Source organism: Bufo gargarizans, chromosome 2 (assembly GCF_014858855.1).
Source record: "Bufo gargarizans isolate SCDJY-AF-19 chromosome 2, ASM1485885v1, whole genome shotgun sequence".
Taxonomy (NCBI): Eukaryota; Metazoa; Chordata; class Amphibia; order Anura; family Bufonidae; genus Bufo; species Bufo gargarizans.
The window spans coordinates 169513739-169657917 of NC_058081.1; the positions used below are offsets into that span (position 1 = coordinate 169513739).

The 144179-nt window shown below is 44.9% G+C and overlaps 2 protein-coding genes and 1 long non-coding RNA gene across 4 annotated transcripts in view; 2 read left to right on the forward strand and 1 right to left on the reverse strand.

Moving 5' to 3' along the window:
* The first annotated feature begins 37464 nt into the window (after positions 1-37464).
* TEX9 (testis expressed 9) lies at positions 37465-88611 on the forward strand. Of its 2 annotated transcripts, XM_044283285.1 has the most exons (12): positions 37465-37511; positions 37654-37748; positions 45794-45857; positions 51783-51862; positions 52185-52233; positions 53757-53809; positions 53949-54127; positions 63815-63897; positions 64328-64501; positions 82020-82154; positions 86972-87106; positions 88174-88611. In XM_044283285.1, the coding sequence occupies exons 1-12, from the start codon at positions 37473-37475 to the stop codon at positions 88249-88251; spliced, it is 1164 nt and encodes a 387-aa protein (XP_044139220.1). In that variant the 5' UTR covers positions 37465-37472; the 3' UTR covers positions 88252-88611. The 2 variants fall into 2 exon arrangements, with proteins under 2 accessions (XP_044139220.1, XP_044139221.1); XM_044283286.1 differs by lacking the exons at positions 37465-37511; positions 37654-37748; positions 45794-45857; ... (2 more) ...; positions 53757-53809; positions 53949-54127 and adding an exon at positions 61863-61918.
* An 11247-nt stretch (positions 88612-99858) lies between these two features.
* On the reverse strand, positions 99859-130413 carry MNS1 (meiosis specific nuclear structural 1). The gene is made up of 10 exons (XM_044283287.1): positions 130242-130413; positions 126090-126305; positions 123073-123200; positions 121757-121859; positions 121120-121349; positions 110795-111011; positions 109439-109546; positions 105089-105346; positions 102469-102594; positions 99859-100500 (listed from the first exon to the last, which is right to left on the reverse strand). The coding sequence occupies exons 1-10, from the start codon at positions 130245-130247 to the stop codon at positions 100393-100395; spliced, it is 1500 nt and encodes a 499-aa protein (XP_044139222.1). The 5' UTR covers positions 130248-130413; the 3' UTR covers positions 99859-100392.
* Positions 130414-130539: 126 nt separating this feature from the next.
* The window catches only part of LOC122929654, a 15265-nt gene continuing 1625 nt past the window's right edge, over positions 130540-144179 (forward strand). The window contains exon 1 of the long non-coding RNA XR_006387994.1: positions 130540-130663. This is a non-coding gene — a long non-coding RNA (uncharacterized LOC122929654). The remainder of the gene's footprint in view (positions 130664-144179) is intronic.

The following is a 144179-nucleotide window of genomic DNA, read 5'->3' on the forward strand; positions in this document are numbered from 1 at the left end:
ACAGCCTGTTAGCCTTTCCCCACTATAGACCAATTCATAGGGGTCAGCAAGCCGTGTGACTTAGGCTGAGGTCCTAAGAGAGTCCTTTTAGGTGATCCCCCGCAAATACAGAAAAACTTAATAGGGCCAACTATGATATAGTCCATTCTCCTTCACTTCCATGAAGTGTGTACATTCATTTATACTGTCTCACTTACAAACCGAATTCCCAAAAAGTTGGGACACTAAACAAATTGTGAATAAAAACTGAATGCAATGATGTGGAGATGGCAAATGTCAATATTTTATTTGTAATAGAACGTAGATGACAGATCAAACATTTAATCCGAGTAAATGTATCATTTTAAAGGAAAAATACCTTGATTCAAATTTTCACGGTGTCAACAAATCCCCAAAAAGTTGGGACAAGTAGCAATAAGAGGCTGGAAAAAGTAAATTTGAGCATAACGAAGAGCTGGAAGACCAATTAACACTAATTAGGTCAATTGGCAACATGATTGGGTATAAAAAGAGCTTCTCAGAGTGGCAGTGTCTCTCAGAAGCCAAGATGGGTAGACGATCACCAATTCCCACAATGTTGCGCAGAAAGATAGTGGAGCAATATCAGAAAGGTGTTACCCAGCGAAAAATTGCAAAGACTTTGCATCTATAATCATCAACTGTGCATAACATCATCTGAAGATTCAGAGAATCTGGAACAATCTCTGTGCGTAAGGGTCTAAAGGAAATCACAGAATGGGCTCAGAAATACTTCCAGAAACCATTGTCAGTGAACACAATCCACCGTGCCATCCGCCGTTGCCAGCTGAAACTCTACAGTGCAAAGAAGAAGCCATTTAAAATGGAGTGTGGCAAAATGGAAGACTGTTCTGTGGTCAGACGAGTCACGATTCAAAGTTCTTTTTGGAAATCTGGGACGCCATGTCATCCGGACCAAAGAGGACAAAGACAACCCAAGTTGTTATCAACGCTCAGTTCAGAAGCCTGCATCTCTGATGGTATGGGGTTGCATCAGTGCATGTGGCATGGACAGCTTGCATGTCTGGAAAGGCACCATCAATGCAGAAAAATATATTCAGGTTCTAGAACAACATATGCTCCCATCCAGACGTCATCTCTTTCAGGGAAGATCCTGCATTTTTCAACAAGATAATGCCAGACCACATTCTGCATCAATCACAACATCATGGCTGCGTAGGAGAAGGATCCGGGTACTGAAATGGCCAGTCTGCAGTCCAGATCTTTCACCTATAGAGAACATTTGGCGCATCATAAAGAGGAAGGTGCAACAAAGAAGGCCCAAGACGATTGAACAGTTAGAGGCCTGTATTAGGAATGCTCTCCCATTCTTGTCTATTTCTAAACTTGAGAAACTGGTCTCCTCGGTCCCCAGACGTCTGTTGAGTGTTGTAAGAAGAAGGGGAGATGCCACACAGTGGTGAAAATGGCCTTGTCCCAACTTTTTGGGGATTTGTTGACACCATGAAATTCTGATTCAACATATTTTTCCCTTAAAATGGTACATTTTCTCAGTTTAAACTTTTGTTCCGTGATTTATGTTCTATTCTGAATAAAATATTAGAAGTTGGCACCTCCACATCATTGCATTCAGTTTTTATTCACCATTTGTATAGTGTCCCAACTTTTTGGGAATCCGGTTTGTATTTTAATGACAGAAAAATTAAAGTTACATCTTATTTTTCATACAAGATACACTCAGTTTAGTATTTAATATTGAGACCACTGAGTCACTAGAGAAGAGGTCAGTTTAGACCATCTATCTCATATCATGTTCTAAGGCTTAGAATTTTAGAAGTAATACTTAAAATATTTAAGAAAATTTCCAAAACCCACTTTTTAAGGACCAGTTCAGGTCTGAAGTCACTTTGTGGGGCTTACATAGTAGAAACCACCCATAAATGATCTCATTTTGGAAATTACACCCCTCAAGTTACTCAGATCTGGTTTTACTAAATTTTGTTAACCCTTTAGGTATTCCACAAGAATTAAAGGAAAATGGAGATGAACTTTCTAAATGTAACTTTTTTGGAAGATCCATTTTTAATCAATCGAGGGTTAACAGCCAAACAAAACTCAATATTTATTACTCTGATTCTGCAGTTTACAGAAACACCCCACATGTGGTGGTAAACTGCTGTATGGGCGCATGGCAGGGAGCAGAAGAAAAGGAGCGCAGGATGGTTTTTGGAAGGCAGATTTGAAGCCCCCCAGATGTACCCTACAGTAGAAACAATCAAAAAGTAACTCCAAGTTGGAAACTACGGGAAAAGGTGACAGTTTTATTGGTACTATTTTGGGGTACATATGATTTTTAATCGCTCTATATTATGTTTTTTGTGAGGAAAGGTAACCAAAGAATGTATGTTTTAGGACTGTTTTTATTTTTAGTTTTTTACAACGTTCACCTGACAGGTTTGATTATGTGCTATTTTTATAGAGCAGGTTGTTATGGACGCGATTATATCAAATATGTCTACTTTCTTTGTTTGTTTTAGTTTTTCATAATAAAGCACTTTTCAAAAAAAATTATGTTTTTGTGTCTCAATATTCTGAACGCCATATTTTTTTTATTTTTCTGCCAATAGTCTTGTGCAGGGGCTAATTTTTTGCAGGAAGAGTTGAAGTTTTTATTGGTACCATTTTTAGGTACATATGATTTTTTTTTATCATTAATTATTACACTTTTTGGGGCAAGGTGACCAATTTTGGCACTGTTTTTATTTTTTTACGGTGTTCATCTGAAGGGTGAGGTCATATGATATTTTTTATAGAGCAGGTCATTAGGGATGTGGCAATACCTAATATGTATACTTTTTCTTATTTATTAAAGTTTTACACAATAATAGCATTTCAAAAAAAAGATATGTTTTAGTGTCTCTATAGTCTGAGAGCCATAGCTTTTTTATTTTTTGTCCGATTGTCTTAGGTAGGATCCCATTTTTTGAAGGATGTTTGATTGGTACTATTTTGGGGGGCATACGCCTTTTTGATCACTTGGTGTTGCATTTTTTGTGATGGTAGGTGACAAAAAATGTCTTTTTTGGCACTGTTTTTATATTATTTTTTATGGTGTTCACCTGAGGGGTCAGGTCATGTGATATTTTAGAGCAGGTCGTTACGGACGTGGCAATACCTAATATGTGTACTTTTTATTATTTATTTAAGTTTTACACAATAATAGCATTTTTGAAACAACAAAAATAATGTTTTAGTGTCTCCATAGTCTGAGAGCCATAGTTTTTATTTATTTTTTGGCTGATTTATCTTAGGTAGGATCTTACTTTTTTCTTTTACACTTTTTTTTAACACTGTCTTGACTCAGACCCACTTGGTCCTTGAAGATCCAATGGGTCTGATGACTTTACAATACACTGCAGTACACTGTATAGTGTACTGCAGTGCATTTCCATTCACAGTAAGCCTCTGGCAGGACCCTGTCAGGCTTACATACCATGGCAAGGCAGAATGCCTGTCTAAGGCGTCCAGTTGCCATGGTAACCATCGGGACGCTGCCACAGCAGAGCAGTGGCCCGATGGGAGGGGGGAAGGAGGGAGCTCCCTATAACGGATCTCCTGGCACCCCGACCGGGTACCTCCGTCGATGGATGCTTCTAGTGCTTCCCGAGGACTCCAAGCACTCCACTTGACACTGTAAGCGCTGCAGACCCCACAAACCACTGAAGCTTGGTTGAGGTCTCACTATCTCCTACCCACCCTGGACCTACGACAAGGCTCCAGGATCCAGTGGGTGTACCTTTCCTAAATCCAGAGAGTAGGAACAGCTCTTACAAGAGCTAATAGTTTAGCCAGGGGAGTATAGCAAATCTTCAGCATATAGCAATCCCCAGTGTCGATCAGTTACCCAAACACCAGCCTCAACATGATGAAGGGTACAACAGGAACTCTTTATTGAACACACAAGCATTGACTTATACACATTTTCCAACAAGGTTACCACCCACAGGGTTTTGTAAAAACAACCAATAAACACGTACAATACACTCAGACACTCCCAAACAAAATCCTCCCCTCTGCCTGTGATACAATTACCTCACACAATGGGTTGATTTAATTATCACAGGCAGGAGAATACACAATGTCTTCTGTCCTGGAGACAACCGAGGAGTAAGTCAATTATCTCTCAGGACAAAGGGAAATCTCCAATACACACGTGGGGACAATAGGACAGACATCACTACTCAAATATACAATGTCCCACCCTTTACAGTACACATAGACATTTAACATATCCCAAAATGGCACGAATTAGACCAGGGGTTCAAAAGTTTGTAAAAGTCCTTTGTGAACAAAGGAAGCCTGGCTGATGAGAGGGCCCATAATCCCGGGGCAAGAGGCTGGTAGCCAGGCTTCTCCACCACCCAGTGGCGAGGTTGGTTTCATCACATTTCTCCCCATTTCCAAACAGACTAACAGGGTCTCTGACCTCCTGCTGGTCAGTGCCCTTGTTAGTCCAGCAGCCTACCCACAAAACAGAAACAGCAGTACAGCCCACCCACAATAAATGGTTACTACACCTGAGCATGTCCATGTGCCTCACCACGGCTGTGTGGGGGACTGGTAGACTGCCTTAGTGGGTTGCTGAGTGGGCAGAGACCAGCGGTACTTTGCCCTGGTGCCAGCGCTACCACGGAAGAAGCCTGGTTGTAGCCTAGTTGTTGTAGGGGGAGACCGACTGTCTCCCCTTTTGCTAAACAGCCCTGTTGCTGGGGGACAGTACCGACTGTCCCTACCCCCTTTGCTGTGAGTGCAGAGACCATGGTCCCATCTGCACTGTTGTGGGGCTTACTGTCTCCCCCTGGTTCGTTAAACTGCTGCTGGGGGATGGAGACTGTGCTCCAAATTCCTTCTAGATCACACGGCCACTGGGGAATGGAGACTGGGCTCCCAATTCCCTGTAGATCACACAGCTACTGGGGAATGGAGACTGGGTTCCCAATTCCCTGTAGATTACACTGCCGCTGGGGAATGGAGACTGTGCTCCCAATTCCCTGTACATCACACGGCCGCTGGGGGATGGAGACGATGCTCTCCTCTCCCTGCAAAACATACTGCCGCTGGGGAGCAGGATCGACTGTCCCCACTCCCTGAAACTCTGGCTGCCATTGGGGATCTGGGCCGACTGCCCAGCATCCCTGTAGGGTCGGTGGAGAGACCTCGGTCCCATCTCATATGAGGTTCCCCCCAGGACCAGTCTATGAGGTCCCCTACCTGTGTAGCTGGTACTGAAGCAGGGGATACTTCAGTCGGGTCTTCCCAGTAAACCTCCACAATATCCTCCCAGCTGAAGGGCTCTGGACCTGGGTCTGACACTCTGCTCTTTCACTGAGCCCTCTCAATGGAGTGGAAGAGATCTCGTTAGTCCTGCTCCAGTTCCCACTCCAGGGTTGCTAGGTGAGCCAGGTCTTTCTCTACCTCGTGGGGGTCATCCCAATCCTGCCTAGCCTCCCTCTCGTAGAAAATGTTCTGAAGTCTGGACTGTGCAGGGCTCCAGAAGTCAGGCTCTGCAAAGGACTCCCATAACAAGCCAGGACCATCAAACTCCTCTCCCTCTGGCTTGTCATGCTCATCTGTCCAGGGTATATACTGTGCCATATACCACCAGAGCGCCTGGTAGGCCTCCTCCTAACATAGCTCCTGCCATACCCAGTGCTCTAGTTCCTTCACCCATTCCTCCAGGGGCTGCTCTCCCAGGAAGGGCATCCGCAGGGCCACTTGCTTCTGCAATCGCTGCACTCCACTGGGGAGACTCTCACCTCGCTGGTATTGTACATTACCCAGAGCCTGGTACCAGGTGCCTTTCCTTAATGCATCCCGGCCATCCAGGTCTTCCTCATCGTATGCCACTGCTGGTTCCATCCTGCTGCTGTACCCAGGGGCACTGTACGGATACTAGCATTGCCCTCAATTTTGTCAATCCACAAACGGTGTCTCCGAGCTGATTCTCCTCTCACTAGGACACCATCCCACTGCTTGCCACCAATATAACAGATCTCCTGGCACCCCGATCGGGTACCTCCGTCGATGCTCCTAGTGCTTCCCGAGGACTCCAAGCACTCCACTTGACACCGCAAGCGCTGCAGACCCCACAAACCGACGAAGCTTGGTTGAGGTCTCACCGTCTCCTACCCACCCTGGACCTACGACAAGGCTCCAGGCTCCAGTGGGTGAACCTCTCCTAGTATAGCAAATCTTCAGCGTATAGCAATCCCCAGTGTCGATCAGTTACCCAAACACCAGCCTCAACATGATGAAGGGTACAACAGGAACTCTTTATTAAACACACAAGCATAGACTTATACACATTTTCTAACAAGGTTACCACCCACAGGGTTTTGTAAAAACAACCAATAAACACGTACAATACACTCAGACACTCCCACACAAAATCCTCCCCTCTGCCTGTGATACAATTACCTCACACAATGGAATGATGTAATTATCACAGGCAGGAGAATACACAATGTCTTCTGTCCTGGAGACAACAGAGGAGTAAGTCAATTATCTCTCAGGACAAAGGGAAATCGCTAATACACACGTGGGGACAATAGGACAGACATCACTACTCAAATAAACAATGTCCCACCCTTTATAGTACACATAGACATTTAACATATCCCAAAATGGCACGAATTAGACCAGGGGTTCAAAAGTTTGTAAAAGTCCTTTGTGAACAAAGGAAGCCTGGCTGATGAGAGGGCCCATAATCCTGGGGCAAGAGGCTGGTAGCCAGGCTTCTCCACCACCCAGTGGCGAGGTTGGTTTCGTCACACTCCCTCCCTCTGGTATGATCAATCGGGACGCTGCCACGGCAGCGCAGCGACCGATGGGGGTGGGAGAGAGCATCCTCCCTGTTAACCCCTCCCATACAGCGGTCCCTACGGACCGCAGCATTAAAGGGGTTAAACGGCCAACATCAGTGCCAGCATCGATGTTGGCCGTTACAGAAGTTTGTCAGCTGTATGTTATCCCGAATAATTGTGGGTGCAGGGAGGGGTGGGGGGTTGGCCCCCTCATTATTATCTGGTCGGGGCACAGTGAATGTGGGGTGATCGGGGCACAGTGAATGAACACAGCAGGGCACCCCCGATCTCAACACTTACTGAGGAGATCAGAGCTGCGCTGCTGAACGCTGCGATTGGTCAGTCAAATCTGACTGACCAGTCAGAGCGATCCAAAGGCAGGGACCGCTGTGATTGGTCCCCTGCTGGGTGCCCAGACAGCTCGGGTGTCCGTAGCACCCGTTTAGATGCCGATGTCACCGCAAGTTTGATCTCATGACGTATTGTGCATGTCATGATGTTTTAACTAACACCACATCATGACGTACACAGTACGTCATTTGTCACTAAGGGGTTAAACTACATACATGTCAGTTATACTTCTGACATTTACCACACAATTACGTGGATAAGGCCTTAGGGTGCTTTCACACCATTTTGCAGTGTCATTTGGAGGTATGTAAACAATGCATTCGGAAAGCTTTCAGACCCTTTTACATTTTTCACATTGTGGCCTTGTGCTAAAATAAAAAATTTCAATTTCCCCCCATCATTCTACACTCAATACTCCATAATGACAAAGTGAAAATAGTGTTTGAAATCTTTGCTAATTTATTGAAAAGTAAAAACTAAAATATCACATTGACCTAAGTTTTCAGACCCTTTGTAATAAACGTACCTCTCCGGATTCTATCGATGCAATCCTTATCCTCGGCTGCTGAGCCATGCTCCCTGATGACGTGATGGCATCCTTAATGGGATGCAATGCTCTGTTTGTAGCAGGCCTGTGCTGGGGGAGATTAGCAGTGGACTGATTGTTCAGCTGCTCTATTACTATGTCCTAGTGTTTCTGACTAATGAAGCGCCAAGTCCTGGACCTACCAGGTTCTGATCAAGGGACTCTGTGCTCTATTTAAATTCCTTCCTGGCCATACTCCATTGTGAGTGATAGTCTTTGTTGGCTCTAGCTAGTTCCCTTGTTCCTGTATTGCTCTTTGTTCCTAGTGTTCCTGACCCCAGCTTGTATTCTGACCACCCTCTATCTTACGTTTTGGTAGTGCATAGCCCGTCTGTTTCTGACCCATTTCATACTACTCTGCTTTTGTGATGTACGTGTTGTGTGTCTTCTTTGTCCTGCACCTACACTAGTGTAGGGACTGTCGTCCAGTTGCGGTTCTGCCATTTAGGGCTTACACTGCAAGTAGGTAGGGAAAACGGACTGGGTTCTAGTCCGGAGACTCACTGTCCTTGTCTGTCCCTACCTACAGCTGCTCCTTCCTCTACCTGGGCTGCAGCCAACGAGGTATCGCTGTGGCTGCAGCAGTGATCACTGGGAGTCTGATTCCGAGCACCTCTGCCGATCAGCTGTTTGAGAAGGTCATGGTGCTCAGTTGAGTGCTGTGACCTCCTCACAGCTTACCAAGTCCATTGTATAACGGCCATGCTTGTATTTATTTAATTTGACTTTTACCAGTTTTTATTAAGTCTATGGAACATATCCCACCAAATGTGAGACACATACATTTGTACACAAGTTATAAAAAAGGCAAGCCCTGTACTATTTATATTATTTTGGTGGGAAGTTTTGATATGTTAAATGAAAGCAAGTACAACCACTGAGAACTCAACATTGTTTGACTGGTGATTTGATCTTTTGGCAGACTTGTGAGTATAGTAATTTATAGTGAATTTATAGTGCATGCTATAGTGTGACCCAAAAACTTGGGTTTTGAAATTCTGGATCACTAGTGCTTCCATCTTATCATCTGTGGACCCTTCTAAAGGCCCATTTACATGAGTAGTGATCAATTATCGAGTAGTGTAAAGGCATGTAACGATTGAACAACAAGCAATTATTGTATTGTTTGTCGTTGTTGAGATTGTTTAAGGAACGGACATACAGAAACGGAAAAGAACATGGAGTACCTTCCGTTTTTTGTGGACCCTTTGAAATAAATGGTTCTGCATACAGTCCACACAAAAAAACAGAATGGACACGGAAAGAAAATATGTTTGTGTGCATGAGCCCTAATGTAGTATACATGCAGACTACCACATAAAGAAAATAATAATTGGGAATTTGATAATTTATTGCATTTTACAAAAATCTTGCACTTGAGAACCTGCCATCAACTAGTGCAGGGATCCTGCATGAAAACATCCAGAGGAATATTAAACCATTCCAGGTTCAACCAAGTAATCAGAAGTGCCCGGAATCTCCAGATTAAAAGATTACGTCTGGTGAAATAATTGTGGTGTTTCTAGACAATGAGGCTGATGTTTACGATTTTTCTCTCGTGCTTATGAGGTTTAACATCTAAGAACTGTTGTCATAATAGATAGGAAAGCCGGTGTAATCAGACTATGCCTAGAAAGGCTATTATAAATGCAAAAAGCAAATATTCCTGATCTCAACATTTTTTTTGTTTGCTTAATCTGTAAAAACAAGTTAGAATAAAACATTTTGTGGCAGGAAACAATAAAAAATGCCAATTTATTTAATGTATACACTGTATTATACTGTATATTCATATTTTTTTGTACAATAGGACTCCTCTTTTGTGCCGTTCCTCACATTATTTGATCCAAAATACAAAACCAAGCAACTTTACAAATGTTGTCCAAAAATCTCTTAACAATCTCTCAATTTAGTCTGATTTGGAATCAGTGCTAAAAGTAGTTGTAATAATTTAACCCTTTCTACTCAGGAGGTTTTTTTCATTTTTGCATTTCCGTTTTGCACTCCCTGCCTTCCTAGAGCCATAACTTTTTTATTTTTCCGTTCACATAGCCATATGAGGGCTTGTTTTTTGCGGGACAAGTTCTACTTTTCAATGCCACCATTTCATATTGCATAAGATGGAGCAGGAAGCAGGAAAACAATTCCAAATGGGGTGGAATTGGGGGAAAAAAAGCATTTCCACCACAGTTTGACAGGTTTTCTATTTACGATGTTCAATATGCGATAAAACTAATCAGATACTTTCATTCTGAAGGTCAGTATGAAATCGGCAATACCTTATATGTGTAGTTTTTCTTGCGTTTTGATACTGATAAAATAGTAAAAACCTTGAAAAACTTTTTTTGTGGTAAATGAAGAGACCATAAACTGCAATTTTTAAGTTTTTTTCCATTCTGCCGTTTTCCGTATGTGGAAAATATTTTTACATTATTGCCATTTTCACACGTCGTGATACCCATGATGTGTATTTTTTTCTTTTTTTTTTGTGATTTGAATTTTTATATTTAGAATATTTTTTTTACTTTTTTTTTAAATACTTTTTATGGTTCCTATAGGGAACTATAACAAACAATTTTTAGATTGCTATTCTTATAGACTCCAATGCATTAGCACTGGAGTCTACGGGAAATGTACTAGTTTCCTATGGGCGCTCAGATGCAGTGTTCAGGATTGACCACGGCATCCAAAGTGTTAAATGTTTGCCATCGGCATTATTGCCAGTCTCACACATGAACCGGGGGTGTCTGCTGTATCTTTAAAGACAAGATAGTTTGGATGTGGAGGGTCAAGGAGGCTAACCCATCTGATTCAACCAGACCTCTACCCACTTAGTGGCGCCGAATCAATACCTCTAGATTGTGATCCACAGGGGTCCAATCAAACTGTACCCCGTACTTAATGTAGGAATTAGAATGATTTTTCAAGAATTAGGTCTCTACCTATATCTATAAGATCCAGAATCACAGTAATATTTTGTCAACCAGACCCACACTTGCACAGGTGTCCCAAGTTATGGCTAGGGCCTGTGGTAGAGAGGTAGGCATCAACACAAAATGGAAGCGTTTTGGAAGTGTAAATAGAAGATGACAATAAAAGCATAAAATGAGTATTGTGACTTACTTCACAAGGGGGGTGGTAACCCAGATAAACTCAAGACACCGGGTGACCCTATTAACCCCCCCCCAGCCTGGATCGCCTGTAGAGTGTTAGAAGATGAAGGCAGCCGTCACACTGGGCTTCTTTTCAGGTTCTTTATTTCATAAGTAAATCCGGCTTTGGGTTACAACCCCCCTCGTGAAGTAAGTCACAATTCTCATTTTATGCTTTTATTGTCATCTTCTATTTACACTTCAAACACGCTTCCGTTTTGTGTTTATGCCTACACCTCCACCACAGGCCCTAGCCAAAACCTGGGACACCTGTGCAAGTGTGGGTCTGGTTGACAAAATATTACTGTGATTCTGGATTTTATAGCTATAGGTAGAGACCTAATTCTTAAACAATCGTTCTCATTCCTACATTAAGTACGGGGTACAGTTTGATTGGACCCCTGTGGATCACAATCTAGAGGTATTGATTCGGCGCCACTAAGTCGGTAGTGGTCTGGTTGCATCAGGTGGGTTAGCCCCCTTGACCCTCCACATCCAACCTATCTTGTCTCTGCACTTTTTCCGCTACATGCCAATTTTATCCGCATGGTTACTACCCACAGGCTGCCATATCTACGGTACTCTCTTAGCCTCTACTCTCTTTTTCACATTCTCTCCACCCACTGGCACCTCTCGTTTGTTCTGATCTGTTGGACTTCCTTCCACGTGATCTGACTAACCCTCAATTTCTCTCTTTTTGTCACGTATCTTTAAAGAACCTGCAGCGCCATACTAGTATGGCACGGGTCGGGAAGGGGTTAAAAAACATTGGATAGGCTTACTAAACTAATCTAATGGTTATGCAATGCAAACTTAGAGTGGTATTACACTGCCCAATCTTCAGGCTGTTCATTATCAGCAGTACATACTTGATTACACAGTGCAAGGTGCTGCCTATGAATGAGCTGCTAGATTACACAAGAGTTTGTATTCCCAATAATAGGCTTGAAATCGTGCACTGTATTAGGACTTTTAGGCTAGATGGCCTAAAGATATGCCAAATTTGTCACTGTCCCTCATACTGGATGATACATTTGGTGCTTCTTTAGACACATTTCTCACCTTTGTCTAACTTTGACCACTTATTGGTTGCCTTAATTTGCACCAATAATTTGGCAAAATTTTGCCTCACATTGGCACATTTTAAATACCACTTTTCCCCCAAAAACACTCATTTGTTGAACGAGGCAAGCATTATAAATATGTTTCAAAGCATGTTCTCCAGCTTTTTGGCCCCAATTAAGCCAGAATTCTGGAGCACCAGACTGTGTTTAGTTAAAGCAAGTTTGGTGAAATTTGCTGAATTCCTCCTTAACAAAAAGGTTGCTTGAGTAAGATGCGAGTATCTTATTATGAGGCACAGGGCTTTTGTCACATCTTCCAGCAGTCCGTGCACTGGAAATTCAAATCTACGGCAACTATGAGCTGGTATAGATTTAATCTATAATTTATGCCAGTTTCTAGCATAATTTATAGTAAATCTGTTGGGTCCCATCTGACCCTGCCCTTTTCTTGCTACTATTTTCTAAAAGTGTCAAGAAACTCAAAAAGTTACATATTATGCCACAAAAATGGCGTGTGCCATAATTTGCAACTTTTTTTACTGCCACAAAAGAGGGGCAAATACTTGACTAAATCTGCCCAATTATGTTGAAAAAACAACCCTATAAAACTCTCATCCTGATAGATAAGAAACCATATAGTACGGATGACAAGCATATTAGGAGACATCTGGCAAGATCCTTTTTTATTAGTAAATATTCTTTTTAACAAATAATACAAAAAATAGATATATCAAATAAAGTTGTAGAACTGAAGGTTTTTAAATTAGATCTGCTTAAAAACAAGAAAACAAACTCTTGCCTGTTATATAGTTCATATTAAAAAATATTCTCCAGGTTCCACATACATCCCTTGCTCATTGAGCTGTCCTGTTGGTCGGTATAAGAGTGTAGTATAATATTCAATATCTGGATCCACTCACATGCCCGTGTGCTTATCTTTATTGTAATATTTCTCTGGAGCTTATTGTCAAGTTGTTTACTAAATGTGATAACATTAGCTTCTATCCAAAGCCGTCTGTCATCATCCACTAGGAAATGATTGTGGGCTTTCTCTAACCTATGGCATCTTTTACTACCAGGCATTCCTCATTTTCTACACAGATACAGGGTGACAAGCTGTTTTTTTCCCTGGTTGTGGCCTTTGATTGGATGTTTTGTATAAAGTAAGCTTATTCTCTACCCAGCTACCAAGTCAGAATTACAGACTCAAACACAACTGGCGAGGTCAATCTGGGTTACTGCCAACGTGATAATGCCTTAATGGAGGAATGGTTTAAGGCTTTACTGCAGCCTCAGTTCTGTTGTTTTCTGACCTGCCTCAAAAACTATCACAAAAATTAGAACATCTAGTGGAAATACTATTTGTTGAATCCGGTGATTTTTTTTTTCAGTGAAAACCATAAGAAATATTTGAGAAGTTAGAGCAAATAATCTCTAGCAGTCAGGCTTGATCACATAATGTAGACTGGATAGGAAAAAAGCTTAGACCACTAGATGCATTCCTAGTCACATTTGCTCTCTCAAACAGTTTAAATGCGACCAGAAGCATGTACTAGTGTGGTGGCCTGGGTGGCTAAAGGGCTATTATTATTCACACATTTTATTTAAAATTATATATTTTTAATATGAAATGAATGAGAGAGAAATTATATATTTAAAAATAAGAAAAACAATAAATTCTATAAATAAGTACTGGTGGATAAATAAATAAAAAATACACCTCATTTATATTCATGCCTATATGAATATAAATGTTTAGTTAATTGTTGCTTAAACAGCGACACACTTTTGCCAGCAATACAGCAGAAACAACCTGTGCCGTACCACCATAGCATGATAACAGCAACAGAGCAGTAGTATGCAAAAATCACAGCAAGATAGATGTTTTTCTTTGTTCTGTGAAGTATTTTATTTCTTAGGAAAAGCGGCAATATACATGTGCAAACGTTTTCAGCCTTATTAGGCACTACAAGTGTAATATTGGCATAAATCAATATATGTAAACATAGTTGTCAGCTTGTATGTTTTACATTGCAGATAAGGTACATCAATTGCAAAAAAATAGCCGTCTCTTTGATATAGATAATGTCCGCTAGTAGATGTGCTTTGACAGTCATATCTGTTCTACAAGTTCTAAGGAAAAAATCCACCGTAAATATTCTTTTCTCTTATTACCTACACCCACCTAAAGAATTATTAGGAACACCATACTAATACGGTGTTGGACCCCCTTTTGCCTTCAGAACTGCCTTCATTCTACGTGGCATTGATTCAACAAGGTGCTGATAGCATTCTTTAGAAATGTTGGCCCATATTGATAGGATAGCATCTTGCAGTTGATGGAGATTTGAGGGATGCACATCCAGGGCACGAAGCTCCCGTTCCACCACATCCCAAAGATGCTCTATTGGGTTGAGATCTGGTGACTGTGGGGGCCATTTTAGTACAGTGAACTCATTGTCATGTTCAAGAAACCATTTTTCCAGTCTTCAACAGTCCAATTTTGGTGAGCTCGTGCAAATTGTAGCCTCTTTTTCCTATTTGTAGTGGAGATGAGTGGTACCCAGTGGGGTCTTCTGCTGTTGTAGCCCATCCGCCTCAAGGTTGTGCGTGTTGTGGCTTCACAAATGCTTTGCTGCATACCTCGGTTGTAACGAGTGGTTATTTCAGTCAACGTTGCTCTTCTATCAGCTTGAATCAGTCGGCCCATTCTCCTCTGACCTCTAGCATCAACAAGGCATTTTCGCCCACAGGACTGCCGCATACTGGATGTTTTTCCCTTTTCACACCATTCTTTGTAAACCCTAGAAATGGTTGTGCGTGAAAATCCCAGTAACTGAGCAGATTGTGAAATACTCAGACCGGCCCGTCTGGCACTAACAACCATGCCACGCTCAAAATTGCTTAAATCACCTTTCTTTCCCATTCTGACATTCAGTTTGGAGTTCAGGAGATTGTCTTGACCAGGACCACAACCCTACATGCATTAAAGCAACTGCCATGTGATTGGTTGACTAGATAAACACATTAATGAGAAATAGAACAGGTGTTCCTAATAATTCTTTAGGTGAGTGTATAAATAGCTTAATATATGGAGTCTCTGCATCATATGATCACTTAGTATATCTTATATTTAATTTCGAAGATCTATTTTCATCTTAACAGCTCCTACTATGCATTACATTTTAATCTTAAGTAAGCCAGAAGGAATAGTAAGTATCAATAATAGCTGTTATATTTTCTTACCTATGCCGCCAGAGGTAGAAATGAGAAGAATGATGAGAAGTAGATGGAGCGCTCCGGCTGCCAGAGAGTACGTCTGCCATAGTGAGTGTAACGGATTGGTTTAGTCACAGTGAGTATATTGATCCAGTCCCGCTTTTTATCATGCTGGCGGGACCGGTGTGTCGGCTGCATCAAGGGAAGGAGGCTCGGCCGGCGTGCTTTCCATACAAGCCGGAGAAAGTCGGTGGAACGCATGATGCGTTCCAAATGGCAGGAAGTGAAGAGTATGTGCGCTCCGTAGACCAGAAATGACGCCGGTGGAGCGCACTAGATAGAGACTAACACAGTAATAGTATTGTTTATAGAACAGAAGATAAATTATGAAAAAGGATACCATTCAGTTGTGAAGTGTTGTGTTGAGCTTGATCAAAATGATATGGGAGTGGTAATAACAGATTTTGACGGCGTATTGTGGATTTATGTTGACATATTCTATCTCTGATTGTGTGGTTTCGCCTACATACATTAGGCCGCAAGGACATTTAATGGTGTACACTACGTAGTCTGTATCACAAGTGAAATAACCTTGAATTTTGAACGGTTTGCCTGTGTGTGGGTGAGAAATGATTGATCCTAATTGCACATTGCTATATTGTGCACAGTGTAAACATGGAAAAGTGCCGGTTTTCTGAGTCTGGAACAGTAATTGTATTGGATGTGACTTGGATGGGCCTATGTCTGCTCTAATGAGGAAATCCTTAATATTTTTGGGCCTGCGATTACATGGAAGAATGGGATTCCTAAATTCCTCAATCTCCGGAAAGGCCTTTCGTAAGAGAGGCCAGTGGGACTTGATTATGTTACGCACTTTACGAGCACTGGGATGGAATTTATGGACAAAGCCAAGACGTTTGTCATCTGTAGTTTGTCTAATTTTCCCTTTTTTTGGGATCTGTAAAGTATGTGGAGGATAGCCCTTTTCTCTTAACCGGTCCTTCATTTCCGTTTCTCGTTCCTTCCTAAGTAAGGGATCAGTAACTATTGCCTGTACTCTTTTAAGTTGTGAGCCTGGTAATGCTTTCTTTGTTGTAGGAGGGTGGAAACTAGTGAAATGTAACAGATTATTTCTATCTGTTGGTTTGCGAAAAAGATCAGTGGATAATTTACCTGATGAGTCCTTGTGTACTGTTGTATCCAGAAAACTAATGAATGTCCTGTCATAGTGTATAGTGAATTGTAATTCCGGATAGATGTTGTTAAGAAACTGGTGAAATTGTATGAGTGTATCCACGGATCCTAACCAGCAACAGAGCAGTGTAATTCTTTACCACTTAACCCCTTAGTAACAACCAATACGCCCTTTTACGGTGGTCGCTAAGAGGCCGTAGGCTGGACTGCCGCCTTTTTATGGTGGCCCAGTCTAAGTGTGACATGAGTCTCGGCTCTCACATGAGAGCTGGGCACCTGCTCTAATGGCATCAATTGATCGTTAGAAGTGCTGACCTGGACCCCTCTGGTGTAGGGGTCAATAACAACTGTGGCATCTAAGCAGTTACAGAGTGAGCGGACTCTCTCTGCCTCCTATCGTCACCCCACAAATGAGATTGTGGGGTGCTGTTGTCTGTCCACGGCAGTCACATTCCCATCAGGATGCGCCTCTCTGGTGCACCCTGATGGTGACTGTCAGTACAGCATTGACAGTATAATGCATAAGCTGCACAATGCATTATAAAAAGTGATCAAAAGATCACCTGTTACAGTCTCCTTGTGGGTCTAGTAAATGGTAAAAAAAAATTAATTTTTTATTTATTAATTTACAAGCTAAAAAATATATGTTTTTCCATTGAAAAACAAACAGCTTTTCAGTTGAAAAAAATAGCAAAAATAAAATCCCTCTCTACATATTTGGAATTGCCACATCCATAACGACCCATGCACATGTAATGTATCCCATACAGTGAATGCCATCCCGCAAAAATCAAGCCCTCACATACAGTCGCTCTGTAAAACAAAAAATAAAAAAAGTTGGGATAAAAGTTAATCGGTAAATTATGTGTACTCTAAAATGGCATAGTTCAAAACTATAACTACAGCTAAAAAATCCTTCATATGGATACATCTATGGGGAAAATAATTAAGTTATAGCTCTAGGAAGGTGACGATCAAAGAATGAAAAAATTTGGTTGGTCACTAAGGCCCAAAACAGGCTGGTCACTAAGTGGTTAACAGCCATTTACACCCAACAACACAACAGGCAATTATTGGGAATAAACCGTTCCTTCACAAAATTTTTTGCATGCAGCAGTCATCTCCTCTGCATGGGGACTAAGCTGTGATCACCCCTAGGAATGCTCCTTACCAATAACTGACCCAATAATTCACTGATCATGAAAGCCCTTTAGGCCCCTTTCATATGAGCAAGTTTTCCACGTGGGTGCGATGCTTGAAGTGAACGCATAGCACCCGCACTGAATCCTGACCCATTTATTTCAATGGGTCTGTGTACATGAGCGTTTTTTCACGCATCATTTCTGCGTTGCGTGAGAATTGCAGCATGTTCTATATTCTGCGTTTTTCACACAGCCCTGGCCCCATAGAAGTGAATGGGGCTTCAGTAAAACACATTGCATCCAGATGTAATCCAGTTGCAGTCCGGGTGCGATGCGTTTTTCACTGATGGTTGCTAGGAGACGTTGTTTGTAAACCTTCAGTATTTTTTCACGGGCGTAAAAAACGCATCAAAATGTAGACGACTATATTTCTTTTCTGTGTGATTCTTTATTTTTTCTTCATGGATTGTCCACTGACCCATTCAATTCTATGGGCTATGTACACATCTATTTTTTTTTTAAGATCCATCTGCTCGATTGCTAATCCCAATGCAGAGCCTACTCTTGTCCATATTTGCAGATTAATATAGCCCTTTAAATTAATGGGAGTGAAAAAAGAAAAAAAATGCACATGGAAGCTATCCATATTTTGCAGATCAGTGTTTTGCACAATGACATATGGACATGGCTGTATGTATGAGGCCTTATGCCAGAGTCACCCAGAGCATGTTATGTTACCATTTTTAGTCCATTTTTATGGTAAGAGGGGGTTGCATTTTCATAAACTAAACTGTGGTGGTATTTGTTTTTCTCCTCATATATTCTAGTAGGCATTTTATTATACCTTAACCCCATGTACGGCGCAACTGGCCGTGACTTATCCGCGGCAGGGGTCCAGCAGTCATTGATAGCCGGACCCCTTCTGTATGCGCCGGCATCGGTGAAATCATTGATGCCAGCGCATTAACCCCTGCACGGCCGCAGTCACGTGCGGACTTCAGACGTGTGCAGGGTGTCCATCGAATCCCCCTGCTGCTGTGACGGGGACCTGATGGCAGAGAAGGCAGCCCAATGCCTTCCTTAGGCATCGTGGCTGCCTTCCGGGAGAGCCTGTGAGATCTAGCCAATGAATTACAATACAGAAGCATTGTAAAGGGGATCAGACCCCCAAAAGTTGAAGTCCCAGAGTGGGACAAAAGATAAAGTTAAAAAAAAGTTAAAAAAATTAAGTAAAAAAGAAATAAATGAAAGTTTCAAGTAAAAAAAAAGCATCCTTTTCCCAAAATAAAGTAAAAAAATAAAATTAAAATTTGAATAAAAAATAAGGAAAAAATTAAAAGTAGACATATTAGGTATTGCTGCGTCTGTATCGACCGGCTCTATAAAAATATCACATAACCTAACCCACTGTCAAAAAATAAATAAAAAAACTGTGCTAAAAAAACATTTTTTTTGTTGTCACCTTACATCACTAAAAGTGCAGCACCAAGCGATCAAAAAGGCGTATGCCCCCCAAAATAGTACCAATCTAACCGTCACCACATCCCACAAAAAATTAGCTCCTACCTAAGATAATCGCCCAAAAAATAAAAAAAATATGGCTCTCAGACTATGGAGACACTAAAACATGATTTTTTAGGTATACATATTAGATATCGCTGCATTCGTAACAACCTGCTTTATAAAAATACCACATGACCTAACCCCTCGGGTGAACACCTTACATCACAAAAAGTGTAATAGCAAGCGATCAAAAAGTCATATGCACCCCAAAACAGTGCCAATCAAACTGTCATCTCATCCTGCAAAAATGATACCCTACCTAAGACAATCGCCCAAAAACTGAAAAAACTATGGCTTTCAGACTATGGAGACACTAAAACATGATTTTTTGGGGTTTCAAAAATTATATCATTGTGTAAAACTTACATAAATGAAAATTAATATTCATATAAGATAGTGCCACGTCTGTAACGACCTGTTCTATCAAAGTATCACATAACCTAACCCCTCAGGTGAACACGGTAATAAAAAATAAAATAAAAACGGTGTCAAAAAAGCAATTTTTTGTCACCTTGCATCACAAAAATGGTAATACCAAGCGATCAAAAAGTCATACGCACCCCAAAATAGTACCAATCAAACCGTCATCTCATCCCGCAACAAATGAGACCTTACCATTACAAGACAATTGCCAAAAAAACAACAACTAGTGGAGACACTGAAACATGATTTATTTTTTTTTTATAAAAAATGCTGTTATTGTGTAGAACATAAATAAATAAAAAAAGGTATTACTATTAGGTATAGTCGCATCCGTAACAACCTGCTCTATAAAAGTAGCACATGATCTATCCTGTCAGATGAACACTGTAAATAGCAAAAAATAAAAACTGTGCCAAAAAAGCTATTTTTTGTTACCTTGCCTCACAAAAAGTGTAATAAAGAGCAACCAAAAATCATATGTACCCTAAAATAGTACCAACAAAATTGCCACCTTATCCCGCAGTTTCCAAAATGGGGTAATTTTTTTGGAGTTTCTACTCTAGGGGTGCATCAGGGGGTCTTCAAATGTGACATGGCCATGTGAAGCCCGTGCCTGTGCGGTGGACTACTAACCACGGGCACCTGCCATGTGGCAGCTGCATAGGGATCACGGCCCCATTTACTTGAATGGGTCCGCGATCCCTCCATTCCGCAAAAAGATAGAGCAAGCTAGAGGAAGCACAGAATGGAACCTCAGAAAGCACTCCGTAGTGCTTTCATAGTGTTCTGTTCCGTGGTTCCTTTCTGCACCATTCCGCATCTCTGGATTTGCGGAACCATTGAAATAAATGGGTCCGCATCCGTGATGCGGCATGGCTACGGAACGTGACCCGTGTTTTGCGGATCCGCAAATGCGGTCTGCAATACGGGCATGGGCTTCACACAGTCGTGTTAACGAGACCTTATCCCAGTGAAATCTGACTTCCAAAAACCATATGGCGTTCCTTTCCTTCTGCACCCTGCCGTGTGCCCGTACAGCAGTTTACGACTACATATGGGGTGTTTTTGTAAACTACAGAATCAGGGCAATAAATATTGAGTTTTGTTTGGCTGTTAACCCTTGCTTTGATAGTGGATTTTTTTTATTAAAATGGAAAATCTGCCAAAAAATATGAAATTCTGAAAATTCATCATCATTTTCCATTAATTCTTGTGGAACACCTAAAAGGTTAATAAAGTTTGTAAAATCAGTTTTGAATACTTTGAGGGGTGTAGTTTCTAAAATGGGGTCATTTTTGGGTGGTTTCTGTGGCGAAACCAACCTCGCCACTGGGTTTTGGAGGGGCCTCGCTGCTAGCCTCTTGCCCCAGGATTATGGCCCATACTATCTTTGAAGGAGAAGACAGACCGGCCGCACAGCTTAAATCTGTGGAACTGTTTTGGGCAGGAAAGCCATGCTTGCGGCCGGCCAAATGTGACTTCCATGGAATTCGGGAACCCCTGCTTGGATCTGGGTAATTTTTGGATATGTTGTTCACCCAGATCAGAGCCTTTCCATGGATGTATACATTATGGGGATATGTGGGGTTTTGGGGAAAAATGTGTGTTTTCTGTCTGTGAGTGATTAAGTTAGGCCATTATGCTTGGCAATTGTATTTTGTTGATTGCGTCTCAGACAATGCCAGTGTGTTAGTTAATTGCGTCTCAGACAATGCTCATTGTATTTTGTTGATTGCGTTACAGACAGAGGGAAGGTGTCACGGTCTGGAGTCAGGCTCGGAGGCCAGTAGCCATAGCAGCCATATACCAGTACTAACCGGTATTCGCCAGAGCTCCTGATGGTGGAGATGGACTTTGCTGCGTGTTAGTACCAGGTCCTCAGGATAGCCCCAGCAGGAGGTGAGCAAGCCAAGGTCCAGTAGCAGATATAGCAGACAGGGATCAAGCAGAAGCGTGGTTGAATAACAAGCCAAAGTCGGTAACAAATAGTGCAGGTTGGGATTAAGCAGGAGCGTAGTCGAGGAACAAGCCAAAAGTCAGTAACGGATGGTAGCAGAGATACGGTCGGCAGCAGTATAGACAAGAGCAAGATATTGGCTGGTAAAGGCACAATAATCTGGCAAGTGGCAACCAGGAAGTGCAGAGACATGGCTTAAATCAGGAAGTTCATGGGAGGAGCAAGGGGTTCAAGGTTCAAGGCAAACAAGATTCAAGACAAGATCATTCAAGGAATAGTCTAAGGAACTGTCCAGCACTTCAGGTGGCTCAGCAAGTAGAGGCACCGCCAGGTCCCAGGTTCAAGTCCAGATCCTAACAGAAGGGGGTTTTGTGTACAATTGCTGGGACGGTGTCAATACTTTAAATGCATGTGATTGGCTGTTTTTACAAAACCCTGTCAGTGGTAACCTTGTTGGAAGATGTGTATAAATCAGTGCTGTGTGTTCAAATAAAGAGTTGCTGTTTTTACCCTTTACCAAGTTGAGGCTGGTGTTTGGGTAACTGATCGACACTGGGGGATTGCTATACGCTGAAGATTTGCTATACTCCCCTGGCATAACTACTAGCTCTTTTAAGAGCTGTTCCTGCTCTTGGGATTTAGGAGAGGTTCACCCACTGGAGCCTGGAGCATTGTCGTAGGTCCAGGGTGGGTAGGAGACGGTGAGACCTCAACCAAGCTTCGGCGGTTCGTTGGGTCTGCAGTGTGTACGGTGTCAAGTGGAGTGCTTGGAGTCCTCAGAAAGCACTAGGAGCATCTATCGATAGAGGTACCCAGTCGGGGTGCCAGGAGATCCGTTACAGTTTCTATTACTCACAAAGTGACTTCAGACCTGAACTGGTCCTTAAAAAGTGAGTTTTGGAAATTTTCTGAAACATTACAAGCCTTCTAAGACTTCTAAACGTCCCAAAAAAATAAAATGTAATTTTCAAAATGATCCAAACATGAATAAAACATATGGGGAATGTAAAATAATAACTATTTTTGGAGTTATTACTATCTATTATAAAAGTAAAGAAATTTAAATTTGCAAATTTGGTATTTGCTCAATTTTACCACTGTCTTAAAGTACAATATGTGACGAGAAAACAATCTCAGAATGGCCTGGATAAGTAAAACCATTTTAAAGTTTTTACCACATAAAGTGACACATGTCAGATTTGCTAAAAATGGCCTGGGCAGAAAGGTGAAAAACAGTTCTGTCCTTAAAGGGGTAAACCCTATGGCAGCTGTGGAAAATTACCAGCAGGGGGGGGGGGGGGGGGGGTAATTTAAGGTGTACAGTATATTGATTCTGTAGTTCTCCCAATTTTGACCCCCAGGTATTTTATATGGAATTTGGCTATGGCTATCCCGGTGTCCTTGAGGCTAGTGGTGTCATTGCCTGAGAAGGGTTGGAGTACCAACAGCTCACATTTAGACAAATTGATTTTAAAGCCAGAAAAAAAATCCAAATAGTTGAATATGATCAAGAACCCTGTTTAGATGACGGGTATTGTTAGCCATAATGAGAAGAATGTCACCCGCAAAGAACATGGATTTAACTAATTTGCTCGCAACTTGTATCCTTGAAAACAGCTCAGAGTCTTCGATACTGCAGGCCAGTGGCTCCAAAGCCAGACAAATAGCAGGGGTGACAAAGGGAACCCCTGGCGTGTTTGGGATCTGAACCCTGTTGTATATATCTGGACAGTCGGGGAGGTGTAGAGAGCCTCCCCCCAGACCAAATCTATCTAGGACCAAGTCCAGCCATTGTCCAGCGTACCGAGTCAAAGGCCTTTTCTGCATCAAGCGCCACTAGTGCTCCCGTGGACACCGGCGATGTCTGGGACTAACCAATCCAATACAGTCAATTCTTTCCTGATGTAGGTAACTACCATCCTCCCTCTAATAAACGCAACTTTTGCAGGTCCAATTAGTGTTAGGAGGATATAGGACAAGCGGTTTGCTAGGATTTTCCCAATCAGTTTTAGATTTTGGTTGATCAGGGAAATGAAGCTGTAGGACTCAGGGAGTTTTGGGTCCCTACCGAGTTTTGGTAGCATTTTCAGATAAGACATGTTTGCTACTAGTGTTAAGGTGGAGCCCATGACATTTTGCATTGATTTGTTGAAATCGGGGAAGTAGCCGGTTGGCCCTGGAGCCTTACCTCCCTTTAGAGATCCTGTGGTTCTAATGCCCTCTTCAGGTGTGATGTCCTTATTTAAGAGTTCCAAATCCTCTGGGGGAACAGTGGGAAGATTAGCGGATTGTAAACAGAGTCGACCTGCCTACTCATCGAAGGGTCCTGTGTCCGAGTATAGAACACAGTAGTATGTAATAAGATTTGGATTCAGTGTGTGCTGCTCCCTTAGGCCCCTTTCACACGAGCGAGTATTCCGCGCGGGTGCGATGCGTGAGTTGAACGCATTGCACCCGCACTGAATCCTGACCCATTCATTTCTATGGGGCTGTTCACATGAGCGGTGATTTTCACGCATCACTTATGCGTTGCGTGAAAATCGCAGCATGCTCCTCTTTGTGCGTTGCGGTGCGATAATCCACGCAACGCAGGCCCCATAGAAGTGAATGGGGTTGCGTGAAAATCGCAAGCACCCGCAAGCAAGTGCGGATGCGGTGCGATTTTCACGCATGGGTTCTAGGTGACAGTCTATTCACTGTATTATTTTCCCTTATAACATGGTTATAGGGGAAAATAATAGCATTCTGACTACAGAATGCATAGTATAATAGTGCTGGAAGGGTTAAATAAATAAAAAAGTTAACTCACCTTATCCTCTTGTTCGCGTAGTTCGTTCCCGGTCTGTTCTTTGCTAGCTGTGGGCTTGGGCTAAAGGACCTGTGGTGATGTCAGATCACATGCTCCATCACCATGGTGATGGACCATGTGATTGGAGCATGTGATCTGACGTCACCACAGGTCATTCAGCCCAAGCCCACAGCTAGCAAAGAACAGACCGGGAACGAACTACGCGAACAAGAGGATAAGGTGAGTTAACTTTTTTATTTATTTAACCCTTCCAGCACTATTATACTATGCATTCTGTAGTCAGAATGCTATTATTTTCCCTTATAACCATGTTATAAGGGAAAATAATACAATCTTCAGAACATCAATCCCAAGCCCAAACTTCTGTGAAGAAGTTCGGGTTTGGGTACCAAACATGCGCGATTTTTCTCACGCGAGTGCAAAACGCATGACAATGTTTTGCACTCGCGTGGAAAAATCACGCATTTTCCCGCAACGCACCCGCCTCTTATCCGGGCAAAAAACATGACGCCCGTGTGAAAGAGGCCTTAGAGTCACAGAGGGTAATGATGTGCTTGAAAGGTCTAAGACCTTTTTCAAGGTTAGCCAGCAATTGGGCAGACTTGATACCATTCCAGAATAGCGTGGTCTCATAGTAAGATCGTCGCAGTTGTTCCTTATGCTCTAAAATTAGTTCAAAAGAGGCCCACACAGCTTTCCAAACGGGGAAGGTGTCTGCTGATGTGTATAAGCATCCCTTAGCTTACAACTAAGTAAATTTAACTGCGTCTGTGTACAGCGACAAAGTTGTGATATATAGGAAATAATTTTCCGACAAAACATAGCTTTCCCTGTTTCTCAGTAAAGGGAGGGATTGTCTGCATTTGCAGAGTTGTGGTGGTCATATTCCGTCAACCATCACTGCAGGTGCGCCACGAATGATTCATCTCTCGGTAATGAGGAAAGGAATTGCCAGACATAGGGTACTTTCACACTTGCGTTTTTCTTTTCCGGCATAGAGTTCCGTTACAGTGGCTCTATACCGGAAAATAACTGATCAGGCATATCCCCATGCATTCTGAATGGAGAGTAATCCGTTCAGTTTGCATCAGGATGTCTTCAGTTCAGTCGTTTTGACTGATCAGGCAAAAGAGAAAACCGTAGCATGCTACGGTTTTATCTCCGGCGAAAAAAACTGAAGACTTGCCTGAATGCCGGATCCGGCATTTTTTTCCATAGGAATGTATTAGTGCCGGATCCGGCATTCAAAATACCGGAATGCCGGATCCGTCCTTCCGGTCTGCGCATGCGCAGACCTTTAAAAATGAAAAAAAAAAAAAAAAAAGGATCTGTTTTGCCTGATGACACCGGAAAAACGGATCCGGTATTGCAATGCATTTTTCTGACTGATCAGGCATTTTTCTGACTGATCAGGATCCTGATCAGTCTGAAAAATGCCTGATCAGTCAGAAAAAAAATGACATCCGTTTGCATACAGTTAGCCTGATCAGGCAGTCAGTTCAGGCAACGGAACTGCCTGCCGGAATCAAGCAACGCAAGTGTGAAAGTACCCATAGTTGGTGCCTCTGATTTACCTATCTTCCAATTCCAATATTACAGGGGAGTGGTCAGAGATGATCATTGGGCTAATGTCCAAGGAGATAACTCAGGGAACCAGGGAGTCTGCTAATAACATGTAGTCAATCCTGGACCATGAGTAATCAGAGTGGAAGCAGTGTGTGAACTTCCTGCTGTCAAGTTGTTGAGACCTCTAGATGTCTGTGAGGGACAAGTGCACAGTAAAGTCATGTAACACTGTACTAACAGGTCTATGACAATCACTGCGACTTCCCACCTGTCTATTGTTGTTAGATTGGAAGTGAAAAAGCTTTTGTGATCCGTGTTGGGGCTATAAACGTTCTAAATGCTGAGTTCCCCAGCTGGAGTATCCAACAATATGTGTGTAATCCTCCACGATTAGTAAGAGAAGTCTGCTTTAGGCTACTTTCACACTAGCGTTCGATCGGATCCGTTCTGAACGGATCCGATCATAATAATGCAGACGGAGGCTCCGTTCAGAACGGATCCGTCTGCATTATTTTGGCATATAAAAGCTAAGTGTGAAAATAGCCTCGGACGGATCCGTCCAGACTTTCAATGTAAAGTCAATGGGGGACGGATCCGCTTGAAGATTGAGCCATATTGTGGCATCTTCAAACGGATCCGTCCCCATTGACTTACATTGTAAGTCTGGACGGATCCGCACGCCTCCGCACGGCCAGGCGGACACCCGAACGCTGCAAGCAGCGTTCAGCTGTCCGCCTGTCCGTGCGGAGGCGAGCGGAGCGGAGGCTGAACGCCGCCAGACTGATGCAGTCTGAGCGGATCCGCATCCATTCAGACTGCATCAGGGCTGGACGGAAGCGTTCGGGTCCGCTCGTGAGCCCCTTCAAACGGAGCTCACGAGCGGACAGCCGAACGCTAGTGTGAAAGTAGCCTTAACCAGAAAGGCCACATGTCTGGATAACAGAATAAAGACCCCTGCTCTTTCTGTAGTCAGCGAAAGACCCCAGAACCTCTCCAACCCACAAAGTTGGGACACTATACAAATCGTGAATAAAAACTGAATGCAATGATGTGGAGGTGCCAACTACTAATATTTTATTCAGAATAGAACATAAATCACAGAACAAAAGTTTAAACTGAGAAAATGTACCATTTTAAGGGAAAAATATGTTGAATCAGAATTTCATGGTGTCAACAAATCCTCAAAAAGTTGGGACAAGTAGCAATAAGAGGCTGGAAAAAGTACATTTGAGCATAACGAAGAGCTGAAAGACCAATTAACACTAATTAGGTCAATTGGCAACATGATTGGGTATAAAAAGAGCTTCTCAGAGTGGCAGTGTCTCCCAGAAGCCAAGATGGGTAAAGGATCACCAATTCCCACAATGTTGCGCAGAAAGATAGTGGAGCAATATCAGAAAGGTGTTACCCAGCGAAAAATTGCAAAGACTTTGCATCTATCATCATCAACTGTGCATAACATCATCCGAAGATTCAGAGAATCTGGAACAATCTCTGTGCGTAAGGGTCAAGGTCGTAAAACCATACTGGATGCCCGTGATCTCCGGGCCCTTAAACGACACTGCACCACAAACAGGAATGCTACTGTAAAGGAAATCACAGAATGGGCTCAGGAATACTTCCAGAAACCATTGTCAGTGAACACAATCCACCGTTGCCAGCTGAAACGCTACAGTGCAAAGAAGAAGCCATTTCTAAGCAAGACCCACAAGCTCAGGCGTTTTCACTGGGCCAGGGATCATTTAAAATGCAGCGTGGTAAAATGGAAGACTGTTCTGTGGTCAGACGAGTCACGATTCGAAGTTCTTTTTGGAAATCTGGGACGCCATGTCATCCGGACCAAAGAGGACAAGGACAACCCAAGTTGTTATCAACGCTCAGTTCAGAAGCCTGCATCTATGATGGTATGGGGTTGCATGAGTACGTGTGGCATGGGCAGCTTGCATGTCTGGAAAGGCACCATCAATGCAGAAAAATATATTCAGGTTCTAGAACAACATATGCTCCCATCCAGACGTCATCTCTTTCAGGGAAGACCCTGCATTTTTCAACAAGATAATGCCAGGCCACATTCTGCATCAATCACAACATCATGGCTGCGTAGGAGAAGGATCCGGGTACTGAAATGGCCAGTCTGCAGTCCAGATCTTTCACCTATAGAGAACATTTGGCGCATCATAAAGAGGAAGGTGCAACAAAGAAGGCCCAAGACGATTGAACAGTTAGAGGCCTGTATTAGACAAGAATGGGAGAGCATTCCTATTTCTAAACTTGAGAAACTGGTCTCCTCGGTCCCCAGACGTCTGTTGAGTGTTGTAAGAAGAAGGGGAGATGCCACACAGTGGTGAAAATGGCCTTGTTCCAACTTTTTGGGGATTTGTTGACACCATGAAATTCTGATTCAACATATTTTTCCCTTAAAATGGTACATTTTCTCAGTTTAAACTTTTGTTCCGTGATTTATGTTCTATTCTGAATAAACTATTAGAAGTTGGTACCTCCACATCATTGCATTCAGTTTTTATTCACGATTTGTATAGTGTGCCAACTTTTTTGGAATCCGGTTTGTAATAGTGCAATATCTGCCTTGAGCCGTTTTAAATTAGGTAAAATCATGGTGTGTTTTTGAGGGGACAATAAGCACTTGACATTCCATGAGATTATAAAGTAATGTCTGGGGAAATATATCTGTGTGGTCTGACCATAAGATACAGTAGGGTACTGAATGGGTTAAGTGGGACTTAAACTCCCATAATGATCTCCAATAGTGAACCAAACAGTGAACAACAAAGTGCATCCAAACAAATAAATCCACCATCACTCCACTGGGAGAAACTATTCAGAAATGGATTTACTTTTTTCCAACATACGGGACTCCCACAACCATCCCATACCTTATATATATGTTCCATGTAATTGAAAAATTGTGAGCAATATTACATCACCCCATGCACATGTCAGGGTCCTTGAATCCTGAAGGCTCCCTCGGCATGTCTGGGGAAGGATGAGTTGATCTTGTATATACTGCCGCCTGAATAAGGGAGTCAGGACAGAGGCAGCAATATTTCCTATTTGCAAGCTGTTGTTCTGGGTGTCTTGGGTGGTGGTTTCTCCCTTGGTCCTGATTTCCTTTGTGTATCCAGGTTCCTAGGAAGAGGAAGCCAACTTTCTCCTGGCGACTCATCCAATGCCATAGGTGACAGTAAAGCCACAAGCTCTATTTCAGCCTCCTGTGGATCAGTATACATCTTTTGAGATCCTCCTGAGTCAGTTACCCGAAGCACTACTGGATAGGAAAGTTGAAAATTAAATTTTTTTCTCGTACAGTTCTGGCAGAGCTTGCTAAAGGCCCTTCTCTTTTTGGTGGCTTAAACGGAGTAATCTGCAAAGAGTGTAACAACTGTGCCATCAAAGTGCAATCGTTGCCGAAGCCGCCTGTATGCCCTTTTTTTTGTCAGAATAAGGCCTCATGCACACGACAGTATTTTTTCACGGTCCGCAAAAACGGGGTCCGTTGGTCCATGACCGTTTTTTCGTCCGTGGGTCTTCCTTGATTTTTGGAGGATCCACGGACATGAAAAAAAAAGTCGTTTTGGTGTCCGCCTGGCCGCGCGGAGCCAAACGGATCCGTCCTGAATTACAATGCAAGTCAATGGGGACGGATCCGTTTGACGTTGACACAATATGGTGCCATTTCAAACGGATCCGTCCCCATTGACTTTCAATGTAAAGTCTGGAGTCCCTTTTATACCATCTAATCGGAGTTTTCTCCAATCCGATGGTATATTTTAACTTGAAGTGTCCCCATCACCATGGGAACGCCTCTATGTTAGAATATACTGTCGGATATGAGTTAGATCGTGAAAACTAATTTCCGACAGTATATTCTAACACAGAGGCGTTCCCATGGTGATGGGGACGCTTCTAGTTAGAATATACTACAAACTGTGCACATGACTGCCCCCTGCTGCCTGGCAGCACCCGATCTCTTACAGGGGGCCGTGATCAGCACAATTAACCCCTCAGGTACCGCACCTGAAGGGGTTAATTGTACTATCATATCCCCCTGTAAGAGATCAGGGCTGCCAGGCAGCAGGGGGCAGACCCCCCCCTCCCCAGTTTGAATATCATTGGTGGCCAGTGCGGCCCCCCCCTCCCTCCCTCTATTGTAATAATTTGTTGGTGGCACAGTGTGCGCCCCCCCCTTCCTCCCTGTATTGTAATAATTATTCGTTGGTGGTACAGTGTGCGCCCCCCATCGGCCCCCCTTCCTCCCTGTATTGTAATAATTATTCGTTGATGGCACATGGTGCGCCCCCCCCCCTTCCTCCCTGTATTGTAATAATTATTCGTTGGTGGCACAGTGTACGCCCCCCATCGGTTTCCTCCCTGTATTGTAATAATTATTCGTTGGTGGCACAGTGTGCACCCCCCATCGGCCCCCCTCCCTCTATAGCATTAACAACATTGGTGGCTCCGATCGGTTACCATGGCAGCCAGGACGCTACTGAAGCCCTGGCTGCCATAATCAGCTCCCTGCTGCTGTGTGCACAAAGCACAGGGCAACAGGGAGAGTGTAAGATCCTATTCACCCTAATAGAGCTCTATCAGGGTGAATAGGACAAGGGATGAAAGATCCCAGGTTCTAGCCCCTAATAGTTATTAACCCATTTACGACCGCAATACGTCTATATACGTGATAGCTGCACATACCCCGTGCAGCTACCACGTGTATGTCACGAGGGTGTCAAGAACCACGCCTGACTGTTATACCCGGGGTCAGGAAGTCGCAGCGGTTGGCTGCGCGCTCTATGTAAGATAGGGCTGTTTCCTTATGGTAGCTTTCTGGGTTTGCTTTGCAACCCTTTTTGGCTCACTCAGGGATCCGTAGCTCCTTCTCCTCAGCTGTTCCTTGTCCAGCACTCCCAATCCTCCTTATATTCCCCTCTCCCACTTCTCTGGTTACCAGATATAGAGCTTCCTGCCTGGACATCTATACTGACCTACTGGAGATGTGTTGCTGCGTTCTCTGGTTGTTGGTCCAGAACGTTTCCCTCCGGATCCCTGTTGGACCTTTGTGGTCTGCTGTGGTCGCCCACCTGGGTTCATGTGTTCGTCTGTATTGTCTGTCCTCTCCCTGGTGTTTCCCTCTTAGTGTCAGTGGTGCGGACTAGCGATCCCACCGGCCCGTTCACTTTCTAGGGCTCATTTTAGGGAAAGCCAGGGTTTAGGCACGTGATCGCCGCACGGGTGAGGAACCCGTCTAGGGACGCCAGGGCAGTCAGGTGCCAGCCGCAAGGTGAGTCAGGGGTCACCACCTTTCCCTCTCCCTTGGGCAGGGCTTTCCCTTTTCCCTCCCTGTGCGTGACGCCGGTCATTACAGTGTATAGACGTCATGGCAGTTCTTTAATCAGTGCTTGGATTAAAGCTTCTGCCCCTGCCCTGGTGCTGTCACGGACAGCATACAGTCTAGTAATGCCGGCAAGGGACCAATCAGAGTGGCCTTTGCCGGCAATCGATCTTATTGGTTAGTCTGTGCAGACTAACCAATCGGATCGCGGCAGTGTTAAAATGCCGGTTTCAGGCTCTGATCTGCGCTCTGTAAAAAAATTAAAAAACTGTTCCACAACAGCCAGTTTTTTGGTCACCTTACCCCATAAAGTGTAAAAATGAATGATCAAAAAATCATATGTACCCAAAAAATGGTACCAATAAAAAACTCAACTCTTTCTGCAAAAAACACACAAAAACATAATTTATTTTTCAAAAATTGTCTTATTATGTAAAACTGAAACAAAGAAACAAAAAAAAGTAGACATATTTGATATCGCTGCGTCCGTAACAACCTGCTCTATAAAAATAGCACATGATCTACCCTGTCGGATGAATCTTGTAAAAAGTCACCTTATCCCCTAGTTTCCAAAATAGTAGGGCTGCAGCTAACGATTATTTGAATAATCGATTAGTTGACGATTAATTTCTACGATTAATCGGGAAAAACGACAAAACTACAAAACAAAGAGGTTTATATGATCTTACTTGAAAAATTATGTTCAAAGGCCATATTAAAACAAATTGTGGACGACACTATTATGGGGAGGATCTGTGGATGGCACTGTTATGGAGGGTGGGATCTGTGGATGGCGCTGTTATGGAGGGTGGGATCTGTGGGTGGCGCTGTTATGGAGAGGGGGATCTGTGGGTGGCGCTGTTATGGAGAGGGGGATCTGTGGGTGGCGCTGTTATGGAGAGGGGGATCTGTGGGTGGCGCCGTTATGGAGAGGGGGATGTGGGTGGCGCCGTTATGGAGAGGGGGATCTGTGGGTGGCGCCGTTATGGAGAGGGGGATCTGTGGGTGGCGCCGTTATGGAGAGGGGGATCTGTGGGTGGCGCCGTTATAGAGAGGGGGATCTGTGGGTGGCGCCATTATGGAGAGGGGGATCTGTGGGTGGCGCAGTTATGGAGAGGGGGATCTGTGGGTGGCGCAGTTATGGAGAGGGGGATCTGTGGGTGGCGCAGTTATGGAGAGGGGGATCTGTGGGTGGCGCAGTTATGGAGAGGGGGATCTGTGGGTGGCGCTGTTATGGAGAGGGGGATCTGTGTATGGCACTGCTATGGGGAGGGGGATCTGTGCACTGTTATGGAGAGGGGGATATGTGCACTGTTATGGGCATAACAGTGCACAGATCCCTTTCCCCATAACACTGCACAGATCCCTTTCCCCATAGCAGTGCCATACACAGACCCCCCTCCCCATAGCAGTGCCATAGACAGATCCTCCCTCTCCCCATAACAGCCCCGGCCCCGCTGCTTAGTCGGACTAATCACTGCATCTTTATTTTACCTTTTACAATGACGCTCCGGTAACAACTAACAGGCAGAGCGGACGCGGCGTAACGTCACTTACTCACGTGACGCACCTGCTCCGCCCACTTAATGAATGAAGGAGGCGAGCAGGCGTGTCACATGAGTAAGTGACGTTACGCCGCGTCCGCTCTGCCTGTTAGTTGTTACCGGAGCGTCATTGTAAAAGGTAAAATAAAGATGCAGTGACCGCCCACCCGCATAGCAACGAATCTGCGATTATTCGATGACTGGATTCGTCGACAACGAATCCAGTTATCGATTATAATCGATTAATCGTTGCAGCCCTACAAAATAGGGTCACTTTTTGGGAGTTTCTACTGTAGGGGTGCATCAGGGGGGCTTTAAATGGGACATGTCATCTAAAACCAGTCCAGCAAAATCTGCCTTCCAAAAACCGTGTGGAGTTCTTTTCCCTTTGCGCCCTGCCGTGTGCCCTTACATCAGTTTACGAACACATGTTGAGTGTTTCTGTAAACCGCAGAATCAGGGTAATAAATATTGAGTTTTGTTTGGATGTTAACCCTCAATGTGTTAAAGAAAAAAATGTAATAAAATGGAAAATCTGCCAAAAAAAGTGAAATTTAGACATTTCATCTCCTTTTTCCTTTTATTCTTGTGGAACACCTAAAGGGTTAACAAAGTTAGCAAAATCAGTTTTGAGTAACTTGAGGGGTGTAGTTTCTACAATGGGGTCATTTATGGGGGGTTTCCACTATGTAAGCCCCACAAAGTGACTTCAGACCTGAACTGGTCCTTAAAAAGTGGGTTTTGTAACGTCCTAAAAAAATAAAATGACATTTCCAAAACGATGCCAACATAAAATATACATATGGGGAATGTTAAGTAATAAATATTTTATGAGGTATCACTTTCTGTTTTAGAAGCAGAGAAATTGAAATTTTGAAAATTGTGATTTTTTTTAAAATTTTTGGTAAATTTGGGATTTTTTCATAAATAAAGGTGAAATATATTGACTCAAATTTATGACTATGATGAAGTACAATGTATCATGAGAAAACAATCTCAGAATGGCTTGGGTAAGTAAAAGCTATTACCACATAAAGTGACGCATGTCAGATTTGTAAATTTTGACCTGGACACTGGGGCATCAATGACCTTTGGTCATGAAAGGGTTAAATAAAAAGTAAAAAAAAACAAAACACCAAAATATTAAGTTTAAATCACCCCCCTTGCCCAATTTTACATATAAAATATATACACAATAAAAAAAATTACATATTGCCACGCCCGAAAAAGTGCAAACTATTAAAATATCTCCTATGCGGTGAACGCCGTAACAGAAAAAAAATTTAAACCGTGCAATTTGCCATTTTTTAGTCACCTTGTCCCGACAAAAATTAGGTTAGGACTGTTCTATTATGGTCCAGACGTTCCATAAAATCTGGAATGCACGCGGCTTTTTGGGTGTTTTATTTTTTTCACGTGGTATCGAGTATCGCAATACTTTTTTATGGTATCGAAATTGAGTCAAAATTTTGGTACCGTGACAACCCTAGGTAAGACGTTTGTTTTTATTATACCGTAATTATATGTATTTTAAATTTGTCGACTAAAATTATTTTTTGGGCTCCTAAATTTTTCAGGTTAGGAGCCAATCTTTTAGTCTGGAGCCCTGTACAGTGAGCCTTGTTGAATCCCTCAGGATTTCCTATATTCGGGTGTGTGTCCCCGATATGTTGTCTTCAGCCGCTGACAGACTGTGCTCAGCCTCGTCTAGCTTTTTGGTGTGGGAGGATACCCTCTTCTGTAGCGCCTGGAATATAGCCGAGACAGTGGTGGACAGCGTGTTCTGGATATTGGGGGGAGATTTTTCTTAGCCACTTCAATGGCCAGTTTTTTGTAGTTGATGTGGAGGGGCTGCGTCCCTGGGTCTAAGTCTTGTTTTGGATGCACTCAAGCAGTGCTATCTTATGGACTGTCTGCTCCAAACTACAAGCTGCTAGTTTATCGTGCATGGAAGAACCACACTGACACCTTGCCGTATCAAAGCAGAACTCATTTATTACAGGAAGTTAAGTTTCTATATCATTGGAGAGGGCGTTCCTCATGCCATTGTTTCATTGGCTAAAGTACAAAAAGAAAAAATAAATAACACTTGGCATCTGCGCATTATTTTACAAACTTTGGTAACTGTAAACTTCTAGGTGCCAGCGCCATATTGTAATGGCTTCACATAAATATCATGACATCCTCAACGGTCTCCCCTCTCCTCCTCCGAAACATCATCTCTGATGTTGAGAGAGTGCAGGTCAGCGCCATCTTGTTACCTCTCGTGGTAGGAGACATGACCGTCGTAATAATGGTGTGAGGCGGTCCCCACTGCTAGGTGGCCAAAGTGCTTGCACCTGTGATAGTACTGATTACTAAAGTCTGGTGCACAAGGGGAGAGAAATGGAGGAGTAATGTTGCGGGAGCTCCTCTATCCTGCTTCTCTACCTTCTGGCGGAACAGCCACAATGTGCTGCACACATCCGCATTTCTGGTTCGCAGCTCCCGAAAAAAATAGAACATGTCCTATTCTTGTCTGCAATAGCGGACAAGAATAGGCATTTCTATAGGGGTGCCAGGCCGATGTATTGCGGATCCGCAAAATACTACGGACGTGTGAATAGACCCTTAGGCCTCTTACACACGAAGGTCCTTTTCCAGCCAGGTCCTGCAAGAAGAAGAAAGAAGACGAGCCCAGCTGTGCGATCAATAGGATGAGGCGAGTTTAAAAAAATAAAAATTTAACCCCACAATGGACCTTTTACTTAGCATTCTGAATGATAATAAAAAATAATCTGAAAATAATAAAGTAAATGGGGTCCCGGGTATCTTATCCCTCGTCTCCTTAGCAACCATGCATGAAAATCGCATTGCATCCGCACTTCCTTGCGATTTTCACGCATCCCCATTCATTTCTTTGGGGCCTGCGTTGTGTGAAAAACACAGAATATAGAGCATGCTGAGATTTTCACCCAACGCACAAGTGATGTGTGAAAATCACCGCTCATGTGCACAGCCCCACTGAAGTGAATGGGTCCGGATTCAGTGCGGGTGCAATGCGTTCACCTCACGCATTGCACCCGTGCGGAATTCTCGCCTGTGTGAAAGGGAAACTTAGGGTACTTTCACACTTGCGTTGTTGGATTCCAAAAATCTGTATGCAAACGGATTCCATTTGTCTCACACATACATTGCAATACCGGATCCATCTCTCCGGTTGCCATCAGGAAAAACAGATCCAGTATTTATCTTTTTCACATTTTTAATAGTCTGCCCATGCGCAGCCCACAAAACCGGATCCGTTTTTCCAGAACACTTGGGGCCCTTTCACACTTGCGTTGTCCGGATCCGGCATAGAGTTCCATCGCCGGGGCTCTATGCCGGAAGAATCCTGATCAGGATTATCCCAATGCATTCTGAATGGAGTGAAATCCGTTCAGGATGCATCAGGATTAGAGATGAGCGAACTTCTGTTTTAAGTTCGGCGTCTAAAGTTCGGGGGCGGGTTAGCGGAGAATCCCGATCTGGAACCGGATATGGATTCCGACTTCCGTTGTGGTCCGTGGTAGCGGAATCAATAATGGCCGATTATTGATTCCGCTACCACGGACCACAACGGAAGTCGGAATCCATATCCGGTTCCAGATCGGGATTCTCCGCTAACCCGCCCCCGAACTTTAGACGCCGAACTTAAAACAGAAGTTCGCTCATCTCTAATCAGGATGTCTTCAGTTCAGGACCAAAACGTTTTTTGGCCGGAGCAAATACTGCAGCATGCCAAAAATCCTGAAGACTTGCCGCAAGGCCGTATCCGGAATTAATGCCCATTGAAAGGCAATGATCCGGATCCGGCCTTAAGCTAAACGTCGTTTCGGCGCATTGCCGGACCCAACGTTTAGCTTTTTCTGAATGGTTTCCATGGCTGCAAGGACGCTAAAGTCCTGGCAGCCATGGTAAAGTGTAGCGGGGAGCGGGCGAGCAGCATATTTACCGTCAGGGCGCCCCAAGCGCATGGATGACGTGATCACATGGAACACGTCATCCATGCGCACGGGGCGCTCTGACGTCATTCTGGAGCGCCCGGGAGCCACACGGACTGTAAGTATACCGCTCCCCCGCTCCTACTATGGCAACCAGGACTTTAATAGCGTCCTGGGTGCCATAGTAACACTGAACGCATTTTGAAGACGGCTCCGTCTTCAAATGCTTTCAGTACACTTGCGCTTTTCCGGATCCGGCGTGTAATTCCGGCAAGTGGAGTACACGCCGGATCCGGACAACGCAAGTGTGAAAGGGCCCTTGGCCAAAAAATGTAAGAGGGACTGGACTGACGCATCCTGAACGGAATCGGCCCCTTATTCAGATCCAGGTACTGTTTTGAAAACTGTAGACTATTTTCAGAGGGGACAACAGGTGGAAGAAGGGAACTCAGCACCCAGAGATGGGCAATTTGTTTTCGTTACCCCTGCCTGCAAAAATACAAAACTGTTTCTGGTGGTGGAGTGCCCCTTTAGATGGATGACTACAGTAAAGCAGACATATGCCCTGCCAGTGTAAGGTACCTGGTGCAGCAGACAGCAACCTCTCGGCCAGAGCGCGCAACCAGGACGGGGGTCACGTGACCAACCGCCAGCAGCCATTCTCTCGCGGTAGTTCGACCGCTGGTTGCTTAGCAACAGAACGCCGGCGCCTTAATGTACTACTATCACATTACCTGAAGCCCGTACAATGGCGGAGACCCGGAGATCTGCAGCTGTATCCAGCAAGGTAAGCACAGACTCTGCCCCCGGGAGACAGTGAGTGCACGCTCTGCGCCCAGCTGGCACTTCCCATACGCAGATGATCGGTCGGTCAGGTACCCACTACCGCATCCCAATACTAGTCTTATCTGACAATGGCATTATTTTAGGTAAAGAAAAACAAGGGGGTCGGCCCTCCTGCAGCTGGCACTGTGAAGAAGACCACCACACGAGACAATCTGCTGGCCAAGGAAGAAGAATACAAGTAAGAGTAAATAAGTGACCCAGACATAATGCAGCAGCCAGCAAGATGCTTGTAAGGCTCTGTTCACACAGATTTCCTGATGAGTACATCTTAAGGCTCCCATAGAGTTCTACTGACGAGGTATAGGAAGAAACGTATAGCGCGGTATAGGGTGGGGGTGCCATTGTGTGTGCTGCATGGTGTGAACATAGCTCTGCTCATACCACATCTGGTGCATTCTGTTGAGGCGGAGTAATTATTATTATTATTATTTTTACTTCTTTTCCTCCAGAGAAATTTTTTTTTTAAACCTTGTTTACATGAAGGGTTGCCAGTGCCACCTTTCCCAACAAAATCTAGAGGCCATGTCTAAAGAGTGGCGCAAAGTCACTCGAAAGGGGGAGGTGACCTAAAATGCTTCATTTTGCTCCAAAAAATTGAGGCACAATTCTGGCATAAAATTCTGTTTACAACAATACCAAATAGAGCTAGTTTTTTATGTCTTAGGCCTCTTTCACACGGGCGTGAGTTTTTTTGCCCGGATAAGAGCCGGGTGCGTTGCGGGAAAATGCGCGATTTTTTCTGCGCAAGTGCAAAACATTGTCATGCGTTGCACTCGCGTGAGAAAAATCGCGCATGTTTGGTACCCAAACCCGAACTTCTTCATAGAAGTTCGGGCTTGGGATTGATGTTCTGAAGATTGTATTATTTTCCCTTATAACATGGTTATAAGCGAAAATAATAGCATTCTGAATACAGAATGCATAGTAAACCAGCGCTAGAGGGGTTAAAAAAATTTTTTAAAAAATTTAACTCACCTTAGTCCACTTGCTCGCGATGCCTGGCATCTCCTTCTGTCTCCGCTGCTGATGAACAGGACCTGGGGTGAGCTGCTCCATTAAATACAGGTTAAGGACCTTCGATGACGTCACTCCGGTCATCACATGGTACGTCACATGATCTTTTACCATGGTGATTCACCATGGTAAAAGATCATGTGATGACCGGAGTGACGTCATCGAAGGTCCTTAACCTGTATTTAATGGAGCAGCTCACCCCAGGTCCTGTTCATCAGCAGCGGAGACAGAAGGAGATGCCGGGCTTCGCGAGCAAGTGGACTAAGGTGAGTTAAATTATTTTTTATTTTTTTTAACCCCTCTAGCGCTGGTTTACTATGCATTCTGTATTCAGAATGCTATTATTTTCGCTTATAACCATGTTATAAGGGAAAATAATACAATCTTCAGAACATCAATCCCAAGCCCGAACTTCTATGAAGAAGTTCGGGTTTGGGTACCAAACATGAGCGATTTTTCTCACGCGAGTGCAACGCATGACAATGTTTTGCACTTGCGCAGAAAAAATCGTGCATTTTCCCGCAACGCACCCGGCTCTTATCCGGGCAAAAAAAATGACGCCCGTGTGAAAGGGGCCTTAGGGTACTTTCTAAACTGATCAGTTTTATCCCCATGCATTCTGAATGGAGAGCAATCCGTTCAGGATGCATCAGGATGTCTTCAGTTCAGTCTTTTTAATGGCTTGCTATGGTTTTATCTCCGGCCAATGCCGGATCTGGCATTTTTTCCATAGGAATGTATTAGTGCCAGATCCGTCCTTGCCGCAGACCGAAAAAAAGGTGAAAAAAATAAATACCAGATCAGTTTTTCTGGATGACACCGGAAAGACAGATCTGGAATTTCAATGCATTTTTCTGACTGATCAGGATCCTCATCAGTCTTAGGTCCCTTTCACACGGGCGTTGCGGGAAAAGGTGCGGGTGAGTTGTGGGAACACCCACGATTTTTCCGCGCGAGTGCAAAATATTGTAATGCATTTTGCACTCGCGTGAGAAAAATCACGCGTGTTTGGTACCCAAACCCGAACTTTTTCACAGAAGTTCGGGTTTGGGTTAGGTGTTCTGTAGATTGTATTATTTTCCCTTATAACATGGTTATAAGGGAAAATAATAGCATTCTGAATACAGAGTGCATAGTACAATAGCTCTGGAGGGGTTAAAATAAATAAATAATTTAACTCACCTTAGTCCACTTACTCGTGTAGCCGGCATCTCCTTCTGTCTTCATTTTAGCTTTGTGTAGCAACAAGGACCTGTGGTGATGTCACTTCGGTCATCACATGATCCATCGCCATGGTAAAAGATCATGTGATGACTGTGACGTCACCAAAGGTCCGTGTTGCTACACAAAGCTAAGATGAAGACAGAAGAAGATGCCGGCTACACGAGCAAGTGGACTAAGGTGAGTTAAATTTTATTTTATATTTTTTTAACCCCGCCAGCGCTATTTTACTATGCATTCTGTATTTAGAATGCTATTATTTTCCCTTAAAACCATGTTATAAGGGAAAATAATAATGATCGGGTCTCCATCCCGATCGTCTCCTAGCAACCGTGCGTGAAAATCGCACCGCATCTGCACCTGCTTGCGGATGCTTGCGATTTTCACGCAACCCCATTCACTTCTATGGGGCCTGCGTTGCGTGGATTATCGCACCACAACGCACAAAGAGGAGCATGCTGCGATTTTCACGCAACACATAAGTGATGCGTGAAAATCACTGCTCATGTGAACAGCCCCATAGAAATGAATGGGTCGGTATTCAGTGCGGGTGCAATGCGTTCAACTCACGCATCGCATCCGCGCGGAATACTCGCCTGTGTGAAAGGGGCCTTACAAATGCCATCAGTTGGCATACGTTTTGCCGGATCACTCTGCCGCAAGTGTGAAAGTAGCCTTACTACTTAAAAGAAAAAAAATGTTTTTGCATCGCCGCATCCCAAGACCCATAACTTTTTCATTTTCCTTTCTATGGAGCTGTCTAAAAGCTTGACTTTTTTGGGATGACCTGTACTTTTCATAGGTATCATTTTGGTACGTAACAGTTTTTTTTAACAGTTTTATTTTTTTACAGCATTCCCTGTAAGGGATAAATTACATAAGGGGTTAAATGGCCCAGATCAGCGCTTTTGCCCGTCCGGGCCGTTAGAGCAGCTCTCTGCTGCTTGGGTGGGAGAGCCTGCAGCACTTAGACTGGGGCCGGCGTTTATTCATACATTTCCAGAAATAATGAAAGAGGAACACCACAATGTAAATGCCAAAGAAAGGATGCAAGAACATACTGAACAGAAATGTGAGAAGAGGGAGGAAACCTGTCACCGGGATTTTGTGTATAGAGCTGAGGACATGGACTGCTAGATGGCCGCTAGCACATCCGCAATATCCAGTCCCCATAGCTCTGTGTGCTTTTATTGTGTAAAAAAACGATTTGATACATATGCAAATTAGGGTCCATTCACACGTCCGTGTGTGTTTTGCAGATCCACAGATTTTGTGGACCGCACATCACCGGCACTTAATAGAAAATGCCTAATCTTGTCCGAAATTGCGGACAAGAATAGGACATGTTCTATATTTTTCGGGATCGGAATTGCGGACCCAGAAGTGCGGATCCGCAATTCAGGATCTGGGCAGCACATCGTGCTGCCCCATAGGAATGAATGGGTCCGCAATTCCGTTCCGCAAATTGCGGAACGAAATTGCGGACGTGTGAATGGAGCCTTAACCTGAGATGTGTCCTGTATGTGAGATGAGTCCGTGCATACAGCCTGTTGCTGGCTGCTTTATGTAGCTTTCCTCATCAGTCTGTGCTTTAGAAATCCTATTCATACAATTTGGTTGATAATCATGGTGTTTTTACAACATTATGGGGGAGATTTATCAAACTGGTGTAAAGTAGAATTGGCCTAGTTGCCCATAGCAACCAATCAGGTTCCACCTTTCATTTTCCAAAGGAGCTGTGAAAAATGAAAGGTGTAATCTGATTGGTTGCTATGGGCGACTAAGGCTACTTTCACATCTGCGTTTTCAATTCCGCTATAGAGATCCGTCATAGGATCTCAATAGCGGAAGAAAAGCTTCCGTTTTTTCCCCATTCATTGTCAACGGGGACAAAACTGAACGAGACAGAATGCACCAAAATGCACTCAGTTCCATTTGGCTGCGTCCCCATCGCAGTTAGAATAATGCTGCAAGCAGCGTTTTTCTGTCCGCGATGTGGTGCGGAGCAAGACGGATCGGTCCTGACACCTGGTATGGTGGTCATTGTCAGGTATTAGACTGGTAATGGTATGGTGGCCGGTGTCAGGTACTAGACTGGTAATGGTATGGTGGCTGGTGTCAGGTACTAGACTGGTAATGGTATGGTGGCCGGTGTCAGGTACTAGACTAGTAATGGTATGGTGGCCAGTGTCAGGTACTAGACTGGTAATGGTATGGTGGCCAGTGTCAGGTACTAGACTGGTAATGGTATAGTGGCCAGTGTCAGGTACTAGACTAGTAATGGTATGGTGGCCAGTGTCAGGTACTAGACTGGTAATGGTATGGTGGCCAGTGTCAGGTACTAGACTGGTAATGGTATGGTGGCCGGTGTCAGGTACTAGACTAGTAATGGTATGGTGGCCAGTGTCAGGTACTAGACTGGTAATGGTATGGTGGCCAGTGTCAGGTACTAGACTGGTTATGGTATGGTGGCCAGTGTCAGGTACTAGACTGGTAATGGTATGGTGGCCGGTGTCAGGTACTAGACTGGTTATAGTATGGTGGCCAGTGTCAGGTACTAGACTGGTAATGGTATGGTGGCCGGTGTCAGGTACTAGACTGGTAATGGTATGGTGGCTGGTGTCAGGTACTAGACTGGTAATGGTATGGTGGCTGGTGTCAGGTACTAGACTGGTAATGGTATGGTGGCTGGTGTCAGGTACTAGACTGGTAATGGTATGGTGGCCAGGGTCAGGTACTAGACTGGTAATAAGGATTGGTGCCGGTGCATCTTATGTTAGGTGGAATAGATGCAGCACTGTGTGAACACGGTCGGTGCTGTGCAGGGTCACACCCCAGTGTACTCAGCGCTGGAGCCGGAGGATCCTCCTACCATTGACACAGCTGGAAATAGTAAAGTCCTATGAATGCGCCTCCTGTGTGACATGGGACTGGTACAGGCGGCATATAGACAGATGGGTGCGGGGACGGAGCAGAGACAGGCGGCTGGCAGAGCAGGATCCCAGGGCTGCGGTCGGACGTTACCAGTGAGTGACATAGCTGTTATTACGCTTGTGTACAGGCTCCTCCACCGTCACTGTGCCATCTCTACACTGACAGTTACTGCTGCCTGCTTTAGACGACTTGTGCCAGCCTGGCTCTGAGCTTTCTCTGAGGTACTGCCATATACATAGCGAGCTGAGGGGGCACAGCTGGAGACACCTGTTCTTCCGATGTACCTGACTGTGTACCTGTACGCAGTCTTGTACCTGACTACGTGCAGCGTCAGGTCATAGTGCGCACACTACGTCCTGACGCTGTACGGGATCAGGACAGTGCAGCGCAGGCCCCATCAAAGAAGACCAGGGGGTGAGTATCGGAAACGCTTGCAGCGCTTCATTCCCTACTCCTGGCACCTAAAGCATACTAGTGAGCAGAGTTCACGCCATTTTACGCTCTGAAAAAAGTCTAAGGCGTACCAATACCATGCCATTCATCGGCGCAGTGAGCGATGCTGCTGCCTGAAACAACCAATGACAAGGCTCTTTACAGTGAGGAGCTTTGTTATTGGTCAGTTTGAGCGGGCTGCCGGAGCTTATGGCACACCGCTCTGAAGTGAGGAAGGAGGCGCACGATCCTCACTGGCGGGGTAAGGGGCCTTGCTGTGAAATTTAGTGGGGATCTGAACGCCTTGTTTTCTTCTATAATGACGAGTCTGAAGCGCTCAGCCGAGCGCGGTCTCTCCTCCCTGCTGAGTGCGGTACTGAAGACGGCCTGAATAGAAGGTCTAGGGGACCGTCTTCACTGCGGTGCTCAGCAGTGAGGAAAAGTGGCTGAGCGCTTCAGACTCCTGCTTATAGAAGTCAGCGGGGGTCTCAGCGCTGGACACGCCAACAGGAGACCTCCATACAACCTCCATAACGGACAGATCTGTCACCCGTAGACCTCTACCTATGTCACCTGTCAGCTTTCCTCTGAATCCATCAAGAATAATTAATTGCAGCATGTTCCAGACACTGAACTACACATATTGTTTGCTATAAGGATTTCTTCTGTAATGCGGCGCCACATGGCGGCACGTGGTGCTACAAGGACTGCATGCGGCCATTTACAGCCTCCAGGACATACAGTCCCTCTGGCAAGCGCATGAAGTCTTCGCTGTAAAACTGTATAATCCAATAACCACAGCGGTGGTGGCAATTTTGTGGCATTATCTGGTGGCATGAGATAGGGCAACCGAGTCATGGAAGACAAACTTCCCTTTATAGCAAGATCAAGCATAACACAAAATGACAGCCTCTAGATTAGGGATCAGCAACCTCCGGCACTTCAGCTGTTCTGAAACTACAACTCCCAGTATCCTCCTTCCACTTCTTTGGGAGTTACAAGAACAGCTGAGCAAGTGTGCATGCTGGGTGTTGTAGTTTCACAGCAGCTGGAGTGCCGAAGCTTGCTGCACCCTAGATCTACGGGCGAGCCTGGTGGTTATCACTGCGTGATGACATCATCCAGATCCACAACATGTGACTGTGGCGGTGCGAGCTCCTGGCACCAGAGGTATGTGCCCAGGTCTTTCGCTTGTGCCCTTGGCACCAGCATGCACCACCATCCATTGTGCCTGTGTCCTGCTCCGCCAGTGCCTCAGGTCTCTTCAGAGTCTACCAACAGCTCCGGTGGCACTGACATACCCACCTGAGAGCTCATCTACAAGGACGTAACTTTGGTGGGCAGCAATGGCCACGTGATGGGTGGCAAACCCCAGTGACCAGCGGCACAGAAACAGCAGCAAAAATTAAAGGGATTGTCCCAAGATCAACACTATTTACCTAACCATGCTTGACCCAGAACACTAGAACATGGTAACCAAGGTGGGACCCCCAGCGATCATGTACTGTTTTAGTAACGACTTGCATTTCCCATGCAATAACAATTCTGGGGAATAAATCCTTGTGACTCTATATTGTACCATTCCTCTATTATTCCTACTAGAACTTATTAACAAATTGCTAGTAGTCTGCAATAAAGGTCCAGTAGGTGTTACCAATTGACAGCACTAATTGAATAATGTCAGGCTGTGCAGGGACACCCCCATCTGGGCCTTCACTGCAAACTGCTAGCAGAATATAGAACATGCTGCGATTTTCACACAACGCACAAGTGATGCGTGAAAATCACTGCTTATCTGCACAGCCCCATAGAAATGAATGGGTCCGGATTCAGTGTGGGTGCAATGCGTTCACCTCACGCATCGCGCGGAAATCTCGCCCATGTGAAAGGGGCCTTAGACGCGGCTGCTGCCTGAAACAACCAATAACAAGGCTCTTTACAGTAAGAAATGACTAACAAGGAGTTCACATCTATACTGGCAAAAACTGCTGGCACTGGTGTTATGTTTAGTATATGATGTCAGCTAAATTTAAAATGGTCTAAATTTGCTATTTATGCATGGAAGACAGTTCTAGAGTACTAGTAATGATTTCCCTGCATAAATCCCAACCCCTTAATGTTATGTAGACCTTCATATTAACTATTTGAATTATTGTAACTTTTGTACTCCTCATCGGCTAAAAATACTCCCCAAAAATGGTAAGAGGGGTATTTTTACTCTTCCAGAAAAAATGTATTGCGACCTCTGCTAGTGAGCGCTTTTATAACGGAAGCGCTCACTAGTAGTCACTTTATAAGACGCACAGCCATTTTCCCCCACTTTTAGGGTGGAAAAAAAAAAGTGCGTCTTTATAAAGCAAAAAATACGGTAGTATTATTATTATAATATTTTTATGTTTTTGGTTTTTTTTTTTTATCCCATTCTGAGGCCATTCCCAATAATTTTTCCCTGTTGGACAACTCCTTTAATCGTACAATTTGGGTCATCACAGATATTTTGTTAGAAATTAGGAGAACTTTAGTCTCTATTTCCGTGAACCAAGCTTCTGTCCATTTACAATGCATTGCAAACATTTGTGAGCCTAATCGTTTTGTCTTTATTATATATTTTTATTCATTTAGGCGACTAAATGCTGAACTAGAAGCAAAAACAGCTGAGCTGGTCCGCGAGGCTGAAGAAGTGATGGTGAGTAAGCTAGACAGGTGGTGTCTTCTGTAGAACAGCGCGACCAGAACAAACTCCTTAGCTAGCTAGAAAGCAGATTTCGCATGATGTATGTGACTTACTTCTGAAAGCATTGAACATCTGCAGACGACAGATGATACAGTAGCACTGTTTATTCATCAGAATATGCACCGTTACCGTATATGATACCTTAATTAAAGGGTTATTCCTATTTTATAATCCTGAGATTGAAGGGGATGCAGTGTTACACCGGCGCTGTGGCCCCTTCATTCGTCCCCTTATTGATTATAAACTGATGGCATATGCCGTGGCTTTGTAAGATGGGAATGAGCCATCATGTATTGTGTGACTCATTGTGAACTCCACTGAAAAGATGTATTACTTTTGGGCCTAGGCACCATTTTCAATTGCTTCACTGTATCCCCCAAAAAAAGAAACCCTAAAAATATCCTCTTGTTTTTTGTGTATGCAGCTTCTATGCAGATCTATGTGTTTCTATAGACTACAAACACACCCTGTGTATATTGATCCTGCAGTTATACCCCTTCCATCTCGCCCCTATTTCTTCCTAAACTACTAAATGTATAGCGATCATTTACATAAAATCTCTCCTGGAAATATCAGCGCTTCTCGAATTGTAAGGTGCCCCCTAATTATTGGTGAGGCACAGCCAGGGAGTCAGGCTTGACAGAAGTGATCACGTCCAGCACAGGCATTTATATGGTTGCACCACGTTTTATATAAATCACTGCGAAAGGTGCACCACAATGATATGTAACTGACAACACTGGCTAATCCCTCACGCTGATGTTAAGAACTGAGACTTTAGCCAATGTATTCCAGTCAGAAACATATCGGAGCCCTGCGCACCCCGTCAAAGTATCTCACTGTGGCGGGGGTCCTACCACTAGACTACCTACGGAGTGTGAACACGGTCTGAGAGGTGCTAAGGACCGACTCACAGCCAAGCTCCCACATACCTCCATAGTGAGATCAGCTTGAGGGATTAGCCAGTGTTGTCAGTTGCATATCATTGTGGTGCACTTTTCAAAGTGATTTATGTATTTTTATATTGGCATCGACACATTATCCCATCTTGTATAGGATGCCTTTGTGGTGCATGTGGTCCGCTGCCGACATCCTCCATTGTATGCATTTTTGCTGGGGATTACCGCTAGCAATGGATCACATGTGGAGGAATTGCTCCCCCGATTATAAACACGCCACAGTGTTTGGGGTTTCTGAGCATTTCCTTCCATTTAGGCCAGTTTATTTTTGTGATTTTGCACCAAGTTTTAGCAACATAATTGACTCCTTTTGTGATTGTTTTAAAGGGGCTGGCGGCCCGCCTACCGATCACGATAATGATGGACTGGAGCGGTGGTCACACATGTGCACTGCTGCTCTATTCAACACTATGGCGGCTGCTGGAGATAGTGAGCGCTGTACTCTCCGGCAGTCCCATTCAGTAGCATGGTGCAGGAGTGGACATACACTACCAAAGGAGAAAACGCAGGGCCCACAATCTTGTGATCTTCAAGGGCCCCAATGGTCGGACTCCAGCCAGTCAGACACTTATCCCCATCATATCCTTTCCTGTCGATAGACAATAAGTGTTTGTCGTGGCACAACCCCTTTAATACATTTCTGGGTTCAGAGGTCAACTTTTAAGATAAATTAAGGTCATGTTTATAAATTTTGCTTTGGACCAGTTGTGAGTCAACATATGATATATGTGTGTGTGTATTTACAGTTTGTGTGTATGTGTGTATATATATATATATATATATATATATATATATATATATACACAGTACAGACCAAAAGTTTGGACACACCTTCTCATTCAAAGAGTTTTCTTTATTTTCATGACTATGAAAATTGTAGATTCACACTGAAGGCATCAAAACTATGAATTAACACATGTGGAATTATATACATAACAAAAAAGTGTGAAACAACTCAAAATATGTCATATTCTAGGTTCTTCAAAGTAGCCACCTTTTGCTTTGATTACTGCTTTGCACACTCTTGGCATTCTCTTGATGAGCTTCAAGAGGTAGTCACCTGAAATGGTCTTCCAACAGTCTTGAAGGAGTTCCCAGAGATGCTCAGCACTTGTTGGCCCTTTTGCCTTCACTCTACGGTCCAGCTCACCCCAAACCATCTCGATTGGGTTCAGGTCCGGTGACTGTGGAGGCCAGGTCATCTGGCGCAGCACCCCATCACTCTCCTTCATGGTCAAATAGCCCTTACACAGCCTGGAGGTGTGTTTAGGGTCATTGTCCTGTTGAAAAATAAATGGTGGTCCAACTAAACGCAAACCGGATGGAATAGCATGCCGCTGCAAGATGCTGTGGTAGCCATGCTGGTTCAGTATGCCTTCAATTTTGAATAAATCCCCAACAGTGTCACCAGCAAAGCACCCCCACACCATCACACCTCCTCCTCCATGCTTCACGGTGGGAACCAGGCATGTAGAGTCCATCCGTTCACCTTTTCTGCGTCGCACAAAGACACGGTGTTTGGAACCAAAGATCTCAAATTTGGACTCATCAGACCAAAGCACAGATTTCCACTGGTCTAATGTCCATTCCCTGTGTTCTTTAGCCCAAACAAGTCTCTTCTGCTTGTTGCCTGTCCTTAGGAGTGGTTTCCTAGCAGATATTCTACCATGAAGGCCTGATTCACACAGTCTCCTCCTAACAGTTGTTCTAGAGATGTGTCTGCTGCTAGAACTCTGTGTGGCATTGACCTGGTCTCTAATCTGAGCTGCTGTTAACCTGCGATTTCTGAGGCTGGTGACTCGGATGAACTTATCCTCCGCATAGGGTTGGACGATATCAAAAATATTCAGACGATAACGATATTAATAAATTTATTGCGATAATGATATATATCGCGATAAATACCCGTTTTAAAGAAAAAAAACACAAGGAGATGTTATACTGTATGGGGGCAGCCACAAGGAGACGTTATACTGTATGGGGGGCCACAAGGAGACGTTATACTGTATGGGGGCAGCCACAAGGAGACGTTATACTGTATGGGGGGCCACAAGGAGACGTTATACTGTATGGGGGGCCACATGGAGACGTTATACTGCATGGGGGCAGCCACAAGGAGACGTTATACTGTATGGGGGCAGCCACAAGGAGACGTTATACTGTATGGGGGCAGCCACAAGGAGAAGTTATACTGTATGGGGGCAGCCACAAGGAGACGTTATACTGTATGGGGGCAGCCACAAGGAGACATTATACTGTATGGGGGAAGCCACAAGGAGACGTTATACTGTATGGGGGGCCACAAGGAGATGTTATACTGTATGGGGGGCCACAAGGAGATGTTATACTGTATGGGGGAAGCCACAAGGAGACGTTATACTGTATGGGGGAAGCCACAAGGAGACGTTATACTGTATGGGGGAAGCCACAAGGAGACGTTATACTGTATGGGGGCAGCCACAAGGAGACGTTATACTGTATGGGGGCAGCCACAAGGAGACGTTATACTGCATGGGGGCAGCCACAAGGAGACGTTATATTGTATGGGGGCGGCCACAAGGAGACGTTATACTGTATGGGGGCAGCCACAAAGAGACGTTATACTGTATGGGGGCAGCCACAAGGAGACGTTATACTGTATGGGGGCAGCCACAAGGAGACGTTATACTGTATGGGGGCGCCACAAGGGGACGTTATACTGTATGGGAGGACACAAGGGGACGTTATACTGTATGGGGGGGACACAAGGGGACGTTATACTGTTTGGGGGGCCACAAGGAGACGTTATATTGTATGGGGGCAGCCACAAGGAGGCGTTATAATGGACAATGGGGCAGCAGCCAGCAGGAGACATGATGATGAGAGCAGCAGCCACAAGGAGACATTACAGTATGGGGGCAGCAGCGCAGCCGCAAGGAGACATTACAGTATGGGGGCAGCTGGCAGCAGCCACAAGGAGACATTACAGTATGGGGGCAGCTGGTAGCAGCCGCAAGGAGACATTACAGTATGGGGGCAGCAGCGCAGCCACAAGGAGACATTACAGTATGGGGGCAGCTGGTAGCAGCCGCAAGGAGACATTACAGTATGGGGGCACCTGGCAGCAGCCGCAAGGAGACATTACAGTATGGGGGCAGCTGGCAGCAGCCACAAGGAGACATTACAGTATGGGGGCAGCTGGCAGCAGCCACAAGGAGACATTACAGTATGGGGGCAGCTGGCAGCAGCCACAAGGAGACATTACAGTATGGGGGCAGCAGCGCAGCCACAAGGAGACATTACAGTATAGGGGCAGTAGCGCAGCCGCAAGGCGGCATTACAGTATGGGGCAGCTGACAGCAGCCACAAGGAGACATTACATACAGTATGGGGCATTACATACAGCAGCTGCCCCCCATGTCTTATGGACACCTGTGTGACTGTGACTTGCCCCCTGCCTGCCACCACCATAATTCCTCCTTGTTCATCATGTCAGGGGGGAGGTACTGGAGGGACTCATGATGGCTCACTGCGATTAGCATAGAGGCAGCAGCAGGCAGTGTAATAGGAGCCGACAATGGAAGCTAGCCCCGCCCCTCCCCGCCCTCCAACCAATCAGAGGCAACCAGCAGTCCAGCACTGGAGACTAAGAGAATCGTCTGAGAGTTTATTAGTTAAAAGAATCGAATGAGTCAGACCAGGCTTCCTGCTTGCTCTGCGGCTCCCTGTCTCCTTACAAGTGGGGGGGGGGGGGGGGGGGGGGGGGGGGGAGTGTGTACAGGGTGCATGTAGCAGAGCAGGACGTCTGGCAGGGACTCGGTGACACGATTCTTTTAAATAATAAACTCTCAGACGATTCTCTGAGTCCCTGCAATAACAATACATTGTAAGTCCCTCCTGACCTTCGGTTCACTGGAGACTGAGCCAACTCTGTACTGTACTGCGCTGCTTAACTCAGCCTGGGGGCGTCACCTGATTCCGACGTGAGACGTCAGTCGGTGGGCGGAGGCAGCACATTCGGAGCAGGAAGGAGGAGCCGCTGCTAGAAGAAACTGGTAGATAATGATGGGGGAGGGCAGCCGCGGACGCAGTTTTAAAAGCGATGACGTCACGAAATATACCGCGGTATTAAGGAAACAGCGATATCGCCATATCGCAGTTTTTTTAATACCGCGGTATATCGTGATACCGGTATATCGCCCAACCCTACCTCCGCAGCAAAGGTGACTCTTGGTCTTCCTTTCCTGGGGCGGTCCGCATGTGAGCCAGTTTCTTTGTAGCGCTTGATGGTTTTAGTGACTGCACTTGAGGACACTTTCAAAGTTTTCCCAATTTTTCGGACTTACTGGCCTTAATTTCCTAAAGTAATGATGGCCACTCGTTTTTCTTTACTTAGCTGCTTTTTTCTTGCCATAATACAAATTCTAACAGTCTATTCAGTAGGACTATCAGCTGTGTATCCACCTGACTTCTCCACAAGGCAACTGATGGTCCCAACCCCATTTATAAGGCAAGAAATCCCACTTATTAAACCTGACAGGGCACACCTGTGAAGTGAAAACCATTTCAGGTGACTACCTCTTGAAGCTCATCAAGAGAATGCCAAGAGTGTGCAAAGCAGTAATCAAAGCAAAAGGTGGCTACTTTGAAGAACCTAGAATATAACATATTTTCAGTTATTTCACCCTTTTTTGTTATGTATATGATTTCACATGTGTTAATTCATAGTTTTGATGCCTTCAGTGTGAATCTACAATTTTCATAGTGAAAATAAAGAAAACTCTTTGAATGAGAAGGTGTGTCCAAACTTTTGGTCTGTACTGTATATATATATATATATATATATATATATTACACAGTGTGTGTGTATATATGTGTGTGTGTATATATATATATATATATATATATATATTACATCTAAATGTTATCGTTACAACAGAGAGAGCAGCAACAGCTCCTGTCACGACCAGCACTGTCACGGGTTAAACTTTTTGATGAAGATGAGGACGAAAGTTTAAGGTACTTATTTTCTTTATACTTAAGATACATCTTCTGAATTTTACAGTGCCCTGAATTAGGATAACTAATCTGTCATAGAGAGGCACGGGGCCTCTGATTGTATATGGAAGTAAAAGCAGGTTAGACATATTCCATCGGACTGTATATGTATGGAGGCATTCTCCCCTAGAGGCAAGGGCTTTAGTATAAAACAAGAGGCTTGGTATTATTTCTTAATGCCCGTTGAAAAAAACCTGTTTAATTCTTCCTGTTGATGTTTATATTGTCTATATGGTTCTTTTAATAGGTGTTTTTGTTTTCTTTTAAATGTTGCCTTTTCTAGGAAACTACTTTCCCCAGAAGTACCAACCTTAACCCTCTCCCATATCAAGGTAATTAGATTCACCCTGTTTGTGCATTTACACTAATAGGAAACACTTTACACCTTCACAAGTGCAGATTAAAAGGGTCGTCAGAAGTTTTTACAAAACTGGCACAGAGTAGGGTGCATAAAATTAAGAAAACACCCTTACTCGTCTTTTAAATGTCCCACTGCTCTAACACCATCACTCTGGGCTTGCAGCAGTAACGTGCCATTCATCTTTCATGTGACTGCTGCAGCCAATCAATGACCTCATTGGTCATGTGTGCATGAACAGCATGTGATCGCTGAGGTCAGCAACAATCGTGTGTCCGATGGAAGGCATGTGACCGCTGTATACTTGCCAGGGACTAGAGCGGCAGCAGGCGTTACGATCGCCCCTGCAGCACAGGTATGAGTTGGCCAAGATGGGAGCTGCTGTGCATGTATGCCTATGAGTTCTCCCACAGTCCTGGCCACTAGAGAGGCCGACGTTTTTTCTATAGTGTGCAAGCACGGCCACCGCTGCTGGATTGCAGGATGGTCGTAACCCCTGGATATGGTTACGACCCAGCTGCTGCAGAAGCTCATAGTGCAGACCCAGCTGCTGCAGAAGCTGCTAAACCTCATGATGCAGACCCCATCTGCCGCTGGACCTCATGGTGCAGACCCCATCTGCCGCTGGACCTCATGGGGCAGACCCCATCTGCCGCTGGACCTCATGGCGCAGACCCCATCTGCCGCTGGACCTCATGGCGCAGACCCCATCTGCCGCTGGACCTCATGGCGCAGACCCCATCTGCCGCTGGACCTCATGGCGCAGACCCCATCTGCCGCTGGACCTCATGGCGCAGACCCCATCTGCCGCTGGACCTCATGGCGCAGACCCCATCTGCCGCTGGACCTCATGGCGCAGACCCCATCTGCCGCTGGACCTCATGGCGCAGACCCCATCTGCCGCTGGACCTCATGGCGCAGACCCCATCTGCCGCTGGACCTCATGGCGCAGACCCCATCTGCCGCTGGACCTCATGGCGCAGACCCCATCTGCCGCTGGACCTCATGGCGCAGACCCCATCTGCCGCTGGATCTCATGGCGCAGACACCATCTTGCTGGACCTCATGGCGCAGACCCCATCTGCCGCTGGACCTCATGGCGCAGACCCCATCTGCCGCTGAACCTTGTAATAAAACACAGCTGCTAAATGGTCTCCCTCCGCCACCTGATCAAATAGAAAGGAGGGAAAAAACATGGTATGGCAGGCCTTTACATCACACTTTGATATAGCATCACTTCATAATGAAAGATTCCAGATATTAGACATAAATGGGGTCATTTATCAAACTGGTGTAAAGTAGAACTGGCTTAGGTGCCCATAGCGGACAATCGGAGTCCACCTTTCATTTTCCAAAGGAGCTGTCAAAAATGAAAGGTGAAATCTGATTGGTTGCTATGGGCAACTAAGCCAGTTCTACTTTACACCAGTTTGATAAATCAGCCCAAAAATCTTTAACTGTACACTTGTATCTAAAATAAAGGTTTTAATTTTACAGACCGATGGTAAAACAGGCACAAAGCCTTCGGCACGGAACAGACCACATACTCGGTAAGTAGTTTATTGATATGACAGCTAGAATATTTGAATTCCTTGCAGTTGATCACGCATGTATTTGCCTGTGTCATATATATATATGTACTTCTTTTTATAAGTGCAGGTTTTTAATATGTCCTTTTATTATTTTAAGGCCTCGACCAAAAACAGCCGACACACGTGCTGCCAACGATGTTGCTATCCCAACAGATGTTGCAGACTTTTCCCTGGCAAAAACCATTAGTAAGATTGAAAGCAAACTGGAGGAGGGGGAACTGCCTGAAAATGCCGACGATGACGTAATTCCAGGAATAAACAATGAAATTGGTGCAGGTATTTTACCCCTCAATATTAGCCAGGAGAAATTGATTAAATCTTGTAAAATGTTGTGCAAGACAAATTTGATGAAAGCCGCACTTCTATTTAAAGGAGTTTATTTTCTTTATTAACCCTGAGTGCAATATAAAAGACCATCCGTTTAGGTCTCATGCACACGACCGTTGTTTGGGCCGATTTGGCGGCTCGGATGCGGACCCATTCACTTCAATGGGGCCGCAAAAGATGCGGACAACCCATTGTTATTAAGATTTTTTGTATTTACACTTATTTAAAAAATGCTGATCTCCCCAGATATTTTAAATTTTTTGCGGATACGCAATTTGCAGACCGCAAAACACATACGGTCGTGTGTATGTAGTCATAAATATCTTTTCCTGGATAACCCCTTTAAAGTGTCGCTGCCGTCATAGCGACCTAGCAAAGGTTTTGATCGGTAGGGTTGCAAGTGCTTCCAATCACTATAAGGGCTCATGCACACGACTGTATATATTTTGCGGTCCGCAAAAAACGGATCCACAAAAAATACAGATGACGTCCAGTTGCATTCTGTATTTTTGCGGAACGGAACAGCTGGTCACTAACATAACAGTACTATCCTTATCCGTAATGCGGACAATAATAGGACATACGGAAATGGTATGCACACATTGTAACTTCAAGTTTTTTTTGGGACCCACGGATACAGAAAATACATTTGTGTGCATGAGCCCTAACAAGGAGGGAGACGTGCTCACATAGCACACTCTCTGCAGGAGGCATAATCGAGAAGGACTCCTAAACTGCAGCAAGAAGAGACAACGCACTACGTTACTGCTTCACTCTCCTTTTTCTAGCAATTGGTGGGAGCTAAGCACTCATCCCCCTGCCAATCAAGACCTTTGATATGTCTCTAAAGTTAAATTTTTTTTTTTCTCTGTGTCAAGATATTATCACTATTTCTCGCCCATTTTCCTTGGGGGACACAGACCTTGGGTATAGCTCAGCTCCCTAGGAGGCGTGACACTAAGTAAAACTGTTAAGCCCCTCCTCCATCAGCTATACCCTCAGCCTGGAGATAGAGGCTACCAGTTTTAGCTTAGTGTCCAAGGAGGCAAGACACTCCCTGCTACTGCAGGGCTGTTTTCTCCTTGTTATTTTTACTTTTTCTACTAATTTTGTTATTTTATTTTTTCCTAGGGATACCAGAGACGCATTGACCTCTCTGCTCTCCCGGGGTTGAGCTGCGCCAGTGCAAACTTATCTGCACTGCTGCCTCCCCCACAGAAGCAATAGGAGGATCTGGGCAGCAATGGCTCCCCTACATCCCGCCAGCTAGGGGGTCGCCCGCACGCCAAGCCCCTCTTCCAGCTTCCTGCCACTGCGGTGCCAGTGGCTGAAGGGGCGACCCTGCTGGAAAGGACTGAGGGTGAAGACGTCGGACGGTGAGATGGCTATTCCAGCCCATACCCCGTCCCTATCTGCAGCATCTACCCCTCTGGGTAAGGGGGGCACCCGTGGTCGCTCATTCTGAGCGCTCATCTGCAGGACAATGCAGCACAGCAGCATCCTCAGCACCCCCACGCCGTTCCCCCCCCACGCTGCTATCTTTCTCCCCTCCCCCTCATTCGGGGCTGACTCCATTTTTCTCTTCTCTCTCTCCCCCTTCCCGCCGAGAACGGGGGGCGGGGCTTAGCGGTCCCGGCAGGGGGCGGGGCTTACGCGCGCGTCATTTTGGGGGCGGAGCTACGTTCTCCTTCACAGGAGACATTTCAAGCGCTGGAGGGGGCGGAGCTTGTTCCCCGCGCTTTCTGCTGAGGTTTCCCGCGCTTCCTCACTCCTGACAGGAAGCTGGGACACGGTGGGGGACTCTAACCTCCTGTGTACATCGCTCGGCTTCTGTGGGCGCTCTCTGCTGCTCTCTGCTGCTCACTGCTGTTCACTGCTTCTCTGCTGCTGCTGATCTGGGCCATCTCCTGACGTTCTTCTGAGGCACTGGTAGGACAGTTAACCCTCTCCTAACCCTCCTGGTCATAGCTGCTATAACCCTTTGTGGTCTCTATATTAGAGTACAACCACACTTCAGCATGTCAGATCCCACAGGTGCCCCCAAACCCTGGTACCATGCCTGTACCGCCTGTAAGGAACTTTTTCCGCGTGGGCAATCTGAGCCGCATTGCCTTGCATGTCAGGCCCCGGTGCAGGGCCCACTTCCCGCTGCGCCCCCCGGTGCCTCTGAACCCCCTGACTGGGCTAGGTCTCTGTCTCAGGCGGTGGAAAGCCTTACACACGTAGTGGGCCGTCTCGTGGATAGACCGCCTCTCCCGCAGGCTGCCACAATCCCTGTCGCACCCGCTGGGACTACCGTTTCTGCCGCCCCCACTGGTTCCCTGCCTCCCAGCGAATCTTCCAGGGCCCGGCATACTCAGAAACGTTCAAGGGTTGAGCGCACATCTTCTCCAGATGCTTCGCTCTCTCCGCCATGCGTGCGAGCTCAGTCAAGTCTATCCTCTCAGAGGGATACGCTTTCTGAGGGAGAACTGGCGGATTCGGACGTGGACATGGACTCAGAGCTTCCATCCAAATTGGCGTCCGCGGTGGGGCATCTTGTCACTAGCATCCGTGATACCTTTCAGCTACACGATGACCCCCCCAGCTCTGAACAGGCCGGCGTGTCCTTTCTCCGCCCCAAACAGGCCTCCAAGGTTTTTCCCATACACGCTGATTTTTCTTCTGTGGTATCCAAGGCTTGGACTCGGCCTAACGTCCGCTTTATTACACCCAAAAAGCTGGACATTTGTTATCCCTTTCCAGCGGATTCTGTGACCACGTGGACATCCCCGCCTAAGGTTGATCCTCCCGTGGCTCGCCTGTCCAAAAGCACTACTATTCCTGTACAGGACGGATCTTCCCTCCAGTCTGTTGAGGACCGTCGTACGGAATCCCTCTCCAAGGCCATATTTACTGCCTCTGGTTCGGCCCTTAGACCGGTCTTTGCCTCCGCCTGGGTTGGCAAAGCGGTCTCTGAATGGGGTTTGCAACTGGAACGGGAGTTAGGGTCGGACGTCCCTGTTCAGGACCTCCGTTCCTTAGCCCAACTAATTGTTCAGGCCGGAAAATTCGTCTGTGAGGCCTCCCTTGATGCGGGTGCCCTCATTGCCCGTTCCTCTGCCCTGGCAGTTTCTGTCAGGAGGGAACTCTGGCTGAAGGTTTGGGCGGCGGACGCCGCTTCCAAACGCTCTTTGGCCGGCCTACCATTCACGGGTTCCCGCCTGTTCGGAACCCGTCTGGACGAACTTATATCAGAGGCCACGGGTGGGAAGAGTACTCACCTCCCCCAGTCCAGGCCAATGGGCGCCCCCCGTGGTCGCGCTGGTTCGTCCCGTTTTCGGTCCTTTCGCAAGCCCACCGGGTCTAGACCCGCGGCCAGTTCTTCTTCCTCTGGCCCAGCCCAGGATAGACGCAAGAAGCCGTTTTTTCGGACGCAACCTACCTGGCGCAAGTCCCAGCCTGCACGGGCTCCCACAGGCCAGCAGCCCTCTGCCTGAAGGTGCGCCCCCACCCACCCGGGTGGGGGGCCGCCTTCTCCTATTCAGGAACGTATGGCGGGCCCACATCTCAGACGCATGGGCGCTCGAGATTGTATCTTGCGGATACAAAATCGAATTTGCGTCCATTCCGCCGGACCGTTTCTTCCGATCCCGTCCTCCGCGAGATCCCGTACGAGTGGCCGCCTTCTTCGCGGCCATTCACTCTCTAATGGACAAGGGTGTCGTCGCCCCCGTGCCTCCGACGGAAAGGTTCAGGGGGTTCTACTCGAACCTCTTTGTGGTTCCCAAGAAGGAAGGCTCAGTGCGTCCGATCTTGGACCTAAAACGCCTGAACCGTTTTCTCCGACTGCAGAGATTCCGGATGGAGTCTCTCAGGTCCGCAGTGGCCTCCCTGGAAAGAGGGGATTTCATGGCCTCAATCGACATTCAGGATGCATACCTCCACGTTCCGGTTGCTCCATGTCATCACCGCTTCATGCGCTTCGCGGTGGGGGACGATCACTTCCAATTCGTCGCCCTTCCCTTTGGTCTGGCGACGGCTCCTCGAGTGTTCACCAAGGTCCTGGCCCCTGTCTTGGCCCTTCTACGTTCAAGAAGTGTTTTTCTTCTCCCATACTTGGACGACATCCTGGTCAAGGCACCCTCCTTCTCTCAGACATCCCGCAGTGTGGAACTCACTCTGGAGACCCTGACGCGGTTCGGTTGGATTATCAACCACCCCAAATCTTCCCTTACCCCCTCCAGACGGCTGATCTTCCTGGGGATGCTCCTGGATACAGAGTTGGCGGAGGTCCGCCTTCCGTCGGACAAGCGTCTGGCCCTTCGCGGGTCGGTTCGCAGTCTCCTCCGTCATCACCGCCCTTCCCTCAGATCCAGCATGCGGTTGTTAGGGAAAGATGGTTGCCTGTTTCGAAGCGGTGCCGTTCGCACAATTCCGATCCCGCACCTTTCAGAGGGCAATTCTGTCGGCCTGGGACAAATCACCGAGGAGTCTGGACAGGACCTTTCTTCTGCCTCCCCTGGCTCGGGCTTCCCTCGGCTGGTGGTTGCATATCCCTCTAAGGGGGAAGTCCTTCCTTCCACTGAACTGGCTGGTGATTACCACAGATGCCAGCTTACGGGGGTGGGGGGGGGGTTTTCCCTCCCCGGTCCGTCCAGGGCGTTTGGTCTCTATCGGAGTCCAGACTTCCAATCAATATTCTGGAACTGAGGGCGATTCTTCTGTCCCTCAGACACTGGACCCATCTGCTGAGGGGCCACCCTGTTCGGATCCAATCGGACAATGCCACAGGCTGTGGCATACATAAACCATCAGGGAGGCACTCGCAGCGATGCAAGAGGTGACCCTCATTCTCCTCTGGGCGGAGACGCACGTGCCGGCCTTATCTGCGATTTACATCCCGGGGGTGGACAACTGGGCGGCGGATTTCCTCAGCCGGTCCACCATCGACCCGGGAGAATGGTCCCTGCACCCAGAGGTGTTCGAAGCCCTTTGTCTTCGCTGGGGTCGCCCCGACGTGGACCTCATGGCCTCCAAATTCAACCACAAGGTCCCCCTATACCTGGTCAGGGCACGGGACCCGAAGGCATACGGCGCCGACGCGCTCGTCCTTCCGTGGCGCGAATTCTCCCTTCTGTACGTCTTTCCTCCTTTTCCCCTCCTGCCACGGGTTCTTCGGAGGATCGCGGCAGAGGGCGTCCCCGCGATTCTAATCGCCCCGGATTGGCCCCGCCGGTCTTGGTACGCCGACCTAATGTTGCTGTTGGCAGACGCACCGTGGCCACTGCCCTCCAGGGAAGACCTTGTCTCTCAGGGACCGATCTTCCACGAGCATTTAGGCTCGCTACGTTTGACGGCGTGGCTATTGAGACCGCCGTCTTAACGCGACGGGGTTTCTCCGCGGACGTAGTCCGCACCATGATCCGGGCTCGTAAGCCCGTATCCTCTAGGATCTACTATCGGGTTTGGAGGTCCTATCTGGGGTTCTGTGAGTCCCGGAGCATCCCACCTCTCCGGTTTTCTCTTCCCACAATCCTGTCCTTCCTCCAGTCGGGTCTGGACCTGGGGCTGTGCCTCAGTTCTCTGAAGGGTCAGATTTCGGCGCTGTCTATTCTTCTCCAGCGTCCCCTGGCCCCTCTAGGGCCAATTAAGACCTTCTTACAAGGGGTGGCTCACTCTGTTCCGCCGTACCGCCCTCCAGTTCCTTCCTGGGACCTGAATGTGGTGCTCTCGGCGCTCCAATCAGCCCCCTTCGAGCCTTTACGGGAGGTCTCCCTTCGCCTTCTGTCCTGCAAGGTCATCTTTCTTGTGGCCGTCACGTCTCTCCGACGGGTGTCGGAGTTAGCGGCTCTTTCTTGCTCCGAACCTTTCCTGATCTTCCACCAGGATAAGGTTGTGCTTCGGCCTGTCCCGACTTTCCTGCCAAAGGTGGTCTCCGCCTTTCACATCAATGAGGACATCGTCCTTCCGTCGCTCTGTCCCTCTCCTTCCCACCCCAGAGAACGGGAACTGCACCGTCTGGATGTGGTCAGGGCGTTGAGGATTTACTTGGAGGTCACCGGGTCCTTTCGGCGCACGGACTCCCTGTTTGTGGTTCCGGAGGGTTCGCGCAGAGGGTTGGCGGTCTCCAAGGTGGCTATTGCCCGTTTCATTAAACTGGCGGTGTCTGAGGCTTATCGAGCCAAGGGCAGACCTCCGCCTTTCGGCGTCACTGCTCATTCCACCAGAGCAGTCGGAGCTTCCTGGGCGCAGAGGCATCGGGCCTCGGCTGAACAGTTGTGCAAAGCAGCCACTTGGTCCTCTCTGCACACTTTCACAAAGTTCTATAGGGTGCATACGCATGCATCAGCGGATGCTGCTTTGGGCCGCCTGGTTTTGCAGGCAGCGGTTTCCTGATGCTCTGGTGGTGGTCCGCCTTGGGTTTGTGGTCCCTCCCTTCTTGGACTGCTCTTGAACGTCCCAAGGTCTGTGTCCCCCAAGGAAAATGGGCGAGAAAAGGAGATTTTTGTATAACTTACCAGTTAAATCTCTTTCTCGCTCTTCCTTGGGGGACACAGCACCCACCCTTCTGTGTTTGGTTACAGGGTTATGGTCTGGCGCCCCGTTGGGTTGCTGGCTGGTTGTTTCCGTTATTGGTTGTTATCCTTTCACTACTTGGACACGCAACTGGTAGCCTCTATCTCCAGGCTGAGGGTATAGCTGATGGAGGAGGGGCTTAACAGTTTTACTTAGTGTCACGCCTCCTAGGGAGCTGAGCTATACCCAAGGTCTGTGTCCCCCAAGGAAGAGCGAGAAAGAGATTTAACTGGTAAGTTATACAAAAATCTCCTTTTTCAAACTTTTTTTTCTCTGAGGTTTTTTCTTGACAGTCGTTTTTTTTGCTTTGATTCAAAATAAATTGGTATAAAGGTGAATGGTGGTAGTAGGATTAGTACACGGAGTAGAAGTGTAAGGCTCCATTCACACGTCCGCAAATGGGTCCGCATCCGTTCCGCAATTTTGCGGAACGGGTGCGGACCCATTCATTCTCTATGGGGACGGAATGGACGCGGACAGCACACAGTGTGCTGTCTGCATCTGCGGAGCGCGGCCCCGATCTTCAGGTCCGCAGCTTCGCAAAAGATAGAACATGTCCTGTTCTTGTCCGCAGCTGTGGACAAGAATAGGCATTACTATAGGGGTGCCGGGCGGGTGTGTTGCGGTCCGCAACACACAACGGACGTGTGAATGGAGCCTAAAGGTTTTCCACCACATTGAAGCATAGCCCATGTGGCTGTGAATTGTCTGCGTGAGTCACGTATTTGCTTCATCCAAAGGATGTCTGTCACCTCCACTACTTCTTTGCTCCCTTGATATTGAGCTGCGGCGTCAGCTTTGGGTATAAGCCAGTTAGATGAGACCGTGAACCTCAGACCTAGAGCTGGCAATGCTGGCAAATGATCCATATAATGCTCTGCTTTTGTGCTGGAACATCGATCAAGGAAATATATTATTATAAGCGTTAATTGATGATATTTCAAGGTTTTTGAAAGTACTATCAGGTCACGAGATGCTGTCATATCTAGATCCAGTCTTGGTCTGACTTTCCCGTTGGTCGCTGACAGTGATCCTTTGTTGTACAGCGGCTCTGCATACTTGTCACATTTATTCAAGTGTCCTATATTTGACACATTGTACAGGCAGCAGTTGTGAGGCGGGTATAATAAGCACACTTCCACTGTAAGTGCCAGTGAAGCTTGGTGAACAAATCCACCTAAGGTATGTTACTGCATTTTAAAAATAGCTCAAGAAACCTATTTGGGAAGTTGTCCTTTTTACTTTTCTTGTGAATTATTGTAAAAATAGGATTTGAGTAGTTAGTACAGTTTCTACAAATAAGGGCATATCCATTATAATAAAAAAATAAATAAAAATCTAGTACATTTATTTTAAAGGGGTTTTCCGATAATTGACATGTATCACCTACCTAAAGCTGGAGCTGCACCGTTGGAACCCCAGGGCTCGGAGCCATCAGATCCTCTTCACTGTATTCAACGTCTGTGGGACTGGCGGAGAGCACTGTGCTTGGCCATGTCTGTTAGTATTATAGACTGAATGGAGCATCAGGCCGTATGCTTGACTAGGGTTGGGCGATATACCAGTATCTACCATATACCGTGATTAAGAAATGGCGACACGGTGATATCACTGTTAATTACAGTGGTATTTTAGGGACGTCATAGGAGTGGTAGCAAAAAAAAGCTTCTAAAATGGGCTCTGTGTAGGCGTATACTGACGTATTATGTGCGCCGACGCACAACACGCTCCGCCCGCAGTGTCTGGCGCACAATATACATCAGTACACTGCGCCCTCAAGTCAGTACATGTCACAGCGCTTGTTGTACAAGAAGACTAAGAGCGGTGACACTGGTGCGTGAAAGCCCTGTTCACCGCTCACTCTCCTGCCCAGGCCTCATTACATGGTGTGGGACAATGGGGCCACAGGGAGATATTACTATAATATATGGGGGCATAACGAAGACATTTACTGTATGTATAAGCCCCATACGGCATAATGTCTCCTTGTGGCCCTATACAGTATAATGTCTCCTTTTGTCACCCATACTGACATTACTGTTTACTGTATGGGGGCAACAAGTACAGTAAAATGTCTCCTTGTGGCCCTATACAGTAAAATGTCTCCTTGTGGCCTTATACAGTATAATGTCTCCTTGTGGCCCCATACAGTATACAGCAATATGTCCTTGTAACCCCTATACTACAAGTTGTAGCCACCATACCATTTAATGTCTCCTTGTTGCCCCCATACCGTGTAATGTCTCCTTGTTGCCCCCATGCAGTATAATGTCTCCTTGTGGCCCTATACAGTATAATGTCCCTTATTGCCCCTATACAGTATACAGTAATGTCTCCTTGTGGCCTTATACATTATAATGTCTCTTTGTTGCCCCCGTACAGTAATATATCCTTGTGGCCCCCATACTTCAAGTTGTAGTCACCATACAGTATAATGTCTCCTTATTGTCTCCCCATGCAGTTTAATGTTTCCTTGTGGCCCTATACAGTATAATGTCCCTTATTCCCCCACACAGTATACAGTAATGTCTCCTTGTCACCCCCATACTACAAGTTATAGCCCCCATACAGTATAATGTCTCATTGTTGCCCCCATATAGTATAATTTCTGTATGTTGCCCCCATATAGTATAATGTCTCATTGTAGCACCCATACATATTTGGCTTTCATATCTAACTAGTATTTTCCTGCCTCATTGTGTACTCAGATAAAACCGTAAACTAGGAGCCTCTGCACAATGGACATCCTGTACCCACCACAGTTTTCCTATGAATAGCTATTACAGTTTCTGTGTGGGCAGCATGGTGCCTTGCAGGCAGCGCTGGGGTCCTGGGTTCAAATTCAACTAGGGCCAACATCTGCATGGAGTTTGTATGTTCTCCCCGTGTTTGCGTGGGTTTCCACCGTGTACTCCAGTTTTCCTATGAAATTGACCCTAGTGTGGGTTGCGTGTTGAAGGCGAGCACCTCTATGGCAGCTGATTTCCCAGTGAGTCGCCCCAGCCACACCGCTTTTACTCCCCGTCAGAAATGCACATTCCAAATATTTGTCATTGTCATATTGTCTTTGTTTTTCAGAGGCTCAGATCAGATTTCTGAAAGCAAAGCTGCGAGTAATGCAGGAAGAGCTGGACAATGTAACTCATCAATACAATAAGAAGGTAAAGACTGAACTCAAAGGGGGTATGCTATGACTGATGTAAAAAATTAAAATCAGACATCCTATAGCAATTGACAATCTCTTTCTAATAAAGCTAGAACCAGTCATTGGTCAAATTGTTCTGCTTCAGACTGCTAGCTCGGGGGACATGTCTTTTCTGCCGTAGCTCTTCCCCTGTAAGATCTAAAATGAGCATGTGCGACCACCTCAGTGAGGTGGACAAGAAATAAGAAAAGAAAAAACAGAAGGTGGCGCTATACAGATACATTTTGTTGAATAGCTCTCTGACAATACAACATTTTTAATTACATGCAATTAGAAAAGTATTTAGATTCAAGTGCTGGTTTGTGGCACAACCTTTAAGCAGCACCCCCGGGACATTTAAATCCACCTTGTCCCCACACACTTATAAATTTTGATGTAATTAACAGGAAGATGACAATCGCGACCTTGCATCTCGTGTAAAGGACCTTGAGGAGGAGCGTGGGAGACTACAGAGAACAGCCAATATACAGCAGACCCAGGCAGACAAATATAAAGCTTTATCTGAAGAGGCTAATAAGAAGAATGATGGACTACAGCATCAGCTGTCCGCTTTAGAGAAGGTGCGTTACATATTCTTGCTTGTTCTTCAAGAATCTCATGTTTTAGAAAGGAAGCTTTGTATTTAAAAATATCTTGTGAAAATCAGGAGTTTGAGCAGCTCTCACCTGCCAAGGATTCCACTGATATAGCGCGGACCGGCTCCTTCACCCGAAATAGGAGAAATATAGATATGAGGAAAAAAAGGAATTGTTGGTCCAGCTTGTATTCGTGGTAATCCAAAGCTTTATTCAATATTCAGTAAAATCCAGGTACAGGAATGCAGGTCTACATGTTTCAGGCACAATAAAATCCTAGCCCTTACTCATGACATTTTCCAGTACACTGCAGGAAGTTTTTATAGAGAGGAGGGAGGGACTGACTTTCTCACCTGAGGTAATCAGGCTGAGGTTCAACCACTCCCATCCCATCCACAAAACAACACTCCATTAAAAGCAAACCATAAATTTATGTAGTTTATAAGTGTACTGGAAAATGTCATGAGTAAGGGCTAGGATTTTATTGTGCCTGAAACATGTAGACCTGCATTCCTGTACCTGGATTTTACTGAATATTGAATAAAGCTTTGGATTACCACGAATACAAGCTGGACCAACAATTCCTTTTTTTCCTTAAAAATATCTTAAGTACTTTTCATCACCAGTGTAACTGAGAAGTCTTCTTATAGCAAGGACATCCAAGGAGCAGCCATGTTTCTTGAGTCTAGTTCGTTGTCTTTGTGATTTCATCATTGTCATATGAGATTTTGTCATTGTCAGATTATAGCACTACATAACAGCCTTATTTTACTTTTCTTGTCTTGTTAACACCTTCATCTTGAAGGAAGACCCCCCCCCCCCACCCATGTCCATGGAGCTTGTTGTATTCGTTAGTGATAATATATAGTGCCACTGATACATGATCTAGCCCTGCACACCAACCATGATATCTGCCCTTCCAGCTCAGCTCATTTTAGAACCATTTGTTCTTTTCCTAGAAAGTAAATCCTCTTTAGCGGACATTAGAGCTTTACCTTGTGTCACAAGCTATGACATTAACCCTCGGAGATGTGGGGTATTATGTTGGATGATTTTGTAATTTATATAATGGTTGTGGTTGTGAGCAGTCGCCTTATAGAAGAGGGAGCTTTTGACATTTTTACCCTTGAGTTAGCTACAGTTGGTAGAAAGATTCCTCATAGAGCTCTCTACAAGATGGAAATCAAATCTTCTGGTCCCACGTTGTGTGATGTTACCAACAAAATTTATTGAAGCTTTAAAGATGTAAGACTTTTCTATATTATATATTATATGACCTTAGTCAGGGTAGTGAAACTATGTAGCTAGGAACATTTCTGCTTAATTTTTAGAAGCAGACAATATAACTTCCCTATTTATTAGTTCAAATACTAGTATTATTATTATTATTATTATTATTATTATTAATAATAATAAAATTGTTAGATAAATACTTTACTGATTTATATAGCATTATAATGGTAGGTAGATTTCTAAATTTTTAAAGAAGTTAAATATATGCAAATAGTCTTATAATTAAAAAAAAAATGAAGCACATAAAAAATACAACTGTACAAATATGGTTTAGAAAATTTGGAAGAATGAGCCCTGTTTATATGAGTTTACAATCTACAGTATAAAGAATATATGTATGTAGCAATGAAAAAAGTGCATGAGTAACTATTACAGCCTTTGTCACAGGGGAAGGGGGAGACCATGGGCCAGTGTGGCTAATTTCCAATAAACTACAGGTATGCAATATCATCCATCAAATCCCTACTGGCAGCTTTCAGATACCTCCCCTCCCCACTAAGCTTCTTGTCCTCTGTATGTCCCGCCATGTATAGAGTGCTGCTGAAGATATTTCTGATATAGTATGCAAGTCCATACAGAGTTACAAACTTTCCTCACTCACACATGACTGTTATCTATATATCTGTATGTGCTGTGTGCAGAATCTCCAGTGTATTTCTATTTGATGCAACTTCACACTGCTCTCCCTTTTCTCCTGCTAACAGGATGAACTGTATCATAAGCAGGAGTGAGGGAAGGCAGGCTGAAGCTGTATCCTAGAGGATATACTCAGACTCTGAGGCACCCGGCCTGAACTCCCAGGACTGCCGGGGTCAAAAAGCATTATATTGATTTATGATGCTTTGTAACCCTTACAGTTCTGGAATGTATAAGATGACACTAACATAATGCTGTCAGTGTAATCAAATACATTTCAGAACTGTAAGGGTTACATAGCATCATAAATCAATATAATGCTATGTGACCCCGGCAGTGCTGGGAGTTCAGGCTGGGTGCCTCGCTGTGAGTCTGGAGCGTGACACTCGCTCATCTTCAAGGGGCCTTAGGCTGCTATGCGTTTTGGTTAAAAGTTTTGAGGATCTTAAAACCTGACCAAAAATGTTCCATTTTGGTCAGTATGCATCCGTTCCGTTAGGATGCGGTTGTGTAAAATCGAAACGGAACAAACCAGATCCGTCACTAAATACATTAAAAGTCAATGGGTGACGGATCTGTTTTTTTTAGGATCCTAACAAACCAGATCTGTCACCAATGACTTACATTGATTTTAGTAACTGATCCGGTTTGTTCTGTTTCGGTGACCGGACACAAAACCGCAGCTTGCAGCGGTTTTGTGTCCAGTCACAAAACTGAATGCTGACAGAACGGAGGGCATCCTGATGCATCCTCTACTGGATCTCAAAACCGGAATGCCAAAATGTATATGTGAAAGTAGCTTTAGAGGACAAAAGTTCTACGTCACTGATCTATCACTACTGCCCTTAGTGTGTTGACACTTTGCCCTTTCTGTCTCTGCAAAGCCAGGTGTAGGGAAATGTAGGCTGCATTAGGCTATACTTTGCTGCTTCTTTATGGAAGGGAATTCCGTTTCGCCAAAATTTCTCTGTTAGCCAGAAGTGGTTAAGAAGTTTTTCTAAAAGCCCCTTATAGAATGTCTTCAATGTTTCTGTAAGTGTATGTGCATGGCAAATAGACCCAAGTGAGGCAGACTTCTCCCTATCTTATCCAATGCAAAATTTAGCTTTTTATATATTTTTCTATGTATAAAGCCAGGTTGTTCTGTGTATCGGTATGGGTCACCACCTTGCAATCAAGTAACAATGTCTGAGTTACATTTTGTATACCTGTTTCTAATCTCATTCATAATCCTAAATTGTACAATCATTGTACTCAATGGCCCAGATTTACTAATCCCATAGATGGTGTAAACAAGCTGTCTAAGCTTGCCCCAGCTTTATCACACTGGGTCAGGATGGAAAAAAATGTGGTGCAGGGATAGATACTCTGACTCTATACCAGCTCTTGGTGGGTTTGCTTTGAGACAGATTTTTACTCCGGAATTGCAGCAAAATTGGTACATTTTAGGCCTGTCCCCTTTCCCATGAAGCTCCACATGCTTTCCAATAAGTCCCATCCGTTTTTGAGCACGACAGAAAAGAAGTAAAGAAACCCCAGATCTGCGAAATTGTGCCAATTTGAGGCACTTATTTAGACAGATTTCTGGTGCAGATACATTACTAAATCTGGGCCTATGTGCGTGTGCCTAAGTACAGTGGGTGATCTTCCAGAGCCAGTCAGTTGAGGTAGCATTGTATGATTTTCTTCCTAGAAGGAAAGAAGCATATGTAGAATGATAGAAAGGAGGGAACAGAAAAGAAGGGGAAAGAAAATACTATGGAGCAGGCGGATCGCTGACCTTACAAAGCTTTGTGGAATCTGGAATATGTAGTACAGTTCTGGACACCAGTGAATAGGAAGGATGGCCTGGAGTTATAAAAAGAACAAAGAAGGGCAACTAAACTGGACATGGAGGGTCTTAATTATAGATTAAAAGAATTAAATTCATTTAGTCTTGAAAAGAGGCATCTAAGGGGAACATAAGTACCGTATTTTTCGCCTTATAAGACGCACCTAGGTTTTAGAGGAGGAAAATAAGAAAAAATATATCTTTTTCATCAGACCTCAGTTCAGACCCCCAATGTTAATTCGACCTCGGCTCAGACTCCCGATGTTAATTGGAACTCAGATCAGACCCCCATTTGTTAATAAGACTCCCAATCAGACCTCAGATCAGATTCCCAATGTTAATCATTCCTCAGATCAGACAAAAAAAATGTAACTAGCTTTTCCTGTTTCGGACGCCGCTGCTCCTGAGATCCAGCATTCTTCCTGTCATGCTGTGATCTGACATCACACAGGTCAGAAAGCACGCCTACATCCTCACGCTGTGCACAGATCACAGGACAGTGTGCGGTGCTGGCAGAAGAAGACCAGGGAGCTGTGAGTACAGAACCAGAACAGGGAGCACTGTATTCACCGCTTCCCGGTCCTACTGTACTAATGAGCATTTCCACAATGTAAGCGGTCATTAGTATTCACCCTATAAGAAACACTGACATTGTCCCACCACTTTTCAGGGGAAAAATTGCGTCTTATAGGGCGAAAAATATGGTAACTTACATAAATGACCCATAAAAAAATATGGTGAAAGTCTGTTCCATATAAAATCTCCTCAAAAGGCAAGGGAGCACTGTCTCTGTCTGAGGAAAAAGTGCACTCTCCATAGGTCACCAGGCTTCACCATAACAGCTTGTGAATCTGTGGAGTAGTCTCTCAGGACGTGGTCACAGTAGGGTTGCACCGGGTATCGAATTATCGATACCCAATCCAGCGGCGGCTCTAGACTTTGTGAGGCCTTAGACGAAACTCGACCATGAGGCCCCCACGAAGATTGTTGGGATGCTCGTGATCTCCTGTATGGCGCCCCGGCCCAGTCCTCAAGAAATAAGCTGTGTCAACCACTGCACGGAGCGGTGGTGTGGTCAACACTCCCCCTCCTTGTATCTCTATGGAAGACTCAGAGATACACAAGTGCTGTATCTGCGGCTCTCCCATAGATACATGGAGGGGGAGTGTTGACCACCACTCTGGGCGCAAGGAGATCCGGAGTACCATACAGGAGTTCGTGGGGGATCCCAATGGCCAGACCCCCCTGATCAGACACTTATCTCCTATCCTTTGGATAGGGGATTTATTTTCCTATCCCGGAGTACCCTTTTAATATGCAGTGACATCACAGTAAAGGGTTAATATGCACAGTGACAACACAGTACAGGGCTTATATTCACAGTGCATACTAACACTTTGCATTGACCCTGGCCGAGTTCTCTAAATCGACCCTCCACGCGCACACCACATTTTGCTATATTTGCCATACAGCAGCACTTATCTCTCACATCCAGGGCTTTCAGGTGACGTCTCCTCGGATGTAGATCTTCTCCATTCGGTCCGGACTCTTCTCTCAGCCACCTCATCTCTGCAGAGTGTGACACACAGACATCTTAGCTTCCTCACATTTCTATCATCATCATCCTCCAACCTAGAGTCCCCACAGTGTTCTCCTGCTGCTCACTGTGCCCCCAAATACTATCCTGAAGAAATATTAGTGCCCCCCCATAGTAATAGTACTCCTCATAGTCCCACCAATAGTAATTCCCTTCTAGAATGCTCTCATTAGTAATACTGCCCCCCACACTGCCCCCATTAAGTAAATTGCCCCCCACACTGCCCCATTAAGTAATTTGCCCCCCACACTGCCCCCGTTAAGCAATTTGCCCCCCCACACTGCCCCCATTAAGTAATTTGTCCCCCCACACTGCCCCATTAAGTAATTTTTCCGCCACACTGCCCCCATTAATTTGCCCCCCCACACTGCCCCCATTAAGTAATTTGTCCCCCCACACTGCCCCCATTAAGTAATTTGTCCCCCCACACTGCCTCACAAATTTGCCCACACACTGCTTCATATTATGAAATTTCCCCCCACCTTGTACTTGTCCGCTTATCTGCTAGGCTGCTGCACGGGCATGAGTTCAAATTCCCGTGAGACCCGTGACCTCCCGCGGGATTACGCACTGCACGGCTGGGTTTGCGCTCTCAAGTGACTGAATTCATGACCGTGTGGCGCAGCAGCCTAGCAGATTAGTGGACTGACAAGTACAAGGGGGGTGGGGAATAGCATTCGGGGCCTGGAATATTTTGACCTAAGGACGCTCCCACCCGACACTGCCGCAAGTACTTGCCGCGGTGTCGGGTGGGAGCCAGAGCGAGGCCCCCACCAGTGCGAGGCCTTAGGCGTCGGCCTAAGCAGGGCTCCAGATGGCGACCAAAACGGTCGCCAATGCGCCTTAAAATTTGCAGATGGCGACAAGACTTTTTAGTCTTGTCGCCATTTGCGACTGTACCGCCGCGATCCTGTGCAGCCCAAGTTCTCTTCACTAGCACAGTCAGTGGAGAAGGAAGGAGTCCCTCCCTCTCCACTGTGACGCGGCCGCCACTACCACCAATGGGGAGATAGCAGGGAGGAGGAGGGGAGGAGCTGTCGCCACTGCGCCACCAATGAATGTAAAACATAAGTATAGGCAGCGGTATCACAGACCCGGCACCCGGCCTCAATAACAGGGCATGCGATACGCGGTAATTAACCCCTCAGGTGCCACAGATCGCATGCCCTGTTATTGAGGCCGGGTGCCCGGTCTGTTATACCACTGCCGACAGGAGTTAAAGAGGACCTTTCATGGGTACAAAGAATATTAACTTATTAGTAGTAGGCTGCATAGAGCGGCTCCCAGGGATCTAAGTGCACTTACAATTATTCCTGGGCGCCGCTCCGTTCACCCGCTGTGGCCCCCGGTAATTTCAACATTCAGAGCAAGGAGGAGGAGACGCTAGTGTCTGTCCTTCCCCCTGACAGCAGCGCTGACCAATCACAGCGCAGAGAGAGGGAGAAAAAAACAACTCCCTCTCTCTGCGCTGTGATTGGTCAGCGCTGCTGTCAGGGGGAAGGACAGACACTAGCGTCTCCTCCTCCTTGCTCTGAATGTTGAAATTACCGGGGGCCACAGCGGGTGAACGGAGCGGCGCCCAGGAATAATTGTAAGTGCACTTAGATCCCTGGGAGCCGCTCTATGCAGCCTACTACTAATAAGTTAATATTCTTTGTACCCATGAAAGGTCCTCTTTAACTCCTGTCGGCAGCGGTATAACAGACCGGGCACCCGGCCTCAATAACAGGGCATGCGATCTGTGGCACCTGAGGGGTTAATTACTGCGTATCGCATGCCCTGTTATTGAGGCCGGGTGCCGGGTCTGTGATACTGGCGTCTCCTCCTCCTTGCTCTGAATGTTGAAATTACCGGGGGCCACAGCGGGTGAACTGAGCGGCGCCCAGGACTAATAGTAAGTGCACTTAGATCCCTGGGCGCCGCTCTATGCAGCCTACTACTAATAAGTTAATATTCTTTGGACCCACGAAAGGTCCTCTTTAATTACATTCATTGGTGATGCAGTGCGCCCCCCCAAAGCCTCATCCCCCCCCATTATCACTGGCCACAAGTCCCCCCCCCCATTATCACTGGCCACAAGTCCCCCCCCCCCTCATTGTTAAATGGTGGCCACAGGGTCCCATCCCCTCCATTGGTGGCAGTGGCAGATTACACTGCTGGGGCTCAGATCGTTACCATGGCAGCCAGGACGCTACTGGAGCCCTGGCTGCCATGTTCAGCTCCCTGCTGCTGTGTGCACAGGGCAGCAGGGAGATGTGTGAGATCCTATTCACCCTGATAGATCTCTATCAGGGTGAATAGCACAAGGGATGAAAAGATCCAGGTTCTAGTCCTAAGGGAAGAAATGGTTATTAAATAAAAAGTTAAACAAAAAAAACACCAAAATACTAAAAGTTTAAATGGCCCCCTTCCCAGTTTTACATATAAAATTTAAAAACAATAAAGAATTAACATATTACATATCGCCACATCCCCAAAAGTGTGAGATATTAAAATATAAAAAAATATTTCTGCTCGGTGAAGGCCGTAACAGAAAAAAAAAAACTCTAAACCACGCAATTCGCCATTTTTAGTCACCTTGTCCCCCAGAAGATGTCCCTGGATGTGAGAGGTATGTGGTTTTCTCCTATATGTGGTGCTGGCTCACTACTGTGACCTGCGTCTCATCTTCTCAAAGTCCTTTTTTTAAAATTATATGCATTTTAAATTTGGCGACTAAAAAATGTAATTTGGCTCCTAAATTTTTTAGTTTAGGAGCCAATGGCTCCTGGCCATTTTTTTTTGTCTGGAGCACTGCTAAGTGGCCTAATGGAAGAGCCGCCTCTGACCAATCGATACTTTTGTACCGGTATCGATTCGATTCCAGGATTTGCCTTTTACTGATACTAGGCTGCTCTACTGTGCAGCCTAGTATCACAGAACATGGCACGCGCTGCTCTCAGCGCGTGCCATGTTCCCTCAGCAGCACAGGGGAGAAGGAAGCAGTGCCTCCCTCTCCCCTGTGCCACTGCCATAAATGAGAGGAGAGAGGGCGAAGGAGGGGAAGGGCTGTGGTCACTGCTCCACCAATGAAGATAATTAACGTTTAATACAGATACAGGAGGCCGGTGACGGCGGCAGAATCACATAGCCGGCACCCGGCCTCTATGACAGGGAGCTGCGATCAGCGGCAGTTAACCCCTTAGTAATAAAGGGAACCTGTCAGCGGCAAAAAGCATCCCAAACCGCCAGCTGTACCTTCAAGTAGCCGTCAGTGAGTTTCTAATGATGATTTTCTTACTGAATTCTGATGAGGCAGAAGTATGAAAAACATTATTTTATCCTCCGTCCGTGCTATTTTCCAGTCAGGCCTGAAGTCAAGAGGGGGGGAGGGGCCTCCTTGCTTCAAGTCAAGGTAACCACGCCCCCTTCCCTGCCCCTTCTCCTGTGACTGACAGCCGGCTGTTCGGCAAAGCCAGCCGGTTGTCGGGCATAAGCGCTGTCAGTCACAGCGAAGGGAAGGGGGCCCGGTTACCTTGACTTGAAGCATGGAGCCTGTCATGCTCTGCTCAGGTCATGTGCGGAGGTCTGCTAGGTTAGCAGCACATGTGTAGCCTTTTGTTATTGTTTTGGAGTGGAGCTGTATCCGCCTCCCTTCAGGTGCACTGGGTGGGGTCATTGGTAAGAGTTTAAATTACGCCCACTCCCAGTGTCCTGTGTGGGATATAGCTTCTGTCTGGCTCTGAGAAAGGAAGGATTGGCTGTTCCTGCTCAGCAAAAGATAAATTGGTTTTGTTTTATTGTGGTTGTCTGTCTAGGCTGTTAGAGAGACGCCTGCCCCCTCCAGGTCCTGAGAGAGCAGGCTGCCTCTTTCCCCCTTTCACCATCTTAGGGATTCTAGGGAATCACGAGGACACATTCATTCCCACCTTCAGGGTCTGAATGTGGGCATAGAAGTCTAGGGAGAGCTGGTAGGGATTTGTCAGGAGGTGACCCCTTTCCCCAGCTTCTTGCCTAGACACTTGTTTGTTATATCCTGTGTATCTTGTATCCTGTCTGTCGTGACAAAGCCTGACTGGAAAATAGTGCAGACGGAGGATAAAAGAATGTTTTTTATACTTCTGCCTCATCAGAATGCAGTAAGAAAATCATCATTAGAAACTCACTGCCGACTACTTGAAGGTACTGCTGGCGGTTTGGGATGGTTCTTGCAGCTGACAGATTCCCTTTAAAAACATTGGTGATGCAGTGCGCCCACCCCCTCCAGTATTATAATCATTGTTGTTAGTGGCCACAGGGTCCCCTCCGCCCTCTTCATTGGTGGTGCAGTGGAAGTTCTAATCAGAGCCCCAGCCCTGGCTGCCATGGTAGGTTCCCCTAAGCAGGCACAGTGTAAATTCCTATTCACCCTAATATAGCTCTTGTTTCAAAGGGTTAACCTTCATATTTCATTTCCATCACTGATAGCATCTTATGCTACTGAAGACATTAAATATCACAATACAGATGAAGGTTAAAAGCAAAGCATTCCCTCAGGGATGGGGGTGAGGAGGGATATGAGGTCATTTTCTATTTTCTTCCTTTTGAAATATTCGCTTAGGTAGGACCTTGGAATATACTCTGTAGGACTTGCTAATAGGGGATGATGTAATAATGTTCATGATGTTCTTGCAGTACCTAGGAAATATGAAGCGAATACAAATTGGTGCAAGTAATTTTGTTGGGGAGGCGGAAAATACTTGTATATCTCAGAAGTGTCCTTTTTCTTCATTTCTCCATCAGCTTTCGGTTTATTATCCATTATTCACATAGCACCAGCAAATCCCAACTCATGGTATAGAGAAGGCATACCCTGCAAGGCTTACAATCTTATCCTGTAATTTCAAACACTAAATGGGCATTTTCATAGGAAACTAATTAAAAGTATATTTTTGGGTCTTGAAGGAAAATAAAGTACCCAAAGGGAGAACATGGAAACTCTACCCCTGGAACAGCAGTAGGGGAAATATTGGTTTTAAATGATTTTTTTAATAAATACCAAATATCCTTACTTCTCAGTATGCTGTAGATTCTAATAAAATCCTGATGCTGGGAGCTACTACAAAAGATCAATGTAGCTCAACCCCTCTGTAGACAAGACCTTGCACATGGCTCTCAGGACGGAGCTTCTTATATTGATTTTAATAACTGCACTTTTACAGCCTAACTGTATCCTGCAAAAGCTCATAAAAGAAAAGAAACATACACGTGTGTCTTCATATTGCCCTTATTAGATAGGTTGCAGAAAATGCAGCATGCTTTAAATATAAAGGTGCATGCCCCCTGAAGTCCGATCACCGTATGCATGGCATGGGTCAATAAGTGATCCTACATTGTCACAGGAACTGTGGTGGCTGCCTTCATTACTGAATCAGCCAATAGTTATGTTTGTTTTCGGGACAGATTGTCGTCACATCTGTTACAGGGGTTGTCACCTAAACTCTTCCAGAATAATGAAGAGCAAATAACCCTGTTTGCCTAACAAATTCCCTGCTCTCGTACTGCTACAGTACATGGCTGGGCAGATTAAGGTGTCTGACGTACAGCGGATATGCTAATATAAAAAAATATATATTTGACTGAAAGCAAGCACCTTTTGAAAAGACATATAACAGACTGTGAACAATTACAGATTTCATATAAAAAAAAATATATGGTTGTATTTCTCTTAAAGTAGTTCATCACTTAAAACCCTTTTTATTTTATAAGTGTTTGCTTGTTTTTTTTTTGTGTGTATCACTTTTGTGCATTTACTATTAAATCTTTAAACTTTTACAAGCAACCTTTTTAAGAATGCTTAACCTTTTGACTGTGGAGAGCAGTGTATGTGTGTTGGCTTGTCCGTCCAGCCCTTAGAGTTTGACAGATGATGGCAGAATGTATCTAGGTTGCATGGACTGTGTTGTGGGTATAATTTATGCTCAATTTGCAGTCTAAGTAGAAGGCGAGTGTAAAATTGGAGTGGAGATGAAAATCGGACATCATATAGTACATGAAAATCTCTTTCTAACAAAGCTAGAACCAGCCTTGTAGCTCACATGTATCCAGAGATCTCCCTATTCAATGCTCCGATTGCTCTGCTAGAGTTACGATGCCTTGGAAAAGTATTCACCCCCTTGACTTTTTTTTGTGTTTTGGTGCCTCACAACCTGGAATTAACATGGCTTGTTTGAGGATTTGAATAATTTAATTTACAGAACATGCCCACAACTTTGAAGATGTTTTTTTATTTTTATTGTGAAGCAAATAACAAATAGGATAAAATAACAGAAAAAGTCAATGTGCTTAACTATTCACCCCCCTAAAGTCAATACTTTGTAGCGCTACCTTTTTCAGCAATCACAGCTCCAAGTCGCTTTGGATAAGTCTCTATGAGCTTGCCACATCTTACCACTGGGATTTTTGCCCATTCCTCCTTGAAAAACTGCTCCAGCTCCTTCCAGTTAGATGGTCTGCGCTTGTGAACAGCAATCTTTAAGTCTGACCACAGATTTTCTATTGGATTGAGATCTGGCTGGGCCATTCCAACACATTTACATGTTTCCCCTTAAACCAGTCAAGTGTTGCTTTAGCAGTGTGTTTGGGGTCATTGCTTGAACCTCCGTCCTAGCCTCAAATCACACACATGTTTTGCTCAAGAATTCCCTGTATTTAGCACCATTTATCTTTCGCTCAACTCTAACCAGTTTCCCAGTCCTGGTGTCACGGACTGTGTACAGGAAACAAGACAAAGCAACATGCATATATGACTGAGTGGATCCAAAGCTAAGGAACCAAAAGGGAGACCCCTGCACAAGACCTGAGACTTTCCCTGGCTGCTCAGCCTATGCAAAGATCCGAAAGGTGGAAGGTTGCATATCCACGTACCTCGACTATATAACCCCTGAACACCCTACAATAGTGAGGGGACACAACCACCAGCTCCCTACACCAGACACGGAGGGAGTCAGGGTCACCTGGGATCCACTCCAGGAAGTAGTATAAGCCGCCCAGTAATGCATTATGGGGCGGAATTTAAAGGGATGCAATCAGTCCAACTCCATGACAGCTGAGAGAGGCTAACGAGATGAGGAACTGAACAGCACAACAAAGAGAACTCAAGGAGGAGGTTCTGAAAGGCCTCTGTCAGAGCTTCTCAGCTGTCTGGTTGTGACAGTACCCCTCCCTCTACGAGTGGACTCCGGACACTCAGAGCCCACCTTCTCAGGATGGGACCTATGGAAAGCCCTGATGAGACGAGAGGCCTTAATGTCCGTCACTGGGACCCACATCCTCTCCTCAGGACCATAACCCTCCCAATGAACAAGGTACTGGAGAGAACCGCGGACAAGACGAGAATCCACAATCCTAGAGACCTGAAATTCAGGATTCCCATCAACCATAATCGGAGGAGGAGGCAAAGGCGAGGGTACAATGGGTTGAACAAAAGGTTTCAATAAGGACTTATGAAAAACATTATGGATCTTCCTGGGACTGAGTATGACAGGAAGGGGACATCTCTCCTCTCTCTCTAAGACGCCTGTCAATACGAACGGCCTGAGACATAGCAGAGTCCAAAGAAATAGGCCTCTCATGAAAGGCAAATGCATCTTTCAATCCCTCTGAAAGACCATGGCAAAATTGACTTCGGAGTGCAGCATCATTCCAACCAGTATCAACTGCCCATCTCCGAAATTCTGAGCAGTATATTTCTGCGGATTGTTTACCCTGGCATAATAGACGTAGTTTAGACTCAGCCAGAGCAATACGATCCGGATCATCATATATCTGACCCAGGGCTAAAAAGAATTCATCCACTGAACGGAGAGGCCGTGCCCCCTCCGGCAGCGAAAAGGCCCAGGACTGAGCGTTACCCCTGAGCAGCGATATAATGATCCCCACCCTCCGTTCCTCATCACCAGAGGAATGGGGAAGAAGGCGAAAATGGAGTTTGCAAGCCTCTCTAAAACGCACAAAATTCTCACTACCCCCGGAGAACGTATCCGGGAGCGAGATCTTAGGCTCTGAACAAACTCCATGAACGCAAGCTGAACCGGTCACTTGAAGCTGAGAAAAAGTCTTACGGAGATCAGCTACCTCCAATGAAAGACCCTGAAGGCGTTCAGCCAAAAGTGAAACCGGATCCATGCTTGAGACGGTTTTGGCGGCTTATAATGTCACGGATGGTGTACAGGAAACAAGACAAAGCAACATGCATATATGACTGAGTGGATCCAAAGCTAAGGAACCAAAAGGGAGACCCCTGCACAAGACCTGAGACTTTCCCTGGCTGCTCAGCCTATGCAAAGATCCGAAAGGTGGAAGGTTGCATATCCACGTACCTCGACTATATAACCCCTGAACACCCTACGATAGTGAGGGGACACGACCACTGGCTCCCTACACCAGACACGGAGGGAGTCAGGGTCACCTGGGATCCAGCAAACAGAAAATAACAGATAAATGTTCAGCACTTAACTTTGTAGCAGACTGGAAAACAAGATCAGCATGCACACACACTCCAGGAAGTAGTATAAGCCGCCCAGTAATGCATTATGGGGCGGAATTTAAAGGGATGCAATCAGTCCAACTCCATGACAGCTGAGAGAGGCTAACGAGATGAGGAACTGAACAGCACAACAAAGAGAACTCAAGGAGGAGGTTCTGAAAGGCCTCTGTCAGAGCTTCTCAGCTGTCTGGTTGTGACACCTGGCTGCTGAAAAACATCCTCCCAGCATGAAGCTGCCACCACCAAGTTTCACTGTGGGGATGGTGTTCTTTGGGTGATGTGTTGGGTTGGGTTTGCACCAGACATAGCATTTTTTTGGATGGCCGAAAAGTAAAATTTTAGTCTCATCAGACCAGAGCACCTTCCTCCATACATTTTGGGAATCTCCCACACGCCTTTTCGCAAACTTATTGTTTGTAGCTGAAAGTATTGGCTTTCTTCTGGCCACTCTGCCATAAGAGTGGCCAGAAGTCTCTGCTGTGGAACTCTGCAGCTCCTCCAGGGTTTCCTTATGTCCGTTCTGTGAGTTTTGGTGGGCGGCCGTCTCTTGGCAGTTATGCTGTTGTGCCATGTTTTTCCCATTTGGTTATGATAGATTTAATGGTGCTCCTGGGGATCATCAAAGATTAGGATATTTTTTTTATAACCTAGCCCTGACTTGTACTTCTCAACATCATTGTCCACTTCATGGCAGGGTTTGGTTAGTGATTCCTCTTGCTTAGGTGTTGCAGCCTCTGGGGCCTTTCAAAAAAGGTGTGTATATGTAATGACAGATCATGTGACACTTAGATTACACACAGGTGGACATCATTTCACTAATTATGTGACTTTTGAAGGTAATTGGTTGCACCAGAGCTTTTTATGGGCTTCCTAACAAAGGGGGTGAATACATACGCACATTTTCTGTTTTCTAGTTCTAAACAATAGTTTTATTTATATATTTTTCCCCTTTCACTTCACCAACTTAGACTATTGTGTTCTGATCTATCACATAAAATTCAGATTTACAAAACATTGAACTTAAGGTTGTAATGTACAAACCGGATTCCCAAAAAGTTGGGACACTAAACAAATTGTGAATAAAAACTGAATGCAATGATGTGGAGATGGGAAATGTCAAATTGAACGTAGATGACAAATCAAACGTTTAATCCGAGTAAATGTATCATTTTAAAGGAAAAATACGTTGATTCAAATTTTCACGGTGTCAACAAATCCCCAAAAAGTTGGGACAAGTAGCAATAAGAGGCTGGAAAAAGTAAATTTGAGCATAACGAAGAGCTGGAAGACCAATTAACACTAATTAGGTCAATTGGCAACATGATTGGGTATAAAAAGAGCTTCTCAGAGTGGCAGTGTCTCTCAGAAGCCAAGATGGGTAGAGGATCACCAATTCCCACAATGTTGCGCAGAAAGATAGTGGAGCAATATCAGAAAGGTGTTACCCAGCGAAAAATTGCAAAGACTTTGCATCTATCATCATCAACTGTGCATAATATCATCCGAAGATTCAGAGAATCTGGAACAATATCTGTGCGTAAGGGTCAAGGCCGTAAAACCATACTGGATGCCCGTGATCTCCGGGCCCTTAAACGACACTGCACCACAAACAGGAATGCTACTGTAAAGGAAACCACAGAATGGGCTCAGGAATACTTCCAGAAACCATTGTCAGTGAACACAATCCACCGCGCCATCCGCCGTTGCCAGCTAAAACTCTACAGTGCAAAGAAGAAGCCATTTCTAAGCAAGATCCACAAGCTAAGGCGTTTTCACTGGGCCAGGGATCATTTAAAATGGAGTGTGGCAAAATGGAAGACTGTTCTGTGGTCAGACGAGTCACGATTCGAAGTTCTTTTTGGAAATCTGGGACGGCATGTTATCCGGACCAAAGAGGACAAGGACAACCCAAGTTGTTATCAACGCTCAGTTCAGAAGCCTGCATCTCTGATGGTATGGGGTTGCATGAGTGTGTGTGGCATGGGCAGCTTGCATGTCTGGAAAGGCACCATCAATGCAGAAAAATATATTCAGGTTCTAGAACAACATATGCTCCCATCCAGACGTCATCTCTTTCAGGGAAGACCCTGCATTTTTCAACAAGATAATGCCAGACCACATTCTGCATCAATCACAACATCATGGCTGTGTAGGAGAAGGATCCGGGTACTGAAATGGCCAGTCTGCAGTCCAGATCTTTCACCTATAGAGAACATTTGGCGCATCATAAAGAGGACGGTGCAACAAAGAAGGCCCAAGACGATTGAACAGTTAGAGGCCTGTATTAGACAAGAATGGGAGAGCATTCCTATTTCTAAACTTGAGAAACTGGTCTCCTCGGTCCCCAGACGTCTGTTGAGTGTTGTAAAAAGAAGGGGAGATACCACACAGTGGTGAAAATGGCCTTGTCCCAACTTTTTGGGGATTTGTTGATACCATGAAATTCTGATTCAACATATTTTTCCCTTAAAATGGTACATTTTCTCAGTTTAAACTTTTGTTCCGTGATTTATGTTCTATTCTGAATAAAATATTAGAAGTTGGCACCTCCACATGATTGCATTTAGTTTTTTTATTCACAATTTGTATAGTGTCCCAACTTTTTTGGAATCCGGTTTGTAACAAAATACGAAAAGAGTCAAGGGGGGTGAATACTTTTGCACTGTATATCAAGCTGGCAGCTCAAGGGGAGTGCCCTTTCTGCTGCAACTCTCTCCCTATCGCTCAGGAGGCAGAAAAAAGAAAACAGCAGGTCGCGCCATACAGATACATTTTATTGAATAACTTTGTAGCTATATTCATTTCATGTAATTACAAAATAATTCATATCCAGGTGCTGGTTTGAAAACTGTAGAATATTTTTCATGGGACTACCCCTTTAAGCACTAACATCCACTAAACGATCCCCAAAGCCCAAATTCTCAGTCTAAAGGATTGCATTGCCCAAGTAGAGGGTTGGCTTACTCCTTCAGATAAAAAATTTGCCATTGGGCTAGGCAGGTGATCACTATCAGCCAATTGTTAATTCAATATAGGCTTGTTTCCCTAAGGACTTCAAGACTGTGGCAGACTGTTAAGTGGGTGTTATTGAGTGACCTTATTCATGACTTGGGCTTGTCTTGAAAATGAAGCTTCTTCTTGGATCAGATAGGTTGTCCAGGTTTAAAAAAAAACATGGCTTCTTTCTTGAAAAACAAAACGGCAAACATTTTGTCCACAGGTTGCCATAAATTTCTGACTTGACCCACACCTATCTCCAGAGGGGGTCCCCTGCGCATCTTCCTCTATTCCCAGCCTGGCGTGATGGGACCCGGTTCTGAAGACAGGAGCGGGTCCCAGAAATTCTATCGATATGCCATAAATGTCCCAGATGGGAATACCCCTTTAAACACGTATTTTAAGTTTTCTTAAATTTTTTGTTTCCTGTGTGAACTGCCCCAAAAAACCTCTTTAAAGCAGCTTCACAATTTTGCAGTGGTTGACAATATACCCAATGTTAATCAAAGGTTGAGCTTTATGTAATAAAAAAGTGGGACTTCAAATAAGATCCTCACCACATGTTGAACACCACTGTACATGGGGTTTTCAGTCATAAACCAATTACAGACTAATATGGAACATATTTTTCTATCTGATTTAGGAACTGGAAAATTTTAAAAGAATACAGAAACAGTCTGCAAGCAATCAAAGTGCTACCGAGGTTCGCCTGAACAGAGCTATGGAGGAAGCAGATAAATACAAAATGGAACTCAATAAACTTAAACAAAGTAACAAGGTATTTTTATTGAGTTTGTACTTTTGATTTCCGCACACATGATAGAAATTATTTTCTAGGTAGCATAACGTATTCAATCAATATCTTGACCCACACACCATTTATTAATGAAATGAACAATGCAGCCTTTGTGTTGTATGTATGTGTGTGTATATGTGTGTGTGTGTGTGTGTGTGTATATATATATATATATATATATATATATATATATATACACAGCGAGGAACAAGTATTTGAACACCCTGCAATTTTGCAAGTTCTCCCACTTAGAAATCATTGAGGGGTCTGAAATTCACACTGTAGAGACAGAAAGACAGAATAAAAAATCAGGAAATCACATTGTATGATTTTTAAAGAATGTATTTGTCTTGCACTGCTGAACATAAGTATTTGAACACCTGAGAAAATCTGTGTTATTATGTGGTACAAAAGCCTTTGTTTGCAATTACAGAGGTCAAACGTTTCCTGTAGTTCTTGACCAAGTTTGCACACACTGCAACAGGGATTTTGGCCCACTCCTCCACACAGATCTCCTCTAGATCTGAGCAACACAGAGTTTCAGCTCCCTCCAAAGATGTTCTATTGGATTTAGGTATGGAGATTAGCTAGGCCACTCCAAAACCTTCTTACAGAGCCACTCCTTGGTTATCCTGGCTATGTGCTTCGGGTCATTGTCATGTTGGAAGACCCAGACACGACCGATCTTCAATGCTCTGACTGAGAGAAGGAGGCTGTTGCTCAGAATCTCACAATAAAGGGCCCCATTCATCCTCTCCTTAATGCAGTGCAGTCATCCTGTCCCCTTCGCAGAAAAACACCCCCAAAGCATGATGTTACCACCCCCATGCTTCACAGTGGGGATGGTTTTGGGATGGAACTCATCCTTCTTTTTTCTCCAAACACGACAAGTGAAGTTTAGACCAAAAAGTTCTACTTTGTTCTCATCTGACCACGTGACTTTCTCCCATGCCTCCTCTGGAGCATCCAGATGGTCATTGGCAAACTTCAGACAGGCCTGGACATGTGATGACTTGAGCAGGGGAACCTTCCATGCAGTGCATGATTTGAAACCATGACGGCGTAGTGTTCTTCCGACAGTGACCTTTAAAACTGTGGTCCCAGCTCTCTTCATGTCATTGACCAGCTCATCCCTTGTAGTTCTGGGCTGATTCCTCACCTTTCTTATCATCAGTGATACCCCACGAGGTGAGATCTTGCATGGAGCCCCAGTCTGAGGGAGACTGACAGAGCAATTATTAGAAAATAGAAGAGGCTAAATTCGACTAACAGTTGGCAATTGCCATGTAGCCCTTTCCATCTTTGTGGAGGTCCACAATTTTGTCTCTGGTGTCTTTTCACAGCTCTTTGGTCTTGCCCATGGTAGTAGTTAGCATCTGACTGTGGGGTGGACAGGGGTCTTTAAAGAGCTCAGACAGGTGCTACTAAGTTAGATTAATGAGTGGAGTAGAGGTGGACTTTTTAAAGCCACAGTAACAGGTCTTTGAGAGACAGAATTCTTGCTGTGATTTCCTGATTTATTTCTTTTTTAAATTCTGTCTCAGAGTGGGAATGCACCTACAATGTGAATTTCAGACCCCTCCATGATTTCTAAGTGGGAGAACTTGCAAACTTGCAGGGTGTTCAAATACTTCTGTTCCTCACAGTATTGGAACCCAGAAAATTAAAATATACAAATTACATCCAAAGACTAAAAAAGTACAGCACACAGTTTATGCACTGCACTACACAATATGTTGTCATTAAAGAAGGGGACCAAAATACATAGTCCTGCTTACAGCTGGGAAGTGGATACAACTTAAAGGAACCTGTCACGTTGAACATGGAGCAGGAGGAGCTGAGCAGATTGATGTATAGTTTTATGGGAAATGATTCAGTAAAATTTGTATTTCATTCATTTAAATTGCTGCTCATTCTGGGCTGTGAAGTCTAGGAGACGGTCCTATCAGTGACTGACAGCTGTCTCTGTATACACAGTCATAGAGGGAAGGCTGTCGGTCACTGATAGGACCGTCTCCTAGACTTCACAGCCCAGAATGAACAGAAATTTAAATGAATGAAATACGGGTTATACTGAATCTTTTCACACAACACTATATATTAATGTGCTCAGCTCCTCCTGCTCTATAACATGCTGCCTGTGGATTATTTGGCATTTTCATGGTGACAGGTTCATATAAAACACTAGGTAGCTCAGGAGAGCAGGACGAACCTACCTTTTGTGAAGCTTTTATCAGCAATATGAATATGACGTTTTATTCTGCCGGGCACAGCTCCTGCAAGTGTATTGGTGGCCGAGCTTCACTTTGAAGTGCCCTCTGCATTGAGCTGCTTAGGAGCTCCTCCCCTCAGTGACTGGTTGGTTGCTACAGCCGTCACTTAAAGGGCTTCTGTCAGCCCACTAAACAGTTTTTTTTTTTTTTTTGGTTAATAATAATCCCTATATTGCGAGCTCTGCATACATAAGCTAAATATTCATTTTGGTTCAGTAGAATTTGATAAAAAGCTATTTTTATAATATGTAAATTACCTTGCTACCAGCAAGTAGGGCGGCTACTGAGAGGCAGCCGCTCTCTCGGCCGCTCCATCCTCAATGCGCCTGCGCCGATGACGTCACATCTACACCCGGCGCAGGCGCATTGAGGATGGAGCGGCCGAGAGGGCGGCTGCCTCTCAGTGCGCCTGCGCCGATTAAAGACAGGTACGGCGCAGGCGCGATATTTGGAATTCGAACAGGGCCAGCAGAGAACGATTCCGTTCCCTGGCCCTGTCAATCACAATGCGGAGGGGGCGTCATTAGGATCGGAGGATGCGGCTGCTACCAGCAAGTAGCCGCCCTACTTGCTGGTAGCAAGGTAATTTACATATTATAAAAATAGCTTTTTATCAAATTCTACTGAACCAAAATGAATATTTAGCTTATGTATGCAGAGCTTGCAGTATAGGGATTATTATTAACCCAAAAAAAAAAAAAACGGTTTCGTGGGCTGACAGAAGCTCTTTAAAGCCGAAGGGAGCAGCTGAACGCAGAGAGCACTTCACAGTGAAGCACCGCCTCCAGGACACTTGCAGGAGCAGAATCTGGCAGCATAAATGTTGTTCGGATGTGGCCTGGGTTTTTACTGAATGCCCTAGATGTAAATAAGCTGTCCAATACACTGATGGCAAACAAATGGTGAGGAACTGAAACACTAAGCACACATATTAGTAGGTTGCTGAACTATTCATTAAGCTCATAGTGACATATGCCTTACATGTATGGTGGATGTTCAAAGTTTAAATATGGTTCTGTCTGTATAGCCGTCGACAGGACTATTTTTTTCCTTCATGTATAACAGAACTGTTATGTTTCCCCATAGACATGTATTAGGTTGGAGCAAAATGGAATGCCTCTTAAAGATTTCCGTTTTGTATTCTGTCCTAAAATTCCGGTATATTCGGTTATAACTATCATAACAGAACCTGTAACGGAATTCCGTAACACCAATGCGAACCCGCCCTAATGGGAATAGACTTTTATAAATAGGGATTTTCTGTTTCAGTAATAGGGTGAACAAGGACAAATAGTACTACACAATATTAATTTCTATTGTGAAAAGTGACAATATATATAGTCTAGTACAATTTTATATGGGTGGAAATCTATACAGGATTAAAGGGGTTGTCTAGGCTTTTTCTATTGGCATATCCTCAGGATAGGTCATCAGTATCAGATCTGCGGGGGTCCGACACCCGGCACCCCTACTGATCAGCTGTATGGGGAAATGGCGCGAGCAGTGCACACGTGCCGTCTTCTTTCTCTCTTCCTGTCCCATCCCAGCACCGGACAGGAAGAAAGAAGGGAGACAGCACGTTTTTCACTGCGCCAGCAGTCTGCCAGGTGTCGGACCACTGCAGATCTGAAGATAGATCATCAATAGAAAAAACCCGGTGAACCACTGTAGATTTATATTGTACTTTGTAATTTCTGGAGAGATCTGAAGATAGATCATCAATAGAAAAAACCCGGTGAACCACTGTAGATTTATATTGTACTTTGTAATTTCTGGAGAGTACAAATTGACATACTTAAATGAACTATTGATTATATGAAACTGGGGAAATGTTATTAAGAGAGGCTCCCATAGCCTCTTATTTGGTAGGTACTGTGGCAACTGATTGATTTGTGGGTCCAGCAGGGAACCACTCCGTAAATGCTCATCTGCCTTAGAAAGAGGGTGTGGGTTGTCATCCATCTTGATTCCTTCTCCCCTCAGATATGGTTTTCCTAATGAATCTTACATTTCCCAACATGCCTGGCTGTGTAATGGTAGCTATTAGACCAAGCAATCAGACTTAAGATCACATGACCAGGGTGCCCTCATGAAAAGGTTCAAAATGTATGGATGCAGCTGAGTTGGGTGTAACAAATTACAAAGCTAGATATATGTATTACGTATCTGCTGGAGTTACGGAAATAGCATAGCTTGTTCTGCCATGTTCTTTGCATCGCTCCCCTTCACTACAATGATAATTACAGTGCTGGAGCACTGCTGTTTCTGTAAGCTCGGCCACCTCGGGGTGGCAAAGGCAAGATGGGACTAACCCTTTTACATTAATGTCTGTGTAATACAAGGATTCCAGTAGCCTTCCAGTGCAAAAGTGACTCCCTGCCCCAGATCAGGGTCCTGACCAGGGACAATCCTCTCCATGACCTTTTATAGACCCTTATACGGTAGGCTTTATCCAAACTGCTTTAGGCATGATTATCATATGGTCTTAAAAGCATTATAGAGAACACTTTTCCGATTCTGTACTAGGATACCGCTCACCAAGAGAGGAAAAGAGTTGAAGAACTGAAACTTGAAAATAAGAAGCTGGAGAAGCAGAAAGCAGACTTGATGGCTGGATTTAGAAAACAGCTCAAGCTCATTGATATTTTAAAAAGACAAAAGGTATGCAATGAGAAACCACACGGAAAAGAAAGCAAACATATTGTGGTCATATATATATATTCATTCCGTATCGCAGCCCTTAGATGTGGCCACAATACGGCGGTCTGAAACTGGCCGTGATGTCAGTAATCTCTGTTAATTGTTCTTCACATACAACTTACAATTCTTAAAAAAACAAAAAACAAAGGAGAAATACTCAACTTTCCCAGGTCCTCCTCCGGGCTTGGGCTTATTCTGTCCGGGGTATAGAGCCATAGTGGTGGTCACTTTCCTTTTTTCCCAGTTTTACATTCTTATGGGGGGATGGGTACACATGAATGAAAGGATTGTGATTCCATACATGTAGACATGCTATCCACAATGTATCGTTTTCTATGGGGGCATTGAGCCACATATATTATAAAATGTATGCTGACCACCACCTCCCACTATAAGTCAACATAACTGTCTAGAAATGTACTGTACATTATGTGGGCCCTGAAATAGTTACAATGACCGATTTGTCACAGTCCAGTCAGAAGCGTCACACATTTATTTGGAGAGTTTTATTTGATATGGTTAGCCATTGATTTCCCCCGGAGACCTTTTAAAGCTAAGTAACACCTGCCAGAAATTGGTTTGAAAAAGTCAAGTCCTGTTAAATTTCAGGTGCATTCTGTATGTAATGCCATCGTCCACTAAAAATATCTTTTACGGACCAGTTGGACCAAGAGGCGTTTTGCTCTCCTAACAAATTCCCAGAGGTCTCGGAAACTTAAAATAACTTTGGTTTTATGCTACTCTATGGCCTGGAATGAATTGAGTTGTAAACTGCATTTTACACAGTATTTTACAGCTCTGCTACTTGTCTGTTTGGTTCATATGAACAAAGGCAGAATTGAGCATTAATAGATGATGGCTTCAGGGGAAAAAAATCTCAGACTAAAAAAATAAATAAAAAAGTTAACCGCTGTCAAACATTTTTTTATTTTGCAGGCCATAAGCCTTGTGTTCAGTTTATCTATTATATTTTATTGAGTGATATTATGTAAGGTTATTTATCTAATGTTCTCCTTTGCTGTCTACAGATGCACATTGAATCAGCCAAGATGCTGTCCTTTACAGAAGAAGAGTTCATGAAGGCACTAGAGTGGGGCGTCTCCTAGACTTGAATTCATATACAGATGTGTGAACTGTACATAACATACTTGTTTGATTTTGTAAAGTATTTTATATTAGATGTTGCACAGAGTAGGTTTGGCTACAGTGTTTCTGTCTTTTAGGCTACATTCACACAGCCATATGTGTTTTGCTGTCTGCAAAAAAAAAAAAACTGATGACATCCGTATGGCATCAGTTTGTTTTAGTTTTTTTTCGCAGATCCATTGTGACAATGCCTATGCTTGTCCCATTGAGATGAATGGGTCCTCATCCTATGATCAAACAAAAATGGAACGGCCGCGGAAACAAAATACGTTCATGTGAATGTAGCCTAATATTGATTTTATAGTGATTATACCACTGAATAAAAGAAAAGGACATGTTGTTTGTGCCGTGTCTTTACGAGGGTCAGTTTCCAGTTTTGCCGTTGTTTTAATGGGGGTTTTAAAGAGTAAAACTAATTGTGTTCAAGGGGTTTTCCAAGATTTTTTTTAACTGATGACCAATACTCTGGATAGGTCATTATTAACTGATCAATGGGGGTCTGACACCCGGGACCCCCCACTGATCAGCTATTTGAGAAGGCACCAGCATGGGCAGTAGAGCTGTAGACATCTCTCAGCTTACCAAGCACAGTGCCATACATTGTACAATGACTCTGCTTGGATTGAAGTGAATGGGGATTAGCTACTCCTAGGCCATGTGACCAACGAACCTGGTGTCACATGGCCTAGGCAAAGCTGCAAGAACGCCGCGGTGGGACTACAGTTGCCGGTGCCTTCTCAAACAACTGATCGGCAGGGGTCCCAGGTGTTGGACCCCCACCAATCAGATACTGATGACCTATACAGAGGATAGGTCTCCAGTCAAAAAAAATCTCTGAAAACCCCTTTAAGATTCATTAGGAAAATGGCACCTCTAACTCCTACCAGTTTTTAAAATCCATCTTGACTTCTGTGCAAAGAAGTAATTGGTGTACTGATGGTAGGTGATAAATGTCTGATCACTGCACAGCTGTCACAGCCCCTTCACGGTGAGGAGGAGCTTAAATGGAGCTGCCGATCCATTCATTGTCTATAAGACTACCAATGAGAAGCAGAGTACAGTGCTTGGCCATCTCATTCACATATACCTGAATTTTCGTATGGATTTCTGTGCGTTTCTGCAGCATATCAGATTAGATGCTGTTTTGCCGCAGATCACACCCATCCATTTAAAAGGGTGAAATCTGCAGCTAAATATGCTGACATGCTGCAGATTTGGAAATCCACAATGCAGGTCAATTTCCGCATGGCAATAATCTGCAAAGTATACATGAGATTTGTGTAATCTTATCATTGCATCTGATGCCGGCAGACAAGCTCCTCTGCAGCACAGCCGGTTGCTAGGGAGATGGCTGGGTCTCCCTGTGTGGGAGAGCCGGCCAATCAGGGTCGCGCTCATGTCACTGGTCACATGACTAGGAAACATGGCCAATTTAAACAGGTAACCTGCTGACCACATGTTGCCGGTAAATCGTTGTACTTTCCTCACTATCGATTTCGCTACTAATGTTTTGGAGTTGGATCTCTGACATCTGACCTTGATTTCTGGATTGTTTCTCCTGGTTTGACCTCTGCTTGGTTTTGGATCTGCTTTTGCCTGACCCTTATTTGACCGCTCATTTTTTATTTTATTTTTACCTTGGCTTGGTATTGTATTACTCTGTGTTCTGATTACTTTCTCGTGGTTTTGACCTGGTCCGTCTGACTTCATGTAATCTGGTTCTGTTTCTTTTATTCTTTCCCATGTGTCTTTCTGTCACTACATTTATTGTTTTCTCCTTGGTTTCTCACTCGTACCCCCAGCACTCAATAAAGCTACCATGACACTTTGCTGGTTCCATACTACACTGCGGATTTTCCATGGCGGTGGGGGGGGGGGGGGGGGGGGGAGGAGGAGGAGGAGGAGAAGAAGAAGAAGAGAGAAACGCACATTTCTTGCACATATTCATTGGGGGACACAGGAACCCTGGGTATAGCCATGTCCTCTAGGAGGCGTTGACACTAGTAAAAGCTGTTAGCTCCTCCCCTGGCAGCTATACCCCCTCCAGCCTGGAGTGAGAGCTTTAGTTTTTTCTAGTGTCAATAGGAGGCAAGACCTCCCTGAAGCTCCTGAAGATTTTTTATTTTAGTTAATTATTATTTTTTTCCTTATTTTTTACATGGGAAAACAGTGGATGCCTCGCCTCCCTGTTCTCCCGGGGTCGAGTTGTGTCAGTGCCGGTCACCCGCACTGCTGCCTCCCCCCACAGAAGACAAGGTGGACAAAGGCAGCCTCGCTCCCCTGCATCCCGCCAGCCAAGGGGTCACCTAGGTCCGCCAAAGAGAAGACCCTCCCGCCATACCAGACTCCTGCCACTCCGGTGCCAGCTGCTGAGGAGGTGACCTTGCTGGAGAAGGTGACCTTATAGGCCACTTAGGGAGGGTGAAGAGAAGAAGATGAGGTGAGTACATGGAACTAGGTAAGTATGAAGCCCTCTTCCCCCTCCCTCCCTGTTTGAAGATCTGGGTCGCCCTAATGACATATCAAGGGTTAATGGCATGGGGACTTTTTTTTAGCTAAGAAACTAGACCCCTAAGGAGAGACTGGGTTAATCCAGCGGGCGCCATCAACGACACGCGCTCACTTCCCCTCTAGGCCAACGGCTTTCCGGCTCATAGAGGGTTAATGTATCTTCTCCCCCGGGTACCTCCAGCGAAAGACTGGAGCGCAGGGCAACTCCCACTCCCAGCTATTTCAGGTGGCAGTGTCCACCATATTCCTCCCATTTCAGGAGCGGGCGCATGCCTCTGACCGATCGCGGACGCCTGAGCCCTTGCGGGAGTTTTGTGCCGCGAGGGACTTACTTTGCATGGGAGCATGGGGTATTCAACTCCGGCTGTCACGAGTTCCCGGCCACGGGGTGAACATCCTGGGCTTCCGGGCGCCGTAAAAATGTAGGCCCTGGCTTCAAATGGGGCCTACAGGTTCTCCCTTCCCCTGTTGTCATCCCGGCCGCGGGGCGGCACCTCTGGCCGGAATGATTATGTCGCGCACCACTCCCGGTCCCTCTACCCTCCGGCTGACTTACAGTACAGAGGGGGAGGGTCCCGGTTGGCCAAGCATCGGAACTTTAAGGCCCTGGCTTTGCGGCCTACTAGGCCGCAAACCATCCCAAGTATGTGAGGGGGAGGGAGGTGGGCTGGCGTGAATTCTTCCCGCCTAGCTGCCCCTGCCCCCATCAGCACCGCCCCTGGGCTTCAAGTCCTTTTTTTTTTAACCCTTCCTGGCCAGCCACTTCTGTTAGGCCGGCACCGGATTATCACGGTTAGATGGGCTTTGCAAAATTGCTTCATATTGCACAGTTAACCCCTTCCTGCATCTAATCCACTTGAGGCTAGGCATGCCAGTTAAAAAAAAAAAAAGGGAGAAATAAAAACAAACGTTTACATCATACGGGCCCTACTCCCCTCAGTCACAATCCTCTCTGACTGTGCGGCACCAAACTGGGCCTGTGCCCTATTCCGGACACGTGACGACCTCTCATAGTTTCCCAATCTGCCCTCTGCGGCTGTTTTGTTGATAACTCCCCACCTGCACAATACAGTGAAGGACACCTGAAGAACCCCCACTCCGCCCTCTGGGGCCGTTTGGTGCATAATCCAGTGGAGGACCTCTGACAGTTCCCAACTCACCCTCCGGGGTAGCTTGGTTGATTATTTTCCACCGGTTCAATACAGTTGAGGACCTCTGGAATTCCCAATCCACCCTCCGGGGTCGTTTGGTTGATAATGCACCGCCTGCGCATTCCAGTGGAGGACCTCTAGACTTCCCATTCCAACCCCTGGGTAGTTTGGTTGTTAATCCTCCACCTGCGCATTTCAATAAATGACCTCGAACTTTACAATCCACCCTCCCGGGTCGCTTGGTTGGTAATTCTCCACCTGCGCAATCCAGTGGAGGACCTTTGGCACTTCCCAATCCACCCTCCGGGGTTGTTTGGTGATAATGCATTGCCTGCGCAATCCAGTGGATGGACCTCTAGACTTCCAATTCCACCCTCTGGGTAGTTTGGTTGATAAGCCCCCACCTGCGCAGTTCACAACTGCCAGGGGCGAGGTTCTGAGGGGTAGACTTATGCGCAAGCGGACCACAGTAGGACATCCTTTCTCTGCGGATATCTCCACTCCCCCACCCTTTCACCCTGGGTCATGCTCGGACATACCTTCCCTCCCCGGAGAGGGTCAGTTCGAGGGGGTGGGTTCACTAATTCAGACACTGTCGTGCACCCGAAGCAGTCTCCCAAGATTGCATCTACGGTGGCCAGCAGTACTGTTGTATGCTTACCCCCTTCCATATGCAGAGTCATTGCACTTCTACGGGATACAGTACTCGCCTAATATATTGTCTCCTTCCTTAGGTGGACTAAGTACGATAACACTGGTTTTCAGTGCCGGATGTATTTTTTCCCCCTTCTGTAGATGGCGTTATTGCATCTTCACTGGGTGCAGTACCTGACGTATGCATTAGCCCCTTCCATAGGTGGCGCAATGACATTATCACTGGTTGCAATGTCTGCTGTAGGCATTACCCCTTACTTAGGTGCAATAATTGCACTCCCACGGGGTACAGGACCCGCCATATGCACTAGTTCCGCCGTAGGCATTGACCCCCCCCCCCCCCCTTCACAGGTGGAGTATTTTCCCTACCACTGGCTTAAGTACTTGCATTCCACCTTCCATAGGTTGGTTCAACGACTACCTTACTTCACTGAAACAAGAACGCAGAAGAGCTGAAGGAGCCTGGAGAAGGAACCCAACAATGGAATACCACACAAATTACAAATCACTCATCAGAAAATACCACAAAGCCATCTTCACAGCAAAAAAATAATATTTTTCTAACACCATTTCAAAATCCATAAACCGTCCCCGCAAACTCTTCAAACTAGTCGCTCAGACTATGAACCCTAACTATTTAGAGCCTCCAGCACACGAAACACAAGAATTCTGCAGTGAGCTATCTAACTTTTTTATTAACAAAATCACAAACATTCGAGAAATAGTCCAACAGAACATAGCAAGAAACCCTATTGGGCCAGGGCAAGAAGACAAAAACCCACACAAATACTTCACAATCACCAAGATTTACTCTGGTCCCAATCACCATTGACAACACTAAAACCATCATCAGAAGCCTTCGAGACAGCACATCCCCAAATGACATTATTCCCACAAAACTTTTGAAAGAATGCACCGACATTCTGGCACCCACCATAACACACCTCATAAACCAGTCATTCAAAGAAGGAATAGTCCCGATCGCCCTCAAGCAAGGCATAATCAAACCCCTCCTAAAAAAGCCCAATCACGACCCCAAAGACCCAAATTACCGCAGACCGATTACAAGCCTCAACACCATCTCCAAGATTATCGATAAAGCAGTAGTACAACAGCTACAACCCCATTTGGACACTCACAAACTCTTGGACCCACTTCAATCTGGATTCCGCCCTGGCCACGGGACAGAAACGGCGCTCCTCAAAATCTGGGATGATGCCCTTGAAGCAGCAGATGAAGGAGAATCATGCCTCCTGGTGCTGCTGGACCTCAGCGTAGCTTTCGACACAGTAAATCATCAAACCCTGCTCACTCGTCTCACAGAAGTAGCCTGAGTCGCAGACTCGGATTTACCCTGGTTCGCATCCTTCTTGGAGAACCGATCCCAGAAAGTAAAACTAGGAGCCTTCCCCTCAGAAGCACATAAAATCAAATGCGGAGTCCCTCAAGGATCACCCCTGTCGCCTGTGCTCTTCAACATCTACCTCCGACCATCATCAGCAGCCAGGATCTTCTCCATCATTCCTACGCTGATGACACCCAACTTTATTTACGAATTACCAACAAAAAAGATCAATACCACGCCCTGGAAATTGCCTCTCATTGATCGACGAGTGGATGACTGAGAGCTCTCTCAAACTCAATGGTTCCAAAACAGAACTCCTCTTCCTTCATGCAAACCGAAACAAAAACTCTAGCATGACATGCACGCCACCCACCATCCTCGGACAAACCATTACTCCCAGCACCAAAGTCAAAAACCTTGGAGTCATCTTTGACTCAGACATGACAATGGATGCACAAATAGGATCAGTAGTCAGTGGATCCCATCATCTTCTTCGCCTGCTGCGCAGACTCATTCCCTTCATCCCTGAAGGAGACGCAGCAGCAGTAGTTGGAATAACCATCAATTCCCGACTGGACTACGCAAACTCCCTCTATCTAGGACTTCCCAAATATCAAATTTCACGTTTACAAGTTGTTCAGAACACAGCCGCCAGACTGATAACTGGAAAAAAAAAATGGGAATCTATTACTTCGTCCTTGAAGACCCTCCATTGGCTACCCGTGAAGGATCGGATCAAATTCAAGACCCTCTGCCTCACCCATAAATGTACACAAGGGAAAGCACCCCAATACCTCTGCGAGAAAATAAAGCACTACACCCCAGGTCGCCCCCTCCGGTCAGCTAACCAGAACCTCCTCCATATCCCCAAGACCCGCTACAAATCAAAAGGCGAACGAAGGTTCGCAGTCCAAGGACCCCGGCTATGGAACACTCTACCTGCGGAGATCCGCTCAGAAGAAAACCATTTAGCCTTCCGGAAGAAGCTCAAGACCCACCTCTTCTGAAAGCACAGGCGGTCAAGGGCTGCAAAAGCGCCTTGAGGCGATTTAGTTCGCAATTGTAGCGCTATATAAGTTATTCATTCATTCAATTGCACTGCCATTGGATTCGGTCCCGACTGTCGCACTATCCCTTCCATAGGCGGAGTGTTGCACATCACCGTGCTTCCTGTTGCATTACCCGCTTCCACTAGTGGGGGAATAATAAGAATCTTGGAATGCCGCAATTCAACTGAACCATGGCTTCTACGGGATAGTCCCAGGCCTCCCCCTCAGTTTTGTGCTGACGGGGCAAGCGCTGGCTACTACTGTGGGAGTGGTAATTGCTTTACAACTACATACTGGGGTGCTTACTGCACAGCTCCTTCGCAGGTGGCGGATTTTTCTAGTACTGAATTTGGTGACCTCTTCGGGTGGCCCCCTCCCTTGCTGGGTAGGGGGTTAGAAATACAGTATGACTTCCCTTGCCTGGCTTCCTGGATGCCTCATCTTATTTCGCAAGTGGGACGTGGCAACAACAGTACCCGCGGGTGCCCGGTACTCTTCATCTAGTGGCATATGAGTACCGCCAGTGGATACGGTGGCTATTCCACATTGTATCCTCTTCTTTTTGGTGCTGGTTTTGGGCATGATTATAACTTCCTCTGCCTTCAGGGGGTTACCTAGCAACACTTGTGTTCCAGAGACCCCCCATCTCCATGAGCCTCCACTGTTCCAGTCGGTCATGAATTTGTCCGCATCAATACGTAGTGCGTACACCATTGCACTAATATGGTGCGTGCGTTCTACCGAGTCGGGTGTTTTCACCGACTCTGTATTCTCTATCCACCACTCCTCCTTATTGGGAAAGTGCTTATGCTCTGGTTTAGCTACTACAACCAGTTCTCCTCCACAGGGACAGATCGTGGTCGCTGCAGTGAGGCATCCCCCTCAGGTGGGAGTCCTACCCTGGCGTTAGCTTGGCAGTTGCTCCTGTTCAGCGCCCTTCCAGGTAGCGTTTTTAAGGCTCATAGCCACCCCGCAAGCCTTAGTGGCTCCTATGTTACTGCCTTCCCTCATCTGCATTGCACGGGGTATTCATTGTGGCCTTCCATTCCCCTTTTACAGGGAATCCTTCCCATTGGTCCTGGGTGTGCGTATTGTGTCTACACGAAGCTTCCCTTCTATCCCGAGCAAGAGATCTAGAAGCATGAGGCGTGGACTTCTCCCTCCTCTACGTGCTTTCCCCCTCCTATTCAGGGTTCTACGGAAGATCATGATGGAGGGCATTCCAAAATTCCTAGTCGCTCCGGATTGGCGCGTGAACGCCGACCTCGTTCTCCTTCTAGGAGACGTCCCTTGGTCGCTGCAGCTCAGAGACGACCTTCTTCAGGGTCCGGTCTTCCGTCAGCATTTAAGGTCTCTTCGTTTGACGGCGTGGCTATTGCAACCGCCATTCTGACGCGAAGGTTTTTTAGTGGATGTCATCCGCACTATGAGTCAGGCCAGGAAGCCTGCATCGCCCAGGATCTATTACAGGACCTGGAGGTCTTCCTGGGTTTCTAGGGAACCGGAACATTCCCCCACTTCGTTGTTTCTCTCACTAGGGTCCTGTCCTTCCCTCAATCAGGGTTGGACCTTGGTCTGGCCCTTAGTTCTTGACAGGCCCAGGTGTTGGCGTTTTCTATTTTTTTCCAGCGTCCTCTGGCCCCCTAGGGCCTGTAAGAACCTTCTTTCTGGGAGTGGCACATACGGTTCCTCCGTGCCGGCCTCTTTTAACTCCTTCAGATCTGAATTAGTCCTCTCAGTGCTCCAGGCTTCCCCCTGAGCCCTTGCAGGAGTTTTCACTCAGACTCCTGTCCTGGAAGGTAGTTTTTTCTGGTTGCTATCACATCCATTAGATGGGTGTCCGAGTTGGCGGCTTTCTCCTCCAGAGAACCCTTCCTGGTTATTCATAGGGATAAGTGGTTCTCCCTTCTTTTCCTCCGAAGGTGGTCTCTGACTTCTATATTAATGAGGAAATTCCTTCCCTCACTGTGTCCATCTCCTTCACACCCTAAGGAACAGGAGTTACACCATTTGGACTTTGCCAAAGCTCTGAAGATCTATTTAGCAGCCTCTGGCCGCTTCCGCCGTACGGGCTCCCTTTTTTTGTCTTACGGAGGATCCTTGCAAGGGATTGGTGGCCTCCAAGGTGGAAATCGCACGTTGGATTCGGTCTGCAATTGACACATACTGCGCCCGGGGCAAGGTTCCGTTCTTAGGTGTCACGGCTCACTCCACCAGAGCGGTGGGCGCATCTTGGGCTCTGAGGAATCACGCTTCGGCTGCACAATCGTGTAAGGTGGCTACTTGTCCTCCTTACACACATCCACAAGATTTTACCAGGTGCATACTTTTCATCGGTGGACGCTGCCTTGGGCAGCGTGGTTTAGCAGGCGGCAGTTTCTTAGCTGCCTGCAGGGACCCTTGCTGTGGTTTTTCCCTCCCAGTGGACTGCTTTCGGACGTCCCACGGTTCCTGTATCCCCCAATGAATATGGGCGAGAAAAGGAGATTTTTGTATAACTTACCAGTAAAATCTCTTTCTTGCTCTTCATTGGGGGACACAGCACCCACCCAGTATTGTTGTTCAACCACAGTTAGAGCTGTTGCTGGTTTGAACCCAGTTGGGTCCTTGGCATGGTTGCATTCCAAGGTTTTTCTTGGTTGGCTTGCTTCTCCTACTACTTGTGCACAAACTGAATCTCTCTCTCCAGGATGGAGGGGGTATAGCTGCCAGGGGAGGAGCGAACAGCTTTTACTAGTGTCAACGCCTCCTAGAGGACATAGCTATACCCACGGTTCCTGTGTTCCCCAATGAAGAGCGAGAAAGAGATTTTACTGGCAAGTTATACAAAAATATCCTTATTCCGCAACACGTGCAGGTGGGCTTTAAAAGTGCGAGAGATAAGGGGGTAGATTTATCAATGTTATTTCATCACAATATCCATATTGTCTCCATTATTTGTGACATTTTGTGTTTCTAGTAACTTTTAAAAAGTGGTGAGAAAAGGAGCAAAAATTGTAGCTGCCGCCTACTAGCTCACATAAATAATATGCTCCAAATTTATTAAGAATGACATAGAAAATGCTACTCCTTTTAAGTCTCCCCCAAGGAGCTTTTATGGTGCTGTCAGAGTTTAGAACAGACAGAGCACAGACTGAACACTGACCCATTAAAGTCAATGGGCCAATGGACATGTCAGACTTTACCAACCATCCATTCTTTCCCTGCCAGCCACAAACCAATGGGTCAGTGAAAAAAGAACTGACAGCACATGGACGTTGTCTGTTTTTCACTGATGGTTGCTAGAAGACTCGGTGTTACTTCTTCAGGTTGTTTTCACTGACATGAAAGATTAACCTACTGATGCCACAAAAAAATGGATTTGACACTGATGGTAAATTGTAATTTTTTTCATGGAAAGAACTCAAGAGGAGTTTCTTACTTCTCTTCTGAAAGGGGCCTTAGGGTACGGCGCTATGGTGCGCTGAGCCTGAGAACAGCACGTCCCTTCAAGTCATACTGGTATGCTAGTACCTTATTACAAACTGATTGGGTTTTCAAATGCATTGTTAATAGTCATGTGGTAATCTGGAAACGGGCAATAATATTGCACATCTCCTTATCATCACAGACAGGATTACAATAAACTATAACACCTACACTCACCTAAAGAATTATTAGGAACACCTGTTCTATTTCTCATTAATGCGATTATCTAGTCAACCAATCATATGGCAGTTGCTTCAATGCATGTAGGGTTGTGGTCCTGGTTAAGACAATCTCCTGAACTCCAAACTGAATGTCAGAATGGGAAAGAAAGGTGGGCTACAACAGCAGAAGACCCCACTGTGTACCACTCATCTCTACTACAAATAGGAAAAAGAGGCTACAATTTGCACGAGCTCACCAAAATTGGACTGTTGAAGACCGGAAAAACGTTGCCTGGTCTGATGAGTCTCGATTTCTGTTGAGACATTCAAATGGTAGAGTCCGAATTTGGCGTAAACAGAATGAGAACATGTATCCATCATGCCTTGTTACCACTGTGCAGGCTGGTGGTGGTGGTGTAATGGTGTGGGGGATGTTTTCTGGGCACACTTTAGGCCCCTTAGTGCCAATTGGCCATTGTTTAAATGCCACGGGCTACCTGAGCATTGTTTCTGACCATGTCCATCCCTTCATGACCACCATGTACCCATCCTCTGATGGCTACTTCCAGCAGAATAATGTGCCATGTCACAAAGCTCGAATCATTTCAAATTGGTTTCTTGAACATGACAATGAGTTCACTGTACTAAAATGGCCCCTACAGTCACCAGATCTCAACCCAATAGAGCATCTTTGGGATGTGGTGGAACGTCAGCTTCGTGCCCTGGATGTGCATCCCTCAAATCTCCATCAACTGCAAGATGCTATCCTATCAATATGGGCCAACATTTCTAAAGAATGCTATCAGCACCTTGTTGAATCAATGCCACGTAGAATTAAGGCAGTTCTGAAGGCAAAAGGGGGTCCAACACCGTATTAGTATGGTGTTCCTAATAATTCTTTAGGTGCGTGTATATATAGATCACAATAGGTGATGGTCACACCCTCTCCCCCTCCCTACACAATGACCTGTGCAAAGATCACAGAACGTGCCTCGAAAAAATTCTTCCACAGAAGTCAGCAAGTTGTCTCCAGACTACAGGGTCCAAGCAGTACAGCCTGTCCCATTGCACTCATTATAATTCCACACAAACTTTCTCTGATTTATTTTCCTGTATCTTGAGAAAGTTACCACCAATATTTGAAAATCCTAAAAAAGGACCTACTACAAAGAAGAAAAAAAAAATGTATCCTGCACTATATATAGTTAATAAAGGAAACATTTTACTTTATTGTTTTATTGATTTATCATGTTTTAAGAACTCAACAACAAAAACACTTACACTTTAACATATTGTCAGAGTTGTGTGATATTCATGGGGGAGGGGGAGTTCCAGCTGCTGAAAATTATTTAGAACCTGGCTCAGATTGACGTAAAACAATAAAATAAGGAATATTCATCATACTATTCTCCCACTGCTCCTGTTCCAAAGCTTTCCCGATCCTTCTCGGCATGCAGGAAGTGCTCTCTCAGCCAATCACTGACTACAACAGTGACCCACCTCAGCCAGTGATTGGCTGAGTAGGTATTTCCTCTATGATGAGATGGATCCAGTGGGGACCTGCTAAGCACTGCAATGGTAAGTTACCTATCCCTTGTTTTATGCCGAACTGAGACTCTTTAAAAAGTTTCAGTGCCTGGGCAACCCCCATTAGTAATTTTCAAATCAACTGCTACCAGTATTATACATTTATAAATTAAATATTTCTAGGCTCAAAGTGAGACTGAGTGCCACCTTAAAGTAAAACGGCAATTCTCATCATTTAGGAATCCCAGCCCCCATCAGAGAACATGTCCACACTACGTTTCTGAAAAGTTTTCCGAAAATTCTCATCAAACATTTCGAGGTCTTCTTGATTTTTAAATATACCCTGGAATTTAAAAACATGGGTAAATATTAAAACAGGAACATAATATATAAAAGACGGATTACAGATATTAAAGCTATTAATCTCAGATCAGGCTGACACATGAATGTACACTACCATGGATATACTGTATGCAGATTGTGTGTGCATTATACTTTACAGTAAAAAAAAATTGAAAATTGGGGTGCAGTTATTAAATCGATCTTCCACACAATTACACTATTATTTTACTACTTTAACTGGTTTGCCTGTTCTCCTGTTCAGAAAAGTAATAAAGAAGCTGTCACAGTCATACGCTTTTACCACTTAGTAATCCATATGTATAAATGTTTTTGTAATAAAGAGATTCTATGGGATATTGTACCCTCTAATGTAAAGTACAAGACTATTAGATGTCACCCAAAGATCTATGTGGCCCCAAGTCCAATGCATTTATACAGGTAACAGAATTCCAAGATGAAGTGTAATATTATTTCTAATTTCTAGATGAGGATACAATATGGAATAGTGGTATACCAGCACTAATAACCATTTATCATATGCGTATTCTAAATGGAATATGTTTATTAAAGGGGTTGTTCACCCCAGGGGCCTTTCTGGCAGATCCGCCAGTGTGGCTGGTCCTGTGGAGTGAATCACAATTACCTGATCCCTGCAGCTGGGTCCCGGCTTCTTCATCCTCCCCCCACCGAATCTGCAGATTATCAATCTCCCTGTGACAACGTCCACTTTGACGCAGTCAGAGGCTGCTGCACCAATAACCACAGCAGTCTCTCATGTGTCACGTGACACATGGGGAACACGTCACCGCTGCAGCCAGTCATTGGCTGCAGTGGCCACATGATCTGCATTAAACTGAATGTTAATGTGGGGAGATGGACAATCTGCACAGACAGCATGGAGCGAAGAAACAGGAACCCATGCGCTCTGATCAGGTAAGTATGATTCCTTCTCCAGGGCTGGCCACGCGGAGGGGTCTGTCAGAAAGGACCCAGGTGAACAACCCCATTAAGGATCAAGGCACAGCTACTGAACTATACCAAGTTGTGCCTGGTGTAGTTTGCACCACCTTTCTATAAGAGACCTGACACCATTTAATTAAATAACGCACCTTATTGCCTCATTTATATATAACATTTTAGGGCTTATTCTGTGTTCTCTGCTCTCCTCCCCAAAAACAGGACTGTATATTAGCAGGCCTTCCTTCTTGCCTCTTCTGTGATCAAATCCTATTTTATTAAAGGGGTTGTCTCATCATTGGGACCCGCACCTATATTGAGAACGGAGCCCCGAAAGTGAAGGAGGGCACACTGGCTCGGCTATTTCCGTCGGCCTCATAGAAATGAATGGGGGCAGGGGCCGCGCATGCGCAGTATGCTCCCATTTACTTCTATGGGGAGTCAGCTTGGTGGTGGCCAGACCAGAGTCCTCCAGCCACCACCTTCAGGGCTCCGTTCTCGATTTAGGTGCGGGTCCCAACGGCCGGACCCGCACCTATAAGACAATGGGGGCATATCCTAGCGATATGCCCCCATTGTCTATGATGAGACAACCCCTTTAAGAAACTAGCAACATAACTATCACAGTGGACACGATAAACTAATTCCAGTCCATGTGTGTATGAGTTCTGGTTCTCTATAGATAAATCCCTATTGTAAAATTAAAGAGTGGATTCACATTACACAGGATGATTTCCCAATGTATACCTCCGAAGGATGCCACCAATGTATACTAATGTAAATGCACACCGTAGCATATACTGCCTACAGGCCCCGTTTTAAAACACATACAATGTGCTACACTTTCTTTGCAGAATGCCTCTGGATAAATAATTATTGTCTAAATGGTATATGCACATTTGAATATCTGTTTTAGAATGAGGTACCTATGGGTGTACAAGATGATGGTCAGTGCATCCACACATAAGAAAGAACATACTAGGTATAGTTTATGTGCCAGAAAAGTACTCACTTTTGGGAGATACCCCAGTAGCTGTGAGGCATGTTCTTTGAGAAGTTTCTGTCTCTCTTCTTCAATGATAGCCCGACAAAATGCTTCTCTCTTCTCCTCCTCCTCTCTTTCTTGGAGCTCACGTTCCTGCAGACAATTAAGACTGTTAGTACATACTCTTTGTTAACTGAATGAATGCTTTTTTTTTTTCCATATTATCCATGCTGGGACACAGGATTACGTGTTGGGAGCTCAATATAAAAACATTACAAATACAATTTAACTGGGAAGCGTACAATTTCTAAATGACTTCCATAGAGCAAATGAAAGGAAAACTCCAGTGAAATGTTTTTGCTGACTAAGCAGAATTGGGAGGATTCTATCTGAAATTGATTATGGTAGTACTACCTAAAAAGTTCATACGTCTTTAGCCCAGAAGGCAGCATAAAAGAAATAGAATTTGCTCACTCTGGGCTTGGGAGTCCAGTAGGCGGTCCCGCTCAGTGACGGACAGCTATCTGTGTATGCACAGTCATATAGGGTAGGCTGGCCATCACTGAATAAGACCACCGATTGGACTCATACGCTCAAATATTACTGAACCTTGTCCCACAAAACAATATCCAGATATGTTTAGATCCTCTTGCTCTACAATCTGCTGCCTGTACTCACAGCACCAGATTCATTGTGACAGATTTACTTTAACGGCATTTTCCAGCATACTGTCCTGGTCGATCTGGGAGTGGAGAGATGCAACTGCAAGTCGAGCGGGACAGTTGCCAAGGCAACCATCCGACGCCAAGCGGGTATCCCGAATGGTTCCTATTCTAATTAAAAAGACAATGGGGGAGGGGGGATCATTTACTATGACCACCTGTGCCAGAAACTCGGATAAAAAAATGACAACCCCAGGTTTGCGACTTTTTAAAGGGAGTCTGTCACCTACCTGACCGGTTTCAAACAACAGATGACATTGTTCAGTGGGGCACAAAGACATGACACAGATGTTACCCGTGTTTAGTTGTTCAGATGCTTCAAATCACCCAAAAAGTTGTTTTTATCATATGCTAATGAGCCGTTGCAAGTGCCTAGGGGCGGAGAGTTTTCTGAAAGTGCCCAAGTTCCCCCGCCTCACTCGTGCCTAACTCCGCCCTTCAGTAAGCTCAGGCCAGTCCTGTGGCTCTGTGACATCATATTGTCACAAACAGAAGCCTTTCAGAACCTCCTCCTTGAGTTTTCTTTGTTGTGGTGTTCAGTTCCTCATCTCGTTAGCCTCTCTCAGCTGTCTTGTAGATGGACTGATTGCTTCCTTTTAAATTCCTCCCCATAATGCATTACTGGGCGGCTTATACTTCTTCCTGGAGTGTGTGTGCATGCTGATCCTATTTCCCAGTCTGCTACTAAGTTAAGTGATGTACATTTATCTGTTATTTTCTGTTTGCTGGATCCCAGGTGACCCTGACTCCCTCCGTGTCTGGTGTAGGGAGCCGGTGGTCGTGTCCCCTCACTATTGTAGGGTGTTCAGGTGTTATATAGTCGAGGTACGTGGATATGCAACCATCCACCTTTGGGATTTTTGCATAGGCTGAGCAGCCAGGGAAAGTGCCAGGTCTTGTGCAGGGGTCTCCCTTTTGGTTCCTTAGCTTTGGATCCAGTGAGTCATATATGCATGTTGCATTGTCTTGTTTCCTGTACACCGTCCGTGACACATATTTCCCTATAGGCTGTTCGCGCATCACTGCCGGGCCCGGGCATGCGCAGTGTTCTGCCCACTGTGGTCAGAGGCACAGAGATATGCAGTGCACATGCGCCAATTTCACGCCAGCAACTGGTGCGCACTCTATATCCCTGTCCCTCTGCCCACAGTGGGCAGAACACTGCGCATGTCCGGGCCCGGCAGTGATGCGTGAACAGCCTATAGGGAAATATGATGTCACAGAGCCACAGGGCTGGCCTGAGCTTAATGAGGGGCGGAGTTAGGCGCGAGTGAGGCGGAGGAACTTGGGCACTTTCAGAAATCTCTGGGCACTTGCGACGGCTCATTAACATATGATTAAAAACAACTTTTTGGACGATTTGAAGCATGTAAAGAACTAAACACGGGTAACATCTGTGTCATGTCTTTGTGCCCCACTGAACAATGTCACCTGTTTAAAGACGGTCAGGTAGGTGACAGACTCCCTTTAAACGCCACTGTGCCTAAATTTAGGTGCAAGTAGAATATCTATGTCGCCCATGTTGCTTTCTGAAAATGGGAGGTGGCATAAATAATGAATTAATTCTGCTCAGCTCCACCATCTCTGTAACATGATGCTGGCAGATTATTCATGACTAATTTACCCACTACATTTGGAGATAAGATAGTTACCAGTGACCACTGGTCAAAAATTTAAAAAAAATGGGATCTTGGGGCGTCTAAAAATCACATATATAGAATAGTGGGCCTGTGTTTTTTTTTAAAAACTATTCAAAAGAAAAACTCTCACTTCTAAAACTGCTCTGGAAATTTAAGCTGCATTGTGATTGTTTGCCAATGAAAGTTTTGATAAAGGAGGCCCAATATTCTTTAAACAATGAGGATGAACAGTATATGCAATGATCGAATGCAGCATGGAATCAAAGATGTAGAAGCCTTTCTCACTTTATCGGCAATGAACTGTTTGCGTCGATCCTCCAGCAATTTCTCCACTGCTCGCTTGTGCTCGAGCTGTTTCATCCTCCTCTTCTGAGCATTCATCTGCTCTATCCGATCATCCTCAGCAAACTTTGCAAGCATGGCTCGCCTGAAAGCTTCTTCCTCCTCTTTTGCTGCTTGTTGAACAATTTGCTTAAAACCCATTTGCTCCTCAAAAGTACGCTGCAATTCAAGCCGCTGACGAATTTTCTTCTCCATCTCTGCCTAAAAGAAGTCCAAAAAAATAATATAAGAAATATAATAAAACAGTTATGTTTTTACTAAATCAATTACGTAACAAATAGTCAATATAAGCAGATAGATATAGACTTTTGGCAGTGTGTTTTTTTTAATGTCAAGTATTGTAAAGATGGGGTCAGCTGAAGGTGAACTGATCAGGGCATTCCAAACAAAAATACTGGTACTAGCTACAAGAATTAAAGGGGTTAAAATACTTTTCATCAAGTATCCTCCTTAGATATTTTTTTTGTTTTTAAAATTTACCTCATTTGCAGTTTTCTCTTATCTCCCATGCTTGAATCCTACTTCCTGGTTTGTCATGTGACTGCCTATTCCATCATGCCTTAAGGCAGGGATGGCCAACCTGAGGCTCTCCAGATGTTGCAAAACTACAACTCCCATCATTCCCAGACAGTCTACAGCTATCAGCCTACAGCAGGGCATGGTGGGAGTTGTAGTTTTACAACAGCTGGAGAGCCGCAGGTTGGCCATGCCTGCCTTAAGGCAACGAGAAGTGTCCTCACATCAGCAGATCACGTGACACTAACCACACTCCCTGTTCTTACCAATGACCATTCCTACATCCTACATGGCAAGGCTGCACTGCAGGACGTACCCAACAGCAACTGAATATGAAAACTGACTTGCCACAGGGCGCAATGGAAGGCTAATAATTTTAGAATAAAGCCTCATTCATACGTCAGTGTTTTGGTCAGCGGTTGTGAGCCAAGACCTGGAGTGGAGCCTCCACAGACAAGGTATAAGGAAAGATCTGCCCCTGTTCTGTGTTTAGAGCCGCACCTGGTTTTGTTTCAGAATCACTGATGGAAATCACTGACCAAACACCGACGTGTGAATGAGGCTTAAGTCAGTTTTGATAAATGGTGCCCAAAAAATGCATGCAATTCAATAAAAAAAAAAAGTCTGATCCAAAGGTGTCCATCGTCTTAAAGTTTTAAACCACAATGGATCTCATTTATCAACTCTCCCTGAAAAAAAAGCAACCAGACTGTACCTTGTTACAATGGAGCATTTTTTTTTCTATTAGACAGTTTTAATTATCTTTATTATAGTCTGCTTCAAGAGAATGAGTCCATTGTTCCCCGACTCATAAATGAAACACATTATTACATGGCTGAATTTTTTTGGGGGGAGGGGGTCGATCATGGACTAATATGAGACAGCTGTTAAAAGGGACTTATAATAAGGTTGGGGTTCTTCTGCTTGGCATCCTCAGACTGGCGAGATATAGTCGCATCAATCCATAGGGCTCAGAAGCAGTAATTTTTTTTAAATAAAGCAATTATATAACATAGAAGAACAGAATACATAAGGCTGGATATAAAAAACACAGTTCTGAATGTTATATGATCATATAGGTTTGAGCAATTTGCAGAGAAGATCATACGGAGCTACATGAATGTGTTAGAAGGTAAACAAGATGTGGTCTTGTTACTAGGCATTAAAGCAGCAGCTGAACTATCCTCTTAATGTCAGCATTACCTCCCTCAAGGCAAACATCTCGGAACAATAAATGCTTTAATCCCCTATTAGGCCGCACTAATCCCAAAAATCTAAACCTGGTTGTTAACCAGTCAAGTTCTTTATATGTAACAGATTGCTAATACAAAAAAAAAAAAAAAAAGAATCAATGCATCGAAATTACGTTTGGCAAAATAAATTCAAAACAGACATTTATTCTGGGTCTAATTTTTAAATGAAAGGGGTTGTACATGAAAAATACAGTCTGCTGTCTTCCAGAAACAGCACCACACCTGCCCAAAGGTTGAGCTGTACTGTAGCTAAACTCTCTTGGGCCCGAGCTTCAATACCACACACAACCTGCAGACAAGTGTGGTGCTGTTTTTGGAAAAAAGTAACCATGTTTTTCTTAATCCTGGGTAAGGACAAGTGTGTTTTAGTAAATCCTTGTATCTCTATCTCGGCACATATCTCTGCATCGTGCAGCCGGGGGCCGAGTAACAGCACGAGCTGCTGAGTCTTAGCAGACCCAGATCAGCTCTGCAGTGAGGCTGAATAACCTTGTACAATGTCGAGGGGGTCGAGGGGTGTATTCCGCCTGTAACTGGGGCTGCTATGTCAGCCTCAATAAAATCAGCAATAAAAAAATGTTATGTTTAATGCACTCTAAAGATCCTGTATGACATTATGGGAGGGGACAAGGTTTAAAAAAATAAATACAAAATAAAAATAAAAGATAATGAATAAAAAACACCAGCATACACTACTCCTTAGCTTCTAGCCCTATGACCATAAAATATATACTCCTATATCAAAATAACTGTTACTGAGAGGAAATATAATTTAAACAGGTATTTTGGTTGCATTTTGTGCTATTTAAAAATGAAAAAAAATAAAAATTATATAAACAAAAAAAATAAAGCCCCATGTATAACCGAAAAAGACTCAAAATTAACATAATTGAACAGGAAAAAAGGCAAAGGCACATATACTGAAAAAAATATATATTAAAAAAAGAAAAAGAAAAAAAAAAAAAAAACACAGGAAACATTTATTATCTTGAAATGGTTAAAGGGAACCTGTCACCATCCAAAACTGCCAGCAGTACCTGTGTGTAGCCAGCAGTGTGTTTCTGATAATGCCTTTCTTCCTGAAGGCAGATGCAGCAAAAGTACTGAAAACGCAGTTTTATCCCCTGCCGGCGCGCTTCTCCACACGTGCTTGAAGTCATGGGGGCAGCGGCCTCCTTGCTTCAAGTCACGGTAACCGCGCCCCCTTCCCTGCCCCTTTGCTGTGACCGACAGCGCTTATGCAGAGAGTTTGGCTGCCTTTGCCGAACAGCTGGCTGTCAGCCATAGCGAGGGGGCGCGGTTACCGTGACTTGAAGCAAGGAGGCCGCTGCCCCCGTGACTTCAAGCACGTGTGGAGAAGCGCGCCGGCAGGGGATAAAACAACGTTTTCAGTACTTTTGCTGCATCTGCCTTCAGGAAGAAAGGCATCATCAGAAACACACTGCTGGCTACACAAAGGTACTGCTGGCGGCTTGGGATGGTTTTGGGAGGTGACAGGTTCCCTTTAAAGAATAAATATGTGTCACTTATGAGTGGTGTGAGCAAATTTTTTTCACAGCATGTACTGGAAACTTTAAAAAAAAACTGTTGACCCCATAATTTCTGCCATTTCTCCTAAATGTAGCTGTTGGGCAGGTCAGCTCGAGCTGTCTAGTGGCTTATCATGGGAAAATGGGCATGCTTACAACTTCAATAACTATGAGAATACTTTCCCCTCTAAGAAGTTGCTTTTCTGATAGGAGATACTCCAATGTTCATTAACATTGAAGTTGTGCATTCCATATTAAGGCCTCATGCACACGGCTGTTGCCCGACCGTGGCCGTATTGCGGCCCGCAAACAGTTGAATGGGTCTCGATCTGTCCCCAATGCACGGAACCGCCGCACAAAGGTTGTGTGCATGAGGTCTGAAGGGGTTGCTTCATCTGAGACTCTGATGACATATTGCTAGAATATGCCACCAAAATCAGATAGGTATGGGTCACACCTAAGGGGCCCGCACTTAACTCTAAAACAGGGCCCCTAAAAAAAAAGTGTTAGAGAGCGCACCGCGCATGCTCTCCATTCATTTCTATGGGAGTATCAAAAAAAGCCGAGCGAGTGCACTTATTTTCGGAAGTCTCATATAAATAAATGGAGGGTGCCCGCAAATGTGCGGCTGCATTCCGCTCACTTTGGGAGTCCTATTCTGGAGATAGGTGTGACCTGCACCTATCTTCCATTTGTGGCATATCCCAGCGATATGACACCAATATCTTAGACAACCCCTTGAAGGGAAAGCTTCTGAAAAATGACACATTTTCCTATTTGAATATTCATTAAAGAGTCCTTCAGCCTGCATACAATTTTTCTGTGCTATGATATAAAGTAGCCCCCATATGTTCAGAAAGTTGTTCAAGAAAGGGTGCCATGTGTTATACTCCCTGCTCCTATAGCCCGTGATGCTGAACCAGCTATAGCAGACAGGATTAATAACACGGTGGTATAATATACGTAGAGATACAGAAAAATTACTCGTCACTTACAATTCCCCTCTGTCTGGCCTCCTCTGCTTGTTCTTCCAGGTACAGTTCTTCACGCATCTGTTCAAGCTCTTCTCTCTGTTGCTGTTCTCTCTGGATATGTTCTGCAAGCTAATAGCAAAATGTATTATTTCTATAGAAAATACCCATAAACTACAAAAATGTATATCTCTTCCTCTATTAAAGCTTTTCTAAAACCACTGGAACGCTTTAAATCAGGGGTGCACAACAACCTGCTGCCGGGGGGCCACATGCGGCCTTCGATACCATTCTGTGCGGCCCCCAACCTATCTGGTAGCAGACATGTATGTCTATGTCTTGGGGCTGCTCACGTGCATTTTTCATGTATTCTCCCGCTGGCTCGTAGAGCGGGTTCTCCTCCTTCCCCCACGCTGTCCAAATACTCTAACAGAGCATGTGGACAGGGGTTGTCTTCTTGAGCAAGCCCTTTAAGATGAGATTAAGAAAATACAATCTAAAACTGAAATACAAATGAAGTTTTATATACGTTGCAGAGGCAGCAGTCACACCTCAGCCCTTGTGTCTGAGGAGACCCAAAAGCTTTCTGCCCATCAAGAAGACATCAGTATTATGAATGCCTGAACTGTCACCTGTGCGGCACGTGACCTAGTGACGTACCACCTGGGTGACAAGTGACTGGCTGCAGCAGTCACACGCAGCCAGGAACTGCAGAGGCGGCTGTGGAACAATGGAGCCGTTACACAGCGGGGGAACCAGGTAAGCACGAACCCCACTGGGGATTCAGCCACTCTGAAGGGGGTCTATAAAAAAAAAAAGTTTAAAGTTGGATAGCCCCTTAAAGAAATGATCTTTAGAAGTTTCCTAAATTAAAAGGCTGCTGAAGGAGTGGCTCAGTGCACAATGTAAAATACAGTACACTCTGCAGTATGTACATAAAGGGCTTCATCAACTAGCATCCTCTAACTAAGGACTCATGCCCAAGACCGTACCGTTTTGCAGTCTACAAATCGCAGATTCTGGCCGTGTGTATGCCACAATTGTTTTCAAACTCCTGTAAAAATATTCTATCTTTGTCCACAAAACGGACAAGACTAGGACAAGTTCTATATATTTTTCAAATGAATGGCTCCACATCCGATCCAATGTGGATCGGAGGTGGACTGAAAATAGGGTGCATGAGGCTTAAACTATTAAACCTTTAGTTTTGGGAATTTATTTTGAAAGGTGAGTAAATAGAGGAAGAATTAAAAATGGTGTTACAAAATGTACATTAATGTTCCCTCCATTATTTGCATCTTCTGTATTTTATGAATTCTACTGGAAGGTTAGGATTCTATTCCAGTTTGGACCATTTCAGATTATCTCAGTGATCAGTACCATGTCCTGAAGAGCCTTTTTCTTCTCATCGCGCTCTCTAACTTGTGCCATGCGGTCCTCCTCTCGCCTCTGCTGCATATTAGCAAAAGTCAAGATCCTTCTGTTCTCTTCCTCCATCTTCTCCTTCTCCATTCTTCTCCAGGTGTCCTGCTGCTCCATAAATTCCTCTATGTATCTCCTTGTGGCATTCAATTTTTCTAGTTTCAACTGTCTTTCTCTATAAAATGAATATATAAAAAGTAACACTCATTATTGAATGGTTTAAATTTCGCATTCATGACTGTGAAAGAAATGACACAGTGTACCTCAAATTCATTGACAACTACAACTCATTGACAACTACAACCATGTAAATTGAATGAATATGAAAAATATTAGAATAATAGACAGTTGAGTTCAAGAGTGCAGCCATTTAAAGGGCTTTACCCAGATCTTCTGAAAATAATCATATACAGTAGGTCATTTAAACAATTTTTTAGAGAATGCACCATTACAACTTTATTGAATCGCCTGTGCTCTGTGTCGCTAGGTTATTTAAGAAAGCAGTTATTGGCAACGTCCACCCACGGCTCTGCCAATTGGTGGTCACACATACACAGTACTATACATATTTCTCTTTAATCTCTCTGCAACATTCTTCACCTACTTACTCTTCTGGCATGCACAGATACTGCACTCTTTCTTTAAAAAAAAAATCCACTTTTCTGGACTAAAACGTGGCAGAACATGAATTGCATGATGACCCAAAAGTTGCTAAAATAGTACTTTATATTAAAAATTGTTCCCTGGATTCCAGGGGAGTCATAACCCCAGGATATGAGCAGTGTATAATGTGATGGATAAATGAATCAAGCCAGGAAAAAAAGCAATACAGACAATCCCTATAAGAGGACTGACTGGTTTAGATTTTTAAAAACCTTATGAGTGAATTCTACATGTCTACATGATAAATTCCCCTTTAAGCAGGGTACAATATTTACAGACCTACCTCCACTAAGGAATAATATTTTCCATATTCACTTATTAATTCTACTACTACCAATAGTGATGTACTGATTTTATTATGTCTCATCATTTGGATATTTTAAAGTGCGGCAAGTATAAACGAGCAAGATGAGCAAGTCACCACCTGAAAACCTGTATTGTATGATGAATTATGCTAGATATCACTAGATATGCACATATTTAGAGCATGGAGGGATTTTACACTGACATTGCTTTTACTATGTAGGCTCATCCAATCAGTACCTTGCATAGTAGGAGAACCATTAGATGCTGAAGAGTTAGCTCCAGGATACACTGGTGTGGAGAACTTGTGTTTGTGTGTATGTTGCTGCCATCTGTTGGTCTCCTGTAAATCTTTCTTAAGCAGACGAAAGCACGGAATTCAAGCCAAACCGGGGGTGGGATCTGGAGAGTCCTCCCAAACCGGTTGTTAAAGTTTGGGAAACCAGACAAAGGAGGATCATGACCTCTTAATTCAATAATCAGCATTTAGGTCAGAAGTGAATAAGAAGTGAGAGCTGTACAGCTAGATGACCTGAACTGGAACAGGTTAGTATTATCAGGGTATCACAGAGTAACCATTAATTCTAAAACTTCGCTTTTAATATTTATGTTTAAAATTTAAGACCCTTATGATGTAACAAGTGAATAAACAAAAAAATGAATAAAGCAAAAAGAAATCTCTCTCACTTGTCTCCTTGGTTGTAGGATACCAAGTGAATAGTTATAGGGGCAATATCCCTAATGTATTCCCCTAAAAATATGGCCCTGCCTGAAAACGGAATGGCCGCCCCGATAGGGGCGATCCCGTGTCTCGTACCTCCTGTATTACCCTGGAGGACCCTGATACAGGTGACAGGTGATGTTAATCCTATTAGGAGGCCAAAACTAGTCTACAGGTGAGCAGAAAAAAAAAAATGCTTTATTTATACATAGAACACCCCATCCCCCATATAGTGGAGGTAACTATGTCAGCATATTGTACTAATCATTATAGGATACTAATCCCTATTAGCACTTATATAGCGGCATTATAGATCTGTTATGGACAGAGTGGCTATTATATAATAATAATGCACAGTAGACTTGCGTGTCCGAGTGGAGGAAAAGATGCCTCCATGATGAATGGCCCGCTCTGGTAGGTGATAGTGTCCTTTTAATGGAAGGCTGGAGAGGCTGGTGCACAGGAGTCCCGGCGTGACCGCTATCCAGATGAAGACGCGGCCGCGTCTGGGGAGCAGCGTCTGTGCTTAATAAGCACAGCTTCCGGGTGTGACGTATAGACACGTGACCGCATGGCAGCGGTCATGTGACTCTTAGTGACGTCCTGGAGACCGGGTCCGTGTTATGTAGATGCCGCTAAGAAGGAGCGGCTGCTATAGTGCGATCATCAGATCGTTTGCCTGGTATAGCCCCCTGTTTATATGGGATATTAATGTGAGGAAGCCCCCATGTAAGGGCGCTGTCTAGCAGGACTATAAAAGATTACCATATAGATGTATACATTAATCATTTTATTTATATACATATAATCTAGTTAAAATCTAATAACTGATCACATTTATGTATTGATTGATAGGAAGAGAGGTAGGCATGGTTGAAAGATTATAGTGCTATAGTGTCATGTATACTGATCACCACCTGAGTCAAGATCATGTTATATAATCGGCTAGTCCTCCATCATATATCTAGAGACTGCCGATTGGATTAACGGGTCCAAAATAATAAAATTGCAATATATTGATAAGTATAGAGAATATTTGTCTCTGTACGATTAACTGGTATAATACCACTGGTCTATAAATTACCAGTATTGAAAAAAATATATTTTATTGACCTCTTCATAGAAAACACGCAAAATCAATATGTTCATTTAATCCGGCCGGTGTAGTAGTATTGAGCCTAAAAATCCATTTAGACTCTTTTTGTTTTAGGAGCTTGTCTATGTCTCCTTTTCTGGTTGTGAGTTTAAGTGCCTCGATCACTAAGAATCGGACTACCTCAACATTCCCAGCGTGGTTTGTCCATATATGGCGGGAAATTGGTTTATCACGTCTTTTACGGATGTCTCCAATGTGTTCCAAAACCCTTATTTTGAACGATCTTTTTGTCTTTCCTATATATTTAAGGCCACAGATACAGGTGGCCATATAGATCACACCCATAGTATTGCAGTTAGCGAAGCTGGGGACGTGAAATATTTTATCATTAGAGCTGTTCTGGAATGTATTACCTGGGGATAGAAAGCTGCAAGCTTTACATTTACCACATCTGAAAGTACCCAATTGTCTGTTTGTCAGCCATGTGTTGAATAGCGGAGGGTCAAGATGACTATGAACCAATGTGTCCCCTATGCTGCGTCCTAGTCTAAATGTGATAGACGGATTTTCTGGCAGGACATGTGTCAGGTCTGGGTCTGTTTTGATTAGAGACCAATACCGACTCAAGATATCCCGAATCTGTTGGGACTCAGAGTCAAACGTACCAATGATCCTGATCGGCCCTGGAGCATTCGTTGTTTCTTTTTTAGGAGTTTGTAAGAGGGAGGAACGGTCCCTCAATTTGGGCCAGTTCCAGGCTTCATATAGACCAGGGATCAGCAACCTTCGGCACTCCAGCTGTTGTGAAACTACAATTTCCAGCATGCTCAATTCATTTCCATGTGAGTTCTTAGAAGAGCAGAGCAGGTATGCATGCTGGGAGTTGTAGTTTCACAACAGCTGGAGTGCCGGAGGTTGCCTACCCCTGATATAGACATTGGTCAGGATATCCCCTTTCTTTAAAGCGATGAAATAATTTTGAGGATTCCCTCACAAAGGTTTCCGGGTCCGAACAATTACGTCGCACCCTCAGGAATTGGCCTTTGGGAATACCCTTTTTGAGGGACCTGGGGTGGAAACTCTCCCATCGGAGAAGGCTATTAGTGGAGGTCTTTTTTCTAAACAATGTCGTTTTGATGTAGTTATTTATATCCCGTTCGAGGGTCACGTCCAAGAACGTTATTTGACTATGATGTATTTCTGACGTAAAATATAGTCCTATCTGGTTAGAATTCAATGTATCCATAAATAGGTGAAATTCCTGCTCTGTTCCAGACCATAGGAGCAGGATATCATCTATGAATCTGGACCAAAGGGATATATATTTGGTCCACTGATTCATAGCTTCAGAGAAGACTATCACGTCTTCCCACCAGCCCAGGAGCAAATTTGCATAAGTCGGTGCACAAGTATTATCAGGGGGCACCGTGTATATTATTTATTTCAGCGGCACAATGTATATTATTCATTTTAGGGGCACAATGTGTGGGAACTAGACCCTGAAAAAACATTCATCACAAATACATTTAATCCATAGCGCACACACAGCCATGTCTACAAGGTGTGCGATCATAAGCAGTTTAGGATAGATATTACAGACAAAGCACTTTGGGAGAGATTTACCAAAACTGGTGTAAAGGAAAACTGGCTTAGTTGTCCATGGCAACCAATCAGATTCCACCTTTCATTTTCCTAAGGAAATCTGAAAAATGAAAAGCAGAATCTGATTGGTTGCTATGGACATCTAAGACAGTTTTCCTTTACACCCGTTTTGATAAATCTCTGCCTTTCTCTTTTTCCTATTCCTCCCCTATCTTCGGCTACAGGACGGCTGGGTGAACTAGCCTGAGATCACACACACACTCACTAAACAGGACATTCACGAGAGGGGCGGGGCTTAATCATGCAGAAGTGCAGAGAGGTGGTGAAGGACCTGTAAGGACCTGACTGATGTCAAGATGTGGGCTGAGCTCCTGTGCTGTGTTTGAGAGGTTAGCATTTCTTTTTATAATCTTCAGCAGATGCCACGGTATGAGATCCGTCTAAAGCAGCCATTTAACATGTACATCATTTCTATATGTTAAAAGTAGGACAAAAATTTTATGTGAACACAGCTTTACACGCTTGAGTAATAACGACTATCACTAGAAAAGAAGATCTGATAGATATCTGACAGATTGGGAAAGTTTCCATCAGAACAGGCATTTTCTCTGACTGTCGCTACAAACTATTGTTATGTTTGTATAGATTTGAGAGGGGAGGTTGATTTATCTTAGTTGGCAGATTTTTCTGTAGGCTATTACAGCTTCACATAGTGGTAACCCAGCTTTCCCAGGATCCTGAAACGCAAATCTGCCTCGCTATGGCACTATTTAGGAATAGGGAGGGGGATTTATCTTGGTAGATTTAGTATTTTGTAGTCTATTACAGCTCCAAATCTATTTTGCACTATTACTAACTAGGAGATTCCATCCAACAAAATGGCCACACTCACTGTGTACACAAGAGTTATCCACACTAAACCCAGTCTCCTCCTCCAACTTCCTGGCTTATATGCACTACCTTGAGAAGGGGAGAAGGAGGGGTAGCGGACATGGCTGCAGCCTGAAACAACAATGCAATGTTTTTCTAGTTTATTTTTCATGGTCTGCAACTGATATCTGATGAAACAAGAACAAATAACAAAGGCATATAAGGAGATTATGTAACGTTTTGTTGGTTATTCTTTTTTGTGCGTTTGGATTCTGGCTTTAGTTCCCCTTAAAAAATGTGAATCTCACTCTGAGACAGCTTATTTCTGAAAGTTTGAGAATTGGTATAGTTGTTCCTAGTGTTGCAAAGTACAAAGTCCAGATTCTATCTGTAAATTGTGTGATCATCATTTATTGCCAAGGAAGCCGTTGACATAAGAAACAATCCTTTCACTCATAGCTATCATGTCAGGTCTGTCAATGACATGCAAGTTTGGATCAACAGAGTAGAGTAGACATCTAGATGCCAGACACTGCTACTGTTACACGGAGAAACACAAGGACAAATCCATCCTGTTGAATTATTGTCTTTTCAGATAGCATGTGTCAGCCATTGATCTATGGAAATTAGACAGTGAGCAGATCTCATCAAAACTGTCTATAATATATGGCTAGCTTTATTAAAATAGTAACGTAGTTTATAAGGCTGAAAAAAGACGCCCATCCACCCAGTTCAGCCTGTTATCCTGCAAGTTGATCCAGAGGAAGGCAAAAAAAAACTGAGATAGAAGCCAATTTTACTCATTTTAGAGGAAAAAAATTCCTTCCGAACTCCAGGCAGTCAGAATAACTCCTTGGATCAATGACCTCTCCAGAAATCTAGTAACTATACCCTGTAATATTATTACACTCCAGAAATACTAGGTCCCTCCTGAACTCCTCCAGTGAGTCTATCACCACTACCTTCCCCTTCTCACTGCTCTTACAGTAAAGAATCCTCTTCTATGTTTGTGTACAAACCTTCTTTCCTCCAGACGCAGAGGATGTCCCATCGTCACAGTCACAGTCCTGGGGATAAATAGATGATGGGAGAGATCTCTGTACTGACCCCTGATATATTGATACATAGGTATTAGATCTCCCCTCAGTTGTCTTTTTTCTAAATTGAATAACCCTAATTTTGACAGTAAGGCCTCTTGCACACGAACGATACGGGTTAGGTCCAGATGCGTTTAGGGTGCGTTCAGGAAAACTCGCACCATTTTGCAACAAGTTCAGTCAGTTTTGTTTGCGATTGCATTCAGTTGTTCACTTTTTATCTCGCGGGTGAAATGCGCATTGATGCGTTTTTCACACGCATGATTGTAAACATTCAGTTTTCTAACAACATCTCTTAGCTACCATCAGTGACAAACGCATCACCTCCGCACTTGCTTGCTTAGGCGGTGTGTTTTTCATGCAGCCCCATTCACTTCTACGCTGGATATAGAACATGCTGCGATTTTCACGCAACGCACAAGTGATGTGTGAAAAATGCTCATGTACACAGACCCGTTGAAATTAATGGGTCCGGATTCAGTGCGGACGCAATGTGTTCGCATCACGCATTGCACCCACGTGGGAAAACTTGCTCGTCTGAAAGGGGCCTAACAGTCCTTTAAGTGCAGATGTAAAGGCGTTAAGGCTATATACTGTCTTGCTATGTCACTCAGGTAGTGATATGCACACTACACTTGCTTAAGTATGCAACCACCTATCTTTTCTCATCTAAACAGACCCATATAGAAGCTATTCCCCCCATCCTGCAGAGACATGACGACCTGGTGCTTTGAATACTGTATCCCAAGACAGCAGCATGGTACGAAGGAAAAAAGGAGGAGTATCAGGGAGCATGTACTATCTATTGAATCAGCCAAGGATGTGGAGGATTTGACACAATTACAGACCTTGGCAAGACGTTTTAAGGAATAACACAACTCTGAGGGATATTTCCTGCGGTTTAGGGGCATCGATCGGGTTATAATCTCCCCTAGAGGAGGAAACTGGAGAAAAATACTCGGTCAAAAAGAGACAAAGTGGATCTTTACCCTAAATACGGTTACACCGTTGGGTTTAAACGAGGGCAATAGCTTTGCCCCATTCCTCTAAGTGTAATGGACTTGTGACCAAATTGTGCCTCAGTATTGCTCGGTGGTGGCCCTCTGACCCGGGCCGAAGTTCGACGTATTTTATTTTAACATTAGTGGGTTTTATTTGTGTTTTCACCGTTTTTAACTGTAATTAAAAAACAATTTTGGTATCTTCCCGTCTAACTACTTTGGCTATGTTTCAGACACTCAGCTTTTGGTTGTCCTCCTGTACCTTTGAGATATTGACCTTGGGTCATCTGCGACAGGCTAGGAGTATCCTGGCATTCAAGAACGTCCGCAAAGATGGATAGCTTTTGAATATGATGAGATGGAACTTGGATTATGGGGAACAATGGGACTTATGCTTCCTTAGGCTACTTTCACACTAGCGTTCGGGCGGATCCGTTCTGAACGGATCCGCTCATAATAATGCAGACGGAGGCTCCGTTCAGAACGGATCCGTCTGCATTATATTAGCAAAAAAAAGCTAAGTGTGAAAATAGCCTGGGACGGATCCGTCCAGACTTTCAATGTAAAGTCAATGGGGGACGGATCCGCCTGAAGATTGAGCCACATTGTGGCATCTTCAAACGGATCCGTCCCCATTGACTTACATTGTAAGTCTGGACGGATCCGCACGGATCCGCACGCCTCCGCACGGCCAGGCGGACACCCGAACGCTGCAAGCAGCGTTCAGCTGTCCGCCTGTCCGTGCGGAGGCGAGCGGAGCGGAGGCTGAACGCCGCCAGACTGATGCAGTCTGAGCGGATCCGCTCCATTCAGACTGCATCAGGGCTGGACGGCTGCGTTCGGGTCCGCTCGTGAGCTCCTTCAAACGGAGCTCACGAGCGGACCAGCGAACGCTAGTGTGAAAGCAGCCTTAAATAGCTCTGTGTATATAATATAGGATTATACTACCTACATTGGGATAAGTTTTTGTTTGTCTTGCACTTTTCACTGCATGTCACTTTTGCACAGCACTCACTGTTTTTATTAATTATTGTGTAATCACATTTGTATTTATCAATTTTATTTATTAGTGTGAATATTGCAATTTGGTGATAGATTCTACTAGAATATATTTTTACTTGTGTCATTTTATATTCACAATCAATAAGATTGTTATTTGCACATTATATGAAATCTAAATATATGTTATATATTATATATTTTATACTCATTATATATTATTATGACTTAGTGTGGAACTACGATTCAACTATGCACTTCGGCACTATATATATATATTTTTGGATAGGAATGTATTTTTCCTATATGATGATTGCAAGGGCAAAGGTGCCCTGACCTGACACTATCAATATTCTATACACTTTTGAGGTTGATATAGGGTTAATAAACTGATTAAATTGCTGCTAATAATATGCCCCAATTCAGTTTGAATTTGTGATCCAATTGATTAAACCTTCGTTAAGATGGTCCCAAAAATATCCCCAAACCTAGTCTGCAATCTAAATATAACATACATATCCTACTAAATGGCGATATGGGCAAGTTGCCCTTTACCATAATGGCGTGAGCGTTAACATGTGGCTGTCTGACCTTGAGCTATTGATGTCATAGATTGCTGGCCTCTCAGGCTGGAGGGAGGCTCTATTGTGGGCGGTTTGGCCCCTTTTCCTTGAGCGTAGAGCAAGAGCCTGACAGCCGCATGTGGTTTTGGTATTGCGAGTTACATGATCTTGCGATATTTGGTGGCAATGTTTGTGAATGCGGCGCTGCTGGCCGAGGTTGGGACTCCTCCCCCCTCTTTGCAGATGATTGTTGTTAAGATCTGGAATGGGAGGAATTGACCAACTAAGATGGGGTATAAATAGTAGGTGTTTTGGACGGTAGGGTACGCCCCCAAGAGGAAGCTAGGCGAAACACGCGTCAGGGGTTGGTGTTCCCCCCCAGGCTCCTGGTCTGTATTTGTCTTCTTTACTACATTGCACAATCGTTTTTAACTCTTGTATTGCCTCACTCTGTTAGCCTTACTTACTATGGTCTACTCTGAGTTTCAGCGGTGCACTGCGCATTCGCAAGACATGTGCCATCCTGGCCGCACTTCAGGCTGTCAATCTAACAAAAAAGGGGACGGTTAGGGGGCGTGCTTACCTTGACTTGACACAAGGAAGCCACTGCCCCTTGACTTCAAGCTGAGTGGCAAGATAGCGCTGATGGCGCTTAAAACATTGTTTTTTGAATCTATGGATCTAGCGGATCAAACATATGATTATTAACAGACTGGGGGCTACTATGAGGTAATGCTGGCGGTTTTATATGCGTTTCTGAGGTGACAGGTTCCCTTTAAGAGGACTTTTTGATTAATATTGATGGTGCAGGATGCTGGCATTCTATTTCTTATGGATTAGGTCCCTGAATTAGGTCCAGATCTGGGAGTGGAATGATATATCCGTTCCTCGTGGGGAGAAACTAAGTGCTCAGTGAAAAGAAGAAAGACAGAACATGGGGCGCTTTCTAATGAGGTAGAGCTTGATAAAAGTAAATCTGAAGGCTATGCAACCCAGCTTTTCTGCATCCAGGCAACCTAGTCATACAACTTGGATGCAAACCAAACCAAGCTAATTAATCTGTAGAGGATAGCCTTCAGGTGTACTTTTCTACTACCTCAGGGAGCACCCTATGCTCTCTTTTACTTATTTTCAGCAGGTGTGGAATTTCTTCTTATAAAGGAATACATACTTCTCCCATTCTGAAAGAGTATATAGCATATTACAGTATCAATTGTCTTCTCCAGAGATGACCAACCTGTGGCCCTCCAGCTATCGCAAAACTACAACTCCCAACATGCCCTGATAGCTGTTGGCTGTCCACGCATTCTGGGACTACTCTAAATCTCTACATACACGTTATTCAGAGAGAATTGCAAACAAGCTTACGTTTGATCTTCTTCATAAATCTTTCTCACAATTTCATCAACCAGGATCTTCTCCCTTAGGAATTCTTGATAAGCCTCCTGCCTCTTCTTCTCTTTATCTTCAAGCTGTGTTTCTAGCTCTCTCTGGTAACGCAGCTTCTCCTGGTAACGCCTTGTTTCCTTGACCAGCTCTTCTTCTGAAGCTCTTTCATGTTCCTCCTTCATTTTGTGAGCTATTTCAGATTCTCGTTTCTGTCAAGAAATGGTGAAAGTCACAAAAAGTGGAAAGAGCCCCAACATATCAGTACAACTTTATAACTCTGGGTAAAATGCCACGCATTTTCCAGTCTATAAAGAAGAGGGTCAAGTATAACTTATGGTAACTTCTGTGATACCATACAAGTACAAGTGCTGAATCTAAAAATGTATAATTATGGCACTGTGAATGAACCCGAAGGAAAACTTTTCAGCAGATGTTGCTGGAAAGGCAATTCTATAATATGTCATATCAAATGAACTACCACTACATAAAATTGCTCCCAAATTATTGCATCTTACCAAACTCTTGATAAATCTCCTCTGATATGTCAGGTTCTCTAGATAAATTTCCATAAAGACAGCACCTACATAAAAATCTACAGGGGGAAAAAGTTCCTTACCATTCTCTCATAATTAAGAAGTTCTTTTTCAGCAACCTGTGCAGCCCTTTCCCTTGCAAGATAGGCAGACTTCAGTTTTTGCTCCAATTCTCGGAGCTCCAGGCTGTGAGAAAAGCGAAATCAGAGACATGACGACAATACAGAAATACAGTAAAGCATGTAAAATATCCAGGATTTTATGTGTAACAATACATTTTGTTTCACTAGTTTATTCCTTTCTTCCCTAAACTCCTTCTTTCTCTCCACCAAATGTAAACATATTAACGCATATATTTTCCTACAACCAAAGCCACCTGGTGTAGACGCTGGTGTAGATTGTGATTTGAATCCACACAATACTGCTCTTGATAGAGGCCTGAAGATTTGAGTAATTATATATTAGATGTCTGTAATATAATGAAAGGGTCTGTTATAAAGTAACGCTATATATTGATTAATAATGCAATAGTCATGGTGATGGACGTCACCAGAAAGGTAGATTATGTCCTACAGGAAAAAGTGGCCTGAAACTGTCACCCAAGACTGTTCTATACACCAGACCATACATCATGCTGAATACAATGTCAAATGGAACTCCAGTCCAGGAAATAGAGTTCCTCTCCAATATGCAATATACTACAATATGTTATAGTGGTGTTTGAGTCTCTCATTACTGGTAATCAGTGATGGCCAGTTTGCAGTGTTTGCCGACAAACACATCCGAACTGCCATCTTCACTCCCAAGTCCGGCGATGCAGAGGTAAGTCCTTACCTGTGCCTGCGCCGCTCTGAAACACATGCGGTCACCGTGAGCAGGCAGTTCCGAGAACAGCATTCATCGGGCTGTTCTCGGAACTGCCTGCTCCCGGTGACCGCATGTGCTTCAGAGCGACTCGCGGTGCAGACACAGGTAAGGACTTACCTCTGCATCGCTGGACTTGGGAGTGAAGATGGCAGATCGGCGAACACTGCGAACTGGCCATCACTGCTGGTAATGTCTGCTTAGTCTTTTGTTTTTTGCCTTGAGAAAGTCCACAGTGCAGTTCAGGCATATCCGTTTCTGGATTATCAAATGCCAGACTGAGGTTCCATCTGCTTTCACATAGTCCACCCGGTGTCTGACTCATTCAACACAGCAATCAAATGTGGTTGGCACACTTCCACCTACTAAATCATCCACCCTGCCTCCCTGCAATAGACTGAAAGCTCTAGACAGCAAGACCTTCAACATTTGGATCTTACTGTTTGTGGGACGTTAAATGGTCTACGTCGTCTGTAGTTTTCATACCATTTGTAATGAGCTGTACATATATTGGCAGCGAGTATGTTATTATTACCTGTTCTCTCGTATTTGTTGCCTCATTTTCTCATCTTTCAGTTGCTCGTGCTTTATTCTCGCCAGCTCCTGTGCCATTCTCTCTTCTTGTTCTAGCTGTAACTCCTTAAGACGTTTTGTTTCCTCAGCCTATTTTATAATTGAAACAAAGGAAACTGGTGAAGTAATTTTATGCTAAGTAACAATTGTTTTCTGGGGATTTTCTATGACAAATCATACCCGAACTTCCAGGCCGCAGCTCCGCAAAAAAATAGAACATGTCCTATTCTTGTCCGCGGACAAGAATAGGCAGTTCTATAGGGGGTGCGGGCCGGGTGTATTGCGGATCCGCAATACACTACGGACGTGTAAATGGATCCTAAAACATAGATTACTTAGTAGAAAGAGGAGAGTGGTGATTCAAAATAAGCTAGAAAATAGGGCTGCATGCAACACTTTTTTTTCAGTAAAAAGACAGACACCATGATTGGGCACGGTTGGAGTCGGTCGCGTGATGGATTCATCACACCATGCGCATATGAATTATTGTCACTGGTATGATTATCTTCAAAACCTCTATGGCCATATCTTTATTTTTTTAAACAAAGTCTTTTTTATTGACAAGAATAATGTAAGAATTCACATTGGACATAAGGTCATATCAAAATAAACCTCTGTGGCCATTTCTAGAGCTACTACTCCTAACTTGCAGGTGCTACTACTCCTATGCATGGGTTTGGGGGTCAGGAGGCTCAGCTGTTGGCCGAACAAGCTATCTAGGGCCTCATGCACACGACCATCTCCGTATTGCAGTCCTCAAACCATGGATCTGCAAAATACAGATACCTTCCATGTTCAATCCACATTTTTCTCACTTCCATCACTAGTTATGACGATTCTTGTCTGCAACATGGACAAAAATAGGACCTGTTCTATAATTTACAGATGCAGACAGCACACGGATGACATCCATATGCTATCTGTTTGTTTTTGGGTACCTGCCTAAAACAGCATAGGTCGGAAATATACACCGCCCATCTGTGTCGGTGACGTCACTGGGCTCACTGCTAGGCGGAAGTCTCCACCTAGCACAGTGAGGAGAAGCCCGGTACCGGCAGTAAACAGACCTTATATTCCGCGATGCAAGGGGGAGCATGAGAGCTAGGAGATGCTCAGATGCTTCACTCAAAGCGTTAATGAGTAAAGAAGAGGTTATAAACAGGTTCAGCTCAGAACACAGATAACCCCTTTAAGTGAAATGTCTTTTATTTTTTAATTGGAGACCTAGAACTAGTTTCCTGACATATGGCGATTATTCATGACACGCCACAATATCATGTTAGCTTGCCAGGATTGGGCACTTCAATCATGTAAGGTGATGATACAGTGGACAACATGTAACTAAAGTCTATTGTAAACCCAAGCACCCGGAGGCCAAGGAGCAGCGGTGGAGGAATGTCGTATATCACTAATTGTTTTTTTTTAATGAGCATTACTATAGGGTCGTTCACGAATCAGCCTAAATGCAGAAAGAACATCAAGTACAAATTCAGAAGCATTTTTTTTACTATTACATTTTACTCATTTTGAGCTAAAATAGGATTTTTTGTGCTTACCTGTAAAATCCTTTTCTCGCCGAGTTCATTGGGGGACAAAGCTCCCAAGGTCTTCTGTGTCCCCCAATGATACGAGCAAGAAAACAGAAAGCTGTATCTCAGAAATCGCTGAACATTTTGAATAAAGACCAATTGAAAACAAAAAATATTTTCTCGCTCGTATCATTGGGGGACACAGGTCTCATTGTCTTCTGTGTCCCCCAATGAATTCAGCGAGAAAAGGATTTTACAGGTAAGCACAAAAAATCATATTTTCTTTGAATCCCGTCATCTGACAGGTCATATGTAGCTTATATCTGATCTTCTGACGTCCTAAACACTTACTTAAGCTATATTCTTATTAGTTTGATACGAATATGGCTATAATAAGTGTTTGAGGTCAAGAGATCAGAGCTACACATAAGCCATCAGATGATGAGATACAAAGAAAATGACAGCTTGGAAACAGACTGATTCTTAACCCCTGTAACTCTGATTAGCTGAAAATTTGTAAAAAAAAAGACCAATAAAAAAAAAAAATGATGTCCAAAATGAGTAAAATGCAATTATATAAAAAAAATTGCCCAGAAGGTGTCCACAGCCTTTAAGAAACATACATATGAACTTCTGCAATAGTTATTCAAAGTACTAGGGCTTGCTCACATCTGCGTCAAAGGCTCAGTTCAGGGCCTTCACAGCAGAGTCTGCCAAAAAGAGTGGACAAAAAAGTCCTGCATGCAGGACTGTTTTTTTCCAGTTAAAAAGGGGACTCTCCAATGAACCTCCATTATAGTCAATGGGGTCTGTTCAGCTCCATGCCGTTCAGTTATATGTTGAATCTGGCATTTCTGTTATTTTTCTTGATCTGCTCCTCTAATGGAAATGATTAAAGGGGTTCTGCACTTTGTTTTAACTGATTATCTATCCTCTGGATAGATCATCAGCATCTGACCGGCGGGGGTCAGACACTCGGGGCCACCGCCGATCAGCTGTTTGAGAAGGAGCGCCGCGGCCTTCTCACTGTTTACCGCTGGCCCAGTGACGTCACGACTAGTATCAACTAGCATGGGCGGGGCTAAGCTCTGTTTACGTGAATGGAGCTTAGCCCCGCCCAGGCTAGTTGATACTAGTCGTGACGTCACTGCGACGGCGGTAAACAGCGAGAAGGCCGCGGAGCTACTAGAGCGCCGCTGCCTTCTCAAACAGCTGATCGGCGGGGGTCCTGGGTGTCGGACCACCGGCAATCAGATGCTGATGATCTATCCAGAGGATAAATCATCAGTTAAAACAAAGTGCAGAACCCCTTTAATGTTGGTGTGAACATGACCTAAGCCACTGTGGTTTCTTTTCGACAGAAATACACAAAACTAGATTTCTAGAACTGAAAAAAGAAACCACACAATTTTATGACCCTGAGACCAGCAAAGACCTCAACAACTCTTACCTGCTGGAGAGTTTCCTCCACCATTCTCTCCTGTTCTTCATCCTGCAGTCTCCTTAGAAAGCGCTTCTTTTCCACACGTTCCTCACTCTTTAAGGAAGCTTCCATTTGCTGTTCTTGGTTCAGTTTCTTAATTTGGTCCTCCCGAATAAATTCTTGGCGCCTAGCTTCTGCCATCATCTTCTCCCTCTGACCGTAGGTCATGCCTCTCTTTGAAACCTCATAAGGAAAGCATATGGAGATCACTTAGTAACGGTATGTATTCTGTGCCTCCATGATCATAACAATGGCAAACACTCCCTAGGATTATCTTTATTTTAAAGGGACGGTGTAGTATTATGTATTTGTAAAGAGACTGTCCCAGCTATAGGCCATCAATGTGTAATCAGTGGGGAGCCAATCTTTGAGGCTAGTGATTGGCTGCATTAGTCACGTGTTGTCGAAGTGCTGTCGCCTGAGGCCTCTTGCACACAAACATATTTTCTTTCCGTGTATGTTCCGTTTTTTTTTTTGTTTTTGCGGACCGTATGCGGAACCATTCATTTCAATGGGTCCGCAAAAAAACGGAAGTTACTTTGAGTGCATTCTGTTTCCATATCTCCATATTTCCATTCCGCAAAAAAATAGAACATGTCCTATTATTGTCCGCATTACAGACAAGGATAGGACTGTTCTATTAGAAGTCAGATGTTCAGTTTTGCAAAATACGGAATGCACGCGAATGTCATCCGTATTTTTTGCGGACCGCAAAATACATACAGTCGTGTGAAAGAGGCCTGAAAACAGACAACCCGATTAAACAGCAGGTGCCACCAGCAATGCTGTGCAGGAGAAATGACAAAGGAACCTCCATCCCTCCATGGTGCTTGATAAAGACTACCACGTAGTCGAAACATCACCTTTTTTTTTGGACTATGTAGTTGCACATTGTCCCACTATGAATAAAGATACATGTCCGGAGATGCTGCCGTCAAGACTGTCTCTATATGAAAAGTTTTGATCAGTGAGGATCTAAGTGCTGAGACCCCCACCGATCTTTAGCGGACAGCGGAAGGCTCATATAGCGAGTTCTCTCTCCTTGTTGCAGGAGATAGGCTTGTAGCTTGTCTTCAGCAGCGAGGAGAGAGAGAGCGTGCTATGCCAGAGCCTCCTCTCTCCTCCTTCTAGCGATCAGTGGCGGTCTCAGCACTCAGCCCCCTCCAATCAAAACCGTTAGTATGTCGCTATGACAAATTAAACGTTTTTTATTTTTTTTAAATAGACAGACACATTAAAAGGGATGTTTAGGATCAGAAAAACATGGCTGCCTTCTTCCAAATACGCACATTGTTAATTAGTGATAACAAAATGAAAATGCTAAATAGGAGGAGATTCACATTTTCATTTCAATATAGTCCTATGTAATTAAAAACTTAATTTGTATCCCATACTGGCTAAGATAGCCCCCCAAATGAGGGTAGCAAGTGGTTAAATACTTTACCAAGCAGGAATTACCGCTGTGGATACTGCAGACGACATTCTCTTCAAGGTAATGATGTAATTACATGTAATATGTGGACAGGTGTGGCACGGTTTTTAAAGGGAACCAGCAATGTTTTTGTAATCCTGAGCAATCTTTTAAAATGTGATCAGTGATGGTCTGTGGGAGTCGAAGTGACTAAAAACAGCAATTCAAAACCCCCACTGATCTGTAGAAGAAGGAGCACATTGCACTCTCTCATCACTGCAGGAGATAGAAATAGAGATGGGCCCATAGTCTTTCTAATGAGCACGTATCGCGTCCTCTCCTACATGGAGCTTTTTTTCTTAATGCCCCATGAACACGTGATGTCTTAGCCCCCCCCCCCCCTTTAATCTAACCATCCAGATGCTGCAATCGCCCATGGCAACTGGAGCGTTAGAGCTGTTTCACTCGAGCGAGTCCACTGCGGGAATCATGCTCTGTGTGTGAGCGGGATCCTCCGTTCTGGACTTACAGAAGCGCAGGGCATTATACTGACTTATAATGCCGTGTGCCTCTGCTTGACCTTACTGCTACAGGATCATACCGACAGCTTTATGTCACTGTGATTCTGTAGAAGTAAGGTCAAGCACAGCATTATAAATCAGTATACGGGCTCATGAACATGAACGTGCAGTGTTTTGCGGTCCTCAAATTGTGGATCCGCAAAACACAGACGCCGCCCGTTTGCCTTCCGCAATTCGCACAACGGAAAGGGCGGCCCTTTATCATGAGCATGAGCCCTTAGTCCACTTGATTGCGAAGCCGGCATCTCCTTCTGTCTTGATCTTAGCTGTGTGGAGGAACAGGACCTGTGGTGACGTCACTCCGGTCATCACATGATCCATCACCATGGTAAAAGATCATGTGATGGATAATGTGATGACCGGAGTGACGTCACCACAGGTCCTGTTCCTCCACACAGCTAAGATCAAGACAGAAGGAGATGCCGGCTTCGCGATCAAGTGGACTAAGGTGAGTTAAATGTATACATTTTTTAACCCCTCCAGCGCTATTGTACTATGCATTCTGTATTCAGAATGCTATTATTTTCCCTTATAACCATGTTATAAGGGAAAATAATACAATCTACAGAACACCGATCCCAAGCCCGAACTTCTGTGAAGGAGTGCAAAACGCATTACAATGTTTTGCACTCGTGCGGAAAAATTGTGCGTGTTCCCGCAACGCACCCACATGTTTTCCCGCAACGCCCGTGTGAAAGAGGCCTAAGGCTGCTAGAAAGCTATGGGAAGGGTTACAAAGGTGAAATGTTGACTGACAGACTCCCTTTAAGAATGCTATTATTTTCCCTTGTAACCATGTTATAATGGGAAATAATACAGTGAATACACTTTAATGGGGTCCGGGGTTGCTTTCATCCCCATCATCTCCTAGCAACCATGCGTGAAAATTGCACCACATCTGCACTTGCTTGCGGATGCTATGCGATTTTCACGCAGACCCATTCATTTCTATGGGGCCTGCGTTGCGTGAAAAACGCAGAATACAGAACATTTATTTCTATAGGATCACAGCTACACTGCGATGCCCCTGAAATCCTGGCCGGGACCAGTGTCACCACGTAGCTATACCTTAATCCTTTTTGCACCTTAAAGGGAACCTGTCGTCAACTTCATGCTGCCCATACTAACGGCAGAATAAAGTACAGACAGGTGAGATTATATCAGCGCTCTGTCTGTCATTTAAGTTACAAGTAAGTGGTTGCCGAGAACCAACATCACAATCATTGCAGACTGGGCCTGGAAAAGAGTCCCGGCCACCGGAGAAGAGTCCTGGTTATTCATGAATTCCTGCTCTCCTGCCCACCTGCTGGTGGCTGACAGGCTTCTACCTAGTTTTCTCCCTTTCTCTCTAGGAGAGAACTGCCAATCATCAGCAGATGGGCGAGGAGAGAGGAGATTATGAATAACCAGGACTCTTCTCAGGCAGATTTGACTCTTTTCAAGGCCTGGGCTGCAATGATGATGATGCTGGTTCTCGGCAACCACTTACTTTAGCTCATGAGTGACACACCGCTGACATCAGCATTTCTGTCACTACTTTACGCGGTCCTTAGTGAGGTCAGCATAAAGTTGATGACGGGTTCCCTTTAAACCCCCTTTTTGATCTTATTATTTGCAGGACCCTCAGTGGAGAGAGCAGCTGTCCATCTCAGGTGGTTACTAGACTGGATCAAGTTCAAGGCTACATACAGGAGGGTCTCTAGTAAGCACAGCTGCCCTGGGGGGGGGGGGGGGGTGCTCTGATATCCAGGGGTAATACACCAGGAGCGCCCTCTTTACTCTTTTTTTCTTTTATACATGATTTTTCTATATTTCTTCCATACCTGTCCATGGGATGTGACCCTGCACCTCTGTCCTGTTCATCCCAGTTGAGCTGACCTGCAGTACCAGACACAACCCATGGACAGGTGTGGCGCTGCTTCTAGGGTGACCCCAGACAAGCCCTTTAAGCTTGTAATGGCCGTGGGGTCGCTTTATATCCTGCTAGGATACCTGATGGGGTATAGACAGACTCTGTACACCCTCCATGTTACATTACACATATTACCGCCACGACACCGTTCCCCCCGTGGGTAAAATCTAACACAGCCCCCGTGATGTCATTGTCGCAGAATTTTCCTTTCTTACCATCATCGCTGCGACGGCCCAGAACCCGCCACTTCTTCCTGAGCCTCCGCTCCTGTTTGACCACGTTACTCAGGTAACCAAATCTCCAAGGATTCTCCCCGCCCCTTTTCTCACACGTGACCGTCTAACTACTTGCCAGAAAACTGTCGCCGCAAAGCGAGTGACGTCGCCATGTTTTTGGTTCAACAGCTACAGTGTCAGAGATCAATCTACGTAAAAAAAATAGTATTATTATTTACTAGCGCCATCTAGTGAGCGCCGTGTGTAAATACACAGTCTCGCTGCTTTACTTGTCCCGCCTGAGCCTATGGAAAGGTCACATGACGTGGATGGGCGTGCCTACCCTCGTAAGAGCGAACGGTTCCCGGCATGCATCTGTGTGAGCAGAGTTTATAATCGCGTGCGGTTCCCCCGCCTTGATGGTATGTAATGTGAATGTGGGCCTATCTGTATGTTGTGAAGCTAACGGGAATGAAAGGTTTTCAGATAATTTGGGCGGTGCTTGTATTGCTATGGTGTCAGTCAGGGTCCCGGGTACAGCAGAATGCTCTATGTAGTGCTGACACTCCTGGTCATTGCTCCTCTACTTCAACATCTGAATGAGAGCTTACCTCAGGATAGTCCATCACTAGCTGAGCAGTGGGTGTCCAGCACTGGCAGTACACAGGAGCTACACCCCAACAGCTGGTCAGCAAGGTGCTGGACCCCACAGGTCAGCTAGTCATGGCCGATCCAGTAATAGCTGGGCAAACCCTCTAAAGAGAACCTGTCATCGGATGCCAGTTTCTGTCAAAACTCATAGTTAATTTTCTGGCTTGTGCGAAAGTAGGAAACCCCTTTAAGGGCTCATGCTCACGAGCGTTCTTGCTCATTGCGCGTATTGTGGACCGCAATATATGAGCACTGGACGTGTGCACTGCGCTTGCAGCCAGACTGCCAGACATGACCGAGATGGGACTTCACCTATCTTTTTGCGGTGTGGAGGCACATATCGGAAGCCCACAGAAGCACAGCAAAACGCTTCCATGGGCTTCTGATACGTAAAAGATGGAACATGTTCTGTCTTTGGCTGTATGTTGCAAATCGTGGACCCATTCAAGTCATTGAGTCTGCAAGCGGATTGCACGCGGCCGGTGCCCATGCATTGTGGAACTGGCTGACCTGTTCCATGTGCACTTGGCAGCTGAGGGCATCTGGGTAGGTCCCATGTTAATATGGGCCCGCATTGCTGAGAAAAATAAACTTTTAATATATGCAAAGGGGGCGTTTCTGTTACACCTGGAGGCTCAGCTCTCTCTGCAACTTCTGCTCCCTCTCCACTTTGACTAGGCGGGCGTGATAATGTTTTCACTGCCTGGCCCTGTCATAGTGGAGAGGGCGTAGCAGTTGCAGAGAGAGCTGAGCCTCCAGGTGTAACAACACCTCTGTTGGTTCTAGATTGAAGCTCATTTGCATCATCATTGCATTTGCATTATTTCTAAGAAAAAAAAACAAAAAACATTATTTTCCAAACCCAGCCGGTGCTCTTAAAGGGGTTTTGCACTTTGTTTTAACTGATGATCTATCCTCTGGATAGATCATCAGCATCTGATCGGCGGGGGTCCGACACCCAGGACCGCCGCCGATCAGCTGTTTGAGCAGACAGCGGCGCTCCAGCAGCAACCTCTATTGAATGGTTCGGTCACACTACCTATCGAGCTCGATCGTATACACAGAGCTCTGGGGCCTAAATCGATAGATCCAGCCAGGCCACGCGACATTGTATGCGGTGTCGACTTTTACAAAATCAAAGAAGCCATCTTGAATGCTGCTCGTCAGGCAGAGAAAGTGGAGATTGAAGGATCTCAGATCCAAATTATGCCTTACCTCTCCAGAAGAACACTTCAACTTCGCAGAGCGGTGCAGCCTATCCTTACCCTGCTAAAAGACAAGGACATTGCCTACTCCATGCAAAGAAGGATGGAAGATCGGCGACATTCCGTGATCAGGCGAACCATTCCAGGTTTCTAGAGACTTTCTCACTACCTCAGGTCTCCCTTCTGGACTGGCCGACAGTCCCATCTTCGCTGCACATGCCAGATAGGGAGCAATAGTCCAAGGTGTCCCCAAGATCATCGAAACAGAGGAAGACATCTTGATGGACTCCTTGTTTATTAACCTACATTCGCATCTAATGCATCTATACAAGGGGCCTGACATTGTTCCCTCCCGCAGAGCAACATTGTGCTCCTTACTGTTTACAATGTTGGTAGGAAGTTTGTAATTCCCATATGCTTCAATTACTTTATTTGAGGTTTATACCTTTTAGGTTGGTTGATGTATGCTATTGATGGATAGTTTTGTTAATTTAATATGAATGTGGTTCAGGACTGGTGCAGGGTTACCCTTAATAATTTCCAAGTTATCGGAGTTGTGTGTTTAAGCAGATGTCTCACAGGAGCTGTTTGACCTATTTGTCTTGTCCCCCTGTTTTTGTTTTGTCTGTTCTTATAATGTTAATGGTCTAAATGACCCTGCTAAGAGAAATCAAATTCTGCATAGCCTTCATAAGCAGAGGGTCTCTATAGCTCTTCTGCAAGAAACCCACTTTAAATCTGGGCATGTACCTACCTGCAAAAATAGATATTTCTCGGAATGGGTTCATAGCACATTCCCGGAGTCCAAATCCAGAGGGGTGTCTATAGCTTTACACAAGTCGACCCCTTGTAATATTTTAAGTTCTGAAATAGATAAGTTGGGTCGATATCTCTTCCTTAAGTTGTCTGTGCATGCTAAAACATTGGTAATAGCGAATGTCTATGTTCCTAAGAGACACCTACAACACCTTAAACTTGTTGACATATGGCGAATTCTCTATCCTACAGTTAGAGATTACACTTTCTTCTCTGCCTCTCACAACTACTATCGTCTTGACTATCTTCTCTAACTATCTTGACTATCTTCTCCTTTCTCACTCCCTCCTGGATGCTCGCCCTTCTGCTGGTATTGAACCGGTTCTTTTCTCTGACCACTCCCATATCTGGGTGACCTTGGAAATTGGGGACCATACCTGCTCCCAGGGTTCTTGGAAACGAAATGATAACATACTTAAAGACCCGGTTTGTGTGGCTGATGTTAAAGCTGCTATTTCAGACTTTGTGGAGGTTCATAAAACCGATCCCTCAAGTCCAACCATTCAGTGGGAGGCCTTGAAGTGCATGCCTCTAGATAAAAAAATGAGAGTTGAGCAGATAAGGTCTTTACTGCAGAAACTGGCTGTTCAGGAACAGTCATAAGGGCTCTCTCTCTTCAGTGGTGTATCAAGAGTTATATGACACACATTTGGCTCTTAAGAAGACTATTGACCAGAAGTACCTGGGAGCCAGAGATGGACTCCAAAAGCTTTTCAATGGTCAGGGATATAAGTGCGGTAGATTGCTAGCAAGAGCTCTGAGGCCAAGACCAAACTCCTCCTATATTTCCTCCCTTAATAGGCGAGACGGGGGTCGTGCTCATGCTACAGGGGATATTTTGCGAGAATTCCAAACATATTATGAGGAGCTCTATAACCTGAGAGGGAAGTATGCAGATCTTCACTTAGACGTTAAAACACAGAAAATTAGGAATTACATATCTGGTCTGCTGGGCCCCCAATTTTTAGAAGAACACAGGGATATACTAGAAGGGGAAATATCAGTTCACGAGGTACAGTGCAACATTAAAAGATTAGTGGTCGGGAAATGCCCTGGCCCAGATGGCTACACGCCCCGTTTTTATCAGAAATTCCTCGAGGACATCTTGTCACGAGGGTGTAAAGAACCACGCCTTACTCCGTTATACCCGGGGTCAGGAAGTCGCAGCGGTTGGCTGTGCGCTCTATGTAAGATAGGGCTGTTTCCTTATGGTAACTTTCTGGGTTTGCTTTGCAATCCTTTTTGGCTCACTCAGGGATCCGTAGCTCCTTCTCCTCAGCTGTTCCTTGTCTAGCATTCCCAACCTCCTTATATTCCCCTCTCACACTTCTCTGGTTGCCAGATATAGAGCTTCCTGCCTGGACTTCTATACTGACCCACTGGAGCTGTGTTGCTGCGTTCTCTGGTTGTTAGTCCAGAACGTTTCCCTCCAGATCCCTGTTGGACCTTTGTGGTCTGCTGTGGTCGCCCACCTGGGTTTATGTGTTTGTCTGTCCTCTCCCTGGTGTTTCCCTCTTAGTGTCAGTGGTGCGGACTAGCGATCCCACCGGCCCGTTCACTATCTGGGGCTCATTTTAGGGAAAGCCAGGGTTTAGGCACGTGATCGCCGCACGGGTGAGGAACCCGTCTAGGGACGTCAGGGCAGTCAGGTTCCAGCCGCAAGGTGAGTCAGGGGTCACCACCTTTCCCTCTCCCTTGGGCAGGGCTTTCCCTTTTCCCTCCCTGTGTGTGACGCCGGTCATTACATTATATCTGGCCCTTATTTTGTGTAGGTAAAAAAAAAATTATTTTTATTTTTTTACCTACTTAGAATCCAGTATGGATCCAATTGCTGCTCTGTCCAAACAATTTCATGGCCTGTCTTTGGAGGTGGCAAGATTGAAGGCGTCGGTCCTCCAGCAACAGCAGCAATTACAACTGACCGCAAGCCCAGCGGTTGCTACTAGTAACCAGGTTGTTGCGGAACCCAAGGTCCCTCTCCCTGACAGATTTTCTGGGGGAAGGGACAAGTTTTTGACATTCCGTGAGGCCTGTAAATTATATTTTAAACTGCGCCCTTACTCCTCTGGTAATGAAGAACAGCGGGTGGGGGTTGTTATTTCCCTGCTGCAGGGGGACCCGCAGTCCTGGGCATTCTCTTTACCCACTGATGCCCAGGCTCTTCGGTCAGTGGATGAGTTTTTCGGGGCCTTGGGTCTCATATATGACGACCCTGACCGAGTCGCACTGGCTGAATTAAGATTACGGAGACTCCTACAAGGAGAGCGGCCGGTAGAGGAGTATTGCTCTGACTTCCGTAGGTGGGCTACGGATACCCAATGGAACGACCCGGCTCTCAGGAGTCAGTTCTGCTCTGGGTTATCCGAAAGGGTTAAGGATGCGCTTGCATTATATGAGACCCCCTTTTCCCTTGATGCGGTTATGTCCCTTTCTATCCGAATAGATAGACGCCTTAGGGACAGGTTGAAAAAACCGGAGCAATTGGTAACCCCTCCCAAGCAGCAGTTAGTCTGTACGGACTTAGACGAGCCTATGCAGCTAGGAGAAACCACTCGTCAGGTTCGTCCTCCTGAGGTTCGCTGTAGGTGTGGGGTTTGTTTTTTTTGTGGGGAGAGGGGTCATTTCATTAATGTCTGTCCTTCTTTCCTCAGAAATAAAAGACCGTCGGAAAACTACTAACCCCAGGCTGTGTGGAGGATGTCAGCCGGGGGGTATATGTTTCCTCTATACGTACATCACAATTTGTGTTGCCAGCGGTTATTGTTTTTGGTGATAAGACAGAGACTATTTCTTTCTTTTTAGACAGTGGAGCAGGGGTAAATTTGATAGATGCCCATTTTGCCCGCACTATGGGTTTGTCTCTCTGTACGCTACAGAGACCTATTCCCATATTCGCTATTGATTCTGCTCCTTCTGTCTCAGAGAAACCTCACCCACATTGTTCATAATTTACACCTTCGGGTAGGGGACCACCAAAACGAGATGCTTACATGTTATGTTCTGGAGGGGCTTCCCACTCAGGTAGTGCTGGGCCTTCCCTGGTTGGTAGCGCACAATCCAGTGGTGGATTGGCAGGCCAGGGAGATATCGGAGTGGAGTGAGCATTGCAGAGAAAATTGCTTAAATAGCAATTGCTTAGTCGCCTCCATAACTACCCTACCTACATTTATTTTGGATTTTGAGGACGTTTTTTCTGAAAAGGGTTGTCGGAAGTTACCACCTCACCGTCCTTATGATTGCCCGGTTAACCTTATTCCCGGCGCAAAATTACCCAAGACCAGGTTATATAATCTTTCGGGTCCAGAGAGACAAGCTATGAAAGATTATATCTCCGAGAGCTTGGCTAAGGGACACATCAGACCCTCTGGCTGCAGGGTTTTTCTTCGTTAAAAAGAAAGATGGGGGTCTGCGTCCTTGCCTAGATTTTCACGAATTAAATTGGATAACCATCCGAGACCCATACCCTCTTCCTCTCATTCCTGACCTGTTTAACCAGATTGCGGGTGCTAGGTGGTTCTCCAAACTTGATCTTAGGGGGGCCTACAATCTGATTCGTATCAAGGAGGGGGATGAGTGGAAGACAGCTTTTAACACCCCTGAGGGGCATTATGAAAATCTAGTTATGCCTTTCGGTCTGACCAATGCTCCTGCCGTCTTTCAACATTTCGTTAATGACATTTTTAGTCATCTAATCGGCAGGTTTGTGGTAATATACCTAGATGATATTTTAATTTATTCGTCTGATCTGAGAACACATGAGGTGCATGTCAGACAAGTACTGCAGGTCCTACGGACAAATAAATTATATGCTAAAATTGAAAAATGTTTCTTCGCCGTTCAAGAGATACAATTCCTAGGTTATTTTTTATCTGCTTCAGGTTTCCATATGGATCCTAGGAAGGTCCAGGCAAGTTTAGATTGGGATCTTCCTGAGAACCTCAAAGCACTGCAACGGTTCTTGGGCTTTACGAATTTCTATAGGAAATTCATTAAAAATTATTCAGTTATTGTAAAACCCCTTACTGACATGACTAGGAAGGGGACTGATTTTTCTAAATGGTCTGACGCCGCTAAAGTTGCTTTTTCCTCTCTCTAAGGCCCCATGCACACGGCCGTGTTTCACGGCCATGTGCAGGCCGTGGAACCGCGGCCTGGATCCCTCCTGAGAGCAGGAGCGCACGGCGTCACTGGTTGCTATGACGCCGTGCGCTCCCTGCTGCCGGCACAGTACAGTAATACACTGGTATAGATCATACCAGTGTATTACTGTATTGCGGCGGCAGCAGGGAGCGCACGGCGTCATAGCAACCAGTGACGCCGTGCGCTCCTGCTCTCAGGAGGGATCCAGGCCGCGGTTCCACGGCCGTGAAACACGGCCGTGTGCATGGGGCCTAAAAGAGAGGTTTACCTCGGCACCTGTACTAGTCCAACCTGATGTCTCTCAGCCTTTTATTGTTGAAGTCGATGCGTCAGAGGTGGGAGTGGGGGCGGTGCTGTCTCAGGGTCCGTCTCCTGGCAAATGGTGTCCTTGTGCTTTCCATTTTAAAAAAACTATCTGCATCAGAAAAGAACTACGATATTGGGAATAGGGAACTATTGGCTATTAAACTTGCGTTTGAAGAATGGCATCACTTTTTAGAGGGGGCAGTCCACCCCGTCACTGTGATTAGGGACGACAAAAATCTTCTGTACCTTGAATCAGCTAAGCGTCTCACTCCTAGACAAGCTAGGTGGTCGCTATTTTTTTTTTTTTACCAGGTTTAACTTTGTTATTACCTATCGTCCTGGGGCAAAAAATACCAAGGCAGATGCACTATCTCGTTGTTTCCCTGGAGGGGGTAATGTGAGTGATCCGGTACCCATTTTTCAAAGAGGAGTGGTTGTTTCTGCGGTACACTCTGCTCTGGAGGGGAAGGTGTTAGAGGCCCAGGGGGACGCCCCGGTCTCTTGCCCCTCAGAGAAAGTGTTTGTACCGTTGAGCCTGTGTTTCGAATTATTAAAGGAACATCATAATTCGGCATTTGCTGGGCACCCGGGTAGTAAAGCAACCTTGGAGCTATTGTCTCGTCGTTTTTGGTGGCCAAGGTTGCGTCAGGATGTATTGGATTTTGTGTCTTCTTGTTCTACCTGTGCGCGCGCAAAAGTTTTGCATACACGTCCTGCAGGGTCTCTATTACCACTCGTCATTCCCAATAGACCATGGACACATCTGTCAATGGATTTTATCACTGACTTACCTTTGTCTGCGGGTAAAACAGTTATTTTGGTAGTAGTGGACAGGTTTAGCAAAATGGTACACTTCATTGCGTTACCCGCACTACCTAATGCTAAGACTCTTGCTCAGGTATTCATCAGTTAAATCGTGAAGCTTCACGGGGTCCCTTCCGATGTTGTTTCGGATCGGGGTACCCAGTTTATTTCTAAATTTTGGAAAGCTTTTTGTTCCAGTTTGGGGGTACACTTGTCGTTTTCCTCAGCTTTCCAACCAAAACCTTGAGACATATCTAAGATGTTTTGTGTCTGAAAACCAAGAGTTGTGGTCATCATATTTACCGTTAGCTGAGTTTGCCATAAATAATCGTCGTCGGGAATCCACTGGCAAGTCACCTTTTCTTGGTGCATATGGTTTTCATCCCCAATTCTGTACTTTCAAAGAGGGGGGGTCTTCTGGGGTTCCCGAAGAGGAACGGTTTTCGTCATCTCTTTCATGCAGAAGGTGCAAGCTAACTTGAAAAATATGGGAGGTAAATACAAATGCATGGCTGATAAGAGACGGTCGCCAGGTCCGGACCTACCAGTGAATGACTGTGTGGTTGTCTACTAGGAATATTAAATTAAAGGTTCCCTCTTGGAAACTGGGTCCTAGGTTCATTGGCCCTTACAAAATTATAGCCATCATCAACCCCGTGGCTTTTCGCCTGGAGCTACCTCAGACTTTTAAAATCCATAACGTCTTTCATAAGTCGTTACTCAAAAAATATGTTCCACCTCTAGAACCGTCACCGCTGCCACCCCCTCTTGTTGTTGTGGATGGTAATCTAGAGTTTCAGATATCCAAAATTGTTAATTCTCGTCGGGTCCGCCACTCTCTTCAATATCTGGTGCATTGGAGAGGTTACGGTCCCGAGGAAAGAATGTGGGTTCCTGCGTCTGAGGTAGAAGCTGACAGGCTAGTTCGGGCTTTTCATGCCTCTCATCCTGAGAGACCTGGTCCTGAGTGTCCGGAGGCCCTCGTAGAGAGGGGGGTACTGTCACGAGGGTGTCAAGAACCACGCCTGACTCAGTTATACCCGGGGTCAGGAAGTCGCAGCGGTTGGCTGCGCGCTCTATGTAAGATAGGGCTGTTTCCTTATGGTAGCTTTCTGGGTTTGCTTTGCAACCCTTTTTGGCTCACTCAGGGATCCGTAGCTCCTTCTCCTCAGCTGTTCCTTGTCCAGCACTCCCAACCTCCTTATATTCCCCTCTCACACTTCTCTGGTTGCCAGATATAGAGCTTCCTGCCTGGACTTCTATACTGACCCACTGGAGCTGTGTTGCTGCATTCTCTGGTTGTTAGTCCAGAACGTTTCCCTCTGGATCCCTGTTGGACCTTTGTGGTCTGCTGTGGTCGCCCACCTGGGTTTATGTGTTTGTCTGTCCTCTCCCTGGTGTTTCCCTCTTAGTGTCAGTGGTGCGGACTAGCGATCCCACCAGCCCGTTCACTATCTAGGGCTCATTTTAGGGAAAGCCAGTTTTAGGCACGTGATCGCCGCACGGGTGAGGAACCCGTCTAGGGACGTCAGGGCAGTCAGGTTCCAGCCGCAAGGTGAGTCAGGGGTCAGCACCTTTCCCTCTCCCTTGGGCAGGGCTTTCCCTTTTCCCTCCCTGTGCGTGACGCCGGTCATTACACATCTCCAGCCTCTTTACCAAAATGTGTAATTCCCTGGCAGAGGGATCTTCTTTCACTCCTCAGGCCCTGACTGCTCACATTTGTGTTATCCCTAAGCAGGGGAAGGACCCTTTGGTCTGTAGCAATTATCGTCCAATTTCCTTAATAAACGTTGATGTGAACATTTATGCTAGAATTTTAGCGGATAGACTGAAACCTTACTTACCCTCTTTGATTCACGAAGATCAGACGGGTTTTGTCCCAGGTCGGGAATCCAGAGACAACACTATCCGCTCTCTGGCCCTGAGCTCAAGTCAACCAAATCTCCTCTTTGCCTTCTCTCGGTTGATGCCAAGAAGGCGTTTGATCGTGTCGATTGGACCTTTCTGGGCGAATCTCTGAGGGCCTTTGGTCTAGGCCCAAATATGATTGGTAGAATTCTTGCTCTTTATCATGACCCCAGAGCTCAAGTTTGGGTTAACGGCTCTCTTTCAGCCCCTTTCCAGATACATAACGGTACAAGACAGGGATGCCCACTTCCCCCCCTGCTGTACGTTATGGTCATGGAATTCCTGGTTCCTGGCTAGAGCTCTCGGGGCTAATGAATCCATCAAGGGCCTTCAGATAGGGGATATAGAGTCCAAAATCGCAATCTATGCAGATGACCTACTCATATATTGCTCTGACCCAACAGTTAGCTTTCCCAATATTTTAGGGAGTTTTCGGCCTTCGGCGATCTTAGCAACTTTAAGGTCAACCTTCACAAGTCTGAGATACTTAACGTCACGCTTCCATCTAATTTGGTACATACCTTACAGTCCTTATTCCCCTTTCGTTGGTCACCCAGACACATTTCCTACCTTGGAACAGATATCCCCTCTAAGATTTCTCTTCCCTCTAAATTTTGCCCCACTTTTGGATGAAATAAAAAAGGATCTGGTGGCTTAGAAGAACCTTCCGTTATCATGGTTTGGGAGAATTCATACATTAAAAATGAATGTCCTATCGCGGATACTGTATCTCTTCCGCACTATCCCCATCCCTCTCTCGTGCAGTTTCTTCCGGGCTCTTAGATCACTGTTCCTGAAGTTCATCTGGGCGGGCTCCTCCCCCAGACTAGGTTGGCGCTATTTAGTCCGGCATAAGTCGATGGGTGGCGTGGGGGTCCCAGACCTTCAAAAATACCATAGAACGGCAATCCTCTCTTATGTGTTGGATTGGTTTCATAGCGGTTTATCCAGACGCTGGAATCAGTTTGAGAGGAGAGAGGTGGGCTATCCTGCCCAGAATTTGCTTTGGATACCTAAGGCTAAAAGACCCCCTGCACCTCCCCTCGATAACGTCGGGTATACTGCAGGTGTGGGACAGAATAGCTGTACCTTTTGGGTCTCTCCTCGTTCCCTGGCCCTACGACCCCTATATTTAACAATCCTGACTTCCCACTGGGAGTAAGAAGGCGTATGTTGTTAGGTCTCCAGAGTCAGGAGACTACGTGGGTGTCTCAGCTAATTGTGAATAAAACCATACACCCACTGGATTCTTTCCTGGAGGTTCATTCCCAGGGTGCCTGGTTGAGCTATGCTAGCTTGGTAAATTTCATATCTAAGTTGAGCCCCATGGAAGTACTTGCTAGGGACTTCACTCCTTTTGAATCTCTGTCTCCAATCTTTGCCACCTACACACTTAGTGTCTCTGGGCTACGGGCTGCTCCAGGAGGGAGTAGGGCCCCCTTCTTCCTTGCCTTATGTGAGGGCGTGGGAGAGGGAATTGGGCAAATCCATTTCCACTGAACAATGGGGAAAGGCATTCACTCGATCACATAAATCGTCAGTTAGCTGCAACTTACAAGAGAAGAATTTTAAGATCATGTCTAGGTGGTATAGGACTCCTAATCTCTTGCACTCTTTTTACCCGTCCTGTCCAAGCACCTGTTGGCGCTGTGTGCAAGAGCCAGGTACCATGGCCCATATCTGGTGGCACTGCAGTCGATTGATTCCTTTTTGGAATCAATCGATCTGTATGACCGGGTTAGTGGCACCCCTGCACAATGGACTCTGGAAGGGTCGTTGCTCTCTATGCTCCCTGGTTCTAAATCTACCCTGAAAAAGGGTCTCTTACGTTTTTTTCGTGCAGGCTGCTCGCTTGGTCATACCTAGATATTGGAAGACTACAACCACCCCACACTTCAGGGATTGGCTCAGTACCTTTGAAAAAAATCCATAGAATGGAGGAGCTTGTGGCGGAGGACGAAGGGAATGTTGCTAAATAACTCAAAGTATGGACCCCTTGGATTCTAGTGACTATCAGTTGTGGTTGAGCAGATTAGATGCCACTTTCTAAACTGTTTCTGGTTTATGTCAGCGCAGGATTACACCCCCCCCCCCCCCCCCTCCCTCGTCTTTGTCTTGGTGTTTTGTCATTTATATGTCTTAGTATCCTCCAGGGCTGGGAGTTCCTCTCTACTTGGGTGGCTTTTTGTTGTCATCTTCCTGGCTGCCTTATTGGCACATCTCATCCATTTTGAGTTTATGATTATCTATTGTATATGTGGTGCGTGATGCTTTTTCATGATATCCAAGACACTTCATTGTACCATCTGTGTCCTTCTCTTTTTGCTCTTTAATAAAAGATATTTAACAACTATAGGCCAGTAAGCCTGAGATAGTGGGAAAATTTATGGAAACCATACTTAAGGAGAGGATTGTGGAACATCTAAAATCCCATGGATTGAAAGATGAAAAAACAGCATGGGTTTACTTCAGGGATATCATGTCAAACTAATCTTATTGATTTTTATTTATTTTTTTGATTGGGTGACTAAAATAATAGATGGCGGAGGTGCAGTAGACATCGCTTATCTAGACTTTAGTAAGGCTTTTGATACTGTCCCACATAGAAGGCTTATCAATAAATTACAGTCTTTGGGCTTGGACTCCCATATTGTTGAATGGATTAGGCAGTGGCTGAGGGACAGACAATAGAGGGTTGTAGTCAATGGAGTATATTCAGACCATGGTCTTGTTACCAGTGGGGTACCTCAGGGATCTGTTCTGGGACCCATATTGTTTAATATCTTTATCAGCGAAATTGCAGAAGGCCTCGATAGTAAGGTGTGTCTTTTTGCTGATGACACAGAGATTTGTAATCGGGATGATGCTTCTGGAGGGATACACTAAATGGAAAAGGATTTAGGAAAACTAGAGGAATAGTCAAAAATCTGGCAACTAAAATTTAATGTTGATAAGTGCAAGATAATGCACCTGGGGCGTAAAAACCCAAGAGCAGAATATAAAATCAGTCATACAGTCCTAACCTCAGTATCTGAGGGAAGGGATTTAGGGGTCATTATTTCAGAAGACTTAAAGGTAGGCAGACAATGTCATAGAGCAGCAGGAAATGCTAGCAGAATGCTCGGGTGTATAGGGAGAGACATTACCAGTAGAGAGAGGGAGGTGCTTATGCCGCTCTACAGAGCACTAGTGAGACCTCATTTGGAGTATTGTGCGCAGTACTGGAGACCATATCTCCAGAAGGATATTGATTCTTTTGGAGAGAGTTCAGAGAAGAGCTACTAAACTAGTACATGGATTGCAGGATAAAACTTACCAGGAAAGATTAAAGGACCTTAACATGTATAGCTTGAAAGAAAGAAGAGACAGAGGGGATATGATAGAAACTTTTAAATACATAAAGGGAATCAACAAGGTAAAAGAGGAGAGAATATTTAAAAGAAGAAACACTGCTACAAGAGGACATACTTTTAAACCTTTGCCCCTCTAATTTAAAAGTAATATTAGGAAGTATTACTTTACTGAGAGAGTAGTGAATGCATGGAATAGCCTTCCTGCAGAAGTGGTTGCTGCAAATACAGTGAAGAAGTTTAAGCATGCATGGGATAGGCATAAGGCCATCCTTCATATAAGATAGGGCCAGGGCCTATTCATAGTAGTCAGTATATTGGGCAGACTAGATGGGCCAAATGGTCCTTATCTGCCGACACATTCTATGTTTTCTATTAAAGGGAACCTGTCATGCTCAACATGTTGTCTAAGCTGCAGGCATCAGATTATAGAGCATGAGGAGCTGAGCAGATTTACGGTATTTATAGTTTTATGGGAAAAAGTTCAGTAAAATCTTCAGTTGTAATCTATTAATTTTAAATTCCTGCTCATTCTGGGCTTTGAAGTGCCAGAGGTGGTCCTATCAGTAATGACAGCCTTCCCTCTTTGACTGTGTATCCACAGATAGCTGTCAATTAGAGATGAACGAATTTCAAAATATGAAATTCACTCATCTCTACTGTCAATCCCTGATAGGACCACCTCCTGGACTTTAAAGCTTAGAATGTGCTCATGGTAGATGTAAGGTGGATGCCCAAATGTTTGACATGGGTTTCAC

Coding starts and splice junctions, on each gene's coding strand:
- TEX9 (XM_044283285.1), top strand. CDS start 37,473: ATGGCGGAGACCCGGAGATCTGCAGCTGTATCCAGCAAG. Junction 51,863..52,184: donor GATGAGGACGAAAGTTTAAG/GTACTTATTTTC, acceptor TGCCTTTTCTAG/GAAACTACTTTCCCCAGAAG. Junction 82,155..86,971: donor AACTTAAACAAAGTAACAAG/GTATTTTTATTG, acceptor ATTCTGTACTAG/GATACCGCTCACCAAGAGAG.
- MNS1 (XM_044283287.1), bottom strand. Junction 123,201..126,089: donor TGGAGGAAACTCTCCAGCAG/GTAAGAGTTGTT, acceptor ATTATAAAATAG/GCTGAGGAAACAAAACGTCT. Junction 121,350..121,756: donor TTCTTAATTATGAGAGAATG/GTAAGGAACTTT, acceptor ATTTCTTGACAG/AAACGAGAATCTGAAATAGC.